General features: G+C 42.3%; 1 protein-coding gene and 1 non-coding gene across 5 annotated transcripts; both read left to right on the plus strand.

The window, feature by feature from the left end:
- Nucleotides 1-884: 884 nt before the first annotated feature.
- Nucleotides 885-107513, plus strand: FGD4 (FYVE, RhoGEF and PH domain containing 4). Of its 4 annotated transcripts, XM_033161962.1 has the most exons (18): nt 885-1269; nt 69806-69967; nt 76288-76468; nt 79669-80146; nt 82801-82890; nt 84644-84789; nt 85532-85688; nt 86678-86816; nt 88551-88609; nt 90035-90181; nt 92896-93068; nt 95721-95751; nt 95998-96093; nt 96843-96968; nt 98286-98426; nt 99553-99693; nt 100281-100555; nt 106316-107513. In XM_033161962.1, exons 1-17 carry the CDS (start codon nt 1110-1112, stop codon nt 100542-100544), a joined length of 2691 nt encoding a protein of 896 aa, XP_033017853.1. In that variant the 5' UTR covers nt 885-1109; the 3' UTR covers nt 100545-100555; nt 106316-107513. The 4 variants fall into 4 exon arrangements, with proteins under 4 accessions (XP_033017853.1, XP_033017852.1, XP_033017855.1 ...); XM_033161961.1 differs by lacking the exon at nt 106316-107513 and having other exon boundaries at nt 100281-101334; XM_033161964.1 differs by lacking the exons at nt 885-1269; nt 106316-107513 and adding an exon at nt 42395-42779 and having other exon boundaries at nt 100281-101334.
- TRNAA-UGC lies at nt 46803-46874 on the plus strand. Its single transcript has one exon. It is a non-coding gene; the product is annotated as a tRNA-Ala (tRNA).
- Nucleotides 107514-108668: the final 1155 nt, after the last annotated feature.

A 108668-nucleotide genomic window follows, 5' to 3' on the forward strand; every position in this document is an offset into this window, starting at 1 on the left:
TTGAAGGAGAACTTGAGTGCAACAGCAACTGTCCCCACCTGCAGTTCTCAGCAACTCGTATTCAGAGGCCTATTTGCCTAGACAGTGGAGGAATGGGTATTGCAGACAGCAGTAAAAACTTCAGCAACCAAAGGACTTCAGCAACCAAAAACCGGAATAATAATAATAAACAGAAGATTGGAAAAAGCTCAGTTATTTCCACCATTGCCTTGAACTAAAAAGTGGGCCGAAATGGGAATGAAAGGACAGAGAAGCACGGTGCAATGTCTGGCTGTTAATCAGAAGGTAAGGTGGTCTGCTGTGGGCCTGAGTCCTGTGCTTCAGGATTAGATGCCCCTCAGGGTCCCTTCCAACTATCGATTCTATGATATCAAGTGGAAAGCATCATATTAAGTAGGCGCCCCGGTCCTAGGCACTCGTTGGAGTCAATCCAACGGCGCTCAGCCAGGATTTACCGCAGAGTAAACAGAGTCGAGCTGTAACAACCCTGAAAAAGGCAGTGTGAAATCCGCCCGCGGCCGACAGGCTCTCAGGGGCTGCAACTCGAGCAGAACTTTCGTAACAGCAGCGCGTGGCTGCCCCGCCTGAGGAGGAAGGGCGGGCTCTCCTCCTCCCCTGTCTCACCTGGCAGGTGAAGGAGCTCAGAGCGTAGAGTGCGCGCGCCTGCGGCGGAGGCAAGGCAACGCCGGCCAGGCGCGCGCTTTGGCGGCCGGCCAGATTTGAGCGGGAATTTCGAGGCGGCCGCGAATCTCTGCGCGCCTCTCTTTCCTCCTCCTCCACCTCCTCGCGGGCGGCGTCTGGCGCTCGGGCAGAGTGGCGACACCAGGCGGGGCAAAGAGGCAGGCGGTGGTTTTCTCCGCCTCCCTATTTCCCGACGCCCCTTCCCGCTTTGCAAAGCGCCCCACGGAGCAGCCGGAGGAAGAAGTGGCAGCAGCCGCCGACCTCCCTCAGCCGAACCTGTAGGGGGCGTGGGAAATGGCCGTGGCCATTCCTGTCAGGGGCTGAGGAAGGGCGGCTTTCTGCCAGCTGCCTGGCGTCTGGTCTCTCTCTGCCCCCTTTCCTCACTTGCGCAGCCGGCGAGGGGAGGGGAAGATGGAGGGGCCGAGAGCATGGGCTTCAGGCGGGTGGCCATCCGGAGGAAATCCAGCCCCAGCCTCAGCAGCAGCGCCTTGGTCTTCTCTCAGGCTGCTGCCGCAGCTTCGCCTCTTTCCCACCCGGAGAGGAGGAGAGACGTTGCCAGGGAAGCGGCGCCAACAGCGGCAGCAGCAGGTACAACTCCGGCTTCACCTTTGGGCTCTGAGCCGGGACCTCCCTTCCCTTCCCTTCCCTCCCCTCTCCTCTCCTTTCCTTCCTGCGGTTTGTTGGCTGTCCTGGCGTGGCCCGTCGCGCCCAGCAGCTTCGGGTCTAAGGTCGCGCCGAGGGAAAAGTAAAGTGCAGCAGGAGTTGGAAAGGCGTACTCTGCAAAACGCAGCTAGCTGGGCTGTCTTTTTCTTCTTCCCCCTGGGGAGACCCTGCGGCCAAACTTCCTCCTTCCAGAAGTTGCTGCGGGGTAGCCCTCTCGCAGCAAAATCGACTGTAGTATTACTGTTGCAAATATACATGCACTCATAGAGCAACATAAAGTTTAGGCTTCAATATGTTGTAAGGTGTGGTGTCCCTGGCCAGAGGCAGAAATGCTTCTGAGTAATAGTCGCTGGAAACTGCAGGAGGGAAGAGGTCTCTCTTGCAGGCTTTCCACAGGCATCTGGTCGGCCACTGTGAGAACAGGATGCTGGAGCAGACAAGACCGGATTGGCCTGATCCAGCAGGCTCTTGCTATATTTTTTTGAAGGGCCAGCTGCATTTTACTGCGAATCCCTTGCCGATACAGTGTTACTACACACACCCTCTCTCTTTGCATAAACTTGGCTGAATTCTTAAGTAAACTTGTTTACGATCATGTTTTGTGTCCTCCCCACTTTAGGTATGGAAAAAGAGGAGGGAGCCCACGTTTGTTTTTGTCTGATATTGGTGCCATTGCATGTTTGGGATGAAGTTTTGTACAAGTATACTTTTAAAATTCTCGCCCTAAAGTTAAGGTGGTTTTAACTCTCACACTGAAAGATGAAAGAAGTCTCTTACGCCAATTGCAAGTTTTTAATTTAAAGTGCTTACTTTTTATCACTCGTGTGGAACACTTTTCTCTATCAAAATAGTGTGAAAATGTGTTATTGTCTACATGATTCTATTTTGCAGTCTTAGTTCTTCTTTCTTTCATGGTAAGGAGGACTTCTTTGAAATAAAAATTGCCCACCCCTCTCACACTTGAGCAAGCCTGCTTGTTTTCAGTGAGCAAACTATCTAGAACCAACAAAGATATCAGTGGAAGATACTTTCTGCACTCTAGGTAAATGAACACAATGGATGCAGAGATCCTTTGAGCAATCATAGGTTTCTATGCCAGGATAGCCAACATGGTGACCTCCAGATGCTGTGGACTACAACTCCCATCTTCTTCCACCATTGGCCATGCTGGCTGACACTGATGGGAGCTAGAATCCAACAATATTTGGAGGGCCACCGGTGAGCCACGTTTGCTGTACAGTGAAAAAATATTTGCTAATCTACAGAAAGCTTTCCTTCTGGGGAGGTGCTAATCTTTGGTGAACAGCTGCTGGACGTGGTTTTGTGTATGCATGTTAAAGGAAGAAGCACTGTGCCAATTAAGGATAAGATACTTGCTGAGTAGACTGTAGCTCCTTTTTATCTACTTGTGAAAGGTAAACGAGACCTTTAAAAAAATCACTCAATTTAACTGCATGACACCGGTTCCATGTTGGATGAAAAGAAACAAAACGGGCATGAGTGCAAATCTTTGTCTCATGTAAGGCGTTTGGAAATATGTCAACTATTTAGGTTATTGCTAGGGGGCAGAAAATTTTCACAAAAGCATCAGTACTGCATCCAGAGTGTTGGATAGCTTAGAGCGTGGGGAACTATTCTGCTTGTTTATTTCCTGTTTAAACAGATGGTAATGCTGATTTATAGATTTTTATTTACAGCATCCCCTTTGTGGGTTTGCTTTGTTTTTGCCTAGTAAAGAGTTGTAAAAATGGGAATGGCAAATATGTATATATTGAGAGAAAGGGAGCGTAATACCTCTGTAACACAAAGGATCCCCACAGTGCGGTGAGCTCCCATTGCTCTGTCCCAGCTCCTGCCAACCTACCAATTTGAAAGCATACTGGTGCAAATAGATAAATAGGTACTGCTCAGCCTGAAAAGTGAGATGAGTGCCACACCCCATAGTCACCTTTGACTGGACTTAACCATCCAGGGGTCCTTTAAATTTACTTTACCAACACAAAGAAAGTTGCTCAAGTTTGAGAGAAACATTAAATTGGGAATGGAGATCACAGTGAACAAAATTCAGAATTGGTTGCACGTTGATGGATAAGTGGTCCTGGAAATCCCTATGTCGGGTTAACCTCATGTAAATGGTTGCCATGATGTGTGAGAATCCATAGGTTTCCAGGTAATCTACTTAGCTTTTGGTCAGTGCCCAAACTGGTTCAGAGTTTGAGGTAGAAGGTGTATGGATGGAGGCACTTGTGAGCCAGCATGAGTAGCAGAAAAACCATATCACACTGGCCAGTCCTTTTTGCCTGCCCACTAGTTGCCTAGTACTGTACCAAAGCAAGATACAAGGAGAAGGAAGTTCATTCTGATTTCTTATGGTATAAAGGTATTCTCTTAAGGAAGTGAGTGCAAATTGGATTAAATGCTCTTTTGTATCATGGGTTGAGGTGCATTTGGGATGTAGGGGGATAAGACACTGCATTTCTTCGAGTTCAGATTATATAAAACTGCATATCTTCAAGACGCTGCGTGCCTTCAATGTGATACTGCCACTATCAGGCCCTCCAGTCAGACAGCCACATGATGTTTAAATTAATAGTCATTTCAGAAGAAAACAACTTATTTTCCAAAAGAAAGGAAAAAAATCCTCGTTTTCTAAGAAAAAATTAGCCTTTGTGGTTACGGAGAATCTTTCCTCACTTCACAAACATGGGTAACTTCTGGTAACATCTATGAAACCTTGTCTCCTACATGCTTGGTAGAGATTTCCTTATTTGCTGGGGTGCTGAGCAATAGAAAAAAAATTTCTATAACCCTAGGGCTCGTGGACATCCAGTGATGCTGAATGTTGGAAGATTCAGGACAAGTAAAAAAAAAAGTACTTCTTCATGTAGTACATAGTTAAACTGGGGGACTTTGATGGCTTTAAAAGAGGACCGGCAAATTCCTAGAGGAAGGACTGGTGATAGTTACCGTATTTTTCGGTCCATAAGGCGCTCCGGACCACAAGACACACCTGTTTTTTAAAGGAGAAAAACCAGGGAAAAAATATTTTCCAGCAACATCCCCTCTGCTTCCTGCTGCCTCCCCCCATCCCCCGCCGCGTTCGGCGGGAGGTGGGGGGGAGGGAGGCAGCGGATGTTGCTGGATCGTGCCAGCACCTCCATTCGCAGAAAGAAGCTTCTTTCGGGGAACGGAGGTGCTGGCATGATCCAGCAACATCGCCGCTGCCTCCTCCCGCAGAACGCGGCGGGGTGGGGGTGGGGGGCAGCGGAGTGAAGCCTTCGTTCCATAAGGCGCACAGGGATTTCCCCCTCTTAGGAGGGAAAAAGTGCGCCTTATGGAGCGTAAAATACATACTAGCCATGATGGCTGCTCTCTGCTAGGAACTTGCAAGTATTGGAGGTGTGGAGCATGAGGAAACACTGCAAATGCAGTAGGGTAGAGCACTTTGGTTAATCACTACCATTAATGGGCTGAGCACAGAAAACCAGTTTCAAAGTACAAAAGCAGCAACACCAATTCCTGTTATAAACAAAATTGCTAGTAGGACTTTTTAACAATAGGGGCCATAGCTCAGTGGAGCAGATTTGCCTGAAATGCTGTTTCCGCTCTGCAGTGGATTCTCTCTATTGCCTAAGCATCAGCTACTGCAGTGATACCGCCCTGCAAAGGGAACCAGAAGACTATCTGTATTCAGCTCAGTGCTCCCTGCAGCCTGGGAAAAAGCTGCAAGAAAAGCTGCATTTGTTCTTCATTTTGTTGCTGCTTTTATCTAATGTTTCTTGTTGTTGCTATCCATTTGTGAAAGCTTTCAGTGGACTAATTTGTTACTTCAGTAATACAGTACTGAGCTTGTTAATGTTTTATGATATGAAAGTTGGAAACTCTAAACTAAGTACATAAACTGGTGTGAATTAACCTCCTCCCTCCATCCCTCTCCACCACTGCAGTGAAGAGAATAGAAACCTTTGGGCACAAGCTGTCCTGCTGGGAATGATTTGCTACTCACTGCTGTGCTCTTGACTGAAACACATTGATGAGTAATTTTGCTCTTGTATTGGTTAATGCAAAGAATGACTGAGCTGAATGTGGTGTATGTGCAAAAATGCATGGGAGTCCTTGATATATTTTATTTAAAAAAAGCATCATGCAACAGAAAGAAATACATATATTCTATAGTCACATGCAATATATCATAGAATTGTAGAGTTGGAAGGGGACCACGAGGTTCAACCCCCCGCAATGCAGGAATCTTTTGCCCAACATGGGACTTGGACACACGACCCTAGATTAACAGACCCTAGATTAACAGTCTCGTGCTCTACCAGCTGAGTTATCGTCCTTTGCACAGTTCTTCAGATTGGTGCCAGAAGGGTACTAGGGTGAAACAGAACATTGCAGCATGGAGTTAATATATCTCAGAAGGAACTTTTGCATTATAAACAACTATGAAAAAGACTCTCTTCAAAGGTTGCAGCTTCTCCATGTTTTCTAGAGTCTATTTCCTCTCATACAGCTAAAAGTTCTAGTTTCTTTCTTCCGATCTTGTGTTTTTGGAGAAGTTTAAATTTTCTGCTTTTATAATTTGAGCTATCAGCAATACCCAAACAACTACGAAATTGACAAGTTCATATACAGTCATAACTCAGGTTACGGCCGCTTCAGGTTGTGTGTTTTCGGGTTGCGCACTGCGCCCGAACCCAGAAGTACCAGAACGGGTTACTTCCGGGTTCCGGCGCCCGCGCATTCGCAGAAATACTAAACCGCGCTTTGCGATAAGTGCCGAACAAAAAAAAAAAAAAAAAAAAAAAAAAAACCGAATTGTGACCCGTGCGTGTGCAGACACTGCACTGCTGGTTGCGAACATGCCTCCCGCACGGATCACGTTCGCAACCCAAGCGTCTACCAGGAAGAGTTGACCATTCAATAGTCCTATAACATACTGAGTGGTGCTTTTGCACTGGTCAGAAGATTTTTTCCCTTTTGTTCAATCATCGATCGATCAATCAATCAATCAATCAATATTGTGGGGTCCAGTAAGCTCTGTAAAATATTCTGTGGAGCTGAAAGTAAATTACTGTCCAAATAGAGACTGAAAAGTCATTTAAAGCAAATTTCTGTAGATTTGGATTATCAGGTTCATAGGACACAATTCTGCCAATGTCAAGCATTTGCATATTGCATTGATTTTGGTGTGGGATCATGTACTTAAACATCTCTTTAAATGAATAGGGCTTATGGTTAATATTAGCAGAATTGTGACATATGGCTTGAGTCCAGGCTTCTTATAACCCTTGGCTTTAAAGAATTTGCCTTATTTCAGAAAGGGAGATTGTTGTACAGAAGCATCCTGCATATTTAGCTGATCATCTCCATTTGCTTTTTACTATTCATCCTAACCATATTGAATTGGATGCATCTTTTGTTGTTCATAGGGATAAGCATCCTTATTTGGAAGGGACCCTGAGGGTTATCTAGTCCAACCCCCTGTAATGCAGGAATCTCAATTAGATCATACGTGACAGCTGGCCATCCAACATCTGCTTAGAAACCTCCAAGGAAGGAGAGTCCACCACCAGTTGTGGGAGTCTGTTCCACTGCTGAACAGCAATTACTGGCATTTGCAGTTGTGGAAGGATTGGCCATTCCAGAGTTGGTATAGACACCAACAATACTTCCCTAGTATACTATTATAATCAAATTGCTTCATGAATTCCTGCTACCATGGTTTTTTTTTAGAAAGCAGTGACAAGTGTTTGAGAGCTGTGGTCACAACTGTCCAGGAAGGTGTTGACTTCCAGCAACCCATTGCAGCTCCAGCAAGGCAGCTGATGGCATCAGCTACCATATTACTGATTAAAATCAATTGGCTTCATCCCATTTTGGGGTAGCAGACCACGTAAAGTGGCACACATTTCTGCATGGACCAGAAGCCACCAGAATGTTGAATGTTACCCAGTTAATGTTCTTTCTAGCAGTGGAGCTTTAAACTCCTCCACTGCTCACCAGTCCTGGGAAGAAACTCTAAATCTAATGCATGGCCTGTCCATGTATGGTTCCTTTGCTATGTTGGAGAAGCCTCTTCAGTTATCTTGGTGACTCTGAAACACTGAGCTGCTGCAACCAGAGGGGCCACAGCATGAATGTTGATTTCCCAGCAGCCTGGGGCTCTACTCCAAATCAATGGCTTCAGTCTTCTTGGTAAGGGTGCATTCTAGGTATATTCTAGGATAGGTATATTTGTCAGAATTGCCAACTTTTGGTGACAAGTTTGTGATTCTCATGCCTCTGTGCCTTGCAAAACATGCTGAAGTCTTCTGACAGGAATGAACTATGTCTTCTTTCTACTGAACAAATGCGAAGCGTTGCTGCCCAGCAGCTAGGCGAGCTCACCTCTCATTCAGAAGCTTTTTCCTGGCATTGCAGAAACAGGCCTCTGTCAGTACTGAGAACAATGGAGCAGTGATTCACTAGATTTGTTAGTGCTCCCAGCAGCTCCTTTATATTCAGTGCAGTGCATTCCTGGTTTATCTGTCCTTAGCTGCCTGGAGAGGCAGAGCTGTGAACATCCTGACCAGTTAAAGATCTGGATCCTACTTCTATCTGAGATGGAAAGCTATCTCTGGGCTACACCAGTTCACGCTTCAGATGGAAGTTTGCATAAGTGAATGCTTCCCTACACAGAAGTTTTTGCATGTACAAAATTAGCATGTTGGGCAGAACTAGGCTCATAGAATCAATAGTAGAGTTGGAAGGGACCACAAGGGTCATCTAGCCCAGCCCCCTGCAATGAAGGAATATTTTGCCCAATATGGGGCTCAAACCCACAACCCTGAGATGAAGAGTCTCTTATGCTCTACAAACTGAGCTATCGCAGACTCCTGGGGAGAGACAGTGCACTGCTTGGAGTTTTTCCATGTTGTGGGCAGTTGTTTCTTTTAAGTTGTGAATCATGGCAAACCACTTTTGAGGTTGTTGTTGCTTTTACAATCAGTTGATATCTAAATTGTATTAGATAAACAAACAAACACAGTATCTGCTGCAGCAGGGGCTCTAGTGTGGATTTAATAAGGGTAAATGTAAAGTGTCCTTCCTCTCCAGTTTTCCCTTCCTTCCTTTCTTAAGGATGGAAAATTACAACAAAGATGGGTAGGCTAAGTCCCGTCTCCTCTCGGCTCCTCGTCCGGCCGGAAATCCGAATTATGGCAACAATTTCATAACAATTAACGACACAGGGCAATTTCAATTAGTATAGGAAATTGCCCAATATTTTTGCATATGTTAGGAATGTTGCCTCATTAAACTTGGTAGATGGTACACCAATTGCAGTGGAGGTTGTATAGCTGGTCCTTGAGCACGAGTTTTTTTTTGGGGGGGTTGCAGTTTTTTGGTTTAAGAAATTTGCTATTCCTATGTGTAGATGCTAGTTGGAATTACCTAAGCGGGACAAAAGGAACCTGTGTGGTGTAGACCTTGTTCCAGTTGTGTTCTCTCAGCCTGGGGTGTGTGTGTGGGGTGTTGTGGAGATGGGGAAACCATGCCCTTCAGAGAAGGGTGGTTGATAACATTGTTTTATTTCATGTTTAAGATAAGTTGAGAGAGGTGAGATGGGGATTCCAGGAAGGCGGAAAAGCATGAGAGCGTTGTGAGAAGTTACATGCCACAAGTAAAAAGGGGAAAGCTGGGACCAAGAGAGAGAGGGATTCACCAAAGAGGCATTTAAAAGAATTGTTTCAGGCTTTGTGGTCTGGTGCTACAAACAGCACAAAGGCTGAGAGAAATAGAGCATTAAGTGGATTACAGTTGGAAGCAAGTAGAGAAAAGGGCACAGAAATAAAACTGTCAAGCAAGAGCAATGGAAAAGACAAGAAAGGTTGAGCGGAGATTGGAAATCTTACCACTCCAATGGAACAAAGAACTAAATGTTGCTGTAATTGGCTGCTAAGTTGTATGAAACCATCTGCTGTTCTGGTCTTCTAAATTTACTGTTGTTTTTTAGTACCTGAACCAACTCATTCCATGAGATAGAAACACATTCAGGATAGAGTAGAAATATAATATAATACCCCTTATTGCCTGAAGTATGACAGCACACTTCTAGAAGAGTAAAGGAGGGTTTTTTTCCATATTGTCGTGTTGTAGCAGGATCTGGGCAAACAGGTCTTCTGAGAAATTAACACAGCAAAGTGGATTGGACAGGGGAGAAACTATAAACAGTACAATTGTCTAGTCACTTGGTTCTGATATAAAAAATTCTGTAACTGGGTCCGTCTCCAGAAGGGAGTCCGTAATCCCGGGAAGAGCGGTATAATTTAAAAGCCCCTTCCCGACAACGCAGCACAAAGACAAAGACAATACCGAGTCTCCTAAAGCAAGGCAGATGCCCCTTGTTTATTAGAAACTGTTGCAACAGGTTTTTTTTGCAAGCAAAAGACCTAGAACAATGGAGCGCAAGCTCCTTTCTAGACTTTTGAAATTGCCCCCCCCATACAACATACATACATCAGAATTACATCACAAATTGGGATGGTCAGAGGAGGTAACCTGAGAATTCTCACACCTGTGCCATCCCTCCTTGAACCCCTCCCAGACACACACTTCAGCAAAACAAAAGTGTTCATGGTTTCCTGTCCTGGGCAGGCAGGGCTAATGCAGGGCTAATGACCGTCCTTTGTTCTAGCCCTGGCCAAATCCATGGGAAATGGCCCATCAGAATGCCAGAGATTATCACTCAGAGGGCTGCTCACCTCCTTCCTCCTTGCAGAGAAACAGTTTGTCAGTTTGGGAGTGAAAAATGGTGTGAGGCCTGTTTTTCCTGTGTTTGCTTTGTGAATTAATATATATTATATATATATAAATAAAAGACCTTAAATTCTTACAACAGTTCGCTTGAATAACATGTGCTAATTACCGTATTTTACGCTCCATAAGACGCACTTTTTCCCTCCTAAAAAGGAAAGGAAAATCCCTGTGCACCTTATGGAGCGAAGGCTTTGCTCCCACTGCCTCCCCTCATCCCCTGCCGCGTTCGGCGGGAGGTGGGGGGAGGCAGCGGCGATGTTGCTGTATCATGCCAGCACCTCCGTTCACCGAAAGAAGCTTCTTTCGGCGAGCGGAGCTGCTAGCACGATCCACTCCAGCAACATCTCCGCTGCCTCCCCCGGCCCCCCCCCGAAAGCGGCGGGGGATGGGGGGAGGCGGCGGGAAGCGAAGGGGATGTTGGTGGATCGTGCCAGCAGCTCCGTTCACGGAGCTGCAGGCACGATCCACCAACATCTCTGCCGCCTCCCCCCACCTCCCGCCGAACGCGACGGGGGATGGGGGGAGGCGGCGGGAAGCGAAGGGGATGTTGGTGGATCGTGCCAGCAGCTCCGTTCACGGAGCTGCAGGCACGATCCACCAACATCTCTGCCGCCTCCCCCACCTCCCGCCGAACGCGACGGGGGATGGGGGAGGCGGCGGGAAGCGAAGGGGATGTTGGTGGATCGTGCCAGCAGCTCCGTTCACGGAGCTGCAGGCACGATCCACCAACATCTCTGCCGCCTCCCCCCACCTCCCGCCGAACGCGACGGGGGATGGGGGGAGGCGGCGGGAAGCGAAGGGGATGTTGGTGGATCGTGCCAGCAGCTCCGTTCACGGAGCTGCAGGCACGATCCACCAACATCTCTGCCGCCTCCCCCCACCTCCCGCAGAACGCGACGGGGGATGGGGGGAGGCGGCGGGAAGCGAAGGGGATGTTGGTGGATCGTGCCAGCAGCTCCGTTCACGGAGCTGCAGGCACGATCCACCAACATCTCTGCCGCCTCCCCCCACCTCCCGCCGAACGCGACGGGGGATGGGGGGAGGCGGCGGGAAGCGAAGGGGATGTTGGTGGATCGTGCCAGCAGCTCCGTTCACGGAGCTGCAGGCACGATCCACCAACATCTCTGCCGCCTCCCCCCACCTCCCGCAGAACGCGACGGGGATGGGGGGAGGCGGCGGGAAGCGAAGGGGATGTTGGTGGATCGTGCCAGCAGCTCTGTTCACGGAGCTGCTAGCACGATCCACCAACATCTCTGCTGCCTCCCCCCACCTCCCGCCGAACGCGACGGGGGATGGGGGGAGGCGGCGGGAAGCGAAGGGGATGTTGGTGGATCGTGCCAGCATCTCCGCTGCCTCCCCAGCAGAGGGGTGGTGGAGGAAACAGCGGGGATGCTGCTGCTTTCTCCACCACCCTGCGCCCCGATGCCAAAAGCAGGCTTATCCCCTGTTGCTTTAAAGGGACATGGGGAGGGGAGGAGGGGAGAAACTTTCTCCCCTCGTCCCCATGTCCCTTTAAGGAAAAGGGAGAAGGGGCTTCCCCTCCAGCGCCCCTCTCCCGGTTTTTTAGAGGAGGAAAACCAGGAAAATATTTTTTCCTGGTTTTTCCCCTTTAAAAAAACAAGTGCGTCTTGTGGTCCGGAGCGCCTTATGGACCGAAAAATACGGTATAATCAAGAAAAATGTTCAACCCTGCATCTTGCAGGTGTCATTTTGAGAGACTGCCTCACCTAAAACAAAATAAAAAAGTAAAAAATTCCTTCTAGTAGCACCTTAGAGACCAACTAAGTTTGTTCTTGGTATGAGCTTTCGTGTGCATGCACACTTCGAAGGAATTTTTATTTTTTATTATTTTGTTTTGACTATGGCAGACCAACACAGCTACCTACCTGTAACTGCCTCACCCAAGTATTTTCTCCTGAATTTAGTACAATTAACCTCAATTATCAAATGAGTCTTGTATGTGTATTGCACGCGAGTAGTAAGATATAATTATGTTAGTATTAACTTTTTAAAAATGTATTTAAAAAACACACTATAAAGTTTATGCTTGTGGAGCCGAAATGTATGGTATTTTTGGTTTAGTTGAAGTGAACAAGGTGGTGGCATTCTGTTGTATATAAATCAGGCTTCAAGCTCAATCATGCTTGTATTTCCTTTAGGCTCCATGTTAACAGAGATTCATTAGCATTTCTGTGATGAGGATAACCCGTCTAACTTGTCTGAATGCTTAAAAAACCACAGAATCATTTGCTGCAGCATGTGGCATTTTTAAAGGTCTGAAGTAAATAGACTTTGTGATGCAGTACTTTACGGATTTTGTTAATATGAAGTAACGTAAGAACGATCTTAGCAGATAATTAGATCAAGATTTGACTGATGATTTGGCTGCCCATCTGTGGGTACAAGTCAAACATTTCAAGAGAAATCTAATAGAAACAAATTATCTTCAGATTTATTGACCTTTGGTATGCAGAGCATGACTTGTGAAACGGCTAAAGTGTAGTCGTTACTTGTTGCAAACACACACATAGATTTTGGTAGCAAAAATAACAAAGTTTCGATTTGTGGGAAATACATAACTCGGATAGAAAAGCCATATAAAACATTCCTGGAGTTGATCATTCTCACCACTACAACTTCCCTGCAAATGTAGGAACATCTATCATTGGTGGAGCTCTCTTTCCATTTAAGACTGTCCACTTGTGGACATACCACTTGATAAAAGAGGGAATGGTTTAAAAAGTGATAGTTCCAAGTAATAGGTAACAGAGAGCTCAGAAGTTCCCCATAGATTCTCAAGTCACTTCTGCTTTGTTAAACAGCCCTTTGTCAGACTTTTTTATTGCTTGTTTGTAATAAATGAAGTTCGTTACACCCCCTCCGTCTGCTACGTAATCCACGAACTATTTAGATTAGTTATCTGAGGAACATGTGATTTGTGTGTTGCGTGTGTGCATTTCCCCTTTGTTGAATATAACAGTAAAGGGCAGGCAGTTAGCCTTCACCTGGAGCAAAGGTACCAGTGTCTGCCAGGTACATGCAGGAGGTGCGCAAAGGAAAACCTACGTACTTCCACTTCTACAGCTGAGCCTACGAAAGGTATGATTTCCTTAACTTGTGCCACTAAGCTAGGGTGCCCCCAAGTAGCATACACAGCTGTGATTTAGGACTGTGGGAGAGCTATTGCCTTTCCCAAAGGCCATGGGTAGGCAAACTAAGGCCCGGGGCAGGATCCTTCTAAATCCGCAGGCGGTCTGGGAATCAGCTTGTTTTTTACATGAGTAGAATGTGTCCTTTTATTTAAAATGCATCTCTGGGTTATTTGTGGGGCATAGGAATCGTTCACTTTCCCTCCTCAAAATATAGTCCGGCCCTCCACAAGGTCTAGGGACAGTGGACTGGCCCCCTGCTGAAAAGTTTGCTGAACCCTGATATAAGGAATAGTCTCTGAACTCCTGAGCATTTCAGCATGCTTATTTTTCATAAGATGGCAGATTCTAGCCCTTGAGACCATGGAGAAGTTCTGATGGCTACGGGACTTAGATAGCTTTAAAAGAGGATTGGACAAATTAATGGATGAAAGGGCTGTTGATGGCTACTAACTATGATGGAGGGACACAGGTGGTGCTGTGGTCTAAACCATAGAGCCTAGGGCTTGCCGATCAGAAGGTCAGCAGTTTGAATCCCCGCGACAGGGTGAGCTCCCATTGCTCAGTCCCTGCTCCTGCCACCTAACAGTTCGAAAGCACGTCAAAGTGCAATTAGATAAATAGGTTACTGCTCCAGCGGGAAGGTAAACAGCAGTTCCGGGCGCTGCTCTGATTCGCCAGAAGCGGCTTAGTCATGCTGGCAAGCTGTACGCCGGCTCCCTTGGCCAGTAAAGTGAGATGAGCGCCCCAACCCCAGAGTCATCTGTGACTGGACCTAACGGTCAGGGGTCCCTTTACCTTTACTTAACTATGATGGAATCTTATGGGAAAAAATTGTTTTGATATCGCAAAACATTTCTGATCCATATTATGTGTTTGAGTTTTGTGTTTGAATGTTTATTGTCACTGAGCACAGTATTATGGTAGCCTCTAGCCCTGAGTAATTGCAAACAGACCGAGAACAGAAACACACAGTAAAAACAAATCCAAGGGTGTTGCAAGATAAGCAAGGTTAGAGAGAGAGATTAAGAATAGGTCCATACAGTTCACATCCCTGAAAATCACTTTTTTTAGTATACAGGTTGTTAGAAATGAAACAGCAGTCTCCCAAAGCATTAATGTATGCTTTTACTTTTAGGGTTGTATACAGATTTGTTTGAGAGATTACAGATTTCTAGGAATCAAGCAAATTCATCCAATAGTGTTATACAGATACAACTGGCTGCCCAAACAAATTATGTTCTTCCTGTTAGCCTGTGAAGTGCTACTTTTGTGCTAATGCTAAGAAGCTGCTTTTCCTGGTATCTCTAGTTTCTGAAAGGATAAACTAAATTGGATAGAAATAATGTGCTCTTGTTTACTTTTTAAAAGTTTGTATTTTCTAGATTTATTTTAGAAATTGATGGTGTTAAAACATACTTTCAGTGCACTCTCTGTGCTTTGGTAGAAGGACAGAACTTCAACTCTGGTCTGCAGGGCTGTTTCTGCACACATGTAAGTGAATTATATATTCAGGTTTATGTAAATTTATTCCATGTAGAATGCTCCAACTACCGCACAATTGTGCTCATCTCACATGCTAGCAAGGTTATGCTTAAAATTCTACAAGGCAGGACTGAGAACTCCCAGAAGTGCAAGCTGGATTTCGAAGGGGCAGAGGAACCCAAAAGTGTTGCGCTCTTGTCCAATGCCTAAGCCAATACCACTCACATGCCGTAACCAATAAAGTTGTGGGCCTTATTTTGCCCATTAACCTAAGAACATGTGTCCGTGTGTTTTATTTACTCCACGCGGGTGGTGGGTCATCGACTCACAAGCTACAGTTAGAACTGGATATGGAACAACTGATTGGTTCAAAATTGGGGAAGGAGTACGACAAGGCTGTATATTGTCTCCCTGCTTATTTAACTTATAAGCAGAATTCATCATGCGAGAGGCTGGACTGGATGAATCCCAAACCGGAATTAAGATTGCCGGAAGAAATATCAACAACCTCAGATATGCTGATGACAACCTTGATGGCAAGTAAGTAAGTAAGCAAAAAAAACTTAATACGGTTAAAGACCAGCAGAAACCTTGATGCAGAAAGTGAGGAGGAATTAAGAACCTTTTAATGAGGGTGAAAGAGGAGAGTGCAAAATATGTTCTGAAGCTCAACATAAAAAACCTAAGATCATGGTCACTGGTCCCATCACCTCCTGGGCAAGAAATGGAGGCAGTGAGAGATTTACTTTCTTGGTTCCATGATCACTGCAGATGGTGACAGCAGTCACGAAATTAAAGGACGCCTGCTTCTTGGGAGAAAAGCAATGACAAACCTAGACAGCATCTTAAAAAGCAGAGACATCACCTTGCAGACAAAGGTCCGTATAGCCACTGGTCCCATATGGTTTTCCCAGTAGTGATGTATGGAAGTGAGAGCTGGACTATAAGAAGGCTGATCGCTGAAGAATTGATGCTTTTGAATTATGGTGCTGGAGGGAGACTCTTGAGAGTCCCATGGACTGCAAGAAGGTCAAACCTATCCTTCTGAAGGAAATCAGCCCTGAGTGCTCACTGGAAGGACAGATCCTGAAGCTGAGGCTCCAATACTTTGGCCACCTCATGAGAAGAGAAGACTCCCTGGAAAAGACCCTGATGTTGGGAAAGATTGAGGGCACAAGGAGAAGGGGACAACAGAGGACGAGATGGTTGGGCAGTGTTCTTGAAGCTACCAACATGAGTCTGACCAAACTGCGAAAGGCAGTGGAAGACAGAAGTGCCTGGCATGCTCTGGTCCATGGGCTCACAAAGAGTCGATACGACTAAACAACAACAACAACAAATTCCTGCTTAGTAATAAATGTATTTAATAGGGGTATATTATACTGAAAGCTGATGGCATTTTGTCTTTGTAAAGGTAAGGGGCCCCTGACCATTAGGTCCAGTCGTGTCCGACTGTGGGGTTGCGGTGCTCATCTCGCTCTATAGGCCAAGGGAGCCAGCGTTTGTCCACAGACAGCTTCCGGGTCATGTGGCCAGTATGACAAAGCTGCTTCTGGCGAACCAGAGCAGCGCACGGAAACACCGTTTACCTTCCCACCGGAGCGGTCCCTATTTATCTACTTGCACTTTGACGTGCTTTCGAACTGCTAGGTGGGCAGGAGCTGGGACCAAGCAACGGGAGCTCACCTGTCACAGGGATTTGAAGCCCACAGCGCCACCTGGGTTCCACTATTTGTCTTTGTACCTGAGTACTATAAGTAATTCTGTGCTGTGTGGAGCCACCCTCTACCAATATTATATACAGTATTGGCATTATATATTTGTAATATTAAATATTAAATATTTATAATATTATCCCACTCACTACAAACTCACCTTACTTGTCCACCAGTTTCACAAACCATTGCCTGCATTGTAAACTACTCCTGGAAGACATTGTTTATAACTCGATGGATGATATCTTGGAAGTGCCAGATTAAAAAATTAGTCAGAGTGAAGATTTTACCTGTTTTAACTAAATGCTAGGATTCAATATTTACATGTTTGATTCTGCCTTACAGTGCAAAGCTGTGCTGTTTCTTTAAGTGTGAGTAGTAATCTGCACTGCAGAAAAGTCTAAAATCTACATGAATGTGAAATAATGGATTTTTGTGGTCTAGATTCTGATATGGAATTTAGTAGGTAAATGCCTGTGAAATCTCATAGTGAATTAGGGGTTATTTCTTGCCGCTGTCCTCTGACTCAAGCTCTCTCCCATCTTACCTGTTGCCTCCTTCTGACCTTGAGGAGGCTTCATGGCTGCAGTAGGTGCCCAGAGCAGAGGAGAGTCTCTGAAGACCTGGTTGCTTCATATCTTGCAGTGTAGGCAAGCACACATTTAAAAATAAATTCACTTTCAACTAAAAATTACCTAAGCAGCAGAAAGAAAATTAAATTCCACCAGAAATAGGAAAGTAGGATTAATATCTATCTCTTGTTGAGCAGATGCTTTATCATTTATACCTCACCATCCTGTTTAAACCTTGTCAAAGATACTTTAAGGGGATATCTTTGTTATCATTATCTTTGTGCGAGTAACCTTGTGGAAACTTGAGGTCTTTCTCCAAGCATTGCCCTAACATACCGGTAATTAATAGCTTAATTCTATGCATGTTGGCTTCGGAAGTTAGTTCTACTCTGTTTCAGTGGAGCTCAACCTCCCACGCTAAGTGTGCATGCGACTGCATAATAGCTCTCCCACATGCTATTGCAAACTGCAGAGTAATATTTTGTCATTGTGCCCTGAATCATCTTGATTCCCTCTCATTTTGTTTTGTTGAACACCTACCCCTGTGAATAATTATATGAATTTGAACGTCTGCTCACTCAACCTTTTTTTTTCTTTTTAGTTGATCCTAATTTCTCTGCTGCGAGAATGTTTTTAATTTCTCCCCTAATAAGCCACATAGGTACTTGCAGTTTACATCTCTTTGTAAAGTGAAAGTTGGCATTATTTGTTTAGGTATAGCTTGTAAACGTTTCACTGCATATCAGATTGCTGGTAGTTACTACAAAAACTTGCAAAGCTACTTCTGTTTTTCTGAAGATATCCTTATGTAAATGAATTTCCTCAGGTAGAAGGTGGAGATTTTTTTTATTTGCTAAATTAATTGGCTTTAAAAAATATTATTTCTCAGTGTATGATAGATACCTGTAAATGAACTGCTCTGGTGACTTGTAATTGTGTGTCATTAGTGACTGCGACATGGAACTATTGAATGCAAATTCAAATTACCATACTTTTCCATGTATAACACGCCCCCATGTATAGAAAGCCCCCTATTTTTGGGGACTAAAAATAAATGGGGGGAGATTGCCCAGAGTTCTTGAGTTTTTTTTTTTTTTTTTGCAGAGGATTGCACAGTTATTGAGCTGCAGTCCTATACATGTATCCAGGAGTAAGTCTCCATTGAACTTGTGTTGCTTCTGAGTAGCCATACACATAATTGTTCTGTAACTCTTGAAGATACTGTACTCCCATTTCTCTGTTGTTGTTGTTGTTTGTTGCTGCTGTTGTTGTTTGAGTGAATAAAATTTGCTTGGCATTAGAGAGAACCCCCTCTGTCAGTTATGCTGGTAGTTTTATTTCCATGGGAAGGGAAGAAGTTTAGATTGAAATAAAAAATAAAGGACATAACTACCCTTCTGTAAGTGTGTTCTCACCCCCACCCCTTCTTTTCTTAAGATTCTGAAAGGCAAGAAAAAAGGCCTGCGTGCCAAATCTAACTGCTGAGGCACAAATGTACGTTCTTGATCTGAAGCAGAACATAGAATCATAGAGCTGTAGAGTTGGATGGAATAAACCAGGGGTCAGCAAGGTTTACCTCACCTGGGCCGGTTCACTCCAGCAGAGATCCCTCCGCGGGCTGGATCAATTGTGTGTGATTTCTGGCATCTGCGCACATGCGATTTCCCCAGTTTATTGGGGGCTGAACCAATAGTGACTGGTGGGAATACGTTTTTGGTTTCTCCCGCGCGCGATAGCCGCTGCACTGATCCTTTCCGCGCTCCCCGCGCAGAAGGATAAGAAGATCCGGCCGGAGTTGGAGCCTGGATCCCTCTGCACCTCCCAAGAGCGCGCCAGGAAGCCTCCTGCTAACAGCTGCAAGGCTGGTTTCCCGCCCGAAAAGACCGTTATTGCTAAGTTGTGATTGGTTTATGCTGATTTGGTGACGCTGTACAAATTCTCAATAAATAGCCTCTGCCTCTGTTAGCGGTAACACAGAGGGACGGAGAGCTCGCTCGCATTCAGTGAGTGCACTTCAACAACCGACTGCAGTCTGATTTATTTTGGCCTCCTGCTTCTTCGGCTGCACCTTTTACTTTTCTTACTGCCTATCGCTGTCCTCTTCAGCCCTTCAACTATTCCTAAAACTCCTCATGAGTGACATTCCATATATATATTGCTCTGCTAAATTATCACATTGGGATGAATTTGGATTCTGCTTGTTCTTGTCTATAAGCCTTAGAAAGAGATACTAATTCAATAGTGATTCAGTGTCTCTTGTTTTGTCCCTCAAATCACCTGGAAGCTATCCAAAAGATAAACACCGGTAGTCATGTTGGTCTCCTGCTGTTAAAATAGTAGGAGTCTTAACATCTCATGAACTGAACTCTAGTCTACAAAAGACACATACCACAATATGTTTAGTCTTTAAGATGCCGTAAGACTGTCCTGTACAGTGTTGAATCAATTTTCTTTAGGAGCTGATCGTTCTAAGAAAACAATTTGCCTATGGACTCTTCAGCAACATTCCGAAAAGATGAGTGCTGTGTTTATTTAACGAGTGTCCATTGATTTTCTTCCCTCACGGCTAAAATATGTAATTTGTGAGTAGGTGGTTTCATCTCAAATACACTTTGAACAATGTTACTAATATGAGGTTGCTAGGCAGCTTCCTGCTTTCTAACAAAAGTCCGCTTAAGTGTAGTAGCAAAGGGATTTGAAATGACTGATAAATTGTTGCACCATACCCAATTAATTTTTACTTGGAGCTCATCTGTTCAAATTGAAAATTCATTTCAAAATGACACAGAGTCAAATTTTTGCATACATCGGTTTAGATTGAATACAGCTAATATATTTGTGTATAGCTGTGGCTTATGTACAGGGCTTAATCTCTAGGATATTCTTAATCATTTTAACAATTCAAGGCCAATCTTGGTTTCCTATCATCCGTATATTAATTGAATTTTAGGGGTAAGTAGAAGAACTCTACTACTCTTCAGGTCTCAAGTGGCCATATGTTTGAGGTGACAAAATTCACAAAAATTGATTCATTGATTGATTTGCTTGAAAGTAAGATCTATTTTTTAGATAATTTATTATTTATAGTGGGAGTGGGCTCTTTCTTCTTCTTCGGTTCCGTTCTGTGGTGCTCTCATAAAGGAAAAATGGCAGAACCACGAGTACAGGAGTAGAATTGAATGGAAGAACTAAACTCATGAGCTGGGGAGCAGAGAAGGCTTGCATTAATGTGATTCTTCCCATGTGCCCCAAACCTCTTGCATTTTAACAAAGTAGGTGGAACATCATAAGAACATCATAAGAGCCTACTGGATCAGGCCAATGGCCTACCTAGTCCAGCATCCTGTTCTCACAGTGACCAACCGCCCAGCCAGAAGCTTGTGGGAAACCCACAAGCAGGACCTGAGCACAAGAGCCCTTTCCCCTCCTGTAATTTCCAGCAATTTATATTCAGAAGCAGTGCTGCCTCAGACTGGTGAGGCAGAGCATAGCTGCCATAGCTAGTAGCCCTTGATAGCTTTATCCTTCACAAGGATGAGATATTGGCCCTGTATCAAATAGAACTTTATTTGTGAAATGGTCTGGCAATTTAGCTCATAATATTCATATCACTGCAGATTTGTTAATTTTTTAAAAAAAAAAACTTATGTGTTTGAAGGCAAGTGCCGTCCTTCCTCATGTTTTAGACAGAAAACCCCCGAAATTGGAAAATATTAAAATACAAGCTTGAAAAATACAGTTGCATACCTTTTGGATTGATCAGTACTTCTGTTGCTTCATGTTAGTGTGCTGTTGAATCTCAACAAGTAGTGGCTTGTTGGGTCAGTGTGCTTCTTTTCTGCAGTAATCTGAAAGCTTAACATATTTAAAGCCATTCCGTGTTGCTGTGTGCTTATTTTAATAGGGTGCGGGGAGGATATCTAATTAATGGTCTTTTCTGGTTTGATCAGTTCTGCCTTGTCTAGTGCATGTTCTCAGTGAGTTTTATTTGTCACAAATTATGTAGGACGGTGGCAATACTCAGTAATGTCATCCTATGGTTCTAGCCATGTTATTGATCAAAAATTCTATCAGTATTATCAAGCAGTGTTTGTTGGGTGCTGTTAGCTAATGCAGCCTGTAGTCACAGAACTAACAATTTCCAATACATGTTGTTACAGCAGGAAAATGTTATATTTTGCTACTACAGAAAAAAATAAGTAACACCATAGTTTTTTTCAGCAAAAAGTGTTTTGTTTTTAAATTAAAAATTCCAAAGGTCTATTAACATTCAATTGTTATCAGCAAAAAAAAAAACACCCCTCTTTTAATTCTCATTACTTGCTCTTGGTTACGATTTTGTTAACTGCATAGAAATTGCTCTAGCGTTAAGTGGTATGCAGATATTTGCAAAACAAATGATTTAATTTCATGCCGCTCTCACAATAGATGAATCATTAAGACTTCAAGTAGGATGGCTGCCACAGAAAATGTGTATTATTGTCACTATGTCACAGCTACTTCTATGCTGCTGCTGCTGCTGCTATTGTACCAGATAGTTTATATGAAAGATGGAAAAAACCAGCAGTAGAGCACAGAATTATGAAGTGTGGTAAATATCTTAGTGTGTTGTGAAATCTCTTCAACATGCTTCATGGGAAGTGATTCATAAATGATATATCTATATAGCTTTCTTGAAAAAGTATAGGAAAGAAGAGAGCACCTAGCCAGGAGGTTTAGAACTACTGAAGAAACATGTTATTCTGCGTCTTACTGTGTTGTATTATTTACTGAAACAATGTAGGAATATGTTCCTCTTTAACTTGTACTAAATCTTTTCAACCAATAGAGGTCAGTGGAGGAAATCTGTAGGAGGGTCATTACTGACTGTTCTACATCTATCCACTGCATGAAATGACCGTAGTCAAAAGCTTTCATTTCCTTCAATTTTCTAGTATCCAGTGTTAGAATTGGCTGTTTGACAAATCAAATATCTAATTGGAGAAAGCAATAAAGAATAAAAATCGCCTTTGCCTGGTCTAATGACGGCAAGAAAAGGACAGATCCTGAAGTTTAGGCTCCAGTACTTTGGCCACCTCATGAAAAGAGAAGACTCCCTAGAAAAGACCCTGATGTTGGGAAAGATGGAGGGCACAAGGAGAAGGGGACAACAGAGGATGAGATGGCTGGACAGTGTTCTTGAAGCGACTAGCATGAGTTTGGCCAAATTGTGGGAGGCAGTGAAAGATAGGCGTGCCTGGCGTGTTCTGGTCCATGGGGTCACGAAGAGTCGGACACGACTGAACAACAACAACGATAGAAGTCTGGTGCTTGAGCTATGAGATAAGTATTCATGCTCTGCAAAGTAGTCATTACCTATTGCTTGTTAGGTCTTCCTGCCTTTTCCAGTCCTTGAAAATAGCCTTTCATTTATTGTGTGGGGAAACCCCTCCCTGAGCATCTTCCTGCCACACTGCTGAAGGCTCTCATGGTGCCAGTCTACTACTGTTTGGGCATGGAAGAGGGAATGGCTGAATTTAATTAATATTTCACTATCCTGATTGTAGCACAAAGATCTTAAACTTGTTTGACCCTAAGATTAGGTTTAAACAGTTCTATAAATAACACTTGAAGTCTCAAAGGAATATTTTTTTGATAGACAGTACTGCTGCTCATTTCTTTTAGCCTTAAAAGCCACAAAGGAAGTGAGACACTGCTAGGTCTTTAATTTATAACTTTTCGTCCCCTGAACTAGATAGATGTGTTAGCATTTAAGATACGAAAGGATCAGTTGGCTAAGGGGAAAGAATTGAGGTTAAACATGATATGACCAAATTAACACATTCTTTTCTGAGCAAATTTTCTGAGATGATGGCTTCTCTGGTGAGTTTAATCTATTGCAATGACTAGACTTTATCATTGCTTTCCAACTGTTAATCTTTTTCTTATTTATATGCTTGGGTTCTGCAAATGTTCATTGTTAGTAAAACTCTTGACAAAAAAGGAAAGAAAAATGTAAGTTGAGTATAACCCCAAAGTCAGGGAACTGTCCCCAGCTCAGCACAGGGTGGTGGAAGGGCTCTCAGGAGGCTACAGAGAGCCCCTCCCCCACCTGACCAGCAGTACCTCTGTCTCCAGAGGGGAGGGGCAGGCAGTTTCTGGTCTTGAGAGCAGAGGCTCTGGGGATGTTGCAGAGACCCTGCACTCCCCTCGCTCAGCGGGCGAGGAGGGAGACACGCCATTTCTGGTGCCCCAAGTGCGCAGAGGGATGAAACGTAAGGAGGGGAGGCGGAGATTTGGGATACCGAAACTCTTATGTTGGGGTCACAGCCGAAAGGGGCCACTCCCGGATTCTGCGAGTGACTGATACAGACATGACTTGTAGCTCTGCACTGTAAATAACGTGCACAATAAACCTGTTAAAAGACGGTTTGGAGTCTTGCCTGGTTACTCGTGAGCAACCACCAGCAGACCTTACACCCAATGTGCTGCTAAGTACTGGATGCTGTGACAGTCTCTGAGTAGGAAATCTATATCTGGGCATTTCAATAACTCTCCAGTGTAAATACATTACTTGAAAGTAAATTCCATGTAGTTTGCTGAATTGATTTCTTTTGTAGTAGTCTATATAGCCCACATTATACATAGGAATCAGATACACAGAAATATATCCTTTAAGAATAGGATAATATGTTTCTTCTGCTAAAGTATTCATGTTGTATAACCTATGCAGTGGATTCCTGACCAGTGTTCTTGTGACAAAAGAAATACTGGTGCCATGTTTCAAAAGCAACTCTTTTCTTCCACAAGGGTCATCTCTGTGACTCCTTTCATAATTTACAAAGGTAAAATCTACACAGGAGCATTCAGCAGTAAGCGTTGACCATTGGGAATTCCCTGTGGAATATGCATTGGGGTGCAGCAGCAGATATCTGACCGTCTGCTACTAAAGGGTAAATTATGTTAAGGCCAACTAACCAAGAAGGGGCCAACTGGAGGTGAAAGTTAGCAACCAGGCAGAGTGGTGGGATGTTTGCTGAAGTGGCTGTATAGCCCTGAGGGCTTTTTTCCTCTGTATGTTTGGTTGAATGTCTTCCTTCTATGTACTAAGCCTGAAGTAAGAGAGAGAACCTACCTGTTAGTTTCTCCTCAAATTATATGCTGGTTTTGTTAAGCTAAACTGTAACATATAAAGCCGACCAAATAATTTATTTTCCAGTGTACTATACATTATTTCCTTTGAAATATTGCTCAGTATGGTTAAGCATGTATATGACTGCCTTGCTCTGGAATGAGTTCACAGGGTGAAGAGAGCCACTGTGGTACCTTAAACCATTCTTCAGGGATGATGATACTACAGCAGCATCTGGAGGGCACTGTGTTGGCTACTTCTGAAACAACAAAAAATCCTTCCAGCTTTGCAGCAAAGTAAACAGCCACAAGCACTTACAAATCCCCTGCTTCCCTTATCTAAAAGAGGAATATGAAGAAGGGCGTGCTGGTGTTTGCTTGAAAAGCAGCCATATGGAGGCAACTGTGTTCATTCATGTGCAGCAGCTAACCACAAAGATCCAGTGACCCTTTCTTCATGCCACCTGAGGAACATGTGGCTGTGCGTGAGATTTCGTGGTGGCAGGTTGTTGCACACAAAAGCTGAAATGTGGAGCAGCCACCATATGGCTGCATTTGAAGTGTCCACTGTACAGATGTTTGTTTGTGGATTTTAGCTTATTCTTTATTTCAGGAAGCAAAATTGTCTCTCAGGCAAGTTGATTGGTATACTTGAGGTGCAGAGTTCAGTTGCAGACAAGAAATTAAAAAGGGATAAACTGGGCAGATATTTGTGATACTTCCCCTGCCCTTTAAAGCAAAACAAAGAAAAGCTGTGTTTACTATAGTACCCTGCTTGTTGACATGTTCCAGTACCAGCTGTCCAGTAGCATAGCTCAACTGAAGATTTACTGGCGACCTTATTACTGCAGTAAATAATCTTGCTTTCCAAGAGAACTGGAAATTATCCGAGACACATTGGAGGTCTTTTGAGCATGCAGTTAGGCTTTTTCCTACTCTTGGTGTTTCAGGCATCCAAATAATTGGAATAAAATCCTGCTTTGAAGGAGGACCCCACTAGACTTATTTTTGTCATCAAATTCTTTGTACGTTACGTTCATGAATTAACATTGCAAATGAATTTGGCTCCACACTTAGGAGAATCTGAAGAATGTGTAACAGAGGCAAGTAATCTTCAGGGCATGTTTGCTAGATTGAGACAATTTTGTAGTAAGGTCTGCAGTTTATTTGTCAAACCCAAACATATGTATGGGCATTCCTTAGTTAAAGCTGACCAAAACCCAATCAGTCACCCCTAAAGACCTTAGTGAAGAGATGCCTTCAGATGGTGCAGAAAATCATACAAGGATGGAATTCCATAGCCAGGTGCCACTACAGAGAAGATCCGACCCTGACTCAATGAGCTACATCTTGTGGCAGTACCTTCAGAATGGCTTCTCCTGCAGCTCTAACGACCCAGGGAGGCTGCTTATAGGGAGAAGTGACCTTTAAAAACATAGGTCCCACATCATTTAGGGCTTTATATGTATTAGTTAGCATACCTTGAATGTGTTTCTGATGGTGGCCAGGGCTGCTCTTGGGTACAGAAAAAGTACTGAGTGAATTAAAACTCATTTAGAAGGAACCCCTAGTTTCCTCATCTTTGCACCGTCGCACTGATCTTACTCAAATGTCCTGGAAGCTCTCCAAACCCAGTGTTTGCACTTCTCTTTTGTTCTTGCAATTTCCACAGGCGTGTAAGGCTTTTAGTGCCATTCCCTCCCCTTTTCTAAAAGAAGCCCAATGTTTTTAAGAAGTGGCTTTGATGTGCGCTGTTGTATTTCATTGGCTGAGTGCTGTGCCTCTTTACATCCTCTTTTCCTCTTCCCCTCCCCCTCCATTGTTCCTCCTCACATCCATTCCCCCCCCCCTTACCCACTTGGGAAACACCTGCCCTGCCAGAGCAATGTACTGAAATGTGTTTACTTTTTATTTTTTTATAGTTTAAATCCAGAAAGTTGGCTGCTTCCCTCTTTCTCCTCTGCCCCTCACTGCAGCAGCAGCAGTTACTTGTCCTTTGTCCCTGGTGCCTGCCTGCACTCTCTGGCTACTTCTTTTGTTTCTGCCCCAGCCATAGCAGAGGAGAGGATGAGGGGCCTGGCTGAAACAAAGCTCATTGAGGGAATCATGGTATAGCTTGGAATCACAGAATGGTAGAGTTGGAAAGGGACCATGAGGATCATCTAGTCCAATGCCCTGCATTGCAGGAAGACGTTGCATTCCCTGAAAGCAGTTGTAGTCCCCAACCTGATGGTGGGCTCCTATTTCCTCTTGGGTGCTAAGGAAGCTCCCCCATCTGGCTTGATTTCTTATTTGCATAATATTTAAAATTTCATGAAAAATAGATTTTTCAAAGAAACATTACATTAATACCCCACATTTTCATCCTAAGAAGGTATACGTGGTTCTCCAAATTTTATCCTCACAACAACCTTGTGAGATGGGTTAGGCTGAGAGATAGTGAACGACCCAGTGAAATTCCTGACTGAGTGGGGCTGGGACCCCAGTCTACCAGGTCTTAGTCCAGCACTCTAACCACTACACCACACTGGCTTTCAAGGAAGGCAGGCGGACATTTCTTAGGAAATGAGTGCCAGCCTGGGAACCACAACTGGAGGCAGCCACAACACACCCATATTCCACTTGCCATTTTAGCAACATTTAGGTAGGAGCTATATTGATGGCAAAACAGCCAGGGGTGATGAGGGGTGCAAGTGAAAGTATGCACAAGTCACTGTGCAGGGGGTGGGCGAGGATATGGGGGGGGGAAGAAACCAGGCAGAGAAGGATAATGGTGGGTGATCTCCCATAAATCCCCAAATCTCATCAGTGGAGACAAAACCAAAGCCCCCCCCCCTTCTGTTCCCCTTAGATTTGGCACAAGAGAGGAGGGTTACATATCAGGAGGCAAAGCGGATTTTGAAAAAGGGAAGTGGAGTGAACCTCAGGAAATTATTAGTTAAGGTGCCACTTTACAAAGAGATCTTTACTGGCAACCTGGAAACTGCCTGCCCACTGTAGATCATTTGGTTTTCAACCAGTGTGCTGTGGCACCCTGGGGTCCCTTGAATGATGGTCAGGGGCAACACCAGCCTCTGTCCCTCTTTCTTTCCTTCCCTCCCTCCTCTGGTGCCCCCTCCTGTCTCTGCCTTCCAAAGGCTTGTGCGGCTGTTTGTTGCAGCAGCTCTGGCTACAAGCTCCCCAGGCGAATGGTGCCTCTGGGGTTGGCCTGGGGAGAGGAAAGGAGGCTGACTCTGCAGACAAGGGGTGACATAACTGGGCTTCTGAGGCTCTGAGCATGTCTCCCCACAGGGGAGCTGCAGAAAGAATGTACTTGGTCAAGGGAGCCGTGGACTCAAAAAGGTTGGAAACCTCTACAGTAGATGATATATAGGAGAAATATTTCCTTTTCCTACCATACCTCGTATAGGAATAACAACCATTGCATAGCACAGAGGGCCATCTGGAGGCACTCTTGGTGTCTCTGAACAGAAGAGGTGCTGCTGGGTTTATACATACTTGTGTATTGTAGTGTTTAAAACTGAATTACCAGAGCAATTTGTCTTAAGAAGAAATGTGTGTAAACACATTTGAGTTGTAAAAAGAAATGCTGCTGGCATGTAAGCACACAGGGTTTTTCTCCCCCCCTGCCCTCCCCCCCCTTTATGCTAAAACCAGTGACATTCAGTGATCCACAAACTGAAGCTTGTAAATTTTTAAATATGGGCTGTAATAGAGACATTTACTCTAGGCAAAAGGTAAAGACGTTTACTCTAGTCACCTGTTCAGAATGAAAACGGCTAGTGGGTGAGTCTCGTGCACTGCTGGTCTAGGGTTGCACTTTTACATTCTCATTGAATTTGAAATGCTATTGACTCTTTTAAGATTAGAAAGGAATGGGGGAACCCAGCACACACAGCTTCAGTAGCAAATACTTTTTTTTTTATTAACCCCCCCCCCCCCCACATAATGGGCACTTCCTCTTCCTTGCACTTTCAGAACCCTGTTTCTAGAAGTGAATCTTTCCACACTGAATCTCTCCAGGTTCTGTACAAGGGACGTGCTCTGTCCAATGCAGCCTCTGTGTTATACAAACTTAAGAGTAGGAAGGAAACCATTGACAGAAATGTGGTCTGCTTCACTTTGGCCATGGAATGGATTCTTGACTCATTTTGCAATCCCAGAGCCACTAACGTGGGCCAAAATCACACATGCATTTTAAAAGCACTTTATCATTGGGTTCCCTTGCTTCAATCAGGCAAGCTTACTGTCATTCATAAATCAAGCTTTCTGCGTACATCTCCCCACCTTTGGCTAACTACAGCTTTAGGCACCTGTTCTTGTTCTTCTTTTAAGGAAAATAGTTCCAATTATGTAATTTGGCCCTTACTCACCATGAGCTGCAGAAGCAGAGGGTAGGCGGTGTGTGAAAAGAGGAAGGGGGGAGCAGAGCAAGTAAGGGGAAGAGAGCTCAGGCAGTTGAAGGAGAAGAAGAGCAAACCATCCCTATTAGAAGTGAGTTCTGGATTTTGCAACACTGATGTTGCATTTAAAAGACAAGGGCGGGGTTGAGGTGGGGGAAGAGCAGTCTCAAAAATGGTATTGAAAAAATGTGAGGAACGTTAACAACATTTTTATTTATTGGATTTATATACAGTAAACATTTCAATGCATTTTGGTGGAAAAGTTCTTCAGATGCACAAGAATTATGCATACTGGATTATTCTGGTAAGGTAGCATCTCTCAAGCACACTAAAGATTGGCTCTAATGTTGATCCTTTTAGTGTTCTGGCTAAAGTAAAAACTAAACAAGATGGGAGCAGGTACACTTTGTCACTCACGTATTCAGCCCACATATAAAGTGTCGGTAAAGGTAAAGGGACCCCTGACCATTAGGTCCAGTCGTGGCCGACTCTGTGGTTGCGACGCTTATCTCGCTTTATTGCCGAGGGAGCCGGCATACAGCTTCCGGGTCATGTGGCCAGCATGACTAAGCCGCTTCTGGCGAACCAGAGCAGCGCACAGAAACGCCGTTTACCTTCCTGCCGGAGTGGTACCTATTTATCTACTTGCACTTTGACGTGCTTTCGAACTGCTAGGTTGGCAGGAGCTGGGACCAAGCAACGAAATACAGCACAGCAACTATGAATGGATTTCTGGCTATCCAGGAGCCCTTGGGAAGAAGCCACCTGGGAAAACGAATCTTGGCCCACCTCATAAGCCATCTCAGAAGAGGTATTCAGTTCTGAGGGGGGGGGGGAGAGGAGAAAAGCATCTTCTGCAATGTATGCGGTGTGCATGTTTCTAAAAAAAATTCCAGTGTGATCTCCCCAAACTGGAATGGGACATTAGGGGGTGTGGGTGAGAGAGAGAATTGTAGCCCTTTGGCTTCTCTACAGGCCCCACCTGGATCAGGGCCCCACATCAATTACAGTATTTGCATGGGTGGTAAGAAAGCTCCCCTGCAGAAATATAGCTGGGGGTATTTCTATTAGATCAGGATTCTCCTGTATGATGGACGTGTATGTGTATTTAAGCGAGCTGACTAAGAGTAAGAGGTTATTAGTCATTGGGGAGGAGTGTGCATGTATGAACTTAATTTTAGTTGCATTTATTTATTAAATTTGTATGCTGCCCTTCATCCATAGGCCTCAGGGCAGTTCACAACATAAAAATACAATATAAAAACACAAAATTCATGAATAAAACAAGGGGTAAGGAAAAACCACAAACCAATAACCCCTCCTCCGCTACGCTGATGATAATCAGCCAAAGGCCTGGTTGAAGAGGAATGTTTTCACCTGGTGCCTGAAGGTGTTTAATGAAGATGCCATTTGGATCTCCCTGGGGAGAGCATTCCACAAACGAGGCGCCACTACAGAAAAGGCCTGTTTTCGTGTTGCCATCCTCTGGGAGGCACATGAAGAAGGGCCTCAGAGGATTATCTCAAGGTCTGGGCAGATTGTAATTGTTTTACTGATGATTTGTTAATTATATTATATGATTTGTGCTGTACTCGTGATGCTCTTATTATTGTTATTTGTTTGTAAGTAGCTTTGGCATTCATTTGTATGGAAAGTGGCAAAGAAAGACAATAAATCAAATCAATAATTCAATGTACAGCAACTCATCAAGGGCTGTGAAGCTTCCTGCTTTTGCTGTCTGCCCAGCTTTGCAAGATCATTGGGAGTGTCAAATACCTATTGACAACGTATGATATGTGTCTGTTGGGCTTTGTGTGGCTTGCTGGATCATAAGTTCTGCAGGCTTTACTTAACGCAGCGCTTCCTCCAGAATCTCTTTGCAAGACAAGTGTTCCTGAAATCATTCTTGGATTCCCATATGGGATGGTTTAGTATAATACAGTATATACAAGAAAGAAACGTGTCATGGGAATAACACATTAATTTCACTGCAGAGTTGCAAGTTTAAGCACATATTGTATTTTATCCTCCCGTCACTGAATTGCAAATAATGCATTGCTGAAGTGGATTGTAATTATTTTATGCTTAATCTTAAGTGGAACAACAGTTCAAATACAAAGGAAGTTCTTTCAGTTGCCATGGATACAACATATTGCCTTTATGAGCTGTCATTTTTGTCTGCTCTCCAATAATCACTATTTCTTAATCTTTGCAACTTCACACATGCTAAAATCTCATTTAAGTTCTAAATTTATATGGTGGAATGTGAGTCTTTGATCTCCAAAACATAGATGCAAAAAGCTTCTGGGGGGCTTTCCCCATTTTCCTGCATTTGATACCTTCCTGTTTTAAAACAAAACCTATTCCACAGGTTAGAAGAAGCACAGGTTTGGTGCCAAAGGATGCCAGCATGGCTGAATAGCAAAGTCGTGGATTTTTAATTGCCAGAAGATCTCTTCTGAAAGAGCAATAAATTCTATTCCAAAATAACAGTATAAAGCAATGAAGGAAGAGCAATTTGGTAAAAAAATAAATTTACAAACGACAAATAATTCTAGAAGCATATAAGCTAAGAGGCAGAAGGATCATAACCATAGATGACAAGGTCAAAATGATTTCAGAGAAGGTAAATCAATTCTTCACATCATTATTGTGCTCCTTAGAGGAAAGAAGGGATAATAAATCACATACCTAAATAAAAATAATTTTTCACTGCCAGAGGTGTTATAGTACATTTGAGCCATTGTTTTTTGGTTAATGAGTCTCAAGAAGTATATTATAAGGAGTATAGTACGGTATTCAGCTGGGAGTTCCTAATGAATTCAAATGAGACATTATTGATCTGGAAGACTTTTAAACTGATCAAAGCATTGAAGAAAAACTAAGTAGCTAGGATGTTTTTGCTTAGAAAAAAATGTAATATGGGGGGAAACACGTTAGAGATGGGAGAAAGCAGCACAAGACCTTGAATTTCTTTTTCTTTTTCATTTTAATGATGAGGAGGGAATCAATAGAGGAACTGTCTTAAGAGTGCCAACCATAAAAGTAGCTTTAATGGGGATAGCTAGTATTTTGATAGTCTAATGAGGCTTCTACTTCAGAGAGTGGAAGTAATTATTTTATGATAAGATAACACTCACTGGTTGTAGGAAGTGTATGGAACAGTTCTAATGTTAGCAAATGCCATGCATTCAGCAGTCGAGAAACCTTTGTTCTCAGTAATGTCAACGTGCGGAATGTTTGATTAGCTTGTCTGCATTTCAGCCCATGTGGCAGGCGCAAGATAATGTCAAGTTCTGACTTTTAAATTCCAAAGTACTTCTAAATCAGTTTACATGGCTTAGGGTGCTTTAGTTAAAAATATATGCTTTCTCCTGCCTGTGTTAGCAAAAGCCATAAGGCTGTCAAAAACCCGGCAAGTCATGGTACTTGACTCGATGGATAACAAGTTGTACAAGCCCTGTCTTACTGGAAGATCATACTTTGGGAACTATCCTCTATCATAGCTAGGTAAGGAGGAATATAAAAAAGCTACTTCTTGAAAATTAGGGATAACAATTTATGGAAAAAACGGAAAGCAAGTCTTGGAATTCTGGGTTGCCCAAAGTTGTCTGGCGAATACCTAAGCGGGAGATGATCTGGGAATGAGAGACTTTGTTTCCAAAAGCTATTTGAAGACAGTGCAAAATTCAAATGTCAGCAATCACATCGCTCACAGGAAGGAGATAATTATGCAACTGAAAACGTCAGAAATTGGAAAGGGCAAGTGGCTGAAATCTTGGTAAAAGTCAATATTGCTTAAAACGCATTTGTGGAGGCAAACCTACCCAGACATGTAAAGGTTGCTTGTGTTTTATTTCCTTTTTAATAATCCTTTGGTTGTTCTTAAAAACATGTTTCTGTTTTTTATTGATAATTTTAATGTTTTTATTTTATTTTTGTAAACTGCTGCTGAGGATTTTCTTACAATCAAGCAGTGTGTAAGTTTTGTTAAATAAAGTAAATAAAATAAACAACTTTGCTGGACTGTCCTAATTCTGTACGCATATTTTATGCGAGTACAAGTAGTGCTGTAACCAATCAGCAACAAATTTTGCTCTTCAGGTAATTGTTGTAAGATAGTGTACAGTTCTTCAAAAAGTTATGGCAGGACCTCATGTTACTAACAATGCAGGGATGCCACTAAAAATTGCATCCCAACATCAAACCCTTCTGTTGCACTGTAGTTTTTCTCAGTCCAGAATAATTCATGCTCATCTTGAACATGCTTGCTTTCAATCAAGATTGATTCTAGATCCTGCCATCCACAAGGCTGAGTGTGGTTAACTGATATACATCTGAAAACCCTCCCCTTGATTAAGGTTATTCAGGTCTTTTCCTCCCTGCTTGTGCCCCAAGTGAAAGGAGGAGGAAGTGCTGACTGCAATCTTGGTACCTCCCCTCCAATTGCTGGGACTTGTCTACATCAGTTTCCATCTGTGTCCAGCAGGATAATGCACAGTCAATCAATCAATCAATCAATCAATGCAATGATCTTTTATTTTTGGAATGAAACCAGTTTATAAATAAGCACTTTTCAAGGGCGATAGTGTGTGAGTGTGTGTAAACTTACTATATATTCAGAAAACAAATACCCAGCCTCCATTGATTCTAGAGTAAAATGTTGTGTGTATGCAACCTAAGTTTTCCCTCCCCAGATAGGAAAGCTCACCCTGCATCGTGCTTTTCCCCACCCACATTCCCCATAACTGTCTGCTGCTGGTGGGGAGGGAAGGAAACCCATAGTATGGGATAAGTGGTTTTACACATGAGGGTGAAAATAATTGGGGTGCCCTTTTCTGGAGCATCCCCTTGTTGCCTGTAATATGGAGCACCACCTTGAGAAATGATACCTAATTCTCGTTAAATCATTGTGATGCAGTGGTTAGTGATAATAATAATAATAATAATAATAATAATAATAATAATAATAATAATAATAATAGTGTAGTAGTAGTAGTAGTAATTTATTTGTATCCTGCCCTCCCTGGCCAAAGTTGAGCTCAGAGTGGCTAACAGCAGGTAAAAATAGCACCGTATACATAAAATCACACAGCCAATTAAATAAAATGCATTCTAAAATTGATTCAGAATCAAATTAATGGCAACCATTGGGTTAGAGTTCTATGAAATTCCCTAGATGGTCCCTGTTCTCTCCTCAGAGCTTCTGTCGGTGGCTCCTCATTGTTTGTTACATGAGGCCTGAAACCTACAGGGGGGGGGGTTATGTTCTGGGGGTCAGCATGCAAAGGCAAAATCACATAAAGGCAAGAAGACCCCCAGAAATTCCTTCTGCAACCTACCTAGAGGGCAGTAAGGAAGGCGGAGGAAAACCCAGGACCTAGAGAGTTTTAAGCCCCCCTGCCTTGCTTTCTGATCTCTGGAGGCTCTTGTGAGATCTCGCACAGCCCCTTCTCAGGGTTACTTCCCAGCCTTGCACCCTTTACTATTTATTTTTGTTTTGATGAGGCATGCAAGGTGATGATTGCACAGCTAAGTTGTGTGCAGATTTTGGGCCTCTTTGGATATAGAGATTTCCCTGAAATGCCACATAAGCTTTCCTGAGAAGCAGCAAAGAAGAAGGGATTTTGGTTCTTGCATATCCACAGCCAGTGAAGGTCTTGGGGGAGGGAAAGGGAAACTGAAAAGAGGATGGAGGCTGAGTGAGGTTTCAAGCGATGCCTATTCAGAATTCTGATTTTATTTAGAAGTGATGAGGGTATAAGTCAGACTTCACTGACTTTTGGGAGGCTGGAAAAAGTACTACATCAGAACAGGCATGAGTGTAGGGTTGATTTTGTTTTTATTATTAGTCTGCATCTTTCCCCCTTTGCCCCTCCTGCAGCAACTGAAGCAGCTGATTCCCAAGGGAGACCATGAGGGAAAGACAACAGGCAGGTTTCAGGACTTACAAGGATTGAAGGGTAACACAGGTTCAAATCTCCACACAGCTATGAAGCTCACTGGGTGACATTGGGCCAGTCATTAACTCGAAGCCTAGCAGGGTTCTTATGAGGACAAAGTCTTTGTGTATTCAGGCATGGCCAAACTTTGCCCTCCAGATGTTTTGGGACTACAACTCCCACCATCCCTAGCTAACAGGACCAGTGGTCTGGGATGATGGGAACTGTAGTCCCAAAACATATGCAGAGCCAAGTTTGGCCATGCCTGTATGTAGAAGAACCATGTATTTAGAAACTGGTTTCATTCCTCAAGCTCTTTGCATCAAAGGTGAGGTATAAATGTAATAAATAATTCCAACATTTTTTGGTAGGATCTTACACCTTTATGTGGCTGTAAGCAGCAGCTGCAAGAGAACATCTTCCCCGCCCCGGTAGAACATCATAAAAGAAGAAGAATCATAATTAACCCACCATTTCAAACATCTCTCTTTGTGTGTGGGATGTATTCTCTCTTTGATGTTGCTGCGTAGCACTTCTGTTTTCTGATCAAGAGAATGTTTATTCCTCCAGCTGAAGTAGCAGAACAGCCTTAAGTAAAATGGGATGCAGTAAGTAAACACAAATTCCACCTGTGCAGTGGGGCAGGGGGAGTGGGAATAAAGCAGCCAAGAGTTTAACCTAACACTGTTTTTTTGATTTCCTTGGAAAAGGTAAAGGTAAAGATACAGATACCCCTGACCATTAGGTCCAGTCACGGACGACTCTGAGGTTGCACGCTCATCTCACTCTATAGGCCGAGGGAGCCAGCGTTTGTCCACAGACAGCTTCCGGGTCATGTGGCCAGCATGACTAAGCCGCTACTGGCGAACCAGAGCAGCGCATGGAAAAGTGAAGCATGTGCTTAAACCTAGTGAAATCAATAGGACCCAGAAGTGCTTAGATTTGTGCCTAATGCATTAACAGTTTGTTTTAAAATTTTGCAAAACTCTTTGAAAATTGATTTTTAGCTTTTTCTCTCTCTCTGCAAATGGCTGTTGCTCTATTTTAAATCATTATTGCGTGTTTCCTGGCACACATCACAGGGGGGAACTGTGATGAAATTCAGTACTTCCTTTTTTGAAATACTCTGAGCTTCCCAGTACATTAAGCTCCTTGAAGGAAGCGTTTACAACTAAGAAGTGTAGCTGACACCTTGCTTGATGTATATGTTCATGGGGATCTGTAAGTAAATCTACTTGCCAATTACTGCTTCAGATATTTCTCTGATCTTCCTAGTCTTGTTGGAGTAGGTGTTTAATATGTGTTCTTTGCTTAGTTACCTCTAAACTGAAGTTTTGAAGCCTAACTACTGAGGGGTCTACTAATGTGCTTTATACTCCCTGATGAAAAGTGTGAGGGGTCTAAATGCATTATTACTTGGAGTTTTCTATTATAATAATTTTGATACTTCGCCTTGGTGAACTTCTTTTGTCTTTGTATATGCGAGTTTATTATTACAGCTCATCCAAACTATTCAGTCTGTTTTTTCATGTGAAGTCCTTTGGAGGCCCCAATATAGCACACATTTTCCAGCAGTTACTCACAAAACATTCTCTTATACTATGAATAAGGAAGCTCAGTCCTGCAGATCAACCAACTGTGGCATATATAGTGGCTCATGCAGTTGCAGATAGAATCCAATCCTTTTCGTTTCTTGGTTGCAAAGAGATTGCTGGTGGTGGCCACTCATGTTGGATCTTAGATGTATTTGAGATGGCTGGCTTTGGTGGGGCAAAAATGCCCACAAGAGGCTATACAAGGATAACCAAGGGTATTGTCCACTCAGTCAAGCATCAAAAGGGTTCTTGTTCCGGAGATGAGCTTTTCTGCATGTGCAAAGCACTCCCCTGACAATGTCATTGATAACCTTGACCCATTTCAAATGACTGAGTAGTTCAGTGTTTTAAAGTTTCAAGCTATGTTATTCTCTCATTTCGCTTCCTAGTCTGTAAATACCTAGTTTGTTATCTTGTTCCTCCTTCATTGTGATTAGCTGGCAGTCTTATTTGTTGATGGAATGCTTCTGTTTTATCTGCTTTCCTTTCCTCTTTATATCCTTTCCTCCCTGTATCTCCCTTTCTCCTATCCTGTGCATGATAGCACAGGCAATAGATGAGCTAGATATGGGAAATTAATGACCAGATCCCAAGTTCTGGTGTAGTAGTGAGAAATTTCTGCAGAAAGCTAATTGGTCAAAATGTAACAAATGCTGTCAATTTTGAAAAGAAATATCTTGTTGAGGTCTGTTATGTGTCTTGGTATACTTTTAGTTTTGTTAAGCTCTGGGCTTTTGTTTTTGTTTTTAATATAGGAACTTTTTTTGTTCCTCTTTTCATGAGAGAATTGATGACAGTTGAGGTAGGAGGAAGAGACCTCAACATATACCAAAGTTTCTGGCTTGAAACTCAGAAGCAAAAGTCATTTTAATTGTTGACTAACATTACTGTTAATTAAAGGAAAACCTGTTAACCATGCAGACTGACTCATTATTTATGTACCAGATATTGAGGATAGTGCTGTTTTCCTTCGCCCTCCTGCTTGATTCTCCTGGACTGACGCTAAGGCACACAGCTGTGGTCACAGATGGACCAGATGCTGCGATTTCATGATCAAATACCAAGACCTGGCATGTTAGTGAGCTGAGCTGCTGCCTTGACCTAGGACCTGCCTCAGGCCACTAGATTTTAGCTTAAACTGCTTATAAAATGGAAACTCATGCCAGCTCCTCAGAAAATTTCTCAGTAGTATTTGGAGAAAGATATGCAGTAACCTAGGAGAGGAATTCTGATTCTTCACAGTGCATAGCAAGGTTTAATTCCATTAAATTCCAGCTACAGAAGAGAGAGTAGGAGTCATGCAGCATGAATTGCTGACAAAATATCGTGTACTCTGAAATGTCACTTATTATGGATAATTGTTAGGCATGCTGCAAGCACTGCAATTGGATATCAGACACTCAGTTATGTTCAGCAGCTTCCTTCTCTCATATTGTAATAACTTTTCAACAGAGCTTATCATGTTCCATGTACACTCAGCACAATAGGTTCATAATTACTGACCTCTGGACACTACCATTCCATGAATATTTAATAGCAATGTACTTGGTATAGGCCTTAGAATTCAGAGCTCCCTTATAGAAAGTGGGTGAAGTATCTCCAGTATCTTAATAGCCTGATAGTGTGGAATATCATAGGAGGGAGTTGCAAGATGTTATGGAGCCTCCAAGAGGCAATCAAAACAGCTAGTGCAGGGGTAGGCAACCTAAGGCCCGTGGGCCGGTTATGGCCCAATCGCCTTCCCAATCCGGCCCGTGGACAGTCCGGGAATCAGCGTGTTTTTACATGAGTAGAATGTGTGCTTTTATTTAAAATGCATCTCTGGGTTATTTGTGGGGCATAGGAATTCGTTCATTATTTTTTTCAAAATATAGTCCAGCCCACCACATGGTCTGAGGGACGGTGGACTGGCCCACAGCTGGAAAAGGTTGCTGACCCCTGAGCTAATGAGAGTCTTAAGGGTGGAGAGATGGAGAGGAGAACATGAACTGGAGAACAGTTGTTCCATACACTTAAGAGGTTAAGAAATGCTATAAATTCACCAATCTATGATGTCGGGAAGCTTGGTAGCAGCATCTGAACCCGGTAAAGTCATCCTAAATAAATAAATAGCCATCAAAATCTTAGTCGAAGAAGCACCAGACTTGAAACTCAGTAACGCCCATCATATTATATCTTTAGGCACCAGACAAAAAGATTTCTCCCATGCCTTTGGCTAATTAAACAATCTATAGTCTTAAACTGTGAGTGGTGTGGGTGGATTATTGTTTTATTTGTTACTATGCTATATATTTTTGTGTTTTTGTATTGTAAACTACCCCATGATTCTTGGATGAAGGGCGCTATAGAAATGTAGCTTATTATTGTTATTATTGAGCAGTATGAGCCCTCCAGGTAACCTGCTTGCTTGCTAAGACTCTGCCTCTGTTGATCCTTACCAAAAGCATGACGAATGTTTCTTAGGGGCTCTGTTTTGTATCTTTTAATATTTGTTCACTCTATATAGACCTACAGGACAAGGACAATCAGGAGTTACTCCTAGATCAGAGGTGGATCACCAGCCCAGTGAAAGGGAGGGAGGGGGTGGAGAGATGCACAGGTAGGAGAGGAAGAGATGTTATGGTGTGTGGAGGAGAAACAGGTGGGGAACTCTGTATGTGTGGCCTGTTTTGTATGTGCAATCTGTGAGAAGGTGGGAGAGTGTGTCAGAGAGAGAGCAGGTGAGAAAGCAATGTGAGTGTGTAAAAGATTGAGTGTGGCGCATACACAACTGCCCCAGAAAAACTGGGACATCCCATTCTTTCCTGCGAGACAATGGCAGCCATTTTGGGCACCTTGCTCTTACGTGATTTCGGGCTGAGATCTAACCCTTCAAAAAGTGTTTTATTCAAGTCTGTGATCTCATGCGGCATGTCAAAACACGCTTTTTCGGGTCCGTGATCTCGTGCAGGTCATGCGACTCACACGTGGGTGGAGACCCGGAAGATAATGTCTGAGATTTCGGCCATGTTGTGTTGGAGGGTATGGTGGTGTGGCCATCGTGTGTGTGTGTGTGTGTGTGTGTGTAATCAATATTGCATGATTGTGCCCCATATGGCAGCTGTTTTATGGCTGGCACCCACAGCACCTGTCTCTGCTGGTCCAAAAAGGTTGGTGACCCCCTGGTGTAGCTTGTAAGATTCTTTGAAGGTTTGTCCTTGATCTGGGAGATCCAATCTTGTCTTTGATTTAAGACTCTCTTTTGTCTGCCCTCTTCCTTCATACTGACCCCTAGTATGCTGCTTGTGCTCTTACTGCTTTCTGTCATCAGCCCATGCATGTTGAGACAGATCTCAGAGGTTTCCTATTAGCTGGAGGCCTCAAGGAGCAAAACTGTATTCTCTAAAGTCTCCATGTTGTTAATTCTTGAAGAAGATGAGGTCCCTTCCTTGTTGGTATGTGACTCTTCACACCACCTATGCTATGAAGAATGAACATTTCCTTCTCAGCAGGTGGTTAACATGCATGGAAATTAATTCCGCAGATATTAAAACCTTGTTTTTAAAAGGATACCTCTAATTAAAGCTGAAGACAACTGTGGGTAGCTGTAGCTGTCAAATGTAGCTTGGCTTCAGTACACAGGTGTCAGATTGAGATGTATTTCATGCAAAAGTCTATAAATATTTCCTTTGCTATCCATTCCTAGTAGGGGCCTATTAATGCTGTTTGTTTGAGGATTTGTATAACTTGCACCTAGAACAGTAATAAACATAGTGCTTGTTCAAGGTAAATATATGTGAGTCCTATTAACTTCCTGGAACAGATATCTCTTGCTTCATATGGCAAATATATTCTTCAGCAGGAAAGGAGCAGTGCTTGAAAGCGGTGTTTTCTGATCAGTCTGACAAGCTCGGTGTCTTAATGGGGCTTATTAATAACAGAAGGCTCTTAGTGGCCAATTAATTCAGTGTTGCTGGAGTACTCTGTGCAGTTCACTAGTTAGTGTTAAGTAGCTTAGGTCTAGAAAGGGTTTGTAGCTTTTCATTTCATCTGGGGAGAATTAAAGGAGTACCGGCAAGAGCCTTTTTAGTATTTTAAGATCGACACTAAAAACCAATAGAATGTGCATGTGTGAACAAACAATTTTGTTTCATTTTTTTTGTTAAAAACAATTTACAATAACAGAAGTAAGGTGGTTCCTAAAAATGTGCATTTCAGTTGTTAAAAGCCAGAGTCAGAGGTGTATCTTCAGCTTTCGTCAAAAGCTGTATAATGAAGGTGTCTGGTGCATCTCTGTGGGGAGGAAGTTCCACAACTTAGGGGCTGCCACAGTGAATGCCCTCTCCCAGGCTGAGTCTCTGATCTTTCTTTCCTGGGCAAAGTAGTTGAGAGGGCAGTGGCCAGCCAGCTGCAGGTTTGCCTGGAGAAAGCATTCTAGATCCATTCCAGTCTGGTTTCGGACCTGGTTTTGACATTGAAACAGCCTTGGTTTCCCTGATTGATGACCTCTATTGGGAGAGAGACAGGGGGGATGGAACCCTGTTGGTTCTCCTTGACCTCTCATCAGTCTTTGACACCATGGACCATGCACCAACTACCTTAAAGAGTGCCTTCCCTAGTACTGTATGAACCATCTCGGAAGCTATGATCAGCAGCTGAGACCTTGTAAGTGGTGCCACCACCAGGGTTTGCTTGGTTGGCACTGACCCATGGTAGGTCCTTTTCAGTGGTGGTTCCCCGGTTATGGAATGCCCTCCTAGTGTGGTGTGCATGTGTCCATCATTATTCACTTTTAGGAGGAATTAGAAAACAATTGGGGGAAAGCAAAGCAATGCAGGCTTTCTGCTATCCCCACTTTTCATGAGTGTGGGTACTGTCTTAGCTCCCTTTCTTATGCTGTGCTTTGCTGTATAGGAGATATGACAAGGCCCAGCCCATGTGGAGGGATCCATGTTGCAACTCATGGCATTCATTGGAACTCATGGCAATCATTGCAACCATTGCTGCAAATAAAGGGTAGTGGGAATTTATCCAGATAGCTTCCACTAGGGAAGGTGCTGCAGCCTATATGCCAGTTCTAGGTTGTGTAGACCTGTTCTTGGTTGCCCATCAGTTGATGTATTTCCAGCCATAGCAGTATTGTGTGCATGAAACAGAAGGAACAAGAGGCTATATTTATGCACAGTCAAAAAGAAATGTATGGTCAACCTGCTCTTTATGATATGTAGCAGCAACCATTATTAGCATCTCTGGATGTGTTACCATCAAAAAGCTTCATTTTTTCCTCTTTGGGCAAGATTGTAAAAATTACGTTTTCCCATCTGCTGTCCCTCAAGGTAATGACATTGGGGATTTTGCTAAGCATGCTTCAGTGAGCTATTATGCTGCATTACTATAAGATTCCTTGTGGTATAAGAGAACGTTAGGTGAGATGAGTTGCTGCAGGCATAGCAGTGACCCACAGCGGCTTTTCAGCACATTCCCTCTTGCCCAAAGTCTAAATATATGCAACAGAGAGAACTTTTGGCTGCTCAGTCAGCTCTAGGCTTGGTGGATACTGAGGCAGATGAATCCAGCAGAAGCATTAAGGCCAAAATCAACGACTTGCAATATCATTGCTTAATAAATTCATATATTAGAATATTGCAGCATTCCTTGGTAAGGCCACTTGAAAATACAGAAAACAGCAGCATGCAACAAAGGCTGCCAAGTAGTATAAACCACTTTTTCTAGCAAATCAATATGGAAGCAATCTTTGTTGTACATCTTTTCATTAACACACTTGAGAAGTTGGTGTTTTGTTTATTTATTCCTATATTTGTTGCTATAGGACACTAACAGATATTTTAACACGACATTAGGAACCTGGTTGGTTGTTTTTTTTGTTTTTGTTTTCCTGTAGCCTTTTTTGCTTTTGCTTATGAAGTATAATTCGCATGCATTGCAATAACATTAATTAATTGAAAAGTAAGGTTGAATGAGCACACTTCCACACCATCTGGAAACCTCTAACCTAAATAATAAATCCTGGAGTAAGATAGTAAATACATGTAAGCAGTTGGAAGCTCACTTTTAGATAGGCTTTGGTATGTACTTTGCATTATTTTAATTCTAATCTGATTTTAATTGGACTTCTGTATATGCTTTCCCTTTGTTGTTAACTGCCTCAAGCCCTTGCAGTGGGGGTAGGCAAGCAATTTAAAATAAATGAAATTATTGCTCTATTGGAACACGAAGCCTGCCTGGGGTGAACATATCATCAAGGTTAAACCCGGTTTTGTTTATGCTGCAGTGTTGTTTGACATGGCAAAGCACCTGCTAGCCTTCCCCAATATGTGCTAAACGCTGTACGGTCCCATCGTTGGGGATTTGCAAAGCTGAAGCACAAAGAGTGATTGTTACCAAATAAGCTGTAGTCACACAGTTCTACCAATAGCCTTAGGAGGGTTGGTTACCATGGAATCCACCATCTGTTCGCTCCCCACTGGAATGTGATTATCCTTGCTGTGTTGGGAACTGGGAAAAGCAGGGGAGTGTGTGCTGCCTGCAATTATCTGCAATGGAGTGTGTTAATGGAAGGCTTGGATTAGTGTGCCGGAGAACGACGCAAGAAGGGATATTTTAAATAAAAAAATCGAAAGCATAAGCGATTTCTCACCAAAAGAAGCGAATTCAGTTCATAAAAGGTAAGCACTAAATGCACGGTGCTATTGTTTCATTGATGCCAATGTGGCTTATATTGATATTTATCAATGAGCTCTTATTGTCAGCCATTCTTTCTATAGATGCTGATCAGCAAGAGGGTGTGTGTGTGTGTGTGTGTTTCTGTATGGCGGAGCAAGAAAATGGGGGAGGGGGCAAGGCTCTATTGTCTTATTTTTCAGTGGCTTTATTTTATGGCTTTATTTTTTTAAAGGAGAAAGTCTTGACAAACCTCACTTGAATTTGCTTTTAGATACTGTTACCTAATGTGCATTACACTGCGTTTCTGCAATAGCATTCTGAGGGACATGGTAGATAGGCATGCTGCTTTTCATTGAATAATGATATCAACATGATTGCTATTTAAAGATTTATGTCTTTTAGGTGTCTGCTAATTTCTGTGGTACTGTTATGGAACAGAATAGATAAGAATTTATTGGCATTTTTCTATAACAACATTACCCACACCCACACCTACAATTAAACAAATACCAAACAAATAACACAAATACAAACAGTGTCAAGTTTTCTTATTACATCTATCTAAAAAAGAAAAAATTTCTATTTCCATATCTTGACCATTGACTTCCCCTGCCTTTTCACCTTCGAGTTTATATCCTTAATCTATTTTATAACCATCTCTCCTATATAAAAAAAAAACATTAACTTCAACTATATAATTACACTCAATTATATCTTCAACATTTTACTAAAAATACATCATCATACTGATACCTCATTATGATTCTTTTTCCTTAATTCTTAACAATTTCATCTTATAATCTTCTTGGTCCTAGAATTTAATCCACTTAAGTTCGCTTTACTTATACTCCACCTCATAAATCTTCACAAATCATTCACGTCTAATCTATCTCTTCTATCCTTAAGGTTGCTGCTAATAACATAATAACTTGAAATATCTCCTTTCATATTCAAATAAAAAATATAACAAAATATTGTTGACAGTATTCACCCTCCAATTTCAATTTACCATATCAGGCTACTTAAAGTTTTACTTAATACTTCACCCCACACCCCCTCTGTCCGTTATTCTTCTTCTGGTGGCATCAACGCTGAACTTCCATGTCTCTTCCCTCTCCAAACGTCCACAGATCCAGGCACAGTCCAAACCACTCCTTGCCACGAGTTCAGAGGTGTCCATCTCATCATCTCCCAGCTTCTTCGGTTCTTTGTAGCATTCCTCTTCTTCTTGTAAATACCTTAATTCTCTGTCCCTGGCCCCCGAGCTCACACCTCGGGGACTGGATATACGAAATCTTAACGTCGCCTTGGGTCTGCCACCCCCAAGAAGCGAATTTCTTCTCCGAAGTAGCTCACTCATTTCTCTCCACCTTTGCATCCACCCTCTCAGCTCATTGGCAAGGCTTTCTTCCAAAGTGTCAAAAGTTTTACAAGCCTCCTCTGTGGGCAATTGGTTCCATTTCAGACCCCCACACAAGACTTTAACTTTTCTATAAAGCAGTTCCACCTTCAAGGCAGTGAGTCTCTGTTCATCCGTTAGTCCAGAGTTCAATACCAGTTCAAGGACGAAACCCAGCATACTGGACGAGGAGGAGGAAGCTGGTGTCATATTTCTACTCCCCTCTTTGTTCGTCGCCATTTTCCTGAACTGGAGCTTAAATACCGCAACTTTAAATGGAGATATTTTCCTTTAATTCACTTCCCAAAAAAAAAAGTTTGCCAGTCTCATGTGTCAATTTTAAATACATTGTAACCAGTTCTGTAGCAGCAATCACTCCAATTGGTTAGATTCTTAAGCTCGAAGGGAGGGAGGGCAGGCTGCCATTCTCCTTCCCCCCGGATCGTTCCAAAAGTACACTTTCTGTTCGAATTCTTTACTCACGACCACCGGGTTCCTTTAGCTCCATTCTTCAAAGGTAGAACTTGGACGCTCACCGCGGGCTCTGTCGCCGCATTTGCATCCCGGTTGGGGCATGTCCCCGTAAGCCCGGCTCCGTTGTCCCTTCACCCCCACTCCCCCTTTACAGGGGGGGCGAGGGAAGGGTTCAGAGCCTCCGCGGGCGCAGCCGGGGAGCCCAGGGTGCGGGACGCTCTTCCCGCACCCCAACCGGAGCCGCGCGCTGCGGTAGCGCGGCTCCTAACCCCCGGGATGGATCGGGCGCCTCGCAGCCGAAGCAGCCCCGACCACCCGCTATGGCGTCGCCAGCCGGAAGTCTCATGGAACAGAATAGATAATGTGGTTTTGGTGTGAGGTATTTGTGCAGATGATGCAGGAAATAGCAATGACTGGACAGGAGGGAGGCTCGTTTCTCTTCAAACATCATGGACTCGCCCCATTAGACATTATTGTCTAGAGACTTTTTTTGAACAAGTTTTCAGGGGGTGTGTGCATGTAGGAAACAATGCGCTGTGTTTTAGTAAAAGCAAAAGCTGGAGCAACACAGGAAAGTGTCATTCATTTGCTAATGCTTTTTTTTAGAAAAATGGTACGGTTGGTGGTGGTTTTTATTACAATTATTTTTTGGTGTGTGGTTTATGTCAAATGCATGGTTGATGTTTTTGTGTACAAATAAGATATATTTGTTCAACTGTACCAAAAGAATACTGAGAGCAGCATTGCTTGTGTTAGGGTACCTGCGCCCCTCCACCACTTTGGAGCTCATATGCTACAGTCATGGACTGCTATTTATTTTATATGTGAGGATGGAATAGCTTAGGCGCCTTTTAATTAAGCTCTGCCTGTCTTTTAATTCAACCAATACGTCTATCTGTTCGTGTGCTTCACATGTTAGTAGGTCAGTGTCTGGGAGGAACAGGAAAATAGTTAATGAATCACCAGGATGGGAAGCAGAAATGGAGGAGGTATCAGATGTTTCATTTTTGTTAAATAAGAATATCCGCATTTCACAGTGGCAGCAAATCCTAGTCTTGTATGAAAGTGATGTGAGCCTGACTTAGTTTAGAGACTGCCCCCTTGATAGCCCCCCCTTTCAATCTGTGGGTAGTCAAGGGTGGCCTTTTCCATAATGCTCTCTGAGTAACAGCCACAGAAATCCCTCCCCAGAGAGGTTCAGCAGAGCCCAAGCTCAGGAGCAACGCACAACATCTTCTAATGCAGTGAATATGTATGAGCAGGAGTTTTGAGTTTAGTTCTCATGGGATACGTTGATTTTTAAGGTGCATTGCATTATATTTTACATTTTTATATGCAGCATTTTCTACTGAAATTGGACCTCCCTCATTGCTGTGACCTCATGATGCTCTTCCTTAAATTTCTGTCTGTTCCCCAATGCAGCAGCAGCTCATTGCCCTTACCTTCAGAACTCTCTGTGCCTTTCCTGATATAACTTGTGATCTTCGCTTCTCCCATCCAAACACCCATCACCGTCTAATGGTCTATGGTTTATCAAAAGACTCTGACCTTCCTCCCTTGTCCATTCTATGCTTGGAACTGCCTCCAAGACCACCTGGGTGGCACCACTTCTTTCAGATTCTTAGCCCAGCTCACTTTTCCCATGAAACCTTTGCCACCAGCTCCTTTATTCCCATGCCCCACTATAACTTGACCTATACCATATTTTCCGGCGTATAAGACTGGGTGTATAAGACGACCCCCAACTTTTCCAGTTAAAATATAGTTTGAGATATACTTGACTGCAGATTCTCCACCCGGCGTATAAAACGACCCCTGACTTTTGAGAAGATTTTCCTGGATTAAAAAGTAGTTTTATATGCCAGAATATACAGTAATTAATCTGAAGCACTGAACTGAAACAATCACATACTGCTTTCATGTTACTTTATCACCTCTGCTGTTTCTCCTGTGTTGAGCGTTTGACGGTAACCTCATTAGGCCTGGGACCTGGCCTGTGGTTTTCTACAGAGCAACTGTGCATGTTGATAGGGCTATGTTAAACAAATAATTCAATATGTTAGATGCTCTGGGTTTATGTAGTGGTATATGGCGCACAAATGCATGTTGACTCAAAAGTAAGTCCCTCAGTTACTCAGAAGTAAGCTGGAGAAGAGTTGTGGCTCAGTGGCAGAGTATCTGCTTTGCACACAGAAGACCCCAGGTTCAATCCCTGGCATCTCTGGGTAGAGCTGGGCCCTGGGAAAGACTCTGTGGCCTGAAACCCTGAAAATGTTATGTTCTGTGATAGCGTGTTGATTTCACATGTGATTGGTACCTAGCTAATTTGATTCTGGCATTTGCTTTTATGAAACTCTACCTGTACTGCCACATCTGCGGGGTTGTACACAAGGCAGCTGTAATTTGCACACTTGTGGTAGTCCCTTTTATTGGTACCACTGTTACACAGATTGTAGTGATTGCAGTGCAGAACCCATATGGAGATGCCAGTGCCCATTTAATGTAGGCTTTTCCTAGCTGATAACTTGGATGCATGATTTGCTTGCTCCAAATATTCTCATGCTGAGCGTCCAGCAAGAAACATGAGCCTAGGATGAGCAGGAATTAATGCTATGCCATCACTTTAAAAATCCAGATGTTAAAAAGAAAATGTCCTGGAGGTCTAACCTGTGTAGCTCAAAAATTCGTATGCTGCATTCTCAAATGCTGTTGGTCCTAAATTCTGTATTTTTCTAGCTTGATGAACTTTGTTCTAATGGAACTAATTTTCCAAGTGGTAATGTTCATACTTGTGTGATAGGTGGCCCAGCTGGTTGCTGTTTACCCTGATCATAGTCTTTACATGTGCCATTCAGGCAACTCACTTTAGGAAATTCATCTTTCCCTCTGGCAATTCGGAACAAGAGTCTTTATTAATGCTGTTCTACAAGGTTACAAAAGACGTCAAAAACGAATCCTGATTTTCTTTCTATAGAAGCAGAAACACTGTCCTATTTCTTTTGTCATATCAGAAACGTGGACACACAACATAACATGCTTAATGTGTGTTTCTGCTCTCATATGGAAGGAGTAGTTGGTTGAAAGGAAGTCTGACATCAAGTAATTGAGTTTGACTAAATGTATAGAGTCGAATTGAATGGCAAATAAAACTGACCCAATTGTTTCCCAGAAACAGAGAAGGCTTTCTGCTTTTCCCTTTGACACATTATTCTGGAATGCTGTTGGGCATGACTTAGATTCATCTATTGCATTCAGGCTCTTGCCCTGCAGAGTTTAATTTTTTTGTTACATTTTCAAGGTTTTAATTTAAAACATATTGCTAAAAGCTTGTGGGATTTTGTTTTCAAAGGAGCCTCTCTGACTCAAGGTTAAAGCTATTAGTCAGTTTGAAAAGGAATGACTTGTTAAAAGAAAGGAAAAGGAAAGAAAGAAGGAAAGAAAGAAAGAAAGAAAGAAAGAAAGAAGACATGGGCTCTGCTTACAAGCCATGCCTTCAAATCTGAGCAGTGAGGGAGTGAGAACAGCATTCCATGTTGGAGGGGAAATGAGCTGACATGGTTTTTGCCATTTCTAGGCAATCTAAAAAATCACTGAGATATAATATGATTTGTACTTTTGCAGGCTAAGGTAAAAATCTGATGTTTCTCCCCTTTTCTTCAATTCCTCACAAATAGGGAATTGTGGTGACTTAGCACTAGTAGAAAGTGCTTACATTCAATTTGGGGCAATATGTTTTGCCTGCCCAAAACTTGTTCTAGTTTATGTACTTTCTACCTACTGCAGTGCCATCATTAGATGCATCCTATTTTCTTTTAGAAGTGTGAAAATGGTAAGATGATATTTTGCACAATCAGTGGCTAAACCAGGAAAAAACCCCAATAAAATTGCTTGCAAAATGGTGAAGGGATCAGTTTTTCAGGGAGGTGTAATTTCCTACTTCTGGGTGTAATTTTAAGGTGCCTCTCAAACAGATGGACCAATGGTTTGACTCTGTATAAGGCAGCTTCCAATGTTCTGTAAAAGACGGCTTGTCCACTGCAGATCTTCCTCTGTAATGCACAGCTGAGGTAGGGAGTGTTCACACAGGGTTCGTGTAGGCATATAACACTTGACTTAAAACATGATTCAAAATATTCAGGAAATCCATGCCACATGGAAAAAAGTTCCTTGGCACACAATTTAATGTGGAAAAGATTCCTGAAGGCAGAAAGCTAGTGCTCCACAGTTCTGTGTACAGTCGTATCTTGGATCCCAAACGCCTTGCGAGTTGAATGTTTTGGCTCCCGAATGCTGCAAACCAAGCAGTGAGTGTTCCGGTTGCGAACTTTCTTTCTGGTCCTGACCGGACGGATACTGGAATCAGCAAGGGATACCCACATGATCTGAAGGTGCTACTGTGCAATGCCAGGTCAATAATGAATAAGAACACTGCCATCCACGACCTGGTTGTGGATGGAGGACTTGACCTGGCATGTGTAACAGAGACTTGTTTGGATAAAGCAGATAGGCCTGTCCTTGCCGCTGCTTGTCCACCAGGTTTCTCTTACGCATAGCAACCCAGGCCTTGTGGGCGGGGAAGGGGGTTGCAGTGATTTTTAGGAAGTCGTTAGTTTGCACCAGGTGTCCTATTGGGAAGACCCAGTTCTCTGAGTGCATGTTCTGGAAGCTGGGCAATAGGGGCGGTACAGGATTCCTCTTGGTGTACCGACCTCTTCACTGCACCAAGGATTCCCTGCCCAAGCTGCTTCAGGTCATGGTGGATGTTCTCCTGGAGACACCTAGTTTGGTTGTCCTAGGGGATTTTAACATCCATGCCGACACAACCTTACAAGGGGCTGCTTGGGACTTCATGGAAAGCATGGCCTCCATGGGGCTGTCCCTGAATAACTCTGGCCCAACTCATAGCCAAGGACATGCCTTAGACCTGGTATTCACCTCTATGGATGCTGGTGATCTGACATTAAATAAAAGCGAAACTAAAGTGCCATGGTCAGATCACTTCCTGGTGCAACTGGACTTCTCCGCGACCCTTCCCCTCTGCAGGGAGGTGGGACTGATTCGGATGGTCTGCCCCCACCATTTAATGGATCCAAATGGTTTCCAGAGAGTGGTAGGGGATGCTTTATCCCATGTTGATGGCCTTTCAGCTGATTCCCTGGTGACCCGCTGGAATGTGGAGTTAACCAGGGCTATTGACTGTTTGGCTCCGAAGCGCCCCCTCTGATTGCATGGAGCCCGGACAGTCCTGTGTTTTCCCCCGGATCTGAGGGCAAAGAAACAATCGCTGAGATGGCTAGAGCAGCGGTGGCGGATAACTCATTCTGAATCTGAGCAGACATGGGTTAGAGCTCAATGTCGAGCCTACCAAGTGGCGGTAGCGACAGCGAAGAAAATTTTCTTCACCGCCTCTATTGCATCTGCAGAAAACAGCAGCAGGAGACTTTTTCAGGTGGTTCGCAATTTAGCGGAACCACCTGCTTCATCAGGGCCCAGTACGGGCCACATGATCTCCTGCAATGATTTTTTTGCAGATAAAGTCGCTGAGATTTGGGAAGAGGTAGACTCCACCAGGGGAGTAGGGCCAGGATGGGAGAGTGCTAGAGTCCTGTCTAGTCCAGTTGCGTGAGATCAATTCCAATCTGTTACCTCCAAGGATGTGGACAGGCTGCTTGGACGAGTAAAACCAACCACCTGTCTCCTTGATCCTTGCCCATCCTGGCTTATAAAAGCTAGCCAGGAAGGGCTGGGCGATGTGCTTCGCGGGGTGGTGAATGCTTCTCTCTGCGAGGAAGCCTTCCCAGACCCGCTGAAAGAAGTGGTTATTAAACCGCTTCTTAAGATAACATCTTTAGATGCGGTCAATATGGCCAACTATTGCCCAGTCTCAAATCTAACATTCTTGGGCAAGGTGATTGAGTGAGTGGTTGCTGAACAACTCCAATCATGCCTGGAAGAAGCGGACCATTTGGATCCCTTCCAGTCAGGATTCAGGCCTCATCATGGGACTGAAACTGCCTTGGTCGCACTGGTCGATGATCTCCGGTGGGCTAGGGACAAAGGTGAGAGCTGTTTCCTAGTTCTGCTGGATCTCTCAGCAGCTTTTGACACCATCGACCATAACATCCTTCTGAACTGTCTAGAGGGGTTGGGAGTTGGGGCACTGTTATACAGTGATTCCGCTCCTTCCTCCTAATCCATGTTCAGAAAGTGGTGGTGGGGGATGAGTGTTCAGACCCCTGGGCTCTCACTTGTGGGGTGCCTCAGGGTTCTGTCCTCTCCCCCATGCTTTTCAACATCATAGAATCATAGAATCATAGAATCATAGAGTTGGAAGAGACCACAAGGGCCATCCAGTCCAACCCCCTGCCAAGCAGGAAACATCTACATGCAGCCGCTGGGAGAGATCATCAGGGGGATTGGGCTGGGTGTTCATCAGTATGCGGATGATACCCAGCTCTATCTCTTTTTAAAATCAGAACCAGTGAGTGTCTGGAGGTGGTTGGAGGATGGATGGCGGCTAACAGATTGAGGTTGAATCCTGACAAGACAGAAATACTGTTCTTGGGGGACAGGAGGCGGGCAGGTGTGGAGGACTCTCTGGTCCTGAATGGGACCAGCCTGGGAGTCATTTTTGGACTCACAGCTGTCCATGGAGGCGCAGGTTAATTCTGTGTCCAGGGCAGCTGTCTACCAGCTCCATCTGGTACGCAGGCTGAGACCCTACCTGCCCGCGGACTGTTTCGCCAGAGTGGTGCATGCTTTAGTTATCTCTCACTTGGATTACTGCAATGCGCTCTATGTGGGGCTACCTTTGAAGGTGACCCGGAAACTACAACTAATCCAGAATGCAGCAGCTAGACTGGTGACTGGGAGCGGCCTCCGAGACCACATAACACTGGTCTTGAAAGACCTACATTGGCTCCCAGTACGTTTCTGAGCACAATTCAAAGTGTTGGTGCTGACCTTTAAAGTCCTAAACTGCCTTGGTCCAGTATACCTGAAGGAGCGTCTCCACCCCCATCGTTCTGCCCAGACACCAAGGTCCAGTGCCGAGGGCCTTCTGGTGGTTCCCTCACTACGATAAGCCAAGTTACAGGGAACCAGGCAGAGGGCCTTCTTGGTAGTGGCACCCGCCCTGTTGAACGCCCTCCCACCAGATGTCAAAGAGAAAAACAACTACCAGACTTTTAGAAGACAACTGAAGGCAGCCCTGTTTAGGGAGGCTTTTAATGTTTAATAGATTATTGCATTTTAATGTTCTCTTGGAAGCCGCCCAGAGTGGCTGGGGAAGCCCAGCCAGATGGGCGGGGTATTATTATTATTATTATTATTATTAATAATAATAATAATTGGAACCCAAACGTCTGACACGGCTTCCGTGGCTTCTGATTGGCTGCAGAAGCTTCCTGCAGCCAATTGGAAGCCGCACCGTGGTTTTCTTACATTTGTAAGTCAAACGGACTTCTGGAACGGATTCCGTTCAACTTCTGAGGTGCCGCTGTACTTTGATATTGTATACACTTGAGTTTTCCTTGTTAGCTTAAGTTTTCTAGAGCTGCTTTGTTCCTGGGCAAATCAATTCACACCCAACTTTAGAAATAAGCACTGCATATTTCTTTTTGTGGGGAAATTCACCTAATCCAGCAAAGTGATACGTTAGTTGCTTCTGATTTCTTCACAGCTAGTTGTTTCAGTTACCGTATATTCTGCTGCTAACCAGGATTTTGCTTTTTTTTTTAATCAACATAATCGCACATGACAGGATGAAGCTGCTGTTCGCTTTGTGTCTGCATATGTGTTCCTTTTAAAAATAAATATGGTCAGATTGTAAAAACTGAATTTCTTTCTTCTTTTTGTTTTTGGCAATAAAATGTAACTATGCAACTAAGAATGAAGTCAGCTTGGACCAGCTCCAGGTTTACGTGGACCATTGGTCATTATTAAAGCCACAGTTTAATAGCCTGGATTGAATAAATAATCATTGGTCATATTTTTTTACCAATTAATACCTTCATTTTTAGTTTAGGCTTAGATTTTTAAAATGATCCTCCCTCATGTTGGAAGCTGCTCATCTTGTCTGCCTGGATGCAGCTGGCTGTTACTAACAAAAAATCAATGTTCTGTCCTCTAGAGTGCATCAAGTGACCTCTTCTGCTTGTTTCCTGTTCTGTGTCTTTAGTTTTTGTGTGTGCAATAAGAGTCTGTTTCATATTTCACAAAACAGGCCATGCTTCCACATGGTGCTAACAGCAAATATAATGTAATGACCTTAGAATCCTAGCTGGAAGGGCAGTGTGAGCCTCGTTTGCCATGCTAAGGCAGGAATGTATTGTATCTGAAGGATGCTTCATAGCATGCCTCATATACCGGTATTAAGCCTCATATATTATGGAGATCCCCCCCGCCCAAGAAGGAAATTCTGCAGCATTTTTAGGAAGTGTTTCAATACTGAATTCTATAGGCTTTTCTTCCTATTGAATCTAAACATATCTTGCATATTATCCAGCCCATGGATTTTCAGTGTTTCCAGGGAGTTGGGCAAACACACACACACACACACACAAAAAAAACCCACTCTGAACATTGGTTTAACTTTTGGGATGGGTGAAATCAAAGCTTTGAGTCGGGTAGGCTAAATATGAGGTGGCTTGATTAACATCTGGTCAGCATCCCAGTGGCATTCCCTTTGAAAGTTGGGACAGGGGAACAGTGCTACATCATGACTTAGAATTATTAGGACTACCCTTATTAGCCAATTTTCAACAATAATTTTACTGTGGAGGCAGATGTCCCCCCCCCCCGGCCCCAAGAGCAACCCAGGAATGACACTTAAATCACCCTTCACCCTGTTGGTTTTCATCTGTTTTGACAGACAATGGAGTGCGCCTCCAGGGGCGAAGGCAAACCACTAGACAATCACAGCACTTGCCGTGGCTGCAGAAACCAGTAACTTGTAATTTCTGCCTCCCGTGTTGTTGTTTCAGCATTAATACAGTACCGAAATGACCTCTCCGGGTGCAAGTCTGGGCAATGTGTAATGAAGGTCCTGGGCTGCCCAGACGACAAGCCCCCACTCTTGGCCTCGCTGATGTGGTCCAAAGGAAAGCAGAGCAATACGTTTGGCACCAGCATGGCTGCAGGAGTTGCCAGGAGGAGGAGTACAAAATGCCATCCAACTGTCTTAGGGACTCCACTATGTATTTGTGTATGGTTTACTTCTTAGCCTTTTCTTCTCCCGAAGATATCCCACAAGGCAGTGGGTATGGATATTTCTTCGGGGTTAACTCCTGAAGCCTTTCTCATGAAAGAGTATATTTGCAAGACAGTGGAGGTTTAAGATCAGAGTTTTCCTTCTCCTAGATGAGCTACCTTCCCAGGTAGATGAGCCCCATCTGCCCCTCACTTCGCAGCCTGTGCAGAAACCACCTTCTTAATCATTGGACCTATTAGTGCTCTTGTCTGCTTAATCTGCCAGAGCCTGCCTTCTCATGAAGGGGAAGTCCCTATCTGACTGAGGGTTTAAGACTCAATGGCTACCCCCTCCTGGTTTTGCCAGCCAGTTGAAGCCATTTTGCAGGATGTGGCTGCTTGTCGCATACTGACAGCTTCTAGGAGCCACAGGTGAAAGCTGAGTGGGGACCAAAGCCTTCACCAATCTAGCACATTCCACATTGGTGAAGGTTGTACTACATCATGATATAGCCGTGGTTCCTATGGGGCATTCTGTCCCAAATGAACACCGGTAGGCTGCTGTGGGCAGCTAACCCACCACCTGAAGCAGTGACCATTTTTTCTCCTCTGGTAGAACTCCTTGGTCACCTCCTCCTTAAAATGTTAAGGCTACCTGCATCTGCAAACTCTTCTATTTCCCTTCCCACTTTATGGGGGACAGAAAGGTCCCACAAATAGGTGTGTGTGTGTGTGTGTGTGTAATATTCAACATGGCTTGACTTTAAACCTGTAGCTTATTCTAGCCTTTTATGTGAAAGCTATTATCTGCATATTGATCTGTTTTTCATGTCACTTGTCCAGATGATTTAATTCTATAATATGTGAGAACATGTTCACAGCAGTCAGATGCCAGTTGTTGCTGCTGCTGCTGCTGGGGAAATGCTGGGGAAATGTTCAGTGTTTCAGCCCAACTGTGTTATCTTTTAGGATATTGCATTCCTTCCACTTAGCATGCTCAATTCTCATTAGGCTATGTTGGAGTTTCTCCTTGCCCTTTGGATTTTTAACTTATGGAATCATTTTGTAAATATATGTACAGATAGGAGAACTGAATTCACATTCACTGTTACAAACTATAGGATATCCCATTACCAATACATTCTGAATTTGTCTAGTCATCATATTTTGTATCAATTGCATACCTAATCACAGTGTTTCTCTTTCTGTTGTTCATAATATAAACCCAGTCTCCATCAAAATTGGCTGAAAAACAGGAAAAACAGGATAGGAATCAACAGACAATTTTCACAATGGGGGGAAGTAAATAGTGGGGTCCCTCAAGCTATCTGCATGTGGACCATTGCCATACAACTTGTTCATAAATTTACTAGTGTCAGGGGCAAGGTAGCCAAGGTTGCAGATGACCTGAAAATAGTGTGCTGTCCCATGCAGATTGTGAAGAAGTCCAAAATAATATTGCCAAAGTGCATGATTAGGCAATTGGGTGGCCGATGGGGTTTATGGATGAGGCTGGTTGTCCACTTGCCATTTGAAAAGCAGCCAGACTCAAATGGTTTGGAAATGTAATGACAGTGAAGCAAAGATGGGGGTACAAGTGGTATTATCTTGGGGTTGCACTGAGGGGGAGTGTTGTCCACTGAGAGGGATGATGTCCACTGGTGGGATTTTTCATTTCAGTATCTAGTTTTCTTGCTCAGCTGTTCTCCTTTAACGGAATTGGGGAGAACAAATGGAAGATATATCAAGTTATGGCTTTACCTTATCTTATGACTTCAAATGCAAACTCTTTCAGCTTTACTTGTCTGTTATGAGGGACCTAGACCTCCTAGCAATAATGGTACGAGAGGTGCCACTGATTTTTCTGGTGGTGGGCCTGATCTGGCCTGTAGGCTGTGGGTTCACCATTTAGAAGCACCAAGGCGCGGGGGGAGGCTTTATCTCTGGCCCTGCAGGTGTCATTGGATGCCAACTCCCATCAGCCCCAGCCAGCATGACCAATTGCTGCAAATTATGTGAGTTGTGTTCTAGAAGCACCTGGTATGCCACAGGATAACCACCTGTTAGTCGTATGTGATCTTTGATGGCCATTGAGTCACCATGAATTGCCTCTGAATTGTTTCACTGTCAGATTATTTTCTCTTTAATCTTGGAGACAATATCCTCTGCTTTTATCCAAAGGTTTTTTGCTTTGCCTCTGTCACAACCCTTGATCATATATTTTGATTGTGACCCTGAGGGGCATCAATAACCTGTAAGCTGCTTTGGGATCCTTGTTTGGCTGAAGAGTAGGACAGAAATGTTTTAAATAAATAACAAATTTTGAGATTGATTGGAATTCTTTTGATTGGAACTCTTTTGAGATAGACTTTTTATGCAAGGGGCATTTCATACAGTACAGAGACTTTTCTTGGCAAGCTGCCGATACGTTCCATGATAGGCTGGTGTTCCTCTTTCAGATGCATTGTGGCGGGAAGTTGGTATCTAGTTTGGACAGAGGCTTCTTTATCTTGGAAACTACTACAACATACATACAACATAAAAGTTTGAAAATTGTGGTCGCAATGAGGCCTTCCCTATCCCTAGTGCGAGCCAGAAGATTTATCCAGGCCATCTGATAATAGAAGCCACTATTCCTACATGGCCCTCGCGGGCAATGCTTTGCTGCTACTTACAGAAAGCCCTTTTTGTTTTCATCCGGAATAGAGCCGTTGCATATCTGGCAAGTCTGTTTTCCCTACAGACTGACCGCTTGTATGAAATCAGCATTGCTTTGCCCTCATTTGGTCTGAAAATGCTGGAGCCTTGCCATAAAACTCTCTGTCTGCCTATATACAGATGCTTTTGTAAACAGAACATGCCTAAAATGGTTGCCGCCTGTATGCTACAACTGTTTGCCAGTTAGGCTCTCTGTATTTCTTGACAACTCTTCTCTTCTGGACAAGTGTTCATACTTTTTGAGATTGGGTAGGGAGTCTGTACTCCCTGTCCCCCCACCTTACCCAGAGATAAAGGAAAAACAAATCTCCATTTATCTAGTTACAGGTAGGTAAGCTGTGTTGGTCTGCCATAGTCAAAACAAAATATAAAATGAATGAATGAATGAATGAATCCTTCCAGTAGCACCTTAGAGACCAAGTAAGTTTGTTCTTGGTATGAGCTTTCGTGTGCATGCACACTTCTTCAGATACCATTTATCTATATAGTGATGAACTGGAAGAAAAGTCTCAAACACCTCTGACTTAAACTCGCCTAAACTTGCTAACCTTTGGTGGGTCAATAAATTCTATTCACCACAAGCTTTATCTAACCACTCCTGCTGAGAAGGAACTTCATTACACACTGTTTATTGACTAGTATAGTGTTTGCTGACAATAACTAATAGTGAAAACGTCAGAAACCATTATTCAATTCTCTGTGTGTATGTTTTCGCTTCTGAGGGGAGTTCTAAAGAAAAATGCAAGACATTCCAGGGGCCACCTGGGTTGTGAGGGACTGAATCTGGAACCTGCTGCATGCAAAGTTCTTCTGCTTCTTTTAATTAAAGCTGGTGCTGCATCAGAGAAACCAAAAGAAATGTTAATGTGGAGAGCAATTTCAATGGTAACACATAACCTTTAAAATGTGGAACTATTAAGCTCTTTGTTTCAGATTGTTTAAAAGATCTGTAGGATACTTTCCTCTTAAAAATAGGAGCTAGTGACATTTTTGGTGCTTGCCTTTAATTAATTGATTGATTCAGTTTTAATAAATGTATGTAGTGCAAAATTCTCCTGTATAAATGCCATTTTGAGATAATGTGAAAGCTTGTATGATTACATTTTCATTCCCTATTATAGCACTACTGTAGAAGCAAAGCCACACACACACACACACACACACACACACTTTAGATTGAGGCCTCAGTGATTCAATGTTGTTTTATCGATTAAAATGGGTCACCATCAATTAATAAATGCTGATGGTTTTATCCATTGTAGTACAAATAACTGTAGTGATAAAAGCTTAAAATACTTAACATTTGTTTATGGCTTTCAAATACATCAACTAGTTGTAATCCTTACAACAACCTCGTAAGGAAGGGATGGGGAACCTTTCTCGCAACATGAGGCAAATCCTGATAAGGATCTATTCCATGGGGCAAATCTGATGGGTGTCAGTCACAGTATCAATATGACATTATGTGACTGGCAGGTGGATTCCCCCACCCACCTGTCAATTCCCTTGCCAGGTTTTCAAGCTCTCACTGAGGGAAACACAGACTTCATTTTCATGCTTCTTGCAGCAGTGGTTAGAGAGGGGCGCAAAAGGAAAAGTTTCTTTTCTTCCCTTCATGCTTCTCTTTCTTGCCCTTGAGGAAGAGAAAGGGGAGCAAGGAGCAGAACAAGAGTGAGCACTCTTCCTCTTACTTTCAAACTTCTCTCTCTCTCTCTCTCTCTCTCTCTCTCTCTCTCTCTCTCTCCTGCTCCCCAGGAGGCAGAAGAAGCAACTTAGGCAGGTGGCTGTGGAGGATTTGGGGTGGGGAAAGTATGGTTCTACAGGGTGGAGAAAACCTATTCAGGAGGGGCTGCTATGCAAATTCCATCCAATTCTGCTAAAACAGGCATGTCCAACAGGTAGATCGTGATCTACTGGTAGATCACTGGTAGATCATTGGCTCCCCCCAAAGAAGCTGAATCACTGCGGCTCCCCTAAAAAAAAACTCAACATTTTACCTCCTCCCTGAAAAAATTCAACAACTTTGACCCGAATCCCCCCAAAATGGGCTTTCCTCCTTCCTAAAAAAGCTCAACAACTTTGACATGAACCCCACAAAAAGGAGGTAGATCACTGCCAGTTTTTAACTCTGTGAGTAGATCGCAGTCTCTTGGGAGTTGGCCACCCCTGTGCTAAAACATTAAAAAGTTATAGATGCTACCCTTTAAAAAACAAAGCACACACCCACCCACACACCCACACACACACCCCAAGGTTTAAAGGTGCCTCTCCTCCCCTACCTGTAACCACACCTCTGGAGTGACTGCTATGCCTGTGAATTTCATCCACTTTTGCCAAAGTGAGGCAGGAAAGCTGTAGTCGTTGAAAAAAATTCCTCATAATAATGGGAGGATGGTGCTTTGCTGTTGTAAATGGGAATTTGGCTTTAGATTCTGCCACATTGAACAGCCTCGGAAGCAGTTTGTAAACAAGGGCTCTCCAGTGGGGGTGGGAGTGGGGACAAATGGGAAGAACTGAATCTGCATCCTGCATACTCCATACTGTCTTCTCTACAAAGAAGCAAATACACTGATTCTTGAGCTATTAAAATTATGTTAATAGAAAGGAGTGTAGGAGTAACCACTGCATCAGCAAGGAGATTTCTTATCTTAATGAGCACAACAAAAATTATCGTAGTTTGATCTCTGATCACCACATTGACATCTTTACAATAGGAATGTGTGAATTTACTATTACCATTTCAAAGTGGAGGGATCTGAGCTTTGCCTGCTAGGCGCTTAAACAGCTTTATTTCATTGACCTTGGTTAGTCTAAGCACTGCTAAATACAAAATCAGTTGTAGACTTTTTGGATTAGATTAATGAGATGGTCAGCACTGTATCTCCTTTAATCTCTCATGCATCCCCTTATCTTTTTAATCATCCACGGATAAAGCAGTTGATCTCTTAACTTTCCTTTTAGAAAACTGATGTTTCTAGGAATGATAGACCAAGCTTTTAATTGAGAGTGAAACTGTTTTCACATAAGCCTGTGCCATCTTTTATTTTCCCTAACTATGGGAAGACTTTTATTTTCCCTAACTATGGCATGGGTTTGTAATAGCATACCTGAAATGTGTTTCATATGGTATGGCTGTGCCTCTTAATTTCACCTTGTTGCTTCAACCTAAAAAAACCAATATGTAGACTTTATTTTTATTTGAAAAAGTTGGTTTTTTATTTCAAAATTGCCCCATTGTTATGCTCAGCCCACTTCCAGTGTTGACAAGTTTCAGGGATGTGTTTGCTTACCTGGGTTTAGTCTCTGGTGGATTACAGTATTTTACAATATTTATTTGCATATACAATCAAACCTCTTCTTACGTCCACTTCTGCTTGCGTCCATTTTGGCCAACGTCCACAACAAACCCGGAAGTAACCGGCGGGTTTGCCAACGCATGCGCAGGAGCGGCGATCCGCAATTTGCACATGCGCAGAAGCGGTGATCGCCACCTGCACACAACAGTGTCTCTCCCAGCGACCCATTTTGACCTGCGGAATGGATTATGGTTGCAGGTAGAGGTTCCACTGTATAAAGTTTGAGTGCAAGGAAAAGGCATAGCTACAGACACCCTGAGTTCAGCACTTGTACATTAACCTAGAAGAGACAGCAAGCTGATTTGGGACTGTGATTGTTTACAAAGCCTCAAATCAACTTTCTATGCCTCTCAGTCGGTCCTTTTCTCATTTTAAAACCCCCCCACAGTTTTTGTTGTCTCTTATCACACATAAACCTCCGTAGTTTTTAGTTGTTGCAGGTATACCCTGTAGTCAGTGGCGGAGCTTCATGCTCTGGCACTGGGGGCAGGGAGCAGGTGGGGGCGGGGCTGGCACGTGTCCCGGGGGTGGAATGTGCCACTCAGAGGGGCGGGGCACACATCCCGGGGGCATGGTGCGCCGCCCGCAGGTGTGTGGTGCGCATTATGGGGCGAGGCATGCGTTCTGGGGGCAGAGCATGCAGCCTGTGGGGGCGGGGCACCCAGCACTGGTGGGGGGGACAGCCGAGATGGAACTCCACTGGGATCGCGCTGCCCAGGACGATGTGCTCCCATTGCCCCTCTTCCTCGTCCCCTGCCTGTAGTGGAAAGTTTGAAGGCCCCCTGTTTAATGTAATTCAAATTCTCAGAACACTTGAAACACATTGGCATGGTTGCACAGCACCCCTGCGTGAGAGAGGGGGTACCCCAGGTACATTGGAGGAGGAGCAAGGTGCCTCTGGTTGCCTGCTTTGCAATGGAACTCCTGAGCATACATGCTCAGGAGCACCCACCACATTGCCCAGCAGTCTCCCTACCTGAGCTGGTCTTGGGGGCAGTGTAGAGGGCTCCCAGACAGTTGATTCGAGGGGAATTCAAGATCCATGCCAAGGTGACTGGATCAGAACTTTATGGGTGCTATGATGGACCATGGTGATGTGCCTGGAAGTGAATGTGGCCCTCAGATTGAAAAAGGTACCTCACCTTTAGCTTAACCAGGCTTGTTGTTTGTTACATCTGAACCAAGGTTTGTGGTTTGTCTTGCTTCAAACAAACTATGACCTATAGCCAAGATTTGTTCTGGAGAATGCAAACAGTAGGCTTGCACAGCAGAAATGGTGCTACATTCATACTCCATTCATACTCCTAAAGTAGGCCTCTTGGAAAGAGGGTAGACTCCCTCCCCCCTTTTTAAAAAGTGAAACCACTTTTAAAGTGGAGCCTAGATGGCTGCTTATCAGGGACCTGAGTTGCTATAACATGAGACTCTTAATCTCAGGGTCATGGGTTTGAGCCCCACCTTGGGCAAAAAAAATCCTGCATTGCAGGGGGTTGGACTAGATGACCCCTCTGGCCTCTTCCGACTCTACAGTTCTATGATTCCAGGAGATCTCTTCCAACTCAGTTTCTATGATTTCTAGCAAGAAGTAGACAGCTATGAATATCCATGTTAAATCAAAGAGCACAGGGCAATAATTTGGGCTTTACAATATCACACTTGCTAGATGTTGTTTTAGCAAAAATACAGCAACAAGAAAATTTTGTTTTCATTTTTTTAAAAAGTGAAACTTGCTGAGCCTAGAGATATTCCATGACCAAAATTATTTGTGGGCCAGTGGTTTGTGTATCTAAATGCTGCTCTGTTTTTATCTAAATGTAGTGTGCAAGAGGGTTTTCCTTTCTGTTCACCACAATTTATACTTGAGTGGATTTCTTAATAATTAGTATACTGTATAACCACAATTCTTAGTTCCCCTTTGATTTGGTTTTTTAAAAAGTTCCCCCCCAGTTCACCTCCAATAAGCAGCTGAAATGTTTGCTCATTCTGGGAAATTGCTGAAGGCAAAATAACCACAAGTTTAGGACGCAAAAAAGAAACTGCTGGGCAGCTTGTGGAAAGAGCTGTTATTGCATTTAAACTCTGTGACAGAGTTCAGAGTTTTTAAGCAGCTGAGGCACTAGATGAAAACAGCCTTTGTAGTTTTACAGAATGCTTTTCTCCAGCAGTTTGAAAGTTACATAAGTTGAGCTTCCCTGTTAACTCTTTTAGCTGGAGTGAAACCTTGTGCTCCCCCCCCCCCACCTTCTTGCTCGTTTGCATGTTTGCCGATACACACTCTGCAGTACTGTACACAAACAGCTGTGCCTCAAGGGACTGTGGGTCTGGTCATGACTCTCGCCCGTTGAAGCGTAAACTTCCAGTGTGTAATGATTTTAGAACTCCTCCTAGATGTGGTCAGCAAAGCTCGCAGCTAAGGAGTATGTGAACCTATCATATGATCCTTGCTCATTGCGAAACTGATTCTCTGCACACTTAACAGCACTAGATTGACGTGTGTGTATCTGCATACATGACTGCCATGTCATCTGATCCAGGTAAAGGGTTTCATTCTGGTTTTGTTGCTGCTGCTGCTATTTTTGTGTGTTTACCAAAGTTGCCCTAATCCACAGTCTTTCTTCATGTGTGCATGTACTTCTCATCGTTTTAAGCATACCTAGATTCAGGAAAAACGCAGCTGTATGTTTGAAAACCTAAACTTTCACAAATGTTGCTTGTGTGTAATACTTGTGGAATGCCTTTTCTCTCTCTCGCCCCCCCCCCCCTTTTCTTAGTTTCAGTTGCTATTATTAGATAGGAAAACACAATGTCCGGTTAGCATAGCATGCATTAAAACTGTGTTTTGGCTCTCTTCTGTTGTTTTAACATACTTGGAAGTTTTTTTGAGCAACTAAATGGATGGTTAAGTGATCTCTATTTCCGGTTTACTTCTTGAGATGACAGCCTGGGAATTCTCTGTTTACAGTCAAATCATTCCTAGTTCCTGTTCCTATAAATCATTAGTGATAGTACTGAGAGATCCATTACCTCTCTCATTTGTAAAATAGCTGTCTTTCCTGGAATGTTAAAAAACAACTTTTCCTTTAATATATATAGTTTGATGCAGCAACAGTTATCTGTGAATTTTGTGGTGCTAGTGTGAATTAAAATGCATGTTTGGTTTGTTACAACTCCCCCAGAAATGCTTATTTCCTTTGAGCACTTAATATTATATCTTCACTTGTGTACATTTACACTTTTTAGGGGCAGATGGATGTTGAAGTGATTAAAAGCCTGGAAAATTTTAGGGGCTCTTGGTTCACTGTTTACCTTTTTTACGCACTGTATAAATAGTTGCGTCGAAATTATTTTGGCTTTGTGGAAATGAAGGGTCCGCAGAAATCAGTGCAAAAAGACACTTAAATATAATGTTGTTACAAGTAATGATGTCATCAAGGTCTGGAAATAATAGATTGGTTGCCCAGATATATTTGGAGAAGATCTTCCTTGTCCTGAAATTCTTCCAGTGCTTACAATTAAACATGAAACTTACAAAAAAAAAGTTATATCAAATTATTATTCATGCAGAGTCTACATTCATCAAACTTGACACTGAAAACCAACTGCCATTGTTTTCTGAAGTTAGTTACTTTAATCCCTTATTTATTAAATTATTTTGCATTTTTAAAAACAGGAACAGAGAGCATATTTAACCCCCCTCCCCCGTCCCACTTACAACATCCTTGCCAATACAGCATGTATACAGTACATATACCATATGACTTTACTTCCACACTTTCCCTGATTCCTTTTGCTTTTCTACTACTCCCTTATTCTTGACGAAATTGTCATTGCTGAAATTTACTAAAACCTTCAAAGTGGGGATGCAATTTGCAGAACAAAAATTTGACTTCTGAGTCATGAATTGAATGGTCATTGAAAAAAATGGCTCAGGAACATCATTGACATGCTAGCCAAGGCTTGTAGATATACCTAGCACACTGTCAAAATAACTTGGTGATACCTGATCATGTATAGATTACAGAAAGAGATGTCTTTGGTGTACATTGTACTTGCCCAACTTTCCTAAAACTAATGGTTACATTTGGGAGTCTTTGTAGCCACTGTTGCTTCCTAAACTTCTTCAACTGTGTTGTGTTTAATTTATCTCAGTTGCAGACAAAAATAATCCAATTATTTTGATGCAGCTAATACATAGCTAAGTTTAACTGCTCAGAGCACTGACCTGTAAGATTAGCTCAAGCTTGTCATTCCGTTAATGATAATAAATGAATGTTTTTAACATCAGATTTATATTGGAGAGCTTTTTGAGTTACTATAATACTGAAGCCTGTACTGGTGGGTTTAGTAGATATAAAGAAATGAATGACTTCATAGAGCAGGACTCTCTTGGCTTGAACTTTGCCCGTGAAGAGCAACTGGAGGAGGAGGAGAGGGTGAAGAAAGAGCTGAGAGCTAGAGGCCCCCCCCCTCTTCCCATTCTTTGGACCCCCTGGGAGATTCAACAAACCTGTTGTAACTGGAACTGTGGACAGCCTGAGGAAATACAGTGGACGCTCATGTTGTGAACGTGATCCATGTGGCAGGCGCGTTCACAACCCGCGCCGCTGCATCTGTGCACGCGTGTGATGCAATTCGGCACTTCTGCGCATGCGTAAATGCGATTTAGTGCTTCTGCGCATGCGTGAGCGCCAAAACCCGGAAGTAACCCGTTCCGGTACTTCCGGGTTAGGCGCGTTTGTATCCTGAAAACGCGCAACCCGCAGCGAGCATAACCCGAGGTATGACTGTACTGTCTACTTTGGGCCTGCCCATAAAAACCAAGTCTATGGTGAGACTTTTGTGGGTGACAGGGAAGGTGTAACTGTGCATTTTTGTAATATTTTGTTTAAGTTGTGTGTTCTTGCTTCAGTTTTCTGCACACTGCTTAGAGATATTTTAAATATATTAAGCAGTATAGAAATCAATCAATCAATCAATCGGTCAATCCCAGCCAGGGGAACTGGGAAACCCAGCCAGATGGACAGGGCATAAATAATAAAAAATATTATTTTCAAGGCAGAAACAGGAAGTGGAGGAGTGTTGATGAGACATCCAAGTAGATTCTTCAGGTGAACACGCAAGAAGGATTGGCTGTTTATTTTCCTTCTGTATTGTATAAGCTATTGGCTGTTAAGCTTGACAAGTGTGCTGTGAAATAAGCAATACTGCATAAAGAGATTGTCACATAAGTACAGTGAAATTGCTGCTCTGTTATTAAAGCATTCCTGGACCTTGCTCTTTAACCAAACCAGAAAGTGAATTCGCTATTCAGCTTTAGGGCTAACATTCATGTTTAAAATTAACTACCATGATTCTTCTGTAGAAAAACACCAGCCAAAAATAGTTCTGTGACTGAGACTGAGTTCCAGGCACTCCTCCTCCAGAAGAAATAGGAGCCATAGGATGGGGATCATAGTTCAGGGTTCTAATATTCCATTGAATTATTACATAAATTTCCAGTACTGCATACTAAAGATCATGCATTAAAGATTGTGCACATAGTCAACTAATTTATAAATTTAACAAGTATATTTTTTATAAAGGGATTTCAAGAATGAAGAAAGCAAATGCTCTTTATTGTGAGGAAACCCAGTAAAGCCACTAGGTCAGTATTTTTAGAAACAGGATGCCACAGAAAGCTCACAGAAAGTTTAAAGACTGACCCTTTTAATAAGTAACCTTTTTATCATCTCAAACCATCTCACTTTTCCGAATCAGTTAAAGGTTAATTATAATTTTTCTGCAGATAGAAGTTCATACTTCATAGCAAAACAATTTTTTTATTTATTTAAATATCACTTTATTAACAATTGACTTCTGTGTGTCTTTGCTAGCCATTCAAAGTCCTGTCCCATGACCTTCCTATTGATCTCTTCCACAGCACTCTCTTTTATCAATTATTTGATAAAACTCTGTAGGTTAGCAGTTACTAGATCAGGGAGTTCGTAGATCAGCCGATTTTGGATAAGATTGCGCTCCCTCTAGATCCATCTTTGCTGCTGGAGGCCCAGATAATTTCTGTGGCAAGATTGGTATGCAAATTTGGAAGGAAACAACACTTTCTAAAATAAGCACTGTTTGTTCCACATTTTGTAACAAGCGCCCCCCCCCCCCAATTTAGAATATTCTTGGAAAATTTGTTCTTATTACTTAGTGTTTGGGATAAAAATTATACATTAGGAAACTGGTTCCTGCTGGTTTGCATTCAGAGTTCCTCACTTCCCACTGGAAACGCTTCATATTTCTTTGTACTCCCTTGACCCCCCCCCCCATTCCCTCCTGAGCAACTTCACAAACTTTAGTTGAGGTGGCCTCAGTAAAGCAAAATGCCCAAAAGAAATCTCTTTCTCTCATATTGTACTTTCTAACGAGAGCACTTTGAAGTTTGAAGTGGTCCTCTGCAGATAAGAGTGGTTTAGAACCCTGTAGAGGAAGATCCACACAATGAAATTCAGCGTTCTTGTGTTGGTTGTTTCAGCAGAAACCTCATAAATTGCAAAACGCGTTTGAAGCACTGAAGGGAAGGGTTTATGTATGGTATACTGTTTTAGTTTGGGAAGTGGCACTTGGAGTAATGTCCATCCTTGTACTGCAAAATTGACACTGTAAAAACAAACCCTAAATGAGAGAGTCTGCATCAATACAGAGGATGTTCACCACAGTTTTGTCACTGAAATTGATCCTTTCCTCTCTTCCTTTCCAAAAAGAGCAACAACGGTGTCTTACTTGTGACTACATCAGCGCAGGATTTCCATTCTCACAATGGTTTATTCAATATTTCATTTTCCTTGCACATGTCTTTCTAATGTAGGTATAAGGGTTTTTTTTTTAATTGTGTCTTAAGTTATAAATAACACAATCCAGTCCATTAACCTTTAGTAGCTACTGCTGCCTAACATAGCTTAAGGTTCCAACCCATATCATCCTCTATGTCACATTTCCTGATGTCACTATTAGGAAATTCATTCTACATATTGTGCTGGCCTCTTGTTGAGTACAGGTAGCCAAATTCTGCAGCTGTACATGACCGTGCCCATCTATTGTTTTTACAGCTGCATTTGTGTCATATTTTTCCTAATATCTGACAGAATTTTGGAACACTTTTCTTTCAAATTAAGTTCTCCTCCTTAATATTGTTCATCTAGCCAAATACATTCCCTTAGCTGAACTGATGTAATTGTTTTCTGTCTTGCAGTATAAAGCCTAAGCAAAATTGCCATATGCAGTTCTGGGGTGGAACAGAGACAGTAGAAAGTTTTTGGCTAAAGTAGTCAAAATATGAATTGGTGCATCTTGGAAAAAACACATACCTAAGGATGTGCAAAGGGCTTACAAAGGGGGTATTTAAATCTGTAAATTGTCCTTTGAATTGACAGTGACTATTGATAGTGTAATAAGAAGTGTAATTCTTATTGGTGACTTATTTGATAGCTATAGTGCCATAAATTCTGCCTTTTCAATTAAATCACAGCAAAACAAATGCAGCCCTCTATGTAACCTCATTTTAGCATTTTAAGGCAGCACAGATTAAAAGAGGTGGTAAATGCTGAGATACTTGAAATTGTGCAAACTTAGACCTGATGTCTTTGTGGTTATGTAAAGTCACAAGGTGAAATCTCAAATGAATTTTCTGCGTTTTGCCAATATATTTCCCCTCAGTTTATACAACACAAGCTTCATTCTCTTATACATTTAAAATATATAAAGAACCAATTATCATGGTTCAGTTCTGAAAATAAATGTTCATGTTTGGAATAGATGCAGTATTTTTCCTTTCCCGTAGGAAAAATCCCTGTTGAAGTCTAATGCTGCAGAGACAAAAACAGTTTTAAAACCAAAATTAAAATATGTAATGTGAATCAACCAAGCATAACAGAATATGCCCAGCACTGGCATATATCAAATATTAGTTATGAATCAAATACTGAAAAATTAAAATAATAAATTAATGAAAATGCATATAAAAACTGGAAATGTTTCTGTCCAAATGGTCTTCCTCGGCAGCACAGTGGAACCTCGGGTTGCGGACGTAATCCGTGATGGAGGCACGTCCGTAACCCCGCAGTGTTCGCATCATGAAGCACCGTGTCTGTGCAGGCGCCAGCGCGATTTGGCGCTTCTGTGCATGTGCAAGCGGCAAAACCCGGAAGTAACCCATTCTGGTACTTCCGGGTTTCCTACGGTCTGCAACCCAAAAACACATAGCCTGAAGTGTCTGTAACATGAGGTATGACTGTACAACAAAATAACACAAAATTCTAGCCTGTCCTACTAGCATGTTTGTTTGTTTTAAAAAAGATGATTAAATATTTACACAGTATTCAAGAATAGGATCAAAATCAAATTTGTATAATGCCTAAATGTAGTTAAAGTATACTGTTGAGACGACAAATCCATAGATGGAGCAGCAAAAGGTTGACCTAAAATGCTAACCCCATGTGTAGTCAAATGGCCCAGTCAAATGGAAAGAACAATAAAGTATGAAAAAATCTGGAGCGACTCTGTGAAATATATTCTATTCTTTTAGCAGTGGGCATCAAGAAATAAGCATTCAAGGGTAAAGGTAAAGGAAAGGACCCCTGGATGGTTAAGTCCAGTCAAACTTGGCTATGGGGTGCAGCGCTCATCTTGCTTTCAGGCCAAGGGAGCCGGCGTTTGTCCACAGACAGCTTTCTGGGTCATGTGGCTAGCGTGACTAAACCGCTTCTGGTGCAACGGGACACCATGATGAGTGCCAGAGTGCACAGAAATGCTGTTTACCTTCCCGCCACAGCGGTACCTATTTATCTATTCACGCTGGTATGTTGTTGAACGGCTAGGTTGGCAGGAGCTGGGAGAGAGCGATGGGAGCTCACCCCATCATGCGGACTTGAACTGCCAACCTTCCAATCAGCAAGCCCAAGAGGTTCACTGATTTAGACCACAGTGCCACCTGCCCCCTTATTCAAGAATAAAAAGTCTTAAATCAAGGCAAACAGCCTAATCTTTTAAAAAACTACTGCTGAAAAAAATAATGCAGAAAAATGTCACTCATTAATGATATGGTGGGTAAATGGTAGCAGATACAAAATTCGCCCAAATCACCAATGGTAAGGTGTTGAAGGACCAGTTAAGAGAAATTAATATAAAACAGGGTTTTATATTTAACTTGTTTACTGTGAAAGAATCCCATGATTCCTCTATGGATGGCCAATTCTGATTAAATATTTTCATGGCTGTGGAGAATCATTCCCAAGCCACTTTTTCCACAATAACCTAAAACTTCATGCAGAGCTTTTACTGTGAAAGTTGCCTTCAAGAAAAGGTTTCCAGAGTCAATGGAAATTGAGACTTGTCTGGCAATCATACTTATGGCCTGTAAAACCACTGGGCAATGTGACTATTAGGTAGCGGACAGAAGGATAAAGCAGGTTCTGGTTTAATTACCGCTATCTAGCAGCCCAGTTCCCAAGTCTTTCTTTTAAGGCATTTTCTTTTACTGTAGTAAAAGCTGAGATTAATTTGTTTTTGCAATGGGCCACAATTGTAACAAACACTTTACAGTCACAACTGGCAATTTTGAACGTTTGGGCAGCTTGCTGTAAAAATGAGAAATCACTAGCCTCTTTGAGCACTGGGCTCTCCAAGACCATGCCTAGTTTCAAATTCCACCGAAGTGCACTGTCCTAAAAGTGCCTGCAGAAGTTAGGCTTATCCAGGTTTTCCAGGTTGTTGCTCCATATTGTAAGAGGAGATAAACCACTCTGCACTCCGCTGTTAACACGGAACAGAATTTCTTCCCATCTTCCTTATATGAGCTAGCAAGGAAGTCCATATGTTCAGTCATGTTCACAGTTGCCTTTTCTCCTTCTAGGTGGCAGCACGTGTCCAAAGATCTTCATAACTCCACTGTGCACGACAAGCAGCACAACTAGACTGTATGAGCCAAACATTGGCAATGAGGTGGCTCAGAGAATAAATGGAATCGTACCAGAGAAGCCATCTCCACAGCCAGCTTCAATTCCAAAACCACAAGGTCAGTAGCAGCTCATATCTGTGACCAGCTGTTGACTCTCGGAGGCCACCAAGTCAAGTGCCTTTGCTAAATATGCAGTATTTTGTGGCACAAATAAAAGGGCTCACTCACACGCACTAACTGATCAGGTTTTGTGAGATTATGGATGCATTGTGGTGAAAATAGCAAGGGATGGATACAGTTATTGTCTCATATATGCACACCCACCCACCCACCCACACCCCGCCCTATACAAGGAGGTCTCAGGGCGGTTCACAGAATAAAATCAAAATATAAAACCACAAAATACATAAACAAAATAAAAACAACCCAATAACCCCCCCAACCCTACCACCACATTTTAAAAGGGCATAGGGTGTCAATCAAATCAACCAAAGGCCTGTTAAAAAGGAACGTTTTTGCCTGGCGCCTAAATGTGTGCAATGAAGACACCAGGTGAACTTCACTGGGGAGAGCATTCCATAGGCAGGGTGGCACTGCAGAGACGGTCCATTCTCGTGTTGCCACCTTCCAGATCTCTTGAGGATGAAGAAGGGCCTCAGAAGATGATCTCAGGATCCAGGTAGGTTCATATGGAAAGAGATGGTCCTTGAGGTATTGCAGTTCTGAGCCCGTTTAAGTCTTTATAGGTCAAAACCAGCACTTTAAATTGAGCCCAGAAACTAACTGGTAGCCAGTGCAGTCAGATCAGGGTCGATGTAATATGCTCAAACTGTCTTGCTCTGGTGAGCAACCTGGCCACTGAATTCTGCACTAGCTGAATTTTCCGAACCATCTTCAGATGGCACTGCAGGCCTATTTGCCGCAAAGACAATTCCTCCAACTTGCTAATTGAGGAAAGCTTAGGGCATTTTCTTTATTCTGTATGTTGGTTCAGTCAAAGGTCTGCCCTGAATGGAGTGGAAAATATTCAAAGGCTGTCTTTGCTATTCCAGATCTGTTCTGCCAACAAACAATAGGCCCTGACCTGGTTTTGTAGAGTGTTGGTTGGTACTTGGTTTCTTTCTGAAAAGCAGCTTTAAATCTCTGGAAACCAATTGTATCATTTTATATAACTATTGAATCCCCACCCAGCATGGGAAAACAAATTTAAAAAAATGTGTGCGATGTTTAAACTTGCTTTAACATTTTTTTTTTTACATTATATTGCTGCTGCCTGAAGCAAACAACTACATAAATTTAGCCTGGAAAATGTTAGTTATTGCTGTCCAGGGGTGCAAATAGGGCATTAGAAAAGAGCAAGTTTCCTAGTTCTTTACCAGAGTTAAGGCTTGGATCCATGGATAAGTGAATGAAGTTCACAGAATGAAAGCTTCTTTTCTCTTCCCCCCATTCTGTAGCCAATTGTGCCCCTTGAAAATGCCTCACCATAGTTCCCTTCTGAACCATGTGGGATGGTGTACATGGGAAGCTGTCCATAGCTGTGTAGGCCTAATCATCCTATATCACATTGTATTCTCCAGAGAAAGGTTTTTAGGGGTGGCGTAGGTGGCTGTTGGCCAACTTATTTCAGCATTTGTTTAGCCTTTAAAACAAGGCACAGCATGTGTGTTTACAGTGTTTGCTAAGGTGAAACCACATGTGCATACAGATCAGCATGACCTCAAAGTAAGTGACACAGAGTAGTCTTTAAGGGTTTTTTGGTCCAAAACTAAATGGTTTGTCTAACGAAATTCCTGGAACAGCATGCGCTTTCATAATCATGTAAACAGAGAAACGTTAGGATAGGCAGTCTGCTGTATGTCTGTTACTTTGGTGTTTTGGAATACAATGGCACAAAGTAATGGACTTGTGTAGATGCCAAAGCAGTGGTGGTCCCTGTCCTGTACTATCTGTTCTAATAATTCTTGGAACAATGGGATGGGATATGTTTAATATTTAAGTGTTCAGTCAGAAATTTTGTTTAGACAAGCAGTGAGTTAGGAGGGACATGACAGGTGTATATGATGAAGTAGATAGAAGTTTTCTCTCTCCCGTAAAATACTGGAACCTGAAGTCATCTAATGAAGCTGAATGGTACAATGTTCAGGACAGACAAAAGCAGTATATATATATAGTGCATCGTTAAACTACGGAATTTGCTACCAAATATATAGTGATGATCACCAGTGTGGACTGCTTTTAAAAGAGGATCAGACAGATTACTGGAGTATAAACCCTTCTGTGGCTATTAGTCAAGGATGACGGTCTTCAGATACTATTTCCAGTATCTGGGATGGTATTCCTCAGAACACCAGTTGCTGGGAACTCTGCTTGTGGGCGTTTCCTTCTTGAGGAGGTTTCCCCTGAGGTGTGACTTATGAAATACTAATTGTGCATTTGTAGAAATGGTTTTATTTTTAGTCTTTCTAGGAATGGATTAAGAGAGTTTTTGTTTTCTATCATTTTATCTTGAACTTATCAATGGTTTCAGGCTGTGAAACAGTTTATTAAATAAAGTAAGTTGTTGGCCACTATGAGAACTGGATGCTAGACTAGATGGGCCCTTGATATAATTCAACAGGGCTGCTCTTAGGTCCTTAATGGAAGGTTGCTTTTAACATTCTTCACCCTGCTCAAGATACTTTCTATATGACACCGCTTTTTTATCATTAACACCATCTAAGCTGCTGCTACTTCCATTCAGACTTATTTCCTAGGATTGTTCTGTGGCCTCCTTGTTTCTCAGCCGTGTTGGTGGTTTTCAGTTCTCCTCCAACCCTCTTACATTTTATCATCTCTCTCTGTTAGCTAGCTGTTCGATTTCATGGCAATTAGCTGATGTTCACTGGCCTAGATCTGCCTGTCATTTCTAGAGAAAACACAGAGTAGGAAACAGCTCAGTCTCTTAACAGCATGCAGGTGGATGTCAAAGCAGATTCGAAGAACACTGACAGATAAAACAGCTATAATGAGCAATTACAACAGTTCAAAGAAAAACAGGGGGGTGATGGCCGTCCCTCTATAATTTTTTCTTAAGTTTTCAGAAGACCTCCGTTAACATGGAGAGTAGGAGGAGTTGATCGGTCAGTTACAGATGCCTCATTACAGAAAGAAACACTTGGTTTTGATCCTACTGGTATGCTTGTAGGGATTGTGATTTTTGTTACAATTATTTTTAGCATCCTGTGCATTTGCTATCCGTGCTGGACTGATTTTCTTGAGGTGTCGTGAGTCCTGAGCATGTGTTTGTTTGTGTGTGCATACATATAATTTTTCAGTTACAGGTGGGTAGCCGTGTTGGTCTGCCATAGTCAAAACAAAATAAAAAATTCTTTCCAGTAGCACCTTAGAGACCAACTAAGTTTGTTCTTGGTATGAGCTTTTGTGTGCATGCACACTTCTTCAGATACACTGAAACAGAAGTCACCAGATCCTTAAATATAGTGAGGGAGTGGGGAGGGGTATTACTCAGAAGGGTGGTGGGAATGGGTGATCAGCTGATAGGTGTGGAAAACCTCCACACCTAGTCAACAGGTTTCCGGCAACAGAGTCTTCCACACCTACCAAGAACAAACTTAGTTGGTCTCTAAGGTGCTACTGGAAAGAATTTTTATTTTGTTTTGAATATAATTTTTCATGAGCTTACAGATAACTTGGTCCTCAGAAAACACCCATTTGTTCCAGATTCGCAGGTTATAGTTGTACTTCGCAGAGATTGCCACACAAAGCATGTGACCGACCACCTTTGGCTTGCCAAAGTTTTGAGGTTTTATTTTTTTATTTTAACATTTTGACTCTGATTGGGTTTGGAATTCAGGGACCTGGTAGACCACAGTTCAAAACCCCACTGAGCCATGAAGCTTACTGAGTAACCTTGGGCCAATTGCTGCCTCTTAGCCTAACCATCTCACAGGTTTGCTGTTGGGATTAAATGATGAGGAAGAAAACCACATATGCCACCTTGCGCTCCTTGGAGAAAAGGTGTGATGCAGTAAGTGCAATAAATAAATTGGGGAGCGACAGCGGCTTCAGCTGGGAAATTCCTTTCTTCTTCTTTTGGCAGCTGCATATCTAGCCTACAAGCTGTATTCCATAACCCCTGATGTGTTGAGAAGCACTCTCTCTCCCTGTGTATGTGAAAGAGAAGGAGAGAGAAAGCAGCATTCGAAATTAGCTGGGCACCAGTTGTGTTTTGTGACAGGCAGCCAACCTTTTGTGAGGAAGTGGAGATGTCTGGTTGCCAGGTTTGGCCCCTAACATCCCCATCTGGCTAGCTTGCTTGTGTGGCTGCGATGCCACACCACTCAGCTGGTCTGTTGGGGAGCACAGCACCATAAGATACGCCTCTTTTGGTGTTGCGCTGCCCCGCAAATCAGCTAATTCATGTGGCAGCACGTCACCAAGAGACATGTGTGGCTTTCAGTACCGCACTTCCCCACAGACCATTTGCTTCGAAATCTTGCACGCACAAAAAATGCACCAAGACATATCATTGTGGTGACCATAACCTAGATTTAAGATGCTATTTGGCTCCTAGATTTTGTAGCTCAATTTCTAACACTGAGAGACAGACAGACAGACAGACAGACAGACAGAGACTTGTCCATTACTTACTTGGATTGTGGAATGTGCTTTTCTTGTTCCTCTCCCTGATTCAGGTTTGAGCCTTGGTGCTTGGGTGTGTATATTTAGTTTCCAGCAATGTGTCCATTGGTGTATTTTAGTTTAGTTTCCATTTTCTTCTGTAAGGACTGTTTCTAGGTTTACATTTACAGTATATACCATTTGGTTGTAATAAAACCTCAAAGTGGTTTAAAATAAAGGGAGTGGTCTGTTTTGAGTTATTGCTGAGCACTGGAAAGAGCTTATTAGGCTAGAAATTGCCTCTGAGCATATGCAGAGTGCTTTTCCTTTCTGTTGAATAAATACTTTGTGTTCATAAAGCCATTATTGAATGTTTAGAGTGTTTTGCATATATTATCTTAATTATCCTTGCAACAGTCCTGTAAGGCCATTATTATAATTCTCATATTGCAAATGTTGGAGAAAATGCAGAGGCTGAGAGGATGGCTTTCCTAAGGTCACCTAGTAAATTGGAAAGGGCTGTAGAGCACCTGCCTTGTTTGCAGAAAGTCCCAGGTTCAGTGGACTGGCACCTGCAGCTAGGGCTGGATATGTCCCTTGCCTGAAATTCTGGAGTGCCACTGCCAGTCAGTGTAGTTAATGTTGAGCTAGATAGACCAATGGTCTGATTTTTGTATGACAGCTTCCTATGTTCCCATTTCATAACAGAGGTGGGGTCTTCTTCATTCATTCACATCATCTTATGCAAGCCTATGTACTATGTACAGAAGGAGTTGCTCTCTGTCAAATTTTGGTTTGCAGTCCAGGGAGAGTTTTGTACCTGGCATCGAGATAATTTTGAAAGAAATTGTTGGAGAAGACACACCTTAGTGCAAAGGCAGAGAAGCCAAAGAGGGAAAGAGTTGTGCCTAGAAGAGGAGGGGCTAAAGAGGGTCCATTGATGACCTCTTGCCCAAGGGCTTGCAAAAACCTGGAGCGGCTTCAGCTGTAGGAAGTTCCAGAACATTATTTTTTTACAGTATCAAATCATTTATGGGCTTTGTGAATTAGCCTTGCTGCTGTGCTCATTAGTTATACATCTCTTGATGAAGTTGTGGAGGCTGGACATAAGGCAGGAGTACCTAAGAAGATGTAGTTTGTTTGTGTGTGTGTGTGTGTGTGTGTGTGTGTAGACAGAGTACAGCATATATTTACATGTGTCTCCCCACTTGTGCTGGGATCCTGTTCCTGGCCGCCGCATGCGTCACTGGGATTCCCCTGTTCCACCCTGTCCCCTTTCGGTGCTGAAAACAGCATGTGTGTCGCTGGGAGTGCACGTGCTGATCATGTACAAGTGGGGAGTTGCCTGCATTTATTTTCATAAAATTTATATATTACTTGATATAAATAAAACAACAAAAACAAAAACACCCACAAAGTGGTTTACAGAAAGAATGAAACAATAAAATCACCAGTAAAAAGAGCTATTAAAACATTTAAATAATAATTAAAATCAGTGATCAGCTAAAAATGGACTAAAACACATGTAGTAACCTTCTGCATATCTGAGCAGGCACTGAAAGGAGTACAGTTAAGGCAGGGAGTACAGAGTACAGTTTTTGTGTTGATAATAATAGCAGTGTTTACAATAATAGCAGAGCTCTCCTGAAAATAAAACAACCCCCCCCCCCCCGTAATCTAGGAAATCTGGTGGTTTTGGAAAGCGTTTTAACAATCCCATAGGCCTTTCTGGGAGTCACGGTGTTGAACAGCTTTGATATATGAAATGCCTCCGAATGCAAAATACAGTATAGTATGTTCCTTTTTCTTCACAGTGCCTCCAAAGCCATTACATCTGCAGAATTCACAGTCATCCATTGCCCACCAAACCCCCAGGCATAAAGCTTTACATTCTACGAAGCCAAGAATGGAGGAAGTTACACCTACCTCTTCTTGCGTATCTAAAGAAAAAACTAGTAAAGTGTCTGATCTCATCAGTCATTTTGAAGGAGGCAGGTAAACAAGTTTGTTTCATTTTTATTCAAAAGGGTACAGATTAAAAGAAGCATAAGTGACAATGAATGAGGAAATGGTGTGTGCTCCACTTCTACAGCATATATAGATGTTTACGTTCAATCTAGTGAAATGCAAAATTGGGAAGCTGATATGTTTCGTAAGGCTATATAGTATTCCTTAGTCTCTCCTTTATATTGGGCCAACTCATTCATTCTACACACCCAAGTATCTTCTTGCTAGTCAAATAAATGGGTCTATATATCAGTTATGGATGTCAGAGGCTTGCATTCCGTTCCTTCAGATGGGGCAGTCTAACTCTCTTAACAGTCTTTCTCCACACTCTCCATCTGCCACTCACTCTGATTCCGTCCACCATGCCACCACACTTGGCTGCTGTCACTCATGCTTCTGCTCCATTAAACACTCACACTCAAACAGTTGTCCAGATTTGATTTCCCATGACAATGAGGATCAATTATTACATAAGCAACATGGTTTCAGTTATGGCACCCATAACCATATTTAAAATACCAGAACAGTTACCAATATTTGTGAAGAGGGATTTCACAACTTAGGTGTGGGTTATGTTCCGAGGATTGCACCTAATGCCAAAATTGTGTATAGTCAAAACACATTGGGTACAGTGGACGCTGGAATTTCCAGTCTTTTCCCCTGGATGCCCAACCCCTTTATATATATATTTTTGTCAAGCTTGTAAAGCTGAATGCACACAAGTTAAATGTGCACCAGTTGTGTGTTTACTGTACAGTGGTACCTTGGTTTAAGAACAGCCCTGTTTACAAACGATTCAGTTTACAAACTCTGCAGAACCAGAAGTAGTGTCCCGGTTTGCGAACTTTACCTCAGTCTAAGAACGGAATCTGAATGGTGGAAGGGCACCGGCGGCAGAAGGCCTCATTAGGGGAAGTGTGCCTCGGTTTACGGACGTCCAGAGCGGATTAAGTTCATAAACCGAGGTACCACTGTATATTATTATAGAAAGTTTCAGAAACAGGATGCAGTACGATTTGTATCAGATTGTAAATCTTAGTTTGTAAACTAGTGTAAAAAAGTATTCAGAAAGTAACCATAACAGAATTGCTTTTATAATATACTGCTTCAATAACCCAGAATAGACTTTTATTAAATTTTACTGGGAATTCACTCCCAGGCACCAGTTCTTAAAGTTACAATCCTTAAATCTATTGGGACTATGAGTCTTTAGGACCAGTATCTTCCCAACAGGACCAGTAGCGCTTTGGACCCTTAACTTTTAAGCCATTTTATCCCCAGCCAGCTTGCCTGCTGGGGATAAAAAGGTGACATGCTTGCCTGCAGCATCCAAGCTTCCCAGGTGGCCTCCCATCCAGGTACTGGCTTGCTTGGAGCAGTATGGCTGCAGGTACCAGTGACAGTGCCTCTTGCATGCCACACACAAAAAAGCTGGCTGTGAGAAGAAGATGGTGTACCTGTGGAAGTGGGCTCTGTTCTGAAGTATGAAGTGTTGATAGGTTATGCTAAAAATAAGAGAAGAGAGGTAGATTATGCACCGTGGTGGATAATCTTTGAGTGGATGCACCAGGTGCTAAAAATGAACCTAGGAAGAAAGCAAAGCATAGAAGTGTTCAGGGAGCTGCCAAAGTACACAGCAAAAAATAAATCATTTTTTTTAACCTAGCTGAAGTGGTATGTTGAAGGAAGAAAAATGAGAGGTAAGCTTGGGCTTTTATGCGAGGTGGTAGGATTTCAAGGAAGAGAGCTGCAGTTAGGGGGTGAGCCCAGGTGCAAGGAGAGGGAACATGGCTGGTGTGGGAAGAGATAACACTCAAAATAGTTTGGTGGAAAGGGGAAAGATGATCCTTTCACAATGATCACTTAAAAATGGTTTACATTTTCGAAAAGGTGGGGAATAGAATATCAGTGGTGCATACACTCTCACTCTGAACAATCACAATGGAATAAATAAAGTGGAGTTTGGAGGAATGGTGAAGACACATGCCAAATGAAAATAACAAAGCTTGGGCAAACATTAGGGCAAAGGTTGGGGCATCGCTACATTGGCAGTTTGTGTAATGTAGGGCTAGGAAACTTTGGTGCTCCAGGTGTTGTTGAACTCCAACTCCCATCAGTCCCAGCTAACACGGCCAGCGATCAGGGTTGATGTGAGTTGTAGTTGAGCAACACCTGCTTTTCTAACCCTGAATTTGAAAAAGTAGACTTTATGATGTTTGGTCTGTCACTATCGTCTCCCTTCACCACACTTCTCCAATTTCTGACCCTGATGAAAAGAATACAGAATAACAATGTTAGGTAAACAAACACTTGTATGGGGAGAGGCCAGTGCGCAGTGGAAGAGCACACACGTTGTATGCAGAAGGTTCAAGGTTCAATCCTTGTCCTCTCCCATTAAAAGGGTTAGGTAACAGGTGCTGGGAAAGACATCGGCTTGAGACTTTGGAGAGTCACTGCCTGACAGAGTAAACAATGCAAGACTTTGTGTTCTTTTTTCAATGTGTTCATAATAATCCATAGAGAAAAAATCCAAGAAAAACAATTCAGTGCTTCAGCAAGATCTGTTGATGTTTGTTTAATGTAGGTAGCAAGGAAACATTGAAGTACACGGTGGGAAGAAGTGCAGTAAGGCTGCATTTCATGTTGAAGAATGTTGTGTTTTTAATAGTCAAATTTGTTTATGATGTAGCAAAGTAGAGGGTGAGATGGTGCTTGGCTTCATTCTCAATATCATTTTCTCCAACCAGAGCTCTGATATGGGGAATCAGTTCGCTGGGAGATGGGCAGTGGACGCAGGAAAAGTTCAGATTCTCTCACCTTTACCTTACAAGTTGGAGAAACCCCTGCCACTTTGTGTTTGTTTTGGCTGCCCCCCCCTCCTAAAAACAAACATATGTTGTAAGCCTTAGTAAGCAGCAAACAGCACTGACTGTAGTATGTTGACTTCAATGAGGCTTAGCCGCAAGTTTAGCCAAGCAAGTCCTAAGTAAGTGTGAATAGGATTGTAGCTATTCTTGGCCTCTGAGACAATGCTCACCATTCTCTGTGCAAATTTTTGGCTCAACTTTGTTTAGCATTGCTCTACTGATACTGCTTTTTTTTTTGCAAAGAGGATAGGAAGGGTGTTCTGTTCACATAAATTGTTCATGTAATGTGAATTAGTTTTCGCTGTCTTTTATTCTCTTTAGCCCATCCACTCCTAGTGAGCTGAAGAAAGAATCCTGTGTTCTAAATGTTGCTAAATCTCAAGGAAAGCATGGGCCAGCACCAGCACCTCAGCCAAAATTCCTCACCCAACACCCACTACAGAAGCAGGGATATAGTACAGATCACTCTCAGGATGTACAGAATCGCACAGCCAATGGAGAAGTAGCACAGAACCAGTTGGACTGCAGGGACAGCACATTGCCGGTTCATAATGCGAGTAGGGCCATTCAAAATGCATCATTTGACAGCATCTTGGTAAATGGAGAACGAGAGAACATTAGTACAGACGCATTGCAAACTACAGCAGCCTGCAAAGGGCAAACAATCAATAGCTGTTGCCAGGCTCCAAGTGTGAACACGTTATTTCCATCGGGAAAAGAAAGTGTAGAAATGATTACCAATACAAAGAACAAGCAGATTGAGGAGCACAATAAGCAAGACTCGCATGTGGAGACAAAGGTAAGGCAAGCAGTTTATAAAGAAGTGTAGGCTATAAAAACAAAAAGTGCCTTCTGCATTATTGAAATATATAGGCCTCTGAAGGCAATACAGACCATTTGTATTTGCATTCAAATCTGATAGCTGTATCCCTAATGCTTTTTAGAACACTCTACAGCATGAACAGTTTATCAAAGGAACGAAGAAATTCAACAATACACTTAACTAGACTGCCTTCAAACGACTGAAATTTTAAGTATCTCCCCCTTTTTAACATAGATACAATATACACACTTCAACACAAAATCTATGTATCTTTTGTTAGTTTTTGTAGGAGACCACATTCCATTTATACAAGGCAAAAGCTGTGAAGGAATCAATATTGTAGATGTAGATCAGAGAGGCAATACCAGTGGTATCTCTTGGATATGGAAGCTGTTGAGGGAGATTGCCTGGAGGGCTTTCCTGCAAAGGAAGTTTCTGGCTCTGAACACAGACTTCCTGATTGTGTGGACACTTCAGTCTACACAGTGTGGTCTCGGAGACTGAAGGGCTTTTTCATTCAGCAGAATAGCTGAAACAGTCCTTTTCCTCTTTATGAGTGTCCTCATTAGTAAAACGAGCTGAATGCCAACGAGTGCAGGAAGGACATGCCAGTTATGAAAAGGGTGTTGACAGTAATTTACAGGAAAAGGCAGGGACAACAGGGTGGTAGTACAAGAATATACAGGAAGCAAATTGGCACACACCAGGAGAAGGTAACAGAAGGAAGCCGTTCAGTATGAGCCTTCTCACCTTCTGGATGATGAACTAATGTTATGACATGTGGCCTTTACATGTTGTAACACCCCAGTGGGAGCAGTTTTTCTGTGGGTTATTGCCATAGTTCAGCTGTAACATTTAGTTTAATAGACTGTGACCTTATGGACAGGGTCATTCCTATGGGTCCTTTCCCTGGAATTCTCAGCGCACTGGGAAACGACACACCCATGGTCTCCCTCAGAGGGGCTACAATGGGTAAAGGGCACCCAACAGATGTAAGCAACAAGGAGTGTTTGTACATTCTGTAATACAAAAAGAGTAAAGCAGAAGAATGGCAGCTGCTATGATATTCATTATTTCATGCTGTGATATCCTGCTGTGATTTGTATGGAGTATTAAAAAAAAATCATAATAAGGTGGGCTTCTCCTTGGAGTTGAGCGTTCCCTAATCCTGGTCAGCACTCTTGAGTTCCTGGCCAGTTTCAGCTCAGTCAAATTCAGCTTTCAAAATGGACTAGAAACATAGGGAAGAAAAGCAGTGCTTTGGAAAGAACTAGAACCTCAGGATTGGGGGGCAGAGCAGGGAAAGCATCCCTCCAGGCTGCAGTATCTGGACTCTTCCTAGGCAACATCTCTCACTGCCTGGCTTCACTTCCTTATTGTATTTTTTCCTGCCTGAAATGTGTCCCCGGTGACCCCTCTTCCAGTATTCTGCATATAGAATCCATGCTCCCTGTTTTTTGTTTAGTGAAATGCCAGGACTAATTTTAGACTTAATTGTTCTGCTTTCCCTTTTTAAAAGTTCCTTTACACAACAGGCCATTATTTTTAAGGCACTATTAGAATTGGGGAGAGTTCAGAGAAGAATGTTTTTCCTATAGACCACCTCGCAATTAAAGTATTACATAACTTGTGTAGAAAGAAAGAAAAAACAGAATTCATGACTTTTAGATGTCCTACCCTTCTACCATGGGTAGAACAGGCTTATGCTGCTAAGTGCAGTGTTATTTAAACCTATGTGCTCTGGAATCTCATAATTTCATTCAACTGGCTAGTTTCCTTGAACAGCAGAGTACATACATACATAATTTTATTTGTATGCCATCTTTCCATAGTTAAAACCATGCTCAATGCTGTTTACAACATGAAAAAATACATAATTACAAATATAACAAAAGTCATTAACAACAAATAAAACATAGAAAAAAATCACAACCGAATTAAACAATTTCCACATGAATCATAATAAGATCTAAAATAAAGATACAAAAAGTTAATATCGAAAACAGCAGCAACACCCCCCCCAAAAAACCCACCTAAACAATTCCCCAACCCAAGAGTCTGTTCAGCAGCCTCAGTTAGTCAGGGCCCCACCCTCCCAGGCCAGGTGGGGAAAGGGCTGCAGGGCAGGAAGCAGGCCTTCCTGGATTCACAGCCAAGGACCATGTGCCGAGCCCTTAAGGAAGGGCTGGACTACAAGATGTACCACAACTTCATCAGCCAAGGCTAGGCTGGCCCAATGGATTGTGGGAGCTGTAGTCTATCAACATCTGTAAGGCCATTGATTAGCCACTCCTGTCTTAATGCTTGAAAGCAGGATACAGCAGCACACCCAACATTGCATCTAATGTGCTTAAAAGAAAAACCATTCATAGAAAGTGCAATAATTAGAAGAATTTTGAAGGCTCCCCATGCCTGGTTTATATCTAAGCCAATGCAGCTGTCTTCAGTTTACCAGTTTGCAGGCAGAGGCTCTTAGTTTCTCACACTTTGGTCCTCCCAGTTTTCTATGACTTGAATTGGGTGAAGGGGGAGAGAACCCTTGTTTGATAAATGCAGAAGCTGCAATTGCAGCAAAAAATTAAGTAATTATATTGCAATTTCTTCATTCTGAAAATTGTCTGCATTTCCAGGAGACAAATGAACAGAAATGTTACAATATTGCCAATGAGCTTTTGCACACAGAAAGAGCTTACGTCTGCCGACTTGCTCTCTTGGATCAGGTAAGAGTGGGATTTCTTTCTTTCTTTCAGAAATGCTTTTTCTAGCTAATATAAGAGGAAACTGTTATATTAGTGCTTTGACCACTAAATCAACTTATTAAATTAACCAGTGGATGCATGTTTGCTTGCTTGTAGTTGTAGTTCCATCCTTTGTCTTTATGAATCTCCTACCACCACACACATATTCTACACAATTTCTTCCAGTGTTATCTTCTTTTCTTGCCCACAGACCATGGTAACTGGGACTGCAGCAGTGATGTAGGAACATAGGAGTCAGATCACGAGTCCATCTCGTTCAATATTGCCCCCAGTGACTGGCTCTCTAGCGTTTCAGATAGGTAACATTTCCAGACCTACCTGGAGATGCCAGGGATAGAACATGGGATCATTGCATGCAGAACGGATGCTCCTCTGTTGATCTATGGCCCTTCACCACCCCACCGTCTTTTAGCAATCTCAGAAAGCACCACCAACACCTTTAGAAAATCCTGAACTTATTGCTATGTTTTAGATCAATTGCCATTAAGACATGCAAAATCAATTATTTCCTTTGCTCAATAAAGGCTTGGTTCTTCACCCCCCCCCCCGTAGTTTGGCCAGGAAAAGTATATGGCATTGGTCACTACTGACATTTACGAATTATAAATGAAAAAAAAATCCATTTATATTATGACTAATGACTTAATTGAAATGACTAGGAATTACTCATACTTCTGTTGGAATTATGGACTCTATGGAGGTGGCACAGTAAAATATTCTGTTTGCCATGTAAATGTCACACAGCCCACAAGCTCTGATTCTGCTCTTCTGATTCAATGTACTGGATCTACCCCCCCCCCCAAATCTTGCAATAAAACACTTCTGTTCCCAATGCCTCCACATTTTTCATCATATTTTGCTGAGAACAGACTGCAGGGTTAATTTACCTCCCTCTCATTGGATCATAGCTTTGTTCAAAGAGGCCCATTTTTCTTATGTGTGTTGGCTTATCCTGAATTTCCCATTTGAATATGAAACAGACGAAGCTCTACATAGCTCCCTTTCTTGGAGCAGAAGCTTGACACCTCTTATTAGCTTTAAATTGCTTGCTGCTCAGGTTCTGTTTACTGCTTACATCTTACTACATCTGTTGGCTGCACTAATGCATGCACAACTGCCTTCAGTTTTCTGAGAAACGACTTTGCTAACAAGTTAAGCAAATAATATGATTAAAGGGTGTAGGAAGCAAACAGGCCTTTAATTAAAATTCATACTAGAATCCTACAGCCAAAGATTCAGCTGGCAGGTTCAAGTCAGCATAATGAGCCTTACCCCCTCAAGCCCTTTGCCCCTTGGCAGCAGAAAAGGAGAAACAAATGAGATGCAGCAGATTGCCTAGAATCTTAACTAGTAAAATGTTGACTTGAGGATCATTCTGTTTGCTTCATTTTGCTTCCTCCTCCTCCTCCTCCTCCGCCTCCTCCTCCTCCTCCTCCTCCTCCTCCTCCTCCTCCTCCTCCTCCTCCTCCTCCTCTTCTTCTTCTTCTTCTTCTTCTTCTTCTTCTTCTTCTTCTTCTTCTTCTTCTTCGAAGTGTGATTACAGGCAAGATAGTTCTGATGGTATTATGAAAGAGGAACGAGGTAGTTATAATAAATGGGCATTTTTAATTAGCTGCAAATTGGCTGTAAACATTTGTTTGCCTCGTGCCTGCTTTATTTGCCCAGGAATGCATGTTTTGTGGCTGACTCTCTTTTCCTTTCTTATCCATTGCAGGAGTTTTATTGTAAATTGATGGATGAAGCTAACAGGGGTTCATTTCCTGCTGAAGTTGTTAGTAAAATATTTTCCAATATTTCATCCATTAATCAGTTTCACAGTCAATTCTTGCTGCCAGAGCTTGAGAAAAGAATGCAAGAATGGTAAGCAGTGCAGATTATTGGGAGAAAGTGCTCTGTGAAAGACCATGTGAATGTTATCTGTGCCTGTAGGAGGTTCTATGATTCTATTATAAATTGGCAAGTTGTTTTTGTAGTATTGGGATCCATAATAGTCTTGAAATGTCAGAGAACACAGAATGATTCCCCATGAGATGTCCAGAAATGTATAAGATATATTTAACCTCTTCCTTAAAACAGGTATTTTAAATACACAACCACACTTAACATTTATTCAGAAATACTGGGTGTCACAAGCCAGAGAAGCATCAAGAGAGATGAACCATGCATGTGTTTAGAAAACTGGCAGCTATATATGATCTAAGTAATACAGTTCCAGCTTTTACAGCCTGACTTGGGAGGGAAAAAACATTTTCCTCCCTCATTGTTAGTCAACTCTGAAAATGAAAGTTCCAGTACTGGAATAGATTATTGGAGGAGGATTTTATATTAATAGGTGAGCTGCAGTGTTTATTTCGTAGGGTTATTAGAGGTGATTCAACCATGATTTTTTCTTAGGGTTTCTTGACAAAGCTGTGAGTTAGAGACATAGTTTGTTTGTTTAGTTTATAGAATACTCTTTTTTTTTAAAAAAAAGTCAATCACAATGTAGTTATCAAGCAGAATAAACCAAAAGATACATATTTGACAGAATTGAGGTGCCCATAGTACATATTGCCCGACCTCCCATGTTTATCTCTATAACTGCTTTATTTTGCCTGTCCAGGGACACAAACCCCAGGATCAGTGACATCCTACAGAAGCTAGCTCCTTTCCTCAAAATGTATGGGGAGTATGTGAAGAATTTTGACAACGCAATGGAATTGGTGAAAACGTGGACTGAGAGATCACCTGTCTTCAAATGTATTATTCAAGAAATTCAGGTAGTGTGCGCGCGTTTGTATGACATGCTAAATTTCTTGGCAGTCAAGATTGTGACTGCGGCACTTTTGTTTCATTGCTTGATAATAGTGCATTGGGTGAACAAAATGGGTGCTTTGAGGGCCCATGGAGTTCCAGATGTGAGAGGCTCACACTCTTACCCTTTTTATTTATGTGAGTTATCTATGCATGTAATGGTGAACTTACGTACCCGAGTAGGAGCAACCTGTCAGTGGATAATAAGCATATACTTACCTGTGTGATATTCCATGTGTGAATTGGAACCCACCCCAGGCTTCTTTAAGGAAATAGTATTATGGACCTTTTGGTCCAATCACCCATTCCCACCACCCTTCTGAGTAATACCCCTCATCACTCTCTCACTATATATAAGGGTCTGGTAACTTCTGTTTCAGTGTATCTGAAGAAGTGTGCATGCACATGAAAGCTCATACCAAGAACAAACACTGTTGGTCTCTAAGGTGCTACTGGAAGGAATTTTTTTTATTTTGTTTTGACTATGGCAGACCAACACGGCTACCTACCTGTAACTGGGTTTAAATTATTTAATGAAAGCAACACATTTAGCTGAGGATTTCATTTAATAATCAACTTTCTGAATTATTAAATAAAATCCCTGGATGAAATATATTGCTTTCATTTGCCAATATCACTAAGAGAGTGTTACTGAAATAAAGTACAGTGGTACCTCGGGTTAAGAACTTAATTTGTTCTGGAGGTCCATTCTTAACCTGAAACTGTTCTTAACCTGAGGCACCACTTTAGCTAATGGGGCCTCCTGCTGCCGCCGCACGATTTCTGTTCTCGTCCTGAGGTAAAGTTCTTAACCCGAGGTACTATTTCTGGGTTAGCGGAGTCTGTAACCTGAAGCGTCTGTACCCCGAGGTACCACTGTATATTTAGCGGATGCAGAGTGCAAGAGACGCATTTCTGGAGCCTCAGTTTCAATACATGTATGTTGTCTTTTTAGAAACAGAAAGTCTGTGGAAATCTCACCTTGCAGCATCACATGCTAGAACCAGTGCAGCGCATTCCAAGATACGAGATGCTTCTGAAGGACTATCTAAGAAAATTGCCTCAAGACTCTCTAGACTGGAAGGATGCTGAAAGTAAATAAATTTATGTGGGTTATATATTCAGCATCACACAGTAAATCTGTAAAGGGGGCGGGGACCATTAATATTTCAGAACTATCCCAAGAAAAGGAAACAAAGAACAGCACTTCACAGGAAGCAATTTGTTTAAATACTATATTATTTATTTATTTACTAAATTTTTTATATCCCCTTTGTTCAGACTTTCTGGACAAATGAAAATATGCTGTGTTTTCAGAATTTCCTTTCTGAAAAGGAGTGCAGATTCTGAACACACAAATAACACAATTCAAAGCTGATTAGCAAGAGATTTGGGACAGACAAAAGGAATTAATTCTTGACACAGCACATAATTAATTTGTAGAATTTGGTGCCACAAGATGCGGTGGTGGCCTCTAGTTTAGAGGGCTTAAAACGAGATTAGGAAAATTGATGGAGTGCAAATCTTTCACTGGCTACGAGTCTTCATGGCACCAGGTTCAGAGGCAGTGTGCCACTTGAAAGCCCTTACTGGACAATGGCAACAAGAGAGGGTGGGCTTCCCAAAGGATTCTGGTTCTTTACTGTAGAACAGTGGTGGCCAAAATTGGCCCTCCAGCTGTTTTTGGACTACAGTTCCCATCATCCCTGACCACTGGTCCTGTTAGCTAGGGATGATGGGAGTTGTAGTCCAGCAGTAGCTGGAGGGCCAAGTTTGGCCACCACTGCTGTAGAAAATAGGATGTTGAAGTAGATCAGGGATCCCTGAACTGTTTGGGCCTAGGGGCACATTTGGAAATGCAATAAATGCAAAATACACATTTCACAGAAAGAAAACTAGAGGTGCTCAGGACCCCACCACCACCACACAAGCAACAGGGCGGGCGGGATTTACATACATCTTAAAGCAGAGAAGGTCAGGCAATGCCTTTTACTGGGTTCTAGAGATTTCTTCAGTTGTGGTCAGATGAGCTAAGAGGTCATTCACATGAGGATTTTGTTTTGAGGTGGCTAGAGGGGCAGATAGCAATTTGAACTGATTGTTTTTGTAGTTTCTAGTCCTAAAGCAATGTTCCACCCAGAACTTATTTCATATGCTTCATTCCAACAAAAGATATATTACCAAACCCGTGTCTGTTTTATATCCAGGGACTAAGACACCTATATCAACTTCACAAAGTATTTTTTTTTACTTCTCCAAGGGGTGAGCTCCCGTTGCCCAGTCCCAGCTCCTGCCAACCTAGCAGTTCGAAAGCATGCCAAAAAATGCAAGTAGATAAATAGGTACCACTCCTGCGGGAAGATAAATGGCGTTTCCGTGCGCTGCTCTGGTTTTGGTGTTCCATTGCACCAGAAGCGGTTTAGTCATGCTGGCCACATGACCCGGAAAAACTGTCTGTGGACAAACGCTGGCTCCCTCGGCCTGTAAAGCAAGATGAGCTCCACAACCCCAGAGTCGTCTGCGACTGGACTTAACTGTCAGGGGTCCTTTACCTTTTTATCTTTTTTTTACTTTAAGTTCACATAAGTCTAAGGAAACTTATTGGACTGAGGGCACAATCCTATACATGTTTACTCAGAAGTAAGTCTCATTGAGTTCTATGGGACTTGCTTCCAGGTAAGTATGTAAAGGATTACAGCCTGAATCTTGTAATTCACTATAATTTGTCGGCAATAAAAAAGTGAAACATGCAAGTTAGCATTTGAAGCCGCTGTTTATGTATCATAGTACTAGTAATTAACCTTTTGGGGGTGATTTTTCTCTTATAGAATCCTTGGAAATAATATCTACAGCAGCAAGTCACTCTAATAGCGCCATCCGAAAAATGGTGAGTGACTTCTGTGAGATTTTTTCCTTTGCATAATCTACATCAGAAGATAATAAGTAGGAAAGATTGCAATTAAGCCTTTTATATTAGCTTTTTCCAAATTCCCATGCAACCATTTTAAGGTAACTTAAATGGAAAGGTAGGGGATGCAGGTGGCGCTGTGGGTTAAACCACAGAGCCTAGGGCTTGCCAATCAGAAGGTCAGCGGTCCGAATCCCCGCGACGGGGTGAGCTCCCGTTAGTCAGTCCCTGTTCCTGCCAACCCAGCAGTTCAAAAGCACATCAAAGTGCAAGTAGATAAATAAGTACCGCTTTGGTGGGAAGGTAAACGGCATTTCCGTGCACTGCTCTGGTTCGCCAGAAGCTGCTTTGTCATGCTGGCCACATGACCCGGAAGCTGTACGCCAGCTCCCTCAACCAATAAAGCGAGATGAGCGCCGCAACCCCAGAGTCATCTGCGACTGGACCTAATGGTCAGGGGTCCCTTTACCTTTAAATGGAAAGGTAGGGCTGTCACATGCTTGAAAACCCCCCTCATTCAGTTATATGTATTAGATTCTGATTAAATCTGTGTGAATAAATGCAGTTTTGGGGAAAGTACACTCCTCACCTTAGAGCAAGGAATGTGTACAGGTATGTTTCACAGCAGGTTATCATAAGATGGAATTTACAATGGGGGGTACTTCTAAGATGACAGCTGTCATGCGTAGCTTTTAAGGGCTTACCTTAGAATATTTTTAAAAGCATTGCCAATTAATTGGAGTCACTCTTTTAGTCATTAGTTTTTAATAATGCATTGTTCTGATAAATTAGTGGCTAAATATTGCAGCTCTTTTATCAAGCAGTTCAAGTGTTTTACTGGATGAAGCTTGTTACATTTATCTCCCACCTTTCATCCAAGGTGCTCAGAGCAGCATACATGGTCGTCCCCTTCCCATTTTATCCTCACAATATCCCTGTGAGATAAGCTAGACTGAGAAAAAATGATTGACTAAAGGTAAATGATTGACTGAAGGTCACCCACTGAGCTTGTATGGCTGAGTTGGTGAATTTGAACCTATATTCTGCCCATCTTAGCCAGATGCTCCTACCACCACACCATGCTTGCTCCTAAGTTTCTTTCTTTTCCACTCATTGAATGTAGTATCTTTTGAAGATGTTTATTGATGAGGTTTTTTTTTTCTCTTAGCAAACATATACAAATGTTTTATTAGGAAAGTCTTTTTGTTGCAAGAGATGTTCATAATTATGCAAGCCATTTCCTAATTTTTCTTGTAGCAATGCCACCGATCATCATTTTCATAGAGGACGGTTCTTGCTAAAACAGTTGCATGCTTTTGTTCTTAACATTTTAACCTTTTTCATAAAAAAAAATTCACAAGCGGCATGCACTAACGGTTGTCGCATTTTGTTTTGATGGAAAAGGAAAACTTAAAGAAGTTGTTGGAAGTTTATGAAATGTTAGGAGAAGAAGAAGATATTGTCAATCCTTCAAATGAACTCATAAAAGAAGGACAAATACTTAAACTTGCTGCTCGTAATACATCTGCCCAAGAAAGATACCTTTTCTTAGTGAGTATTTGTTTCTTACACCCCACTTAATTCTAGCCTGTGTATAACATTTCTATATCTGGTCTTTTGGTGGATCTTCTATATTGTTGGTTTGGTGCAGCCATAATACTGGCTCTCTGGAAAAAAATGCTTGCAAACTAGCATGCCTTCATCTGGTACAAATTCCCTCCTCCTGTCCCTTTATTTGTCTTAACCGTTGTTTAGTGTTACATCTGAATTAATGTTAGTGAGGTTCCCTCTTAACCACTGCTTGCAAACTTTGAAACTATGTTTGAAACTATGTTTGAAGCAAACTATGAGTAAGCATAACAATGGATTGTGTTGGTGCAATTGTAGCACTAAACCATTATTAAGTCTGAAAACACAAGGATTGAATTCTTTTTGGGAAAGGAGCATCCCAATTTGCAGACTGGATTGCTGGGAGTATTTCTCTGCCTTATTTTGTTTTGACTATGGCAGACCACCACAGCTACCTACCTCTACTGCCTCAGTGAATTTGGCTGAGGAGGCACAATGCATTTTTATTTTCCTTGCTGGTGAAGCTCAAGAACCTTCTGTTACTGCTAGCAGCACATTTCCACCCATTAAACGGGCAGTTTTTCCCCTCTGCCTTGTAAACAGCGAGATGCATTTTTGCATATATATTTTCTGGCCCTCCTCCTCCTAATGGGCATATTTATTAATTCCGCTTCAAGCAGGTATGAAGGATATTCATGTTTAAAATCTTCATGAGGGAAAAACTTCACTTATACTCCATTTAAGCTTTAGATGACACAGATGTGGATTAAACCATCAAAGTGATCCTGGAGAATCCCTGTGTATACTTAAGCTGCCCTCAGACTAATCCATAATGAGTCCTTCCTTGCAAGCCATTTTATAGTATACCCAAGAGATAAAAAGAGAGCTTCAAGTCAGTGTAACTGAATCCCAGGCCCCTTACATACTCCAGCCCGCTAAAGTAATTTATCTATGAAATGTTCTTTCAGTGAGTTGCTGGTTTGTTTGATCATTAATAACCGAATATGTTAATAGTTTTAATTCCAGCAAGCAAGCATAATTCTGAGGCCTGTTTTATATGTAAATCCATGCAACATGAAGAAAATCTGAAATGTGAGGAATAGCCCTCTCTCCACCCCCACCCCCCAGTGTCATTGTAGTTGTCAAAAAAATCATCCGTTTTGGGAAGTACAAGTCAGCACAGAATACTACCCTCTATTAAAATGCATGCCAGCTACAGTGGTACCTCTGGTTGCAAACGGGATCCGTTCCGGAGCTCCGTTCGCAACATGAACAGAGTGCAACCTGAAGTGCCGTGTCTGTGCATTTGCGCGGCGCGATTCAGCGCTACTGCGCATGTGCAAAGCACGTAACCCGTTCCGGTACTTCTGGGTTCAGCGCGTTCATAACCCATGCCGAACGCAACCTGCAGCGAACGCAAGCAGAGGTATGACTGTACTTGATAAACTAGTGCTTGCCACTTGCATTCATTGCAGCATTAAGTTGGCGATTCAACAAGCCTTTATGGAGAAGTGCTGCTGCATACAACAATTTAATCCTTGAATGTTTTGCCACACTGGAAACATAGGTTATCGTGCTTGCTTTACTTTTTTTTTTCTTGCTACCCAGCTGCTTCCTGCCTTAACTGCTGCTACTATTGTGTTCTCTTGCTCTGGTGGGGCAATTGCTGCCATGTCATGAAACGTGAATGTGTGCAAGTACATTGCTCATAAACACAGCTGACTGGATAAATTTCTGTGCATAGCAGGGAGTTGTGGCATTTTGTAGAACAGAGACAGCCAGCAAGAGCAGCAATAATGGCAGCAGCAAACACCATCTTGCTCTGTCTTTTGCTTTAGGAAGCCACCCACACTTACCCAGTTGTACAATAGCTCTTCCAAACACTTTTGCCCAGCACTGGTTGATGCTGAGAGCATAGTAACAACTTAAAAATGCAGTCCCAAACAATGAAGATTTCATATTAATTGATGGAACAGTGATCAACCAAGTGTGCATTTGGCTGTCCTTAATAGGTCAAAAGTTACTGCGTGGCAGGCTTCTTTCTGCAATAAATACACATGGGTACCTCATCTATTTTGCACATTACTCATGCCTTCCTTCGGGGTTGCCCATCTGTGTGCATGTGTGTTTATCTTCATTCTTGTGTGCTGGCTACATGCTTCAAGCAAATCTGTGCCTTAGAGCCTCGGGACATTTCGTCCCACCAGTGAAGCAGCTTTGGGAGGGAGTGACTTGAGAGCAGAGAAGGAGGGGTGGGGCGCGGGGGGAGCACAACACTTTCTGAACTCCAAATCAGCTTCCTACCCTCACATCTCTCCTCCCCACATCCCCAGTTTTAAATGTAAGCAGTTTTTGAAATGCAAAGGACATAGCAGAAGGCAGCAGCTATAATACGAGCATTTGATTTAATTTGTAAAAAGTTCCTCTTATTTAGTACATTGGAAAATTTTATCATTTCTTTCTGAAAGCATATTGAACGTTGTGCTTACTGTGTGCAATATGGTTGGGTGAACATAGTGAGATGTTTGATGTTATTATTGATAACTTGACTGAACTCCACTATACCACACTTCTGAACCTTCCTTTTTTGTTGTGTTCGCTGTTTAAGCTTCTCTACCTTTTTCAAGCCTTTTATGCAAGAGAGGTTTGTCTTTGTGGCAGCTAACATTGGCTGGTGTGGCTTGTGCTTTTTGCAGTTCAACAACAGATTGCTATACTGTGTCCCCAAATTCAGCTTGGTGGGATCTAAGTTCACAGTTCGGACAAGAGTTGGCATTGATGGTATGAAAATCGTGGAAACACACAATGAAGAATACCCACACACATTCCAAGTCTCTGGGAAAGAGCGAACTTTGGAATTGCAGGCCAGGTAAAGCGAGATGAAAAATTGAGGTTATTATACTGTAGTGTTACTTAATAGATACATGTGAAAGTGGTAGGCCCTGGTAGAAAGGTATTTACAACTTGGACTACAATAGTTTGCACCTGGAATGCATGGATTTTCTTCCAACTCATTGCTGAATCTCTACACACCGGATTGCAGGGATGAAGACAGAAATGATGATGATGATGTTGATAATTTATTATTTATACCCCGCCCATCTGGCTGGGCTTCCCCAGCCACTCTGGGCGGCTTCCAACAAAATATTAAAATACAAGAATCCATCAAACATTAAAAGCTTCCCTAAACAGGGCTGCCTTCAGATGTCTTATAAAAGTCTGGTAGTTGTTATTTTCTTTGAAATCTGGTGGGAGGGCATTCCACAAGGCGGGTGCCACTACCGAGAAGGCCCTCTGCCTGGTTCCCTGTAACTTGGCTTCTTGCAATGAGGGAACCGCCAGAAGGCCCTCGGCACTGGACCTCAGTGTCCGGGCTGAACGATGGGGGTGGAGACGCTCCTTCAGGTATACTGGACCGAGGCCACTTAGGGCTTTAAAGGTCAGCACCAACACTTTGAATTGTGCTCAGAAACGTACTGAGAGCCAATGTATTGAAGTTGTAAGGAGCCAAAAAGCCATTTATTCCAGCTTTCGTGCCTCTATCAACCATCTCCTTAAGCATGGTGAACCACAGGCTGAGAGGAAGATGCACTTTTATTAAGCTGCCTCCAGGGTAGCAGTTCTATGATTATGCTTGCATAACAGTTGAAGCACATAAGGGAAGGCAAAACTGCCCCTCTTAGGTCACTGTCCAATCTATGGGCTGATGTTTCAGTGGTGGAGGTGAAGATCATCTCTGATGTCTCCAGTGCTGAGAAGATCAAAGGGCATCTAGGATATTCTCACTTTGGGAGATAGAAAAGCAGCTGTGAGAAAATGTTCCCTGTAGACTGAGGGCAGTCTTGAACCAAGCCATACTCAGAATAAACCCATTAAGGGTTCATCCCACTGCATATCTCTTGCAGTTTTTAGAGGCGCTTGAATGAAAATGTGATATTTTGTTCATCACATTAGCCTAACCATGTTTCTCTCCCTCCACATTCAGTATATTAATAAGTGATAATATTAATCTTCCCCATCCCATAAAATGTGCATTAGCTCTGATGCAAAGCTTAGCTTGCCCAGAGGATTTTCTTTACCAGAAAAGCTTGTGTGCATGCTTTCTGATTGCCACTAGAATGCACAATTACGTTGGTGGTCAATAAGGTTCACTTCATTATAGAAGGTTGCTTCCTGTTACCCTCATTATGCAGATACTTCCTTTATTGTTCATTTGGTGTTTGGTAAGATCAGTCTAATTTTTTCAGGCAGATGTGAGAAGGTGAACAGTAAATCAGTATTGTGGGTCTCAAAAGAAGCAGTAAAAGCTCCAGCGCTTAGATTTTTACAACTTGCTGCATTTTACAAGGCTTAAAACAATATAATACAAGAAGAAAAATGGCAAAGACTGTGTTGCAGCTGTTCTGCATAAACAGGTGTTTTGACCTGCTCTGCTATTACCCTATTCTATATGAACAGAAAAAGTGGAAGCAGGCGTCACACTCCCCGGCCTTTATCCATCTTACTTTGCTTTAATATCAGACAGGAGATACCCATGATTATAAGAGTGTAAGATATCTCCTAATGCTGGAATTTGAAACCACTGGAGAAGTAATTTTAATTGTGCAAGGGTGCATTAGAATGTCCCAAAAGAACTGCTTGTGCATCACGAGAGATTTAAGTAAGTAGAAGGAACTGCATGACTCCAGTCTCCCCAAAGATACAGAGGAGTTTGGAAAGAAGCTTCTGAGCTTCTTCCCTGATGCACAATTAAAATGATTTTAACGGCAATTTTAATACTGGGGGAGAAACCACCCTCCGTTGCCTGTTAGAACTCTCTATTCCTTTACATCTTTTACACATAGCGTGCACACTTTTGTGTTTAGATGTATGTTATTTTTTTTATTAAGTACCAGGTAATTTTATGTAGCTGCCCCATGACATCAGTTCTTTGGGTGGCTTGCAGAACTATTTTTAGATGGACTTCAAATTGGGCAGTAAAATATTTGTGTGGAGTCACAGATATGACTTATTTGGGAGGGTTTGGGATGGTTATAGTTTTAAATGTCTTTACCTTTTGGTGGGTGGAGGGAAGGAAGCTATGAAAGATGGGAAGAAATCCAGCTCTAAGTATAATTGAATGATCTGTGAAGGTTGGAAAGAGTTTCTGTATGTGTGTTCCATACATGAATTACAACTGGATGCAATCATTTGACGTTTCCTTACCACTATGTATTGGGGGGTGGGGGGAGAGACAGGAGGCTACTGCTAAGAATGCCATCGTTATTCATAATTAAAATTTCATTTGAAATAATCCTGCGCAACTGAAGCGCATCAGCGTTTGAATACAAGATGCCAAGCTTTTCCTTTAATGGGTCATTTTCAGTATTCTCACTTAAAGCCTTCTGTGTTCAGATTTACAGTACATTGTAGGCAGTTCAAAGTAATAGGTTCCTTGAATAAACAGAAATTGATTTGACTCTAGCTAATTAATGTTTCCTGAACTTGCTTTTAACTGTTATGTCCCAACTGTTTCCTGTAGTTCTGAACAAGATAAAGAAGAATGGATAAAGGTAAATGTGATGTTTTTTTTTTTAACTTACGCCACAATAGGTTTGCTAGTTGTGTTTGCTGCAACAACCTAAGACTCCTACCGCTTTGGAATCTGCCTTATTTTTGTGCTTTTAATGCTTATTCCTTTTTAAAATTAACGAAAATGCTAGCTATAAATCAAGCGTGCTGTGTGATCTCTTTTGTTTTGTCATTAAATTGGTTAGATTTGAAGTTTTAGTAGTTCTGACCCATGCTATTCATTCCAGGCTCTCCAGAATACTATAGATGCTTTTCAGCAAAGGAATGAAACATTCAGAACTGCTATTGCAAAAGAATATGAGGACACACCTATTGAAGTTTCTGTAAGTGGGCACCCATAATGTTTTGATAGGGTATGTCTGAAGCTGCTGACGTGAAAATTGCACCTGAAAATGCTGGGAATGGCTTTTGAAATTGAGGCCTCATACTTAGCCTTGTCTCAGTTAGGTTTCCACTTTAAAGCACATTCAAAGCGCTTTCTTTCCCACAAAGAATTCTGGACATTGTAGTTTGCCCCTTACAAAGTTAATATTTCCAGCAACCCTTAACAAGCTACAGTGCCCAGAATTATTTGAGTGTAAAAATGTGCTTCAAATGCACTATAAACACATCATATGTACCCAGCCTTGGTTTCTTAGCATTAATTCATAAAACACATTTGCATCCATATGAACATGTCCTTTACCCTTTTTAGATGCTCATATGAGAATATGGTTTATTTCTGTTGTTGTTGTTGCTGCTGCTGCTTACCATTATTTATTGTGCTATCAAGATGCACGGTGCTTTGTTTTATGCAGAAGATACTGCTTTTTATTTATATGACAAATCGCCAAAGTTATTTGCATATATAATGTAATATAGTGTAATCAATAAAATGCATTTATGAAAAACCAGATCAAAGAGCAGGAAAAAATGCAGTGTCAGTACTTTATGGAGAACAGAAAACGAGGTCCCTGAAACATGTAGATTCCCAAACTGCTTGTGTTGTGCTGCTACTCTCCTGGTGAAAGAAAGTGATTTGTTTTCTTTGCTGCTGTGAATGACTTCATAATTTCTCCACATTTACCTTCAGACTGCTGAACTTGGGAAGAGAGCACCAAGATGGATTCGGGACAATGAAGTGACCATGTGCATGAAATGCAAGGAATCCTTCAATGCCCTGACGAGGAGGAGGCATCACTGCCGAGCATGTGGGCATGTAAGCACAAAGCCATGTCTGCTAGTTGGTTAACAGATGCTGGAGCAGCCCAAAACCTGCTCAGATCCGCCATCTGCTGGTGGCTTCTGAATGCTGCTTTGTTGCCGTTGAGCTCGCCGTAGAGCAGTGGTCAAAATGTGGGCGGCGGCTTCACTGTATGAACCAAACTGATTCACTTCGTGGACAGCTTAGGAAATTTCCCATTAAATTGTTCTTTCAGCAGTTGGTGATTTTTAAGTCTTGTTTTCCTGCTTCGATAATGATGCAGCTAAGATGAAGACAGTTTTCACTTTGCTTTTATTCTCTAAGCTGTCACTAATATCTGATTTTTCAACTGATAATCTAAGACAACTAATTCAACTAACCTTAAATTTGCATTTGCCTTGAAGCTTTGTCAGGGTTACTAGGGTTCCGTTACTAGTTGAGAGAATTTTATTTCCTTTGAGCTGTATCCGGTGAAGTCGTCCCATTTGTGCAAGGGCGTTTTCTACTTGTGCAGTGGAACTTCTCCTTGCTCCCTCAGTTTGTTCTGGGTTTTGCCTCAACCCTATGGAGGTGGTGGTGGGGCACTGGGGGAAGGAGAGCTAATTGAAGTTTTGTTGCTCAAGCAGAAGCCCTTGTGTCAATGGGATGACTGTAGTGGATACAACCCGGCTTGGCCACACTTCCACTCATCCTGTGCCTAGAAAGCTCGGGTCTGAGTGGTTTTCTGTTTGCCCCGGTTTTCTGTTTAGTGCTGAATCAGAACCAGGCATCAATCTGCAAAAAACCTAATTGATGTTGCTCCGATTCAGTGGTAAATATCAGATTTCCCTGGAGGAAAGTGGTGGGACAAGCAGAAGTCTTGAATGATCCCTTAGCTAGGTTGGGTCATTTGGGCCAGTCACCATCTCTTGGCCTCACCTACTTCACAGGGTTGTTGTGAGGATGAAATGGGGAGGAGAACCTTGTACTCCTTAGAAGGAAAAGGTGGTATATAAATGTAATAAATAAAATAAAATAAAATGAGAATCTCTGGATTAATTCTATTGGGGAAGAGGAGGGAATCACATGCCTGTGAAGAAATCGGACAAATAGCATTGTAATCTCACAACCTAAGCCTGAATTTGTTGTTTGTGGGTCTTGGATTGCATTGATTTGGGTGGCAGAGCTAATTCAGGGAGGTTTCTTCCTTGGAACAAGTAATGGATGACTTTCACTTTTGGAAATGTCAGGAGGCACGTGTTTGGCAAAATCTCACCATATAGAATGAAAGGGGAAGAGGGAAAATAATATTCCAGAATAATTCATTCCCCTGCTCCTCTTACTCTTCTTAAGGTGGTTTGCTGGAAATGTTCTGATTACAAAGCTCATCTTGAGTATGATGGTGGTAAGCTGAACAAGGTTTGTAAGGACTGCTACCACATTATAACAGGATGCACAGATAGCGAAGAAAAGAAGAAGAAAGGAATCTTGGAGGTATGACATTTAAAGAATTACTTAATTGTGTTGTGTGTAACGTGCTCTTTGGCTTACCTTTCATTGGAAGATGATGCATTTTTCTTGGATGGTTTACATGGTACTAACACAGAGAGCTTTTGGATTGGACCTGAGACTAGGATTCATATCCTGTGTTTGTTTTGATACAGTCAAAAGCCATCGTTTCACAGAACAGCCACCTTGATGTGGCTGCTTAGAGTTGCATCAGAATGGCAACTGCTATGTGTGGCAAGCCATTCATGAAAAAAGGCCAAGTCACATGCTTTTGCTTCTGTCACATAGTGGATCTCTTTGCTTCTGCAAAGCCTTTTATGCCAATAGTTTATGGCAGCATCCAGAAAACTGTGTGGATCAGCCACCAAGCAAGTTTTGTGTCTATCTGTCTCTCGATATATGTATACACATACATACATTTTAAATGTAGCCTGCATATGGAGACCATTTTGTTTGAAAACAGACTTAGGTGGATGGGCTTTGCTCAAGTCATGATCCCTTGACCACACTCCCCCCCCCCTTTTGAATATGACATATTTTATAGGGTTACTGGATTCTTACAGACATTTACAGCTGGTGAAGTTTGGGCAGAGGGAGAAGTGGGAAGAGTTTCTGTACTCAAGTGAGATTTGCAGAGAGTGGGGGACTATTGACTAAAAACCAACCAAGGTTGGCAGATGATCTTGAGACTTCTGTTTCAGCAGAAGCTTCCAGTGCTATTCTTTTCTCCCATTCAGCTGTTCTTTAAACTCACCATTTTCTCCTGTATGAGGCACCCAGTGTCAGAATAGCTAGTCCCCATCTTTATCAGGAATTTATAGAAACATAACGCTCCATTCTCCCAGCATCAGTTCTGTGTCTTAACACTTTGTTGCTTCCATGCCATGTTGTTTTGACAAATAGCAAAATAGTGAATTCGGTATCAAGGACTGAGATTTATCTTGTCTGGTTCCTTCTACTTATTTGGCTCAACTGACATTTGCTGTAATTTAACTCTCAGTAAATGGATAACATCTTATGTTCTAACTATAATAATCTGAGGAACTGTGCTGTAGCTAGACTAAGCTATTGGAAATCTCTGAAAGATAATATTTCTCTTCTGCCCTTACAGATTGAATCAGCAGAAGTATCCGGTAACAGTGTGATATGTAGTTTTCTCCAATACTTGGAAAAATCTAAGACTTGGCAGAAGGCTTGGTGTGTGATTCCTAAGCAGGAAGCCCTTGTATTATATATGTACGGTGCTCCACAGGTACGTAGGGAGAACGTGTTGGACAAAAAAAAATCCTCTGATAAGGTGCATGAAAAGTGGGGTACAATTGCTCCCAGTAACAGCTTTGCAGTTATTGTCTATGCACTCTGTCCCACTTCCTCTGATTTTTTATTTGTCCCCTTCAGCAGACAAACAAGGTGTTTTTCACAGAAATAAATTGTTGTGGAGACCATGGCATCATTCTGCTTCCCCAGTGCTCATCCTGTGATTAACTGTGGGGTGGAGGGGTAGGTAATAAGAGGATAAGGAGGCGACTCGTAGGATGAAGATTTCTCCACTTCTGCACCTTTCTTCTCCTATGGGTGCATATGCCATCTTCATATTTCTGTCTTGCTGAAGACCACCACAATAGAGCTTTTCCTTTCCTCCCAACACCTGTCTGCCCCTGCTGGTGTGAGGGGTTTGTGTGAGGGGGGGGGCTGAAGTCTTGCACTCTGATTTCCTTTAGAACGTCTTGGGTTAAGTTGAAAAAAAAAATGAGTTATGTAATCGGTTGGTCGATCACTCTCCTCTCCTCCTTACCAAACCCAGAGCTTTTTAAAAGGTTATTATTTCTGTTTGCTTAGGATGTAAGAGCGCTAGCTACCATCCCTTTGCTGGGCTACACAGTAGATGACACTCCAAGAAGCGCTGACCTTCCACACAGTTTCAAATTGACTCAGTCCAAGTCAGTGCACAGCTTTGCCGCAGACAATGAGGAACTAAAACAGAAGTGGTTGAAGGTCATCCATTTGGCCGTCAAAGGTGAAACGCCGGACTGCCCAAATGATTTGCGGATGAGTTTAGAGGACCAGCATGAAAGCTCTGCAAAACTGGAAGCTGAAACTTGACGTAGCAGATGGTCTGTAATGTATTTCTCTCTCTCTCTCTCTCTCCACTCAAAACTTTGGTTGACACTAATTTTCAAATCAGCAAGAAAGAAGAGAGCCTTCCTGGCTCAACCACGTTTCTTAGCACTTTATGTTGGAAAAGAAAAACAATGTTCATCTTTTTTTTTTTTTTAGGGAAACTTTTCTTATATTTATGTTGTGTCAATAAAATTAATGTACCCTTCCACATTTCCTTTTTATTAAATGAATGTCTATCAAAGAGTGACCAATATAACTATACCACTCTTCTCAAGAAAACAGCATCATATGAAATGAATGCTACTGAGAAATAAATGGCTCGTTTCATATTGATGTCAGCACTGGTATATCTTGGCTGCATTCTAGGACTCATAGCTGTGTCTTAAGATATACCTCCACTTTTGCCAAAATAGATGTCTAGTGGAATGTAAAGACAGTTTGGTTTATTGTATCTAAATTCTAGCACTATTTACACTGACTTGTACATATATTCTATCAATTTGTGTTTGAGAAAAGTACAATACCCAGAGTGTTTAAAATTTCTAAATTATCTATTAAAAACCCTCATTCTTTTTCCATTTTAAAAATTATTAAACAAGTACAATATATAAGATTTGCAGGGTATGCCATTAGAGAGGAAAATGTAATATACTTAATTTTGATTTGACTTCATGATACTAGGTTCATGCTATTTGCCTATGACTTATAAAGCATGCATCATCCTGAAAATTTAAGCAGAGGATTCTAAATTAAAAACAACTAGTTACTTGTTTATATCTGATGGCATTGATATTTTTATACATAAACGTAGAGCTTAAAAAGCAGTAGTAAATCAAATGGCATGTAATGGATGTGCAAGTTCTGGCTGTGTTTTGAAAAACATAATAATTCCTCTACTTAGTCCTGTGCCTGTTAACCTTTGGAAGGTGGTGCTACCTTTTTAAAATTACAGCAAGTGCTTCAGTAAATAACAGCCTGGTCTTAAATGATCACTTGTGATCATGTATTATGCCTTTATAGTTGGTCACTAACACCCGGACCTTAATATTATCATCAATCAATCTAGACATCAAATTGTGATTAAGAAATATTAAATATACATAGCTTAGGAGGATGTCTGAATTGGCAAGCCATGATTTGAAAGAGCAAAAAACACCACTAAGCCATGCCTTGTGCAAACTGTAGTTGACAAATCATAGTTAAAAGTCAGAGGCAACTGCATTGAGACAGTAGTGCTGAGCAGACAATATGAAAGTTTCCCTAACCCATGGTTTACTGTACATGCTTTGTGCAAACTCTAGTTGACAAATCATAGCTAAAAGTCAGAGGCAACCACATTGAGACGGAAGAGCTGGGCAGAAAATATGAAAGCCTGCAAGTTTCCCTAAACCATTGTTTCCTGTACATTTGTAAACTCAAATTGCGCTTTGGATTCTAAATTATGGTTGACACAAACTATGATTTGGCATATTTGAATTTAGCCGTTATAACTCTCACTAACTGTGCACATGTTGCAACAGTTACTACTACTGTATTAACTGTATTGTATGACTCATGCCCACTTATACAGTGGGTGGCAGATCTGCCATTGCAATATGTGATTGCACCCACTGTTTACATGGAATATTACACACTGTATTGTATAGCATAATAAGACATGAAATCTGATTTTGTAGGTGGTATGGCTTTTTGAAAAACAAACAAACCTGAATACCTGGACCTTACTTAGTGCATAAAAGGATTCTTAGGGAATTATATCTTCATTACGTTTTGCAGTATTGAGCCAATAATGACAGTAACAGTTTTGTTGTAACTTGCTAATTTTATCTTGGACCTCCGGATTGGTCTGTGTTTAGTAAATTAAGGTCAAATCTACCTGGCATGGGGGAAGACACCAGTTTTTAATATTTCTCTGCTAAATAGGCACAATTTGAAGAGACTAAAGGCATAGTCAGGCATTTACCTGATCACAAAGGCTTAACCATGGGCAGGAGGCAGGAGAATGCATACAAGACCTGCACCCACTTGTCCTTGGCATTCATGCATTTAGCAGGAAGGTCTGAGGAGAATGCTAAGTACATTCTGTTGAAACTGCTTTGAAATCTCTGTATGATAGGTGACCCCAACAAGTAGAGGCGTAGGAAGCCTCTTGGGCGCCCGGGGTGGCGTTGCCACGCGGAGGCACCCCCTGGGGGCGGGGCGTCCTGATGCGTGCGTCCTGACGTCACGACACATGCGTCAGGACAGACAGCGCATGCCCAGAAATCTGGGCATAGGCAGTCCATCCCGCCGGCACTGCTGCTCCAGTGGCAACCCACCAAGCGAGCGCCGGCTCCTGGGGCTTCCTCGTCCTGATCGAGTGGGGCAGCCCCATAGCGGTGCCAGCGGGCGGACCCCGGACGGGCCGCGGGGCGGAGCGGCTTCGCTCCACGGCTTGCTCGGGGCCCTCCGGCGGGGCGGGGCTGGCCCAAGTGTCACCCCCCCTCCCCTGGAACCCATAGCGGCGCTGGTGGACGGACCCCGGCTTGCTTGGGTCTGCCAGTGGGGCCAGTGGAACACGGGGTGGAGCGCCCCCACCGCCCCCTCATGTGATGCCCGTGCCAACAAGACAGACTTCTGATTGCATGGAAACTGTCTTCAAACCTTCATGTTAAAAATACGAAGGTCTGAAGAGGTGTTTTATATATCCCATTTTAAATACTTCTTTCATGCGTTGCTCACTTTTGCTAAGTATTAAATATGCAAAGTACTTTTTCCAAAATACCAGTGGAATTGAAATATTAGTGCCCACCCAATGCCTTCCAGATGGGCTTGCTTCACCAATAACTAGATACAGGAGCTAACAGAATGCTCAGGGTGACAGTCAGTTTGCTGTACTGCCAGTCTGAGCCAACAAACCTGATCCTATTCTAGATTCATTCAGTAATATTCTGGTGAATGAGTAGACCTGCACTGGTTGTGCATTCTGTCTTCTTCCTAATGTTTCTATGCAGACGATTTCTGCCTGCATTTCTGCATGTAGTACAAAAGTAAACATGCCTTTGCTGGAAAGAACCTTGTGGTTTTTAGAGAGAAAAGTAAAATTGGGAAACCAGAGGAAGCACTGGGCTCTTTATTAGAGCAATAGTAATCTTACTAGATTAGGGATGAGCCTTAATCCAATCCTATTCCTCTACCGTAGGCCTGAGGTTCTTTTTGAAGCTCCTGGGGTTTTTTAGCTGATGTTGCTGCTGAGGTGTCTTTTAAAAATAGTAAAAAAAAATGCTTAATGCAAAAGAAAGAAAATGAATTATTTTCCAGTACTTTGCCTTGTCTTCATTGGAACTTTCCATATTGCTCCTGCTGGGAAATGCTTCCCACCCACAGAGATATGCCAGATTCCTTTGCCAACTGATTGGGGAGATCTCTCCATTCATTCACCCTAACGCAGAATCTCTTGAGTAATGCAGCAACCACCTTTTGTTTAGGTTGGATTTAATTTAATTTCAGGGACAGTTTTGAGTGGACTCTTCCCTTTTCATAAATGCAGATCTTTCCTCTTCATTTTAGACTTGGAACAGGCTATTTCCTTTTCTTCCTTGAGGGCAGGGTTGTTGTTGTTATTATCACATAGTAAGTGCTGCCAGATGTCATCTGGTATACAGAATGTCCATTGCTTCTTACCATAAAATTGTGTTAATTACTCACAATCACGTTGTGTCAACAAGGAAAAAGAACGCATCAAGGCATAAGTTGCCCTATGTGGCAATTGCACGTGTGCATGCACAACAAAACGTGCGTTTTTTGTTTATCATGTGTGACACTCTACAATCAGGCTGTATCTTTATTCCCCAAACCCATTTGAAATATTTAATTGTAGGAAATGTGTAATATGCAAATCAGGCCTAAAATAAGCATGTTGGGTACAAAATCTTCTAACTCATTGTATATTTCTGATGTGGCTCTCAGCACAGAGTTAATCGTTGACTGTGAACCTTTTTGTGTACATGCAGTTATCCTAAATGTTGGGTTTTTTTTGATGGAAAACCAACTATTACACTTCTACTACAAGGAAATTATGGGCAGTTGATTTTCAGAAAGAGGCCTTATGTTCCTTCCCTGATGAATAGGAGGGGTGTCTATATGGTGGTTTTGGTTCTGGGAACCTTGTTTGAAAGCACACTTTTTGTACCAGGGCTAGTAACCATTTACTGTATAGTTGATCACATATTATGCTATATGGGTTGGAAAGAAATGGAAATGGGCTGTAATTATCCCTATAATGTTTGGGATGAAGGGGCTGGAGGATGGAAAACAAGTACACAGGTAATGTCAGATTTCCTTCATCTTTCCCCTCCCAGTTTGCAGATGTGTAGTGCAAACCTTGGGGGGGGGGGGAGCATCAATCATAATAATAAATAGCCCCTATTTAGCACTTAGAGAGCACTTCTTATTAAATATCTTAAGCACACTTGCATAGAAGCAAAGTTCCATGGAAAGAAATGAGATTTACTTCGATGTTCAAGTGCTGGGGTCCTTAAGACTCCTGTGTAAAGCACAGCTAATGACCACTTTGTAATAAAGATAAGGTAAATAAGATATATAGTCTGATTTCCGTACCCTATTCTGGCTCCAAAACCTTTTAAGGTACATTTTTATTTCTGTAGGATTTCTAGGACAAAGTGGCCCTTTTAATTTGTTTTCTCCTGAGGCCACCCCACATATGGGCAACAAAAGTTCTGGCTTCTTGGTTAACATTTTCAAGCTGTATCTCATTCTAAGCAGAACTTCTGTGTGCCGTTGGAAAATACTGGAATTTGTGTTAAGTCTTTATTTTCATGTTGTCTTGGCCTTTTAACTGTTACCCCATTTCCTTTTTTATTTAACTGACTGTCTGTTTGACTGGTTCTGTATGGAGTTAGCATGCAGCAAAATGCAATAACGAAGGGGTATGTGTGTTTATGTTTATGTACACACTTTGCAAGCCAATTTAAGTAATTGCTTCAGTAGAGAGAGACAGCTTTTGTAACCGAATCTGCATGTCCTTGTGCTTTTACCAATTACTGCAGATGGTAGATGAAGGGAAACCATAATGGTCTGTGGTTAATGACAATGAGCTGCTTAACAATGCCGAAGAAGGAAAACTTGCTGCAGGTAGAAGTGACAGAGACCAAGCATGTATGGCTGAAGCTGGATCCCGGTTTGCTAAGTATGCTTAGCAAGGACCTGGTGCTCCTTCTGCATTGATCCATTGATGGCGTTTCATATGATTCTCTTGCTTGACCACTTGAGCAGCACTTCCGGTGCCAGTGAATCACTCGGCTTAAAAGTGTCTGCCAGTTCAAACCGTAATGTTACCCTGGTGTTTGGTGAGTGATCCTCATGGGGTCGGTGGTGACGAGAAACCCACCCACCCACTGCTGCGTCAGAGAATAAATTCCATGAACTGTAGTGCACGAAAGGACTGACCACTTGGAATATCCACATTGCCAACATTAAGCCACCCCAAAACAATGCTTGTGTGTCAAATGTTGTTTTTTAACTGAACATTTTCTGCATTCTCTCCCCCCTCCCCATCAACTTTGCCAATATAAGCAAGGTACCGGTAAACTTACAGTGTAGAATATTATGTGCTAGTGTCTTTGCTGCCTTATTTAAACGTTCTTGCATTCCGATACAAGTTGATTTTTAAATACAGTAATTTTGTAATTGCTCAGTTGAGAATGAATTAGGGAATTGCGAATTTATTCGTTTAACTTTTTTTTTTTGGCTAGATTTGAATCTACAGCTGGCTGTAATTTGACATATTTGGGGTGTGTGGAATATTTGCCATAATCTTGCCAAAGTTAGTAAACGTAAGTCTCTCTGCTTTCAGTGGGACAGTGAAATTTGGTTGGGTCACTGAAAGTGGCTTCAGTGATAGGAAAAACTATAGTAGTTTGATAAAGCATGGGTATACCAATTTTAATTATCAGTTGTACTTTGACTAAGTGTACTATTGTTTTATTGTTGCTGGATGTAAATATACTTGAATAATGAAAGAAGTCTGTAGCGCTGTGCCATCTTGATACCTTTAGCTCTATTGAATTCTTAATTTTTAACTCTAAAGCATTTATCCATCTTCAGTGGCATTTTGTATGTGCAGGTGGAGTAGCTTTTTTCCTTTTCTTGCAGTCCTTCATTTTCCCCGACTAACTCAAGGCTCACCGTGCTAACAGTGTCCCAGGGCAAGTAACTGGTGTATTGGTTTACAACCGTGAACTGTTTTCTTCCTGAAGGTGTAAAAAAGGAACGCTTTTCTCCATTGTATTTTCCAAATGGCTATAGATCAGTGCACTTGTAAATCTAGGGGTATGTATAAACGTTCATGAAAAGAGGAGTTAGCAGTGTGGAAGCACAATTGTTGCTTCTTTCTCAGAGCATGTTGAGCTGAGGGGAAATGTTCTGCTGGTTTCAGCAAACGCCAGATGTGCACAGTACTGACTGGCTGGTACCTGTGACGCCATCTTCTTCCCAAAAATATTTTGTTACATTTAAAAATGTCAGTAAGAGAAGAAGAAGAAAAAACATGTGCAAAGGGGTGTATACATGGAGCTGCCCTGTTGGTTAAACTGAGAGGGGAAGCTTGCACACACAGGAGCTTTCTTGCCACAATGCAAACCTAAGGTAGAAAGCAGCTCTCTTTGCATAAGTGGGGCTATTATAATTGTCAAATAAAACATTGCCTCTGCCAGGGTTTACAGTAGGAACCGCATGTACCCGCAGGACAGTGGATCCTGTCATTTAGAGAGACTTGCATTAATTTTAGGGCATGCTGTGGGCAGTATAAGTTTGTACAAATATTTAGCATGCACTTGCTTCTGTACATGAAAAGCAGCAGCATACATTTTTGCCACTTGTTTGTACAGTGTGCAAAAGCAGGTCAGTGAGCCAGGATCAATCAGAGCTCCTTGGAGCAAACGTCCTCAAGAGTTCATAGCACTTCACATATTCTTTCATAGCTGAAATGAAAAGTCTCTTTGGACTGGGCCTTATTGGTTTAATCTTTGCATTGCTGAAAAATGATGTCACCATCCTCTGCCACAATGCTAACATGATGGATAATAGGATTAAGGTTCTAGATGGTGTCTACAGTTTATGTCACTGAGGAGCACAAACAAAATCCAGGGTGACGATTGTCTTGCTTTCATTCATGTAAGCCAGTGCTACTCAGTGGCGGTCCAGTTCATGAGCCATCGGCTGCTGGTCTGTGGTGACTCTACCACAGCCCAGGATGGGTGGGATGCTTCAGGTACCCAATATGGTACCAACTCCTGGCACATCAGGTGGGGTGGGATTTGCCAGTCCACCCCATGAGTTTGAGAACCACTGATGTAAGCAACCATAGCAAAATTAAATGGGAAAGGAGATGATCAGTTTAAGCACAAGTCATGTAAATTATATTTTCCCCTCAATAGGTTAGTTATCTCCTCTGGATTTAAGCACCATCTTTTAAGAAGAAATGTGTCTCTTTCTTTCTTTCTTGGTAGAATTTTGCTGGGCAAACTAGAATGTTCTCATCCATGCAAAATAACTCTTGATGACAGTTCAGTCCCTACTCAAAGCTTTCTTCATCCAGTTTAACAAAAGGTAACCAATTTTATAATTTACACATCTTATTTGTGGGATGGCTTGTTTTCCACAATATTATACACTCAAAGTACATCGTAAACAATTAAAATCAAATTGGGAGGTACCCATTGTGTAAATGCATTAAAGAGAAAAAATTAAATAATGTTCCAGTTTGGGGGCTATTTACTTTTGTTATTTCCCATTTTCTCAAAGTGAATGTAGATTGGATTTCCCCCAAGATTTTTCTACTGAAGTAGATGAGTTCTGTTTTATATAAAAAAAAAAAAAAACCCATGTAATTTCAATATTACTCAGTCTGGAGTTACTCCTTGCAAATGCATAAAAATATTTTTAATTAAAAAATTAAAGGAAAGGAATAGATCTCATGAGAGATCGAAATCCTTTTTCTAGGAAGAAGGGGAAACTATTTCCCTTTCTGCGGCAAATGCAACATACCAGCTAGTGTTCCACATAAAAATGCACAGAAGCTCACCTGCTCTTGGTGTCAAGAAGTTT

This window comes from Lacerta agilis, chromosome 10, assembly GCF_009819535.1.
Source record: "Lacerta agilis isolate rLacAgi1 chromosome 10, rLacAgi1.pri, whole genome shotgun sequence".
NCBI classification, from domain to species: Eukaryota; Metazoa; Chordata; class Lepidosauria; order Squamata; family Lacertidae; genus Lacerta; species Lacerta agilis.

What these genes read in the sequence shown, in the direction of transcription:
- FGD4 (XM_033161962.1), top strand. Translation starts at nt 1,110, where the DNA reads ATGGGCTTCAGGCGGGTGGCCATCCGGAGGAAATCCAGCCCCAGCCTC. An exon ending in GTATTATTCAAGAAATTCAG is followed by an intron (nt 85,689 to 86,677) that starts GTAGTGTGCGCG and finishes TTGTCTTTTTAG; the next exon opens with AAACAGAAAGTCTGTGGAAA. An exon ending in ATAGCGCCATCCGAAAAATG is followed by an intron (nt 88,610 to 90,034) that starts GTGAGTGACTTC and finishes TTGATGGAAAAG; the next exon opens with GAAAACTTAAAGAAGTTGTT.